This window comes from Eutrigla gurnardus (assembly GCF_963514095.1).
Source record: "Eutrigla gurnardus genome assembly, chromosome: 1".
NCBI classification, from domain to species: Eukaryota; Metazoa; Chordata; class Actinopteri; order Perciformes; family Triglidae; genus Eutrigla; species Eutrigla gurnardus.
In genome coordinates, this window is record NC_139915.1 from 6,341,454 (window position 1) to 6,481,132 (window position 139,679).

Here is a 139,679-nt window from a genome sequence, read left to right on the forward strand (position 1 = left end):
CTTCAATGGCTGGAAATGATCTGATCCACACGAGGTGGAAATGTGTCTTTGCAGACCTGAAGAGATTAAAAAAATGTCTGAACTACGTTGGTTTACTGAGGCACCAGTGATGAGTGTACATGTGGCCTATATCTCTGTCTCTCTCTGTCTCCATGACCCCCCCCTCACATGATCTCTGCAGGGCACTGCGCCTGTGACCTTTGACCTCCCTCTGTGGCATTTACTGTAGGGATTCTACAGGAAGTGGACTGATAAATCATCTAGAGATGTGTCAAGGTCAGAAATGCTGTAATGTAGCTTTACAGTCAGAAACAGGACATAAATAATGAACTGCTTGGTTAAAATGTCACACCAAAAGGACAACACCTTAAAATATCTGCAGCTAACTGGCTGAGAATGATTCTGTCAGAATTTGATTTTATTAAACTATTGTGCTTCTCTTCAGGTCTAAAAGACTGTTTTTGTTGTGATTCTCCCAAAAGGTTTTAATCAGCTCATTGGGTGTTTGGACCTGCGCTGGATAAGCTTCAGAAAACAAGGCACTACAGATACCTAGGACTTTAAAATGCTGACAACGTGCCAGTATAATATAATAGTTAGAGGCAGACGTGGTGACTGTGAAGGTGTGGGTTTGAATTACCAGACCTACTGGGAAATATCCGGCAAGGTATGTGTACACATGCACATATATCTGCATGATGGATATTATATGCCAGAGGTGTGAAACACAATACAGCCATCTAATGTCAAGTGGGCCGGACCAGGAATAATAACCAACACAACCAATGTTTTTCTGTCTTGTAGTGTAAAGATGAAGAAGTACATTTAAAAAGTGTTTGTCATTGATGAACAACCCTTTTGCAAACCGGATGATAAAGCCTGAGATGATGTCTCTGCTACAACCAAAAAACAGACGGCTGTTTCCTCAAACCAGCCAACAATTAATGTATCTTCTTTGTTCTCAGTTGTCCAGGAAGGTTTTTTGCCAAGATGAATCTGAAAGAGGCTTCGGATGTTATATTCCTTGAGCACTGAGAGGTGCTGTGAACACAACAAATTCATCTTGTGGACTAGAGTGGACCCTTCCGAGGCCCCCTGTTATAGGCTGTATGAGCTGTTGCCATGCAGTATTTGCAGTGCTTATTAGTTATACATGTCATTGTATGTATACTTTTGTTTCTTGAGGTGTTAGAGTTTCATGCTCATGAACAATTTATTGAACTGAATTAAAAATGAACTGAATTGAAAGTCTCACACAGCTTTTAAAGTGCCATCAGTGTCTCTGTGCTGGAAATGGGAACTGCTAACTGGTGTGTGTGTGTGTGTGTGTGTGTGTGTGTGTGTATCATATCAGTGTGTCTCTGATGGTACCTGCAGAACTTGTGCCTTTTGAGGTTCTCCAGCAGGTTATTTTCTGCACAAATGGAAAGAAGGTCAACAGTAAGTGGATGGAGAAAATGAAAGAGCACTGAACAGTCTCTGTCTCTCTTTTAATGCAGAACTCCAGAGGTGTTGAATTATCCAGTTATTTTATCCTACTACTCCTAATAAACTATACGTATTAGAGATGATGATTTAACCATATAGCATCCTCCATCTCTGCCTGTTTATTGAATGTGGAAAAAGACACCCCTACTTTCCTTTAGCTACAATAGCATTGCCTTGGAAAGTGAAAAAGTAAAAAGGGTGAATGTTTTGTAAAAACAACTGGATTCTGCTGGCAAAATATTATTCACAGATATATATATATATATATATATATATATATATATATTACAGACAAAATATTTAAATAGTAAACCACTGTTAAAAGTATTTTATTTATAAAGAAAAAAATACTATTCACAATCGCCGCTCTCACTGTGGAGGTTATTTATTTAATTTGATCAGTGTTTGTAGTAGATGCCACAAATACAACCTTTTATCCACTCCCTGTGACATCAGAGGGCGCTGCCATTTTGTGAGCAGCATCAATTTCACACAATGGGGCAGGAAGTCAGGTGATTTAACTATCAAATTAAAAGCGACCAAAAGATGTCAACGACACAGATGTGATATAAAAAATGATTAAATTAAAATAAAATATAATAAAATAGCATAAGAATACTACTACTACTACTACTGGTAATAATAATAATCCAGAATAAAATGTAAATTCCTTTGTGTTATTAAAATGTTGAATAATTTCATACATTTCATCGTCAACTGTCTTTATTGTGCATCTGTAGCCTATTGTCTTCCTCGTTTAAATACGTTGCATGAACATGTTTTATTGGAAAGCACTTTGAATGACATCTCTTGCATGAAAGGTGCTCTATAAGTAATTCTTATTTGAATAGAAATAATAAAAGTTAATCATTGTTATTATAACTCCAATAGTGCCATCATTAATTAGTCATCACCTTAGCTGAGCATCACGGAACTCTTGTTGTTGTTGTTGGGTGGGAGGGGGACTGTTGTTGTTGGGGGACAGCGGTGAGAGTTTGGGATGTTAAGCTAGGTGTTAGCTCGCTCCTCCAGAACACAGGACGTCGGGATAACTCCCACTTAATGAAACTGGCATCTTACGGAAGATGAAACGCGAGCAGGATTATACATTCGTCGTGCTGCTGGACGACGGAAGAAAGTTTATTTTACCCAACAAGGAAGTGGCTTTGTAAATGTTTTATTTTGTGAAACGGTAGCCGGAAGTGTGTGCTTTCTTAACCCGTCCGTCTTTACACTCGGGGCGGAGGAGGGCGGTGTGTTTTCATCGGGGACAGTCCCGTCGAGAGGAGCGGCAGCACGGACGGACATTTTCATCCTGCGTAGAAACACACCGTTAAAAGATACCGAGGAAACCCCAGAAGAAACTTCACGAGGTAGGTTTCACCTGTCTGTGGTTTCTCTTTGCTTCAGCCAGTCGGGTTCACTATTAAACAAACAGCACATAACGTGTGAATTATCCATTTAATGTCTGTAAAGCTTATTTATCACAGCTGTGTGGCCGTGTTGTCAAAGTTTGTTTTCGCTTGTTTTGTAACACCGACCGGGTTAACGGCCCGTGAAGTCGTGTTAAAGAGGGAAATCATTGTAAATGTTCTGGTGTTTATGATGGTGATTCGTGCGTTGAAACCCCGAACTTTGTGGTATTTTACGTGTCCTTGTTTGTAGCGGAGCTTCCGTTTTCAATAAATGACAGGATTAAAGTCGATGTTTGTTGTAAGGATTAAATTAAAGGATAAAGCAGCCTCGTGTTTGAGCCTCCCGCAGAATGAATGGCGTTCAGCACCACGGACAGCTCCGGGGGAAGTGGAGCTGGAAAACACCAAGCGGAGCTGGTCGAAATCAGAGCTGTGTTGTTGAAGTGAAGCCTTCATTTTACATGTGGGGGCGTCTGCCAGCCTCTAGTGCCTGCTGCTGCTGCTGAAGTTTGATCTGGCAGGACGAGGCAGGGCTCATCATGAGTCAGGAAGGTGATGGTAGTTATGGAAATATGGACCTCCTGCAGGTTGATCTGCTTTAGAAACGAGAGGAATGATTCCATGTTGGTTGGCTTGATTTGGATGGAAGTTCAGATGGACGTTGTTCTGCGTGGTGTCTTTGGAGTTGGACGATATAATCGATAAATTGAGGACCATTTATGATATAGGATTTTTTTCTTTTTTATCATGGATCGGATAAAAAAGAAAAATCTGATTTATTTATTTAAAACAGGGACAGTGCATATTGACAAACATTTACATGTAAATAAAGACTATAGCCAGTAGCTAATTTCCATCTTTAGTCCCTTTGGCAGGTTGATGTTAAATAAATGATAATTGATCAGGGTGGATTTCTATTATCGGGATAATCGTAAATATCGTCAGAAGTGAATGCAAAAGTTGTCTCGCTTGCTGTCATGGAAGACGTAACAATATCTGATTAAAAAAATACAGGATATAAAAATACAAAAGAAATAGATTTATCCTTTTTTTAAATGCAGGGAGACCTTATGCTTAATGATCATCTTATTGAAGATGATTTCATTGTTTTTCCACTCAAAGAAGATGTGACGCAATACACATATTCTATACCATTAAATATAAAGTGATTCCAGTATAGGGTTTAGTGCCATTGTAAGAGTTTTAAGCCTTTTTTGTGAAATTGTTTCTATCGTCCCATGCTTCAGAGCGGCCATGGCCACAGTGGTGTTGTGATGGAGGAGAGGCTGCTTCTGGCTGATATAAGATGATTTCCAGAGGTCTGACCTTCACCTCCCTTTAATGTTTCCTACCTGATCAGAGCCAGAGCTCATTGGCCTTGAAACACTGACTGAATAGGGAGTCATTCATGGTCAATATCTGTCTGCTTAACACTGTCGTTGTTTGGCACAATAAGAGCTTGGCAATTTTTTATTTATTTTTTTAATAGTTCCACTCTGGCTCAGTGAGTATTTCTCCTTTAAAAGATTGGGAAAGGCTCATTACACAAAAAAATATTCCCAGAAAATAAAGCTACTGTGACTGAACATCATGTGTGATGTTATGAAGTTCGGAAATTAACCACGTTAAAAGGTATAATACATGAAAATATTTAAAAATAGGGGAATGATGACAGGATTTTTTCTAGAAATGAACTGAAGTCCATTCCAGGAAGAAGAGTGTTATACAAAGTTTTGACCCTCGCTGCTTCCCGTCCTGCTACCGTAACTGTGTTCCAGTAATGTCAGCGAGGACAAAGAGCTCAGGCTGACTCTTAAGCAGATCAACACGTGTGTGTCGTTGTTTGGTGTTGCTTGTGATCAGGAGTAAACAGATACTTAATTAGGACAGGAAATGACCATGAAATGCTCAACACACGCCGATATCTCAGCCAACTAACACACATCCAACCTCGTTCAACCTTTTATGCATTTCTTTGCTAATACATTTATTGGATCTAGCCCACAAATATAATTTAAATCCACATTTACAGTTTTTTCGCGATTTACCAAGACACAAAAACTGGTACTCATAGCCCAATAGAAAAATACTGATGCAACCCTAACCCATGTAATGAAGAGAATACATAATATCTACAATTAAACCTGTTCCACATGTTGATTGGTCTCAAAATATGTTGTCATGTTATTAGATAGCAGTAAACAATCCCTGAACGTTTTCATCTCTGTACATTAGTGTTACTTACTTACTGAGGCCCTTCACCCCCTGCAGGACGTAGGCCGTCTCCATCGTACACGTTTCTGGGCCGAATAGTTTTTCAGTAAAAGGTTAAAAACACCAGAATCATGTTGGTGCTGCACTGCTGAGACTTCAATGATGTGTACACCTGCCAAAGAAACATCAGTATGGCACGGTCTCACATGGTTTTGATTCATGTTTGGCGAAACGTGTACCTGGAGCGCTTGGAGGTAAAAAGCAGGAAATTAATTAAAATTGGAGACATTTCTGACCTCCAGGTTTTCTGGAATGCAGCGTTATATAGTTTTGAACAAAGTGTACAATGTGCATTGAAGCACTCAATCATGTGAATTATTCAGTAAGACTTTGAAAGACCGACTGAACCATCTCGCTGGTGAAGTGGAGAATGTTATAAAACCTGGTTCCCAGTAGTTCCTGGAGTGGTGATTGCCATTTGTTCAGGCTGCAGGTGAAACAGGTGTTGTTCGCTGATTGTCTGTACATGAACATGAAGCCAGTGTGCATGAATCATCATTTTCCTGCTGAGAAAATAGTTGTTACATCGACTGGCACAACCCTGCTCCCCCGTCCTCCCCCTCTTACTCCCCCTCAGCACCCATCACTCACCCATCCATCACCCTGCCCACAGAATAATGGTGAGAAAATTACCACCAGCATCACACTACATCTGTCGACAGGAAAGCACTTTTCCTCTCGTCCCTTTCACAGTCACACAGTTTAATTAATTCCCCATGTCATTTATTCATCTTGTTCCTTTTGCACTCTCCTTTTTGAATCTTAATGTAATCTGCCACAAAATTGCCAGATGGTAGAGAAACAGTAATATACAAGAACGCACTGTGATCGTCATTTTCAGTGCATGCTGCTCTCTTAATTTGGTGTCAGCAGTCGAACGAGAAGGGAGATCACATTTGCAGTCCGTTCTTGGCGAACGCTGCCTTTCTGACCATGTGGGATTTTATTATACAGATTTGTTTTGGACATGTGCTCTTAAAACCTGTTAATGTTTGGATGGCACACAAAATAGACTTGTCTTTGGTTAATTCTATCTTTTTGGGGGAGGGGCAGATGGTTTTAGAAACCCTGCTGCAAGATGTTTTGTGGTTCAATTGAAATATTTTTAAGCACATTTTGAAATGTCTCTGTAAGAAAAGTTGTATGGAAATGGCCTCAATTGCAAAACTGTTTTTGCTTTTTTTGCCTCTGTCAAAAAAAGTGCTGATGTTCTATAAATGGATTATTCTGACAGCGAAAATGTTATTCAGTGATCAGCTGTTTGTGCTGTCGGCATCTTCCGTGATATTCCCATAGCATGAAGACCTCTCTTCATGTTTCTGTTGTCGATGGTTGTATGGCCAAGGCGACTTGTTTCCGGACAACCTGTACTTCTTTCTTCTACTCTCTATACCGGCAGATCAGTAGCTCCAAAAATGTATGGAATTGCACCTCATTCACAATTTTTGAGAAGTTTGCTTGAAATTCACTACATAGTTGAATGGAAAAAGGACTTAGAGTTCATTATTTGTGAAGAAAATCCTGCATGGGATCAGCATGTCTGTAACGGGGAGCCTGGTATCCGTAGAACCCATTTTCACTTACATATCCTGAGATGAGAAGTTTAAAGATCCCTTGGAGAATTGTTTTCCTTCACCAAAGCATAGCCTCACTTTGGAGCATTATTCAGCCCAACAACGTGTTGGTTTCTTGAGGTCGTCTAGTTTCATATGATCCCAGTCTCTTCACCATCGCTTACCGACTGAGCCCACCGCAGCCTCTTACAGACACTAAAGGTGGCTGGATCTCAGAGGGTTAACAGCTTAAAAGGCAGCTCACCATCATTTAGAGGGATGTAGAGTATAGTTTCTTGTGCAGACCGACCCATCTTCCCCTCCACAGAAACAGAGCACTCTGTGTTCTGATCCTGATACTCTATCGACAAACAGACAATTTTAGATATTTGAAACTGTGATAAATATTCCTGCTCTATTGATCAGGATGACATGGCAGATCTGTAGTAACCTGATTCCTCTGGCACAGGAGCAAAACTCTCTTACCCTTGAAGGTGTTTTTTATTTTTCTAAATCTAAAATGCCTTTTTTTTCTCATCTGTGACGTTAAAATCAGTCCAAATTTCAACAGAACAAATAGTCCATCTTAAGGTCCCTCACAGTCATTAATGTGCTCGGTATTTGTATGTATGCACGTGTGTGTTGTGTTTACTGTAACCATGTTGTCTGTATTTCTGCAGTATGTTTTTTTGTAACATGTCTTTCTTCATCCTGTATGTATGTGCACATGTATAGAGTCTATATGTACACTGTACTGTATGTGCCTGTCAGCTCTGTGTATGTGTGAGTGTATAAATGAGCAGCATGTAAAGAGCAGCATGTTGATAGGTGTCCGTTCGAATGTGCGAGCGGCAGGAGAGAGGAGAAGAAAAGGTGGAAAGGAGGGGGTGGTGGAGTGTGTGTGTGTGTGTGTGTGTGTGTGTGTGTGTGTGTGTGTGTGTGTGTGTGTGTGTGTGTGTGTGTGTGTGTGTGTGTGTGTGTGTGTGTGTGTGTGTGTGTGTGACACATGCACTCTAGGTTTTGTTTGTGGCAGCAGAAAGTGAGAGAGAGGTTGCAAATGTGAAAGAAAAGGGAAAGCATCTATGACGGAGGGAAAGTAAAAGCGAGTGTTCCATGTGTTATGTAAGTGTTGTGAGGCGTGTGTGTGTGTGTGTGTGTGTGTGTGTGTGTGTGTGTGTGTTTGTGTCTGTGTGTGGATTCTGTAGGCCGACAGATTAATCCAGTGGGTTTTATCCTCAGTGAATGGGACAGTGGGGCTTTGCAGTGATTATCCCTGCAGGCCACAGATGATTGCTTTGAATCTCCTGTACGTCCCACACCGCCATGTTCCCCTGCTCACGTATCTGTGTGCCTGCACAGCGTGATTCGGTCTAATTTATTACGCTGACAGATCATAACATGCAAAGTGTCCGCGGATTCTTGATGCATCATTTTATAAAGAATACACTGTTATTATCCCTGTGATACAGTTCAAAACTGTTCCTAAAACAGTTTTCATGTGTAGTTTATTGAGTTTTTTTTCTTTTCTGACTAACCTCTGCAGGTGTCTTCCTGTCCGTTCATTTCTCTGGTTAATCTGCCTGTCTCGGTGCCCCCCCACCCCCTCCAGAAATACAATCTGCTCCATCATCCATGCTCAGCTGAGACAAATAATAAATGCTGAATGCAGAGAACCATTTGTCATTTGAATCTTGTAATCCGCCGTCACGGGCCAAGGTGTTAAATTCTTAAATGGTGCATATTTACACTGAGCTGCCAGGTGGTCGGGTGTGGCCTTGCACCTCTTTGCTCAGTCCCTGAGTGGCGGCTGCAAGCAGTGAGAATCCCTAGCGTTACTGGAAAATTCAGCCCCAAAATAGGAGCCCCTGGGATCTGTGATTATGCCTTCAAACTTTTTTATCCAATTATAGACAAGTGATTTGGGGATTGTAATATCAAAGCTGTCCGTTTCGGTGGAATCTTTCACTGCACCAAAATAACATGCTCAGGCATCTATCCTCCTCATTCCCTCAGTGATTTTCCACAAAATATTTCCCTCTGTGCATCCTTCCTGTCTCTCCATATGGGACATTTTAATTCGGTGACGCCATATTGTCACGGCAGGCGCTACTGTGGGCAGAAAACCAGCGCTGTGCGAGCGTTTCTACCTTTTTTCCATTCATATTCAACCACTGTGGACAACCTGGGTGGAAATCCGGGGGCTACATTATGAAGACGTTCTCTGGCATCGGTTTTGTAAATCTGAAGGCGGATATAAGATAGTATTACTGAATGTAGCAGGAATTGAAAGTGAAATAATGAAAATGACTCATAACCCCGGCATTTTGTTCAGATAAAGGTGTCAGAAAAGATCTTTACATGAAAATACTATTTACAAACACAGAATACTGTTCTTGCAACTGCAATAGTTAAAAGATGAGTCTTTTAGTTCAGTTATCATCAGATTAGCCTTTTTGAAGTTGTTTTAAATACTCATTTTCTGGGGTGCACATTAAGACTGACTGAATTCAGATTATAATATTGGCCTTTTCATTTCACCGTTTTGGGGTTATATGTGATAAAGGATGCGTTCAGAATTGTTGTTTAATGCATCCAGGACCAGTCACACTGAGATGACTGAAGGCCATCATGTTGTGTCAGTACAGATCAAACACAGGGATCTTACAAGATAATGTAATTGTTTTTGCCTTTGTTGTTTGATTTGAGTTGTCATATTAGAATTAGACTATAAGCATCTCAGTGCACAGTCCGTGTATTTGCCAATGCGTGTGGCTTTTGCTACACGTATAGTATATTAGCAGTCAGGCATAAAGTGGTGGGTGTTCTGTCTGAATAGCTTAGCCCTCAGGCTCCCATCATGCTCTCTGGCCCGCTCACATCTTGGCATATGTGTTTACTGCTTATAGGTCAACATGGAGGTAGAGTAGTCATACGTGGTTTGTGTGTGTGTGACTGTGGTAAACTGCACAAAAAAATATGTTGGCTGCTTGTGAAATTAAATATATGACTTTATTTTTTTAATTAAAAAAATCTTTTAATTATTTTCATCAAAATGAACACAAAAAATGGCACATTGGTACATTGGGCCCTAGTTTCGTAGACTAGGCGTAGTCAGCGCGCAGCGCACGTGCGCCGCGCCGACGGGGTGTGTCCGCCTGGACTTTGCAAGTTTAGTGCACCGGGCAGGGTCGCGCAGGCACACCTCCCGTCTCGCCCACCGGCGCAAGTGGGAAAGAGGGAGGAGAAGAAGGCGTGAGTGGGAGACGAGGAGGAGACGAGATGTGGACTGGGATTAATACGATTTAATTAATTAATAAGATTCAGATCTTCACCAATCAAATGAGCTCCTCTCCTCTCCTTTAATGCGTTAGGGGAGGTTCAGTGCAAGATCCGTCACTTGACAACCCGATGACAGAAGCAGCGCCGCCGCTCCCACCACGCGCATCACGCGCTGTGCGCGCGTATCATAATAATAACAATGCTGATATTCTAAAAAACAGGAGAGAGCGAGGGAGATGTTTTGGTCCGAGAGGCTGAGTTTCCGTTACGCATGCCATCCGCCTTTGATCTGACGTCAGACGTGACGGGACAATCTATATAGATATAAATTCACGTGTTGATTCAATGAGTTGCATTAAATAGTGTTTGTTGTGATTATTTATTGCATTTAAATGTGCCTGGAACTGTGGAAACCTGCCTGTGAGAAGAAGGAAACAAAGAAACCACAACATATCATTGCCGATAAAGTAAGAGCTAAAAATAGAACAAGTGTTAGGTCCTCATCTGAGTAACGTAGTACGTTAAGAGCGACAGTGCTATGATCAGAGTGCTATAGGTAAGGTTTTTTTTGGGGGGGTGGGGGGGGGGGGTGGAGGGGTATTAGTGGGTCATTCTATGTAGAGTCGAGGTGAAGTCTGAACAGGCGAGTCTTCAGCCTTTTTCGGAAGATGGCAAATGACTCAGCTGTCCTGACATTAGTCGGGAGTTCGTTCCACCACTGAGGCGCCAGAACAGAGAAGAGTCTGGACTTTGCTGAGCGACATTTGTTTGATTTCAGCGATGGTGGTACCAGCCGGCCAGCTGAAGTAGAGGAGCGAAGTGCTCGCTTCGGGGCATGAGGTTTGACCAGTGTTTGAAGGTAGATGGGTGCTGTTCCATTGATGGCCCTGAAGGCCAGTGCCATTGTCTTGAATTGGATGGGTGCTGCAACAGGGAGCCAGTGGAGGTCACGGAGGTGGGGGGTCACATGGCAGAATTTGGGTAGATTGAAGATAAGGCGTGCTGCAGCGTTCTGGATACGCTGCAATGGTTTAATCGCAGAGGCCGGGAGAGAATTGCAGTAGTCAAGGCAGGAGATGACCAGTGCTTGGACGAGGAGTTGCGTTGCATCCTTTGTGAGGAAGGTCCGAATCCTGCGGATATTGTAGAGGGCAAATCTGCAGGATCGGGCCACAGCAGTGATGTTGGGGGTGCAGGATAGTTGGTCATCGAGGATTACACCCAGGTTCCTCGCAGTTGACGACGGCAATACTGTGATGCCCTCGACAGTGACCGACAGGTCCATGCGAGGGCAGTCTTTCCCTGGGATGAAGAGGAGTTCGGTTTTATTCAGGTTAAGCTTGAGGTGATGTGCAGTTGTCCAGACAGAGATGTCAGCCAGACAGTCCGAGATGCGAGTTGCAATGTGAGTGTCAGAGGTCGGGGGAAAAGAGAGGTACAGCTGGGTGTCATCTGCGTAGCAATGGTAGGAGAATCCATGCGATGTGATAACAGAACCTAGTGATCTGGTGTATAGTGAGAACAGAAGCGGACCTAATACTGAGCCTTGAGGGACACCCGTGTCCAGAGAACAGGGTTTGGACATAGAGCCATTCCATGTGACCTGAAAGGAGCGATTTGTCAGGTATGATGTGAACCAGGTTAGAGCAGAGTCAGTTATGCCAAGTTCAGCCAGAGTGGAGAGGAGGATTTGGTGGTTGACTGTGTCGAATGCAGCAGATAGGTCGAGGAGAATGAGAACGGAGGAGTGGGACGAGGCTCTGGCGTCTCGCAGGGACTCGGTCACTGTGAGGAGGGCCGTTCTAAAGTCTATGTCACTTGCTTTGATGACCATTTTGACATCATATGTTTTGTTCCGATTTGAAAATAAATGATCTGAATGAACACAGATTGTTATGAAATATTCAAATCATTACACTCCAGACTAATACATAGTTAGTAAAGGGTTGTTGCTAGGGGCAACTCTTAATGTACAGAACACACAGACTATGATCCAGTGATATCTGATTCAATATGTTCATAAAAACAGTAAATCAATCAATATGAAATGTTAATTTTGTCTCATATAGACTGCAGATAGAAAGTGTAAAGATGAGAAGTCTTTCCAGTTTGCCCAATTTGTCCAACCTTTTAATGATATCTATTATTTGTTGTTGCTGCATATAGACAGGTATAAGGATAGATGTGGGTAGGGATAAAACATGACATCATATTATCACAATATCTTCCAAGGTAACCTTGTATCAATACACGGATGCCAAGTATAAATCTTCTATTATATGAATTATTAATTTAAATACTATGAAATTAAATAAATACATGCTGCACATTTCTTTCTGGTGCAGCCGTGGGGCATCAGGTTTGAAATATGTCGACTGTAATAAACAGTTTAGTCTGTCAGGTGCATGAAGAAACATTTAGGAATATATTCTATAATCTGCATGGCAGGCAAATGTGGTGTTGACAAGGTGCTGATGATTTATTTGTCAAAAATCAAATATCTAAAATATTTTGTAAAAACACCAAGACTCAACCCTACATTATTGTTGATCTATATATATTTAGATTTGATTTTCTCCGAATCGCCCAGCAGCGCTCACAGTGGCATCAGAGACATTTAAAAATGGAGAAAAAAACACAAGAACCACACATACTGTACAGTACACACATGAACAGCTGCATGTGCACTGAAACACGCACACACACACACACACACACACACACACACACACACACACACACACACACACACACACACACACACACACTCACTGCTGTTGCATTAATAATGTTGACCTGCCTCTATCCAGTGAATAATGAAACATGGTTCTGATGTAGTAAGATAGGCCTATTGGACCCTCCGATACTTTCAGCCAAAATCTTTGATGTCACCTCTCTTGTCTTCAGTGTTTTTGTGCAACACTGCTGAGGTAAGAGATGTTCTATAGTGTGACTGTGTTGAATGACTGCTCCTTCAGGCATGTTCTTCCTGGGGTTAAATAGCTGCCTCTCCACAAACCCACTGGCTGCCCAGGGTTCACTTTTGTGATACTCAATTACACACAACCAGCTTTGCTCGCAATTATACAAAGAAAAGGAGCGTTACAGAAATAGCAATGCTAATTTTCTGTCACACTGTGCCCACCGTCTCATTTGCTCACCGCCTCTCCAATTAGTCAGCAAAAAAACACAAACCCATGAGAGAGACAGAGACAGAGAGAGAGAGTACCAGCTATCCTAAAATCCCCCAGATTTAGGTTAGTGCTTCCATAAACCCGTGAGAAAAATACAACCAGCGACTGACAAGCTGACCTGGTTTCCCTGACTGTGGCTTTCTGTGCAGCCAGAGTGTCCTGATGTCCTATTTCCCTCACAAACATAGTTTATCTCAACTCAACACGCCGTTTGATTGATAGCAGACTTTTCGGTTCAGAGTCGAGGCAGTTCATCACAACAGCTACAGTGACAGGTGTCAAACAAGTGTGACTTCATCTTTCTTTCATCCTGCGCCTCTCCTTAAATGATCCTGTATAACATGCTGGAACTGAGTGCTAGAGGTGGTTCAATCAGGGTGTGTAGAGATATCGAGAATAGAGATGGGACACAATTTCTTCATTTGGCTACAAGCGCTGAATAACAACAACAAATTCATACACACAGACCGACTCCCTTCATTCCACTTTACTTCTGCATCGACAACATACAACTAATTAAATTGTTTTAAAATGGTCAACAACATTGTCTTTTAAAAAGCAAAATATCTAATAATAGCCTAACAATACAGCGTATTAAAGTCAGGATAAATCACGTAATTTGCGGTGAAAAAGGGCATTAAAACTGCATATTGTGCTGTTCAGCCAATCACCATCACCGCAGGGGAAATTACTTCACTGTGAAAGCCATAGGTACAACACAATCACTGCATGTCAAGTGTAATAATGCATGACTACACTGAAAACACCTACAGTACTGATGCTATAAGAACTGAACTGTTTTCTGCTTTTTCAAAGAGGAATTTTCCATTTATATGCTTTGACAGGATTTTTCTTTGTTGCCTGAAATAGCTTGTCGTTGGATTCTTCCATGATTGGGGATGTGTAGCTGTGTGTTAATCATGTCAGCGTATGACGGTGCTAATCCAGTCCCCTACTGGAGCTCTGTGCCAAAAACTGTGTGCTGTGAATCTAGCAGAACTAGTTCCAATGATCTCCAGAACATGGCGTTAATGGTTGCCTGTGTGGTGTGCTGGTACTAAATGGCTTTATAGGAAGGAAAAGACGTGATGATGGATGAGGCAGTCAAAGTAGGAGGCAGACAGAGACAGAAACTAATTCAGGACTTTTTAAACAGCAAAAGCAATAGAGAAAGAAAGACAGATGTAGTCCACATATTATCAGCTGGACATTTCAATGTTCAATGAGGCAGATAAAACCAATAACAATTTCCATCTTGGCACAACAAATGAATATGCCTCTCATGCTGTTATCACGTCTCCCTTTAGCAGCTTTTAGGATGAATGCTATTAATATTTTGATCAATAATTAATTGGTGCTCTTTTAATGTCTCCATTTAAGTCAAAGTTTTCCTATCACACTTGAATAATTTTTAGATGGAAATCAATTGTCTGTGTTTTTGCTCCGTACATCTAGACATGTCTTGACAATTAATATAATGTTTGTGTCCTGATGATATTTTCTGTAGGTGGTAAGACTTCAGCCAGAATGGCTTCTTATGCCAACTAAGTAGACCTCACTTCCTGTGAGCGAGAGGATTTGCTCCGGGAAAGACCCACCTGACCCCGCCTGTAAAGTCTAGGTGTAATAATGGTCATTTTTGTTGATTGTTACATAAATCTTGGACATTCATGGACGAAGAGGGTGTGGAAATCGTTAAGTGAAACAAAGAAAGCATGAGAGAAGAGCGAGTGTGTGAGACAGAGGAGAGGAGAGAAAACGGCGAGTAAATCCTCTTTCCCTGCTGACTTTAATCTCTCCGCGGGCTGAGCCTGGCGGTTCAGGCCTTACAGCAGCCGTCAGGCAAGACGGGCGACAGCCAGCAGAGCAGCAGGTGGGGGATGGGGACGGCCGGACCTCGCGTTACATCACCTCCACTGTAGTGGGTGTCCGTCCATGAAACAGGTTAATCATGCTAAAGAGGAAGTGACCTTCAGAGTGGGATGGATGGACAGCGGAGGAGGAGAGATGAATCGTTTGAGTGTGATGTGAAACATTTTTTCACATTTTAGCAACGTGTCACCAGCAAAAAGCTGGTGATTCAGACGTGTCGGCTTTATTTTTGTGCCATTTGCACGTTTCCCAGCAACCACAGCATCACACGAGCCCGTTTGGCACGCACAAGTAATGATCAAATATATAACGAGCAGGAGAAAGTGAGATACCTGAAAAAGCTGCAGTGTCTCTCGGGGATCTAAATTAAGTGATGTTGAAAGTAAAAAGCTATCGTTATCTCTCAGCATTTAGGTTAGTGAATCGACATAATGTATTTTTACTCCGAGCTAGCTGAGCTCACGCTTAGTTTTTGGTTTTGCTAACTCATTTCTACTTGGTCTTATGTTGTGTGCAGTAGAATACTGTAGGTGTATGTCTTCACAGGACATTGGTCCAGGCTGATTTAATTGAACAATAACTCGATTGCTTCCTGAGATATTCTACATTCATGGTCCCCAGAGGGTGAATCTTACCGATGTTTGTCATCATGTGACTTTGCATTATGCACCACAATGCGGTCGATAGATTGATTGACATGCAAATTGAATCCATGATTCCCAGAGGATGAATTTGGGATTTTTTTTGATTGTCATGAAATTTGGAAACCAATTTGGTAACCTATAACATTTAAGCAATAGACATACACACATAATCATCTCAGTATTCTGGCATGGCAATTTGAGATCAACATACTGTTTTATGCTGACATGCATCAGATTACACCACTTTTAGCTCTATCAGCACTGCTGCAGGTGTTTGCACTGTTAGTCACTGGTAGCTGCAAGCTGCCGGCTCAGCCATCTCCATGTTGAGCGCTGTGAGCAGACAATCCTTCTGCTTTGATTATTGAATTCAGCCCCTTTAACTCCTCTAATGCACATTGATGTTTTAGGGTCACAGATGACCAAATGATTATCCAAGTGGGAGCACATAGTTCTTATACTCAGCATCCAAGCAAATACACTGTTAATTACTAAATTATTACACATTGATTCATATTTGATTAGTTTGAATTTTTGTCATAATGTTGAAAGATTGAGAAGTGAGGGACACAAATATAGACGGACTAAATGTAAAAGGGAAATGAGAAGCTGTGATATGTGTGTGTGTGTGTGTGTGTGTGTGTGTGTGTGTGTGTGTGTGTGTGTGTGTGTGTGTGTGTGTGTGTGTGTGTGTGTGTGTGTGTGTTGACAGGAAGCAGCTCCTCTGCAAAGAGATAAGCAACAACTGATCAATAACCCTGCAGACAGTACACTGGGAGGATTGATGTAGTGAGGCTGGTGTGAGAGCACAAGCCTGAATGTTACTGACAGAGTGAGATGTTACAGTATTTAGTTATATTCAGTTGTGTAAATGTACTTGAAGAGTGCAGATGTATCACTAGATCGCCAATACAGTTGCTATTGACAACACTGTCAACAAGTGGGCATGATTCGAGCATGGCAACGGATCTGATGAGTCTTGCTGCTAGTTTGAATCTTCATATCCATTCCACAAAGCGGAGACGAGCGATACAATGATGACCTGAATAAATTGACTCATTCCTCCAAATGAATCAGTCTGTGTTACATAATTGTAATTTTACTAATCTTCATTTGTCTCTTTCAAAAGAATACATGTTTGGCTGTTGGACTGTTTCTTGTTCTGCCGAAAACATGGTGGATTTGTGTTTTATTCCCTCCCAGTTTCCCTCTTTTATAACACAAAGCCTCGTCTCCTCAGCATGATTCACCTGTTATGTAGCTAATCTATGAGCTGCACCTTATTCATTGTGAGACGGACTGGACTACAGCGGCAGACAAATGGCTGAAATGTAAAATGTCAAAATAAATATTTTAAAGTGCAACTGTGCACAAGGCATAGCAGACAAAACACACATGAGGAGAGAGGGGGCATGGAAGAAGGAGAGAAGCACTTTGAAAAGGCTGTTTTTTCCCCCCTCCATCTCTTTTCCCGGCACATGTTCAATTATTAACCGCCCCGATGACTCCGCCGAGATGGAGGCAGAGACAGACAGACAGAGGGCGGGCAGAACACCGAGCTACTTTATCAAACATCCAGCTGTGACTCTATCTTTGAGTCTATTCACCTTAGAGACCTTGTGACAGCGACTGGATGATGGAGGCCTCAGGCTCCAGCAGAAAACAAACTTTTAAGGTGCCCAAATCTGGTACATCAACAAAATACCCAGCTGTTTTTTCCTGAAAAGATCTTTAAACAAGCAACTTGAAAACCATGAACCAAATCCATGACAACCTGAGTTTGGAAATGTCATTTTTGCTGTGGCAAATGAATCTAACTGGCAGTTTCCTCCTGCAGCCCCAGCACCTGATTGAATCCAAAAGTGAACGGTCCCTCCGTCCCATTGCTGCACTGTATATTGCAGTAGATTAGATTACATGAAGCTTTAATGATCCCAGAGCTGAAAGCTGCTGGGTCGTTCAATTTATATCAGCGACAAGCCACATTAGAACAAAAAGATTTGTGCAATAGAAACAAGAACGCGTTAGATGCACTAATGAGATCTGATTGGATCAGATTATTAGCTTCATTGAGGGCTCAATTGTTCAGAGAAGCCGGGGCAGAATGAAGCAAACATAGAGACTGAGCTCCCTGGTATTGGTCTGCTTCGCCCCGACCGGCAGCAGCGTGTCGCTCCGACAGCCTGCAGAGTTACAGCAACATGCATTTTTCATGGGTCATACCTCCGGCTCTGCTCAGTGCGGCTATATGAAATAAAAGCTGTCAGAGGAACTAAAATAGACCCTGCTCTCTGTCCGGATACGTTTTCCTCAAACTGTTAGAGTGATGGAGCTCATCTCTCGTTCATCTCGATTCACTGATGACCCCTGAGGAGGAAACTCTGGGTTAGTGAGGTCTGAGCTCTGTAGCAGCAGGCTTTCTCCTGTGGACAGTGTGTTTATGAGTGTACATAAACATGGATGGTTGCGTGACTGGGTCTGTAAAAATCTATTTACCCACAGTGTTTTAAACAGTGAATTATGCATCACTTGTGCTTATGAAGTAAGACTTTTGCCCTTTTGGCTAAGTCAGCATCTCAGTGTTTTCTGTGCCGTTGACAGTTAGAGAGGATTGGACAGCTTTGACCGCATGAAGCTTTTAAAGGAACCCAGATAACTTTCCCTGCTGAGTTGTAATTCCTCCTCTCCACAAAGTAGTTCCAATTAGTGTGAAATGGTGCTTTTTTCAAGTGTTAGCTTCAAGGTCTGGTGTAATTAGCTCTTCACTGTTTTGCTGAAGGACCCTTTGCGGAAATCTGCTACTTGTGACTGAACCTCTGACCCCGCTGTAATAGAACAACCTCTCCAATCTGACAACACGTGGGGGCAGAAAAAACTGAATCCAAGATTGATGGATGATAGTAAAACAGATGGATGGATAGATTGTTTATCAAAGAGCCACCGTTCATTGTTTCACTGCAGGGCTGCGGTCTGAATGCTAGCTGATGGGCAACATGCTGTACAAATCAAAATTTTTCACGCTAGTTTATTTTGTTGTTGGTATACTAACCTCTCTGTCACCCCTCCCCCTTCTCTTTGTCCCTTCCAGTGTTTCTTGTTTGAGGTCAAAGTTCAACAGTCATCATGGCCGATGAATCAGACATGCGAAATGAGCTGGCAGACCTGCAGACACGTGCAGACCAAGTAGCCGATGAGGTACAGTAGAACACACACACACACACACACTGGTTTACATATTGACCCATAAGCAAATACTGTTATCTGCTTTAATATTTAAAGGTGAGACAGTAAATGACAGTAAATATGAATTATCAAGTCGGTAAAGTAGGATTTCATATGATTGTGTGTTACCTGCTAAAGTGGCTGCTAATTGGAAGTCTAAATTAACCAGCATTTATTTGTTGTCTAGTTTGTAATTGTGCACCTTGATTAGAATCATCATATTTAATAAAATATATGAATTATTATAATATCCTCAGAGCTTGTTATATACACACAAATTGCACTCAATTGAATAATTAATCCCAGCAACAAATCGTGTTGCGTTTATTATCACGTGGGACGCATCATCATCTGTATTTGACAACATTTGTGGGTCACACTAGCTAAAAATATGCCATTCAGTTGCTATTTCATTGCCTACTTTTTTCGGTAAAAAGGAAAAAGGAAGAACTGTGCACTGATTTCTTCAATGACTTGACAACGATGACCCATTCTCAGTCTCATAAGGACTCAAATGTACCTTCAAAGCCTTCAGGCTGACAGACACAGCTACTGTTATATGACCGTCCCGTTTTAGAAATGTGTTCTCAGTCTCTTTCATCAAGACTGTGCTTTTTTTTTAGGAAGGGAAGAACTTTGCCCTTTTTAATGAGTTGAGAGCAGCTCAGGAAGAGCAGATATAATTCTGTGCAGCAGAATAATAGAGCAGCTCAAATGGCCTTATTAAACATTCATGAGGAGATAATGCAGGGCCAAGGGGCTGTGATGGGAGGGAAGGAAGGGAGAAATAAGGAAGGCCAGGATGGATGGAGATAACACAGGGGAAAGAGTGAAATGAGGCTGAGGAATGATTTGAAATGATGTTTGGTTTAAGAAATGAATGAGAACCGGAGGGAGCCTGCAGAGGGTGGAAAGTTAGCAAACAAACGGTAGAAATCTGATGATCAACCCTGGGATCAGAGGAGAGGAGAGGGATAATCAAGGCTAATTATGTGACTGAGTGTCAGTAATTTGTCCGTGTACACATTTGAATATCCCGTCTTTTCTGCTGTGTTTGTGTTCGGGTCTCTTGTGGACCCTCAGCTAATCATGCGAACCCTCTTTCTGTCCCTGCAGTCTTTGGAGAGCACTCGGCGCATGCTGGCTCTGGTTGAGGAGGTGAGTCCATTGATGACACACGTCACATGATCAGTCACAACACAACAGGGGCGTGGTGGTGGTGTTTTTTGTATCAATACCTATATATATATATATATATATATATATATATATATATATATATATATATATATACAGTCGATTTTGTATTGTAACCTGTTAAGAAGAAAATCAAATGATAACAAATAAATAAAAACTATATATGGCATTGGACTGCCATGAGCTTGTGTCGGGCCTCTTGCTCCTAATGCTGGCTTCAAACAGAGACACGGCCCTGCTCTAACCCCTGGATCAGCCACCATGTCTTAATGAGACCAAGCCACGAGGGACAGAAGGAGACCTGAGGCTGACCTAAACAGTGGCCTGCTCGACGGACAAGCCTTTTCTCTGGCAGTAGCTGCATATTTGCCCTTTTGAAGATAATGCCTAGTGAACGCTATTTGTTGCTTCCAAATGTTCATCTCTATGTCCTGTGGTTTGCGAGTACAGAGTGTGTCTCCTCGTGGTGCTCCCACATGGTAGCTCTTGAACTGGAACCAGTGAAAGACACGGAGACAAACAGCGACTGTGTCATATTTTGGCTTCTCTCCGCCTCTCTTGCTGACAATATGCTGTTTATCCCTCTCGCTTAGCATCTCCTCAGATAAATAGAGCTCAAATAGACTGCAATGTGGCAATAAGGGAACATGAATTATGGATGAGACTCCACATGCCTCTTCATACAATACAATATATGTTATTAAACTACACCCGGGTTTATTTGAGTGTATGGCCTGAATATTCTCACATAAAATCTGTAAAGTGAGGGATTGCTGCCAGGATGCAACATATGGAGTGAAAACAACAACTTTGCTTTCCTGGAAATTAAAAGAGAGAACGTCTATTGTTGTCAAGGCTGTTTGTATTTAATTGTATGGTGATTAAAGTGATTCTGTTGTGGCTGCTGAACACACCGTGCACCTTTCCCTACGGAAACCTGTGAGCATGTACGTATACACCCCGCGTTTAAAGGGGCTTATAGTGAAGCTTACACTAATTGAATAAGTGGAGAGCAGCGAGCACGCTCGCCCCAGCGTCTCTCTGAGATCTGAGCGGCGATACCTGCCTGTTCAGGCCTGTCCACATCTGATAGTGTATACTAACAATATTGAACTGTAGAAAAAAATGGGCGCTGATTGCATTTAGTCTTAGCTTCCTAGCAGAGGCTGAAGCAATACCTTGATTAATCGCAACCACTCAATATTATTTATTCATGATTAAAGGCAGGCTGTAAGAGAACAGTTATGGAACTCACACAAACCAGTAGCTGTAACATAGCTGTAGAAACTCTGAGCAGCTGCTTAATGGCAATTTAGCTTTTTAGCAAGGCTCACAATGTTCATCTATGGATCTTAACTCCATTTTTTAAAAGTAACTCAATTAACTCAATTAATTCAGCAATTTTCCCCATTATCAGCTGTTTTTACAATAACAATAATTAGTATTATTAATAACACTTGGTTCAATGTATCCTTAACATTAAATGATGGTTGTGAGAAATGACAAAAACAGCTATCTCGAATGCTACGTAAGGATGATTCAATATCCATTCATATAATATATTTTTATTTTGATCACAAAAACACAAAAGGAAGAAAGTAATATATGGGTGAAATGACCTTGTAGAATAAATCCAACGCTTCCCTCCTCTTCTTAAATGCTTCTCTTCCATGATCCTTTGAGGATCACACCCACTCTGTAACTGCACTGCAGCTCTGACTTCCTCTCCTTGTTTCTTATAATCAGGATGACACAGAAATGATAGTTTATTCTACTTTTGTACCCAGTGAGATGCTGTACAATCCATGCAGAACCTTTATTATAATGCATTTGAATTACATGAACTTACTGTAGAGAGCAACATGGTGAATTCAAATTAGATGGAAATATATGGTGATAGTGATACTAGTGCTGCCAATCGAGTGTAAGTTAATACAACGTATAATTTTTAAATAACATTTGAACATCCACCTCTGTGGCTGCAGAGTCTTCTTATGTACATTTACATAAACACCATAAAACAGTCAAGAAGAAATAAAATCACATATTGTTCCCCAGATGTTTAACAATATATGCAAAATAAACAATTTTCAATCAATCCTATTTTATGTTAAATCATATCAATATTCATCATTTCTTCCTATGAAATGTGCTGAAAAGGTCACAGTACAGAAGCTAAAGATGCTCTAACTTGTGTTTCACTGGGACTTTAAATACGTTGTGTCCTGGAAATATCCGTGTGTGTTAACGACAGTATAACAATGGCAGTTAGTGGTCAGACTGAAACACTCACAGTGATGTAATGCGTCCTTGTCGTGTGCAAATGTCACATATAATGAATTCTCCGGACCAGTGTGCAACATGACCTTTGTGTTGTAGCTGGAGCGAGGACATGTTAGCTTAGCCCAAAGACTTGAAACAGGTGTACACATCAATCCTCCGTCCGCCTACCAGAATCTCTAAAGTGCACCAAGTAACATGTCGTACCTCATTCAAACAGTCAACAAAACACGTTTTCAAGCTAACCCACTGTTATATACAGTATATTATATATTGAACAGACATTTATCATCAAACTCTCAGGAAGAAAGTATATATAATATGTTTTGGAATTCACATTTAATTTAAGTGGCATATAAAATAAACTCAAAGCACACTAGCTGTGTTGCCTCTAGCTCATCAAACCTACATTTTCATTGAATTGTTACTGGAAAAACTGTTTACATAAAAACAGCAAAAATTAGCTCACAATCACAAATCACAAAAACATTTATGGATTAGCGTAAATCGCATGCCATATCTAAACTGTATTAGCAAGATGTGAACTTGGCAGTGCAACATATTTCGGCGATACGATTAATTTTTCTGAAAAGCTTTCATGAAGAAAGACCCAGAGATATTGAAGTTCTTATGAAAGCTGTTATCACCACCAGGCAGGGAGCAGAAATGAGAAATGGTGGATCAGAATGAAATGTGAAGAAAGCCGGTGACAGAGATGGAAATGAAAAAAAAGTAGAGGACGAGGGCCGAGATGAAGAGAGTGATGAGGAAGATAAACAGAGAGGTAGAGATGACTCTGTGAAGAACGTCAAGTCCAAATGAAATGCGACTGTGGAGCAGAGAAACTGGAGATCTGATTTGATGAGCAGAGTCAGGCCTGAAGTCAGAGACTAGACTATTACACCAGATGGATGTGATATTACATTCATGCAGGCTATTATATGACTAGAGACTACTTCACTGTTGCCTTGATGAAAGCATACATACATATTGACCTCAGCAAGTAATTTAATCCACTGTTTGAACCTTGTTTTTCTTCAAAGACTGAAATAAAGGTGATATAGTATTGTGGATTTGCATTTTAGGAACAGCCAAAGACATGATGGATATTTGGTTGTTGTTGTATGGTGATACTCTCTACCCGAGGCAATGTGGTTTTGATTCGGATTCTCTGGGGATCTCTATGTTTTAAAGCCATTATTTGACACTGAATGCATATTCAGCTTCTTGCTGAAAAAAAGACAAGAAAATTGATACCACTGTCATGTCTGTACGGTAAATATACTGCTGTTTAGCTTAGCTTAGCATAAAGACTGAAAACAGGGGAAAGAGCTAGCCTGGCTTATACCACTGGTTATATCTTGTTTGTTTAATCCACATAAAAAACGTAATCTAATAAAGTTGCCGTTTTACAGGTGTAGTCTCTGCTGGTTGCCTGGCAATCTTACAATGATTACTTTTTTTTAGTATGGATTAAATAAACGTGTTAATTAATGAGCTCTATATATTCTTGTGGATGGATTTTAATCCCTTCAGAGAGAGCTCGGCTCGATGTCTTCCCCGTTTCCAGTCGTTATGCTCAGCTAACCAGCTCTAAAATGCTTCATAAAATAGTTCTATAGACAGTAAATCTTGAACAGCCTTGCCAGGAATTGCATACGGTGTATGTTTAATAAATCAACCAATCATTTGATTGATTCAATTCCAAAACTTAAAGCAGTAGATTTGCGTTTATCAGATATCACCTGAGGTGGTTGGCAGCCGAAGTCGTCTCCACAGTGACTGAATCAGAATAGATCCTAGGAGACAGCAGAGTGGATATCTCAATGACAAATCAATACTTGGACTCTGTCTTAATGTCAACAGTCTTCCTCTTCTCTTTCTTCTTACTATGTTCTTCTTTCCCTCAATAGTAACACTTTTTATTGCCTTTCATTTTTCTTAACATGCTTGTGTTCGCTTCAAGGATTGTGACTGACACCACCTTAAGTTCTTAAGTAACACCTTAAATTCACCTCACCTTTTTGACGATATCGGTTTTGGAGCAGAACCAGGCGGCAAAAATGCCGAACTCGAGGCTTCAGTGCTGTAGTACACAAACTGATGGCTGACGCCATGATGAGTACATCCGCTTCTGATATCCAGTCTGAGCAGAACACTATTTTAGAAAAAATTAAAGACAAAATTACTTTCTACTACCTTATTAGTCATATGTGCTTATAAGGACTGATTCATGCCAGCACTGCTGCTTAGCATAAATGAAGAACAAAATATGGGAAGATCTTGAAGTATCTTAAAGTCTTAAAATATGAATCTCTATTAATCTCTTGAAAAGGTTTTCACCGCCTGCCATTTTCATTCCCTGGGCGGAAAATTATTTTCAGAGAAACTGCTAAAAAAATCACCAGTTCCGAACCAAAGACTCAGTCTCTGTGTGTGTGTGTGTGTGTGTGTGTGTGTGTGTGTGTGTGTGTGTGTGTGTGTGTGTGTGTGTGTGTGTGTGTGTGTGTGTGTGTGTGTGTGTGTGTGTGTGTGTGTGTGTGTGCGTGCGTGTGTGTGTGTGTGTGTGTCCCCACTGAGCCAGTATGTGAGTATATGATGTCATCGCATCAACTTTGCCAGTTGGCGCAGTCGGTTTTCCTGTCCTGTAGTTCAGGAGCCACGACTGCCCTCGCTTGTCTGTGGTTTCCCATGATTCCTGGTGGGTACACAAGCAGTTCTTCACCCGTATCTGTAAAAGTGTATTTTTTCATCATTTGATTATCATTTATTTTGTCCACAAAGCTCATGTAAATAAACCTCTGGACGTTTCCGGATGTTAACTTCACAGTGGCACACGTCAACAGCCGCCGATCTGTCGGTTTGATGGCCACTAATATCAGTGGCATGTCTTACTGGCCTCCAGTGCTGGTCTCTATCTATCATTGCTCCCAGAAGGTCAGAGCACACTTTGATCCAGAATAGCTGACGCATGAACTGAACGGCCTTTGGTTTTTAATATCTGTCAGAGGAAGCCTGGGGTTCACAGAGAGAACAAAGCTGTTGTTTTGTTGTATGCACAGTGCTCAATGTGCTTATTGTGTGCTTACCGAAGTGTGTTATTATGGGATGAAGCCCAGCACAGAGAAATAACAGCGTGTCTGCATGAAGGTTCATTATTTAGTCTGTTTGAGCGTGGGCCAACTTTGTTAGCCTAATCAGAACGATACATTGCTGGAGCTTTGTCAACGAATCTCTGGTACCAGCCCAGTGAGCATGACAAATATAACACATGCCATTTCTGAGATTTTCTCATTTATCTTCCATTTTTGTTTTATGCCTGATAATCAGATGATATCTGCATGAGTCATGCTTCTAAAACAACTTGACAGGCAGTGTCTATGGGGAAGTTCGGACCTTTCTCCACAAAACGCCTTTTTCTGTCAGAAAAGCAGCCGCGGGGCGCTGGGGAGCGCTTCATTCCAGCGGTTCATAAAAAAAAAAAGAGAGATCTGGGCTGATATGGGCTTTTCGGTCATTTCCGTGACATCACCAGCGCTTTTCTGAAAAGTTCAGATTTCTTCAACTTGAAACGCTTGGTGCGCTCAGATGAACGACGCTGGCTGCAGCGCCTTTTCTACGCTCCCTCCTCATTGGGAACAATTGTAGCTTGTATTTTATTCTAGAAGATAGTTTCGTACTATGATTCTCATGATGAGCAGTGTTTATTTCCTCTAAAGTGTTTAATTTCCATGACTTTGCTCCGGTCTCAAATATAATAAATTAAATCCTTGCTTTTCTTTGCTGACTGATGGATGATGACGGTTTGACATTATTGAAAAATATTGCCGTTCTGCTGAGAGTTTGATGAGATTGTTAGGACTCTAATGTCTGAGTGCGATACCAATCTTCTGTCCAACCTCTGGCAAGAAAGTTTATAAAGTGTATTTCCAAAGAATATAAAAAATATTCCTTAATTTGTGCCAACATCAGCCGCGCTCATGACATTTCCAGTTATAATTTGACCCAGCTCTGCTGATAGCTCTGCTCTGTGAACCTTCACTGATCTGTCACATGTATTCCTCTTTTTTCCAACTTCTCTTCTTCTCTTTCTTTCTTTTTTTCTTTTTTCCATCTCCCTTTCTGTCTGTCAGAGTAAAGATGCCGGCATCAGGACTCTGGTCATGTTGGATGAGCAGGGAGGTAAGTTCATAGGGAGAGATCACTAACACTATCTGTCTGCACTTCTTTCCTGCAGCTGTCTCATGCTGTTTAATGTGAGAGTCGTCATCAGCAGTACGTCCAGTGTAACGCTGTAGAGTCGCAGTCAAATTGAGATGAAAATTACTTTATGATTATGTCATTACGAAAGCAGGAGAACAGTTTAATTCTTTGTAAACTTCAGCCAAGTCTTTAACGGCGGACTCGGCTGACACAGAGCTAATGTGGCTGAAATGATTACACTGGATGTGACTGTTGACCTAGCCTTCTGCTTCGCCTCCCTATTTTAATACTACTCATTTATCTTTACTGTATTTGTCAGACAAATGCTTATATATTGAGTTAATGTTACTGATTTTAGCTTCATATACTTTTAAGCAGCAGAAGGAAGATATAAATTACTTTAAAATAATCAATGTTAAAAGCAGTGATGTACAGTGTTTGCGCTCTGAAACCTGGTTGCTGCGTTCACGGAGGTCAGAGGTCAGCTGGTCATTGATATACATTACCATTCTCCGTTCTCTGAGAGGAAAGAATGATGAGTTTGACTGGTAAATGACACGATACAGGATCTTTCTCGTATCCCTCCACATCCTCTCCGGTTCTGCCCAAATGATAGCTTGGTTAAAGGAACAGTGTGTCACATTTTGAAGAATTGGCAGAAAGAATAATTAGTATGTTTTATTTCCTGTATAATGCCTGAATAAGAATTGCTGTGTTTTCATTGCCTTAGAATGAGCTGTTTGGGTCTACATATAGAGCAGATGCTCTTCATGGAGTCTGCCATATTCTACAGTAGCCCAGGACGGACAAACCAACTCCTGGCTCTAGATCCGGCCATTTGCGTTTTTTGCGTTCTGACATTTTCTCGTCGGCTACCGTAGTTCTCCACTTGGCAAGAGAAGAGACATCTGCAACCTCACTGCTAGATGCTGAATTCCTACACACTGCACCTTTAAAAATGAAATGAGCACTCATCCAGTTTGGGTACCGTTGTGTAATGTCCTTTGTTTGAAATTTGAAGGTCTAACATATGAGGCTATCAAGTTGCATGATGGGAAATGTAGGATCCAATGTTTTCTATCTGGAAGTGCAATACTAGATTTTAAATGTGGGCCCTCCTCCCTAATCACTGAATAATATAACCATTACAATAGTTTATTGTTTATTATAAGAAGCCCTGTATACCGTTATTATAATATTCCTATAATATCAGGAGAGAGTACAAAGTATGTGAGACAGTTTAGTAACAGGTGCTGCAGGAATGAGTCCTAAACTTTGAAAATGAGTCTTGCATTTTTGCACTTCCGGTTCCCTCGTCTCGAAGTAGACTTTTTTATCTTATAAAATTTTGGATGCCTGAAATAAGGTCTGTGGTTAACGCAAGCATTTAGTTCTACGATATAAAATATCCGTACTACAATCATTTTACATGTTTTAAAAAAGGCGACCGTGTTGAAGTAAAAGCGTAATAATACCATCTGCAAACCATTTGAGTACAGTATGAATACCATCAGCTGTGTTGCCAGTTTATCCTTTATGCCGAGATTAGCAGTTTTGCAGCCACAAATCAGGTCCTTTTATTAACAAACAAAAAACCATGTATCTGTGCATAATTTCTTCGTTTTTTTTGTATTTGCCACTTTCGTGGTTCTTTGGCATTGTAGACTATATCACAGTGGAAACAACTATCCCTGAGAAAAACACTGCCAGCTGGCACTATTTCAAAATATAGTCTACAACTGACTCATTCATGTCAAACTAAATTAATCATAAAATATCTAAAAGACTATTAGATCCACTTAAACGGCAAATCAAAAGGAGGGCCAGGGCCCTCATGTAGGAACGCTTAGTCAACTGCATGATATTAAATCTTTTTTATACATAATTTTTTTCTGGCTAACAGAATATATAGCACCTCACACTACATGTCTGAATTCACCCATTCACACACACACAACGGCAGAGACAGAATTTAGGGTTAAGTACTTGCTCAAGGACATGTGGACTGGATGAACCGGAATCAAACCTTTGATCTGCCCCCAGAATGCAATTAAATGCAATTAAATATAGTAAAAAGAATGTTGTTAAGGAAAGTGAGCTGTGATCATATCGGCTCCTTCTGGGGCCCCTTGCAGAGTGAGGGCCCTCCAGCGTACAGGTCTCCCACCCCCCCTTCATTAAAACCCACTATTGCCTTGTGCTCATCTCCATGCATGAACGAGCAGCCTAATTGGCCTGTCAAAGGAACAGATAGCCTGTCGTCCGTCCACCCCCCCCCCCGCCCCCCTCCTCCCTTCAGAATAACGGCTGCACTGCTCACCGCTGTTAGCGCAGGGCAGCAATCAATTCACAGATTTAAATTACCTCTGCCTCTCAGCAAATGTCCTCTTAACCCGATCCCCCATCTGTCTCTCTCCCTCTTTCTGTCTTCTTCTCTTCATTTCTCTTCCCTGCGACCCTTCTCTTATTTCCCACCAGCCCTTGCTCTCATCCCCTTCACTTTACTCTCCTGACCTCTACATTTTTCCTCTCCCGTTCCTTCGGAGAGCACTGGTCTCGATAATGATGAATCTCTTTCTTGTCTTCACTCGTTCTGTCTCTTGTTCTCTCCTTCCCAACCCCTCCTTCCTGTTTACAATGATTGCTGAACTTAAGAGCCTCTACAACGGTGATGATGACACATTTGCAATGTTATTTACTACAAGAATTGCCTCTTATTTTGCCATAAAGAAGAAAAGGCTCACGAGTAATGGCTTCCCATGCCTGTGGTAATTAATACTGTCTTGTTGAGCTGTAAACAAGGGTGTAACTAATCCCTGTGTCCTTTACACATGCACACACACACATAGCTCATACATAGGAGGAGATTTTTCATTTCTTGCAGTGAGGTATTGCCTATGGTGGCGGTCTCGCTGCAGCTAATGAGTCCCTCCCTGCTCGCCCCTTACATGCATGTTGACCTGAATTACACCTCGTTCAGGGCTGATGGATTGCAGCTCTGCCTCAGTGAGCAACTCGCAACGATGAAATGTACAAGGAGCATGGCTGATGGTTGTAATGATACAACTTAAACCTTAGATTAATAACTGGAGATCACGGTTTTACCATTTTATTTACAACCTCAACACTGGACACCGTGGGACCAACAGCTTGTCCCAATGACGCAAAACAAAAAATACTGGGCTCAGTACTGGGCAAATAGGCATTATAGAGTAAAACAAACAAACTGCCCGCTCATGGTAAAGGTACACATTATACGTCGGTCTGTATGATGAATGTGAAGTGGATTGAGGGTCAGAAATAGAGTCCATTGAACCAAGACCACGTGAGGTGACACTTACAGCAAAACACTGATTTACACACCACCATAATGACACACATTAAACCAGGTACTCTGGATATTTCCCAGCATGGAGTTACACGTGTCAGTGTCTCACTTGCCCTCATTTTCATCTCATGACACTAAGTAATTTAACTCACTGAAACCCGGAGCACCAAAGTTAAACCCGCAAGGAGATGTGAAGGAAGAAGCTTGAACTTAGAATAATACAACAGGTGTAGCATATCGACACTATAACCGCGGAGTAATTCATTGATAAGTAATTTTGTCAGCTTGTTAAACTTTCTTTTTACTTGTGTAAGGAGGCTTTTCTCTGTCTCTCCCAGAGGTTAGAAATAAAACTGAAACTTCAAGCCAAAAGATTTGCAAAGTGAAATTTCCTCATCCTGTAGTTTTTATTAAAACGATAACGTAAAAATACACGACTCATGGACAATCAAGCAGGTTTATGTTGTATGTCAAAGCGCTAACAATTCAAATGTTTCAAACTAAAGAGTTGCTGAATTCATTCAGAATTTAAAACAGAGTGGATTTAAACTGGACTTGATTTAACTGCAGCTTTCTGCCTTAAGGACCTTCATTTAATTGATTTGTATCACCTGTTATAGTGAATAGAAAGCTGGAAATGTAATGATATAGATACACATTAATGTACCTGTACTTATCCAATTACAACAAGTGACAATTTCTTGTGGGGAAAAAGATCAACGCAGCAAGCGGTCTGGCCGGCTGCGAATCAAACCAGGGCATACACACCCACGTAGTATGAACTCTATCCACTCAGCATCCTACTTTCTAATTGGTTCAACCTGCGACTGACTACGGGAGAGGAGGGAAGGCTCTTACACCGTCATCCTCAGACGGAGGGGAGGAGGCCAGGCTGTCAGAAGCTGAGGAGATAAACAATGCATGCCAACACGGTGTGATCACCAGGGAGCCAAACAGACCGGGGCTCATTTAACTGAACAAAGTTAGGTGTGAAAGCTCCCTTGGATTTGCGTCATTTATTTAGCACTCAGTCTAATTAGCTCTGAATTTAGAGAGTGAGGAAAGGGAAGAAATAGAAAGTGTTGTGGAGTCAAAAGGAGCAAAGGGAATATTCTCTCTGTTGTCTAGTTTTCCAATAAGATGTTACCAGTTTGCTCTGGCTCTGTGTCTGTATTAAATGGAACAGTTTGACTTGGCTGTGGATACATCACTGGTTTAGGACCAGGACACTGATCTGCACAGCTGATGTCCACACAAAGTTGTTATTAACTGTCAGACATGGAGACTATATTCTATTAATGATCTACTTCACGACAACACTGTATGTTGTGAATCAGTGGCACTTGCTCCTATATATGTTGAGCCAGTGTTTTATGACCAACTGTATCCTCTGCATTCCAATGTGACTCATCAAACTTGAGGAGTTTTTTCCCCGGAAGACGAAATGCCCCTTTACACTGATGGAGGTTACTGGTATCCTGTCCTTCAACCAACCAGAGAGAGAGTGATTCTGACCTTGAATCAGGGCTTTTTATAGCTCTGTGCCCTATTGACTATCTGAGTAAGGAATCATCGGTGACTTCACATGACAGAATGGTGCTTTTCATCACACTCATTTCACCATTTGTTCATTGATTTGTTGCTCATTTAGTCAATTGCTTTTGAGCACTCTGCCTATCACAACGTCGTTCTTCACGCACAGATGCAGTGCTGGATGAATCATGCTACCTGTGCTGGCATCGCTACTGCCACTTAGAGGAAAGGGCGCCTATTCAGAGAAGCAATGTCACTTTGGATGAAGCTACGAAACAACAAAGTTGTTCCCTAGGACATAAATTCACATGCGAATCATGTGTCAACAGCTGCTCTCGATGCTTGTTGCCCGCTTTGCCTTCTGCATGTAGCGTACCAATTTAATGCCTCTTGCACCGTAGCGTAGAGCACTAGCGCTGGAAGAAAACAAACCAGTCAAATTTATTTCACTGCTCTCATGACCTTTGTCCTCACCAGAACAACTTGATCGTACGGAAGAGGGCATGAACAAGGTGAACGCAGACCTGAAGGAGGCCGAGAAAGATTTAAAAGATTTAGGACAATGCTGTGGTCTGATATGCCCATGTATTAAAAAGTAGGTACCGGCCAGGAGCCCCGAGCTTCAGCCTGTCCAGTGCTGGTGGTGGTGGTGGTGGTGGTGGTGATGGTGATGTCTGATGTCTCTCTTGTCACAGTCAATGTCTTTTTTTTGTCTCTTCTCCTTTGTTTACCCTCTCTACCCCCCTCCCTTCCTTCAACCCGCAACTTTTTCCTCCTCTCTTCTCTTCTCACGTGCTTTCGTTCATTTGCTGGGAAAAATGACAATGTGTTGGTAATCAGAACAACTGGAGCGCATCGAGGAGGGGATGGACCAAATCAATAAGGACATGAAGGATGCAGAAAAGAATTTGAACAATCTAGGACAGTTCTGTGGTCTATGTTCATGTCCCTGTAACAAGTAGGTGCTGCCTGTGTCGCCTGACTGCATGTGTTTCAGTGCCTGCCTTCCTGCCTCTCTATCCGCCTGCCTGCTTCTGGTGTGTAGAGCATGGTGAACTGTGGTGTGAGCAGTCTGGCCAATAGCCACAACAACAACAACAGCAACACGCTCTCGGAACAGGCACCAGTGCTGCATGCATGTGTGGGCGTGTTTTAAGAGTGTGCATGCATGAACAACACACACACCTGCAACACAGGTCCGATGCCATTTTAATCGCTGTTGTCATTCATCAAAAGCCCTTCATTCCACATTGGATGAGAGATTCTCTTCCAGCAGGGAGCAGCATCAACAGGGATCTGGGCCACGGCACCCATCATCCCCACCCAAACCCCTCCCGAGCCCCACCCTAACCCCGCAGCATGATGCATCATGCTGTGTAGTCCAACCAAAGAATAAATCATGAACTTGCATGTTTATATATGAATTAATTGATTACATGGGGCTCATGCACAACATTAAAAGACATTAAAACATTAAAATTGCTAGTTTCATACAAGACTGTATCATAGTTCCTAGAATTTATTAATGAAGTAATGTGACTTATTAGTACACAACTGATACGTGCAGCTAAGTAATCTTATTGTTTAGTTTGACATTTTGGGAAAATACAATTATTATTGTTAGATCAGGAGATAGTGGTAAACAGACCATTTGCCAATTAAATGTTTAAATAAAGCTAATTTATTAACATGTTGTACCTTGTTTATTAAATATGGAAAAAAACTGAATTGGAAAAATACGTCGGAAAAATAAAACAGGGTTATGCGCCGGACTATTCCTTTCAATTTTTATATTAATGAATAAAAATGTAAAAAATGTAATTGTATGAATGAATAATACGTTTTAAACAAACAAGATATAACCTGTCACTAAGTGAGTTGTTTCCAGCCATTGTGCTAGGCCAAGCTAGCTGTCTGCTAGCTTCATAGTTAGCGTACAGACCTGAGAGAGGCGTCATTCAGTCTCATTCCCCACAGGAAAGTGAATTACCCAAAATGTCAAACTATTCCTTTAAGCTCTATTTTTTGGGTCTCATTTCTTAGATGTGGCGATCGATATTTTAAAATTGAATGTGCAGGGTCGCCAACTCTCACGCTCCTGGCGCGACACTCACGCTTTCACAATCAATGTCACGCTATCATGGCAACCGTGACTGTCACGCCCGGAGCGTGACAGTTGGCGACCCTGAATGTGTGCTATTTTCTAGACATATTTGAGACAATAGGACACATGAATTGATTGCATTGCAAGCATTAACATTAACATAGGTCAGGGTGTCCTCTGCACTGTGACTATGAGACGGCGATGTCATCACTTATTGACAGTCCACTACATTAACCTACTACTCATGAAAGCAATGAGAGCTGCTAAAATGTGTAACGTTGGCATATGACCCACAGAAGTTGTAACTTCCTTTAGGACTGTCCTATAATGAACGTAAACTATTCTTAAACCTGTTCCCTGAGCACACATACTATTGGCTGCTACCATTTTAATATTAAAGCTCTTAAAACATATATTGCAAGCTTTGATATCAAGGTGGATTCCCAATGCCCGTTTTGCCAAACTCCTGTGTGACCTGGTCTCCGGCCCTCCTCCACAGCCAAACTATGGCCACAGGGTCATGTCTGAGCGTACAATACTCTGGGACCAATACATGTACTGTATACAGTTGTCTATCTCAGAGCTATAGAAAACACAAGTGGCTAACAAACCGAGAAATAAATGGCAATATATTGGTTATTTGTGGAGGGTTTGCAGCAAGATATTTCTCAGACATTCTCAAAGTGATGCCTTCATGATTTACCAAATGCAGTATTGTATATAAAGTCAGGCATTAGAGTGGAACATCCTGCTTTTTTTTATCTTCTTGAGGAAAGAACTTGATTTTCTGTGTTAGATCTGAGTGAGAACGGACAGTTTTAGTGTATTGTTTTCATTCCCTTCACTGTGCACTACCACTTTTTTATACCCACTCTGGAGATTCAGTAGACATTTTAACGACAGACGATTCTTTTCTCCAAAACAGGGCTGAGCAGGATCTTGACAGTAGCGCATGCAACTAATCTGCTTTATTTGCATCACAGCCATCATTTTGTAGCAGTTGGTGTTTGTTGCCACCTGATTTCGGCTTTTTTTTTCTGTATGAAGGTATTTTTAGCAGTTTGCTGCCTCCTGCTTCCACATGTGACTGTTTTGGGTTCAGATCTTGTCTATTCTATAGCTCTTTAGTCCTCCTATCATGAATCACTTGTTCTGTGATCGTGGTTATGTCTTGTGTCTCATGTGATCTTGACTCTTTATATGGCTGGGTCAAATAGCATCAGAAAAATAATTCTTGCTTGTTGTTATAAACTGGAGCACCCGATGGGTGTGGTTCACCACCTCATGACAACAGCGTTGCACAGTAGAAGTCTTTTACTGAAGCGTGAAGAAATCAGACTTTAAAAATGCCTAAATTGTGTTGTCCTCGGTGGTGACCTCCACTCATCAGATACTCCAAGATAATAAAACAAATGCTAAGAATTAGATTTGCCTATTTGACTGTATACAGTGTATCATCCTACAGATGTCCCATCCAGATGAAATGAAGGGCTCATCAGCTGTATTACTTCCTACACATGCAAAATGATCATCCTTCACTCACTGTTTTCATTGTTTTTTTGTTTTATTTTTGTATTTTCCACAACGGATCTAACTGCTCGGCTTTCTTTTAATAGATACAGCATGTCTGATCCCGTTCCCTCTTCACATATCTTCCCTTCCCGTGTCAAACATCGTGTACTTGCATGTCCTCTCAATCTGCATGTGTGTTTGTTTCCTCTGTCTGGTGTCTGGTCATTATGTTCTGTGTTTCTGTACGTGGGCTCGTGGTGGGAGGTAGTTTGTCTTGAGGATTACCTCCTAACACAAGCCACGTGTGAGCTTATTGTGCTCCGATTCAATTGATCTGCACGCCAGATCAATTATTCATAGGTTACAAATGCACGTATGCACATTTATCATACGTGGCTGCCATGTGGCTTTTAGTAGGCTGATTGGCTTGACATGCCAAACATTAAGTACGTACATGTATGTTTTTTGGAAAACATGCACTGACATAGACATGCACAAACACAATCACACTCCACGGTCACACATACTGCAGCATACACTCACACGCACACCCACAAACAAGTAAGAAAAGTGCACACGCATGCAAATACCTATACACGAGCGCACAATGCAACAGTTACTCTGGCCCTGACTGAAATGTGTGTGTGGTAGGATTAAGGGTGGGGGCCAGGCCTGGGGAGCGAACCAGGATGGAGTGGTGAACAGCCAGCCGGGAGCACGAGTGATGGATGAACGTGAACAGATGGCCATCAGTGGGGGCTTCATCCGCAGGTAAGTAGTGTGTGTGTGTGTGTGTGTGTGTGTGTGTGTGTGTGTGTGTGTGTGTGTGCATGCTGGTTTCTACGTGTTTGCATAAGTGTGTACGGTGAGTATGAGATGCTGTTTACATCCACAGTTATATGAAGTTAAAAGGTCGGAGAAACATTTCACCATCATTATGGACGGTCACTAACATGTATTTTCATACCGTTCCCCTGATTTTGATCTCAGTTTACTGCGATGTTTTGAGGCTTATTGGAAACAGGACATGTTGTGCTCAGTCTGCAGCAATACGTAGTCATAATGTAGGAATTTTATATTTAGAAGAGAAAAAAATTGGAGCAACAAATTTGGGCAGAGGTGCCTCGTGGATATTCTGCTGGTTTACAACCTGTTGTCTTCAAATAAATATTTATATTTAATAAATATTCATCATTACTCTCAGAAATCTAAAAGGTGAGGGTTTAACCAAATGTTCTTATTTGTAAAAATGTTGGAAACTATCTGTCAAAAAAATGTTTTGAGGTAAGTCCAACAAAACTCAAATTGGCGTAGCAGTGCTTGGTTTGTATCATCCTGCTCCTGAGAATAACTGTGTAATACTATGACATATATAATATATTAATTACCAGGGTTTCTACCTCTTGCTGAGGTTTCTCACTTCCTTGAAAAGGACTTGATGTTAAGTGCTGTCCATGGTCCTGAATCTTCAGCCCATGTGTGTGTGAGATAAAACGCCTTGTGATGGTAGTATGCATTTGAACCAGTAACCTTAATAAGCCTAATTATTTTATCCTTACACGACCCAATATTTGCATTACAAGGAATGTATTTTTTTGTTTCTACTGGTGGTGTGCTGGACTGTACAGTACCAAACCGGTTTGTGTGCCTCCCAGCACAGTGTAATAGATCCCATGGGGACCTACAACATAATCTTGGGCTGCTTTCTCCTCCTCTATGTTCCAGGGTAACAGATGATGCCCGGGAGAACGAGATGGATGAAAACCTGGAGCAAGTGGGTGGGATCATTGGCAATCTGCGTCACATGGCCCTGGACATGGGCCAGGAAATCGACACCCAGAACCGCCAGATCGATAGGATCATGGAGAAGGTACTGTATGAGCACTGCCATGGAGAAGCTGTTAGAGAGGCTGCATTCTTTCAAGAGAATTACATTCACTTGCCTCTTCACTGTACTATATTCATACTTATTGGTGGAAACATGGCAGTTTCTAGGCAACAACCTAACTTAGTTGGTGAAGTAGCAATGTAATGTTTAATCCAAGGTGCACAAGTTTATTGCCAAATCTGTTTACATTTAGAAGTTGCTACTGGCAACTAAAATGTTATTGCTCAAGAGCCTTCAAAGGGTGTTAGATGTTCACGACTACTTTGGGAAATAACTATTTATAGGCCTATTTGTATTAGGGTATGAAAAGGTATGGAAACTAAGATTGCAACCAGCATGTGGTTAGATTCAGATATCGAGTGTTTGGCCAGAGCTGTGGGTAAAATAAGTAAAGTTGTCATTTCCTGGACTCTCTAAGTGAGCATGTTCACAATAGACAGTTATGGGAAATGCAAAAGGTAGAAATAAACGTGTTTTATTCCTTGACAGTAACACATCCCCACCCTTTTCCTCGAGTGTTAGCTGAACTGTGTGTGTCTCTTTCAGGCTGATTCTAACAAGACCAGGATTGACGAGGCCAACCAGCGTGCCACAAAGATGTTGGGCAGTGGCTAGACTGCAGTGGAAAGCGCTTTCACCCCCGTTCAACCCCAGTCACCCTAAAAACGACAACACCGACTGAACCCAGCCCCGCCCCCCTCCAACACCAACGCTCAGCACCCACTTCCTGTGCTCGACAGCAGGCGCTGCAAAATCATGCTTTTGTTGTGATACTTGTAGAGGTTTGCGCACATGCACATATCATACATCCCTCACTCCCCTTTCCCTCCCCCTCGTTGTCAATGTCGTTCTGTGTCGTCGCTCTTTTGATTTTGTTAAGAAACGATAGTTCTGTTACGCATCAGCCACTCAAACCGTCTCCACACTGTACATAGTGCTTCTTAAATGGCTTAGATCACTTGTCCTGTTTTCTTCAGCTCTCTCATTTTTTTTAAAGTCTGTGTGTAATATAAACTGTATGTACACCTCGTTCCAACATGTCCTTCCCCCATGTCAGTGTCTCCGGTGTTGTCCATGTAAGACACTCTGTGTATTCGTCAGTTAAGATGTTGCGACGCTACATGATAAGGCCACCGTGATTTGCAGTGAATTTAGTGAATATACGGCCTTCACAGCTTGTAACCAATTCATTTTATTGCATCTAATGTTGACATGGAGCCGCTCACAGCTTAACCACATCGTAGACCACATGGAGCCATTTGGATGAAGACATGGCTTTTTGTTCCTGACTGTTAGTGCACCAGTATTTTACCATCTCTATTGATGGAGCAGTATTAACGCAATTTGATGCCATTAATTGTATAGTATGAACCTTTTCCTCAGGGAGCTAAATCTGACCATTCAAAAGCAAGCGTTTGAATATTTAATTGATTTGTTGTAATTCATAAAATCTGCACCATAGGGCTCAGTGCATATGCGAATATTTTGGTCATGGTCTGAACAGCATCGTTGGTGGGACTCTCATTTGACCATCAGAAAAACATCGGGCATTAACCGTCATAGCTGACATTGTGATTGATTATAAAAGGTGGTACAGCTTTGCTAAAGGCCACAGTTCAACAGCAACCAATTACGCTTACAGTGGGGGTCACGACCTCTTCACATCCCAGGCCAGACTGCTTTACCAATGATTCAACCCTCGCTATATCAAGTAGTGCGTGAAGTGTGTTATGCATGTCCATCCGCTGCCAGAAGACACTGAATTATTCATTTATTCAGACAAAAATACCCTTACATGGCAACCGCATGCTACATATGTAGGCCACACAGAAGAGAGGCCCATATTTAACTGCAATAGCGTCACTGTTTTCTTTTCATGTCTCTTTACCTTTCCGGACTGTGACCATCATTGTAAAATAATAATGCCAATAAAACCATCATAACTGTAGAACCAAGCGGAGCTTCATTTCTGTTTACTGGTTTGTTTTAATAACGTAGTCCTGCTCACCGGGTTGATGGAACCAAGACAACATGGATACAATTATCCATCCATCCATCCATTTTCTACCGCTTATCCTGTATTTAGGGTCATGGGAGGGCTGGAGCCGATCCCAGCTGTCATTGGGCGAAGGCGGGGTTCACCCTGGACAGGACGCCAGTCTATCACAGGGCCGACATGTAGAGACAAACACATAAACACACAAAACCACATTTTGTCTGGAGCAAGGAAGGAAGCTGCGTTGTCTGTTGTTGGTAAGTCAGAAACTAATTGTAGATTTGGGTTCAGGCATTGTGTGAGTAAAGCTAGTTGCAACATTAGTCTTGTGCTGATAGCTTGTTGTTGAAATCGTCGTGAAACTGCATATGTTAAGTGAGTAATCAACTAAGTTTGAGCCACCTCAGGTGTAGTGAATAGACTTGATTAGAGGGAGGGGTCACACACAGTGCTTAAAGGGCTGCCAGTAAGCCTCCTTCAAACCACATTTTGTCTGGAGCAAGGAAGGAAGCTGCTTTGTCTGTTGTTGGTAAGTCAGAAACTAATTGTAGATTTGGGTTCAGGCATTGTGTGAGTAAAGCTAGTTGCAACATTAGTTACGGGACATTTAGAGTCATCAATGAACCTATCCCCATCCTGCATGTCTTTGGATTGTGGGAGGAAGCCGGAGAACCCGGAGAGAACCCACGCTTACACGGGGAGAACATGCAAACTCCACACAGAAGGAACCCGGGCCGACCCGGGAATCGAACTCAGAGGCGAGAGTGCTACCCACTACACCACCGTGCAGCCCCTGGATAAAATTATGATTCAGGAAATTATGATTCTCCCACATACAAAAAGAGACAAAATTAAAAGGGAATTTGGACTGACAGCAGTTTTTTTACTTAAAGGGTTTTAAAACACAGACACAAGCAGACTTATTTTATTTTTAATAATTGAACAAGACAAGACAACAATTGAAGATACGAGAAATGTGAGTTGTTTTTTTATGCTCCTTGTAAGTTGTGCTAAAATAAAAAACGCCCTTTAACCCTTTTAGATCACATACAAAATAATATTTTTCTTTTTTTTTTTAAATATCAAAATTCTATATATTTATATGACACATGCTTACAACAGCTAGTAACAACCAATTTCAAACAATAACATCCATCAATCAATCAGAGCTCGGTTGGAGCTAATTATTTCAGCTTGATTTCGATGTTGGTGACACTGGCGAGAGTTTGAGCATTTAGCTTATGTTGTAATGCAAAATGATGTCTCTTCAAATCCCTCAAAAGACAAACAACAAAGTACGAATGCCAGAATTAGAACAGGCCCTTGACCATAGATGTAACAATTTTGTGGCGCAGTCATGCTTGGACATGAGACCAGAAATAAAAACCTTTAGTGACGACAGGGAGTTTTTCCACTTTGAGACAATAGAACATGAATCAGATGAAAAGAAGACAAAAAGGTTCACTTGGAACGTGAAACAGTTATTTAAAAAAAAAAAAAATTATGTGAAAACAATATTCCCGAGAAAAATGAATAAAAAATTTGAAAAATCACATCTACTCAAATAACACAGTCTTTCTTCTGATGTCATGATGACTCTTCTTGTTTCAGGGAGATTGATTTCTCTGTGGTGTCAACGTCATTTCCTTCATGAACACAGACAGGTGACATTTGTTAGGGGACGTCGATCTTGACCCTCCACACACATCACATGACCTAGCTTTATGTAAGAAAAAAAGGGACGTAATAATCGCAGTAGATGTATTCACCCTATGAATACTTCTTTGTAGGTTCTGTTGCAATATAACAGTTTACAACCCACAGTGTTACACAAGTGCTATTATGTTATATTTTAGTCATCAAATCAAGAAAATGTGTTTTCCCATCCATCCGGAGGTGAGAGGTCAGAGAGCTTATCCTAACTACTCGTACGTTCCTCTGAAACTGGAGTTGAATGGCTCAAATACGTACTGGCAACACGCATCTAATGCACTAGTGTGTAGCATGGAAGAAAACGGAAGACGGCCATGGGAGAGAGTAGAAGGAAAGATGTGGCGCAGCACATTACACTAATGGACATCGACTGTGGTGCCCTGGGCTTAGGGCGGATTACAGTTTACCACGTCACTAAGAACACTGACACACACACACACACACACACACACACACACACACACACACACACACACACACACACAAACAAACTTGAACCAGCACACAGATACACAACAGGGTAATCCGCCTATATCTTGGTAACATGCATTACATGGCCCCTGTGCATGCATGTGATGTGTTTGCATACCCACAAAGACATAAAATGGATGCATATTATCAACGTGTAAAAAAAAAAAAAAAACACACACACACATATATGATAATTAAAATTAAAAACAACATGGTTTTACCCTAACATGGTAACATCGTGTTTTGTAATGGAATCCGCCAGTTCTTCAGCTCCTCACGTGCACTTTTTGTGAAAATGATTTGCTGCTGGACCAATAAGAGAAACCAACTTGCATCGTTGCACACTGAGGACTCATGAATGTGTAATACAGTATTTAAACCAAGCGCTCCCTCTGCTGGTATCATGCGCCTATGTATCACTCTTGTTTTAGCAGGGCAGTGATTTGACCTCGTCTCAATTTCGGCTTGCCTTAAGATTTTGTAAGAGAAAGCCTGCTTTATCAAACAGCGGCCTGCACCCACTACTCCCTCCCTGCTGACCCGTTGCACTCAGGATCTGTGAAGAGGATGTGATTCAGCTCTTTCAGATCACGAAAGCACCAGGCCCAGCTGCTCCTCATCTTCATGCAGATCGCTGGAGCCGTGTGAAGTCCCCTCCAGCTTCAAACGCTTCACTATCATCCCGCTCTCCAAGAAACTCTCCATCACAGGATTAAAGGACTACAGGGTTGTTGGCCTGATGTCTGTGGTCATGAAATCCCTTGAGAGACTGGTGCTGACCCACCTGAAGGACATCCCAAGACCCCAGCTGGATGATGCGGTCAACATAGGACTGCAATACATCTTGCAACACCTCCACAACCAACATTTTGGAGGAGCTTATCAATAATTAGTGGTAATACATGCAACATAATTTGTTGAGCCCTCATAAATAATCATATAGGTCTGAAATTTGTCGGGAAGTATCCTGAAGCAATAACCGATATGAATAAATTGGATTTATGTTTAATTTACACTGTCGAAATCACACACACGTCACACAGTAAGAGTAAAATATGATCAGGAAATGGACCTATCAGCAGCTTGGACTAGAAGGCTTCGGCTATCTTCGTAACCCACGTGACCCTCGTCGGCTTCCTCGTGTTTGTCCGTCCAGAGTAAAATTTGATCGGGAAACGGACCTATCAGCAGCTTGGACTAGAAGGCTTCGGCTTTCTCCGTAACCCACGTGACCCTCGTCGGCTTACTCGTGTTTGTCCGTCCAGAGTCCCTTCTTTGGCAGCTCAGAGGACGGATAGCACCGACTGCGGTACCATGTTCCGAGCCGTATTCCGACTGTCAGCTACAGGGGCCCGGAGTCTGGCTCGGCCGACACCCTGCTACTCGGGTAAGACTGTCCCCTGTACGTGTGCCGTGAAAGTTAGACGGTCTCTGTCATAAAGCTGGCCACAATAAAGCCTGCTTGGCTAGCTACCTAGCTTAGCTACCGCTGTGTGGTAGAAGCTAACTTAGGGTGACATTGACTCATTTTTATGGTTCGCTTTCCTCGCGGTCTTGAACTGAATATTTCCCTGTAGCTCCACCTCACATAGCGTATTTTAAATGAAAAACCGCTGAATGAAATTGAGCTAAAATGTCACGACCTTGTGATGACCCTCCTTGATTCACGAGCGTCAGTGACCGCAGTTTATACGCAGCTCTTATCTACACGTTGTAACGTCTACTCGGACGATATGCTTTATTTAGCATACAGCTCGCTTATGTATTTAAATGTGTTAACAGTTGACAATGAATGATTACCTTGCGACCTGTTCTGATGCTAACACTGTCCCATATGAGCTGTCCTGATCTGAACTCCCTCAGCCAGGTCGTCATTGGTTACTTACTGTAAGGTTATACGGGCTTCTATTCAGGCTACAGCTGAAGTTGCAATACACTTTTGTTACTTCCAGGAAAGTTTATATATAACATTATAATTACATAACATATGTACATTTTTTTATTCTAATAAGATGATATTCATGTCAGTTTAATGTTTAGTGTCAATGCGGTGGGTTCAGGAAATTAGATGGGAATTCACTTGCTATACAGAAGGGAAAAAGTAACGTCTATTACATTGTTGTTGTGCGAGATAAATTATGGTTGAAAAAAAATAGGCCTTTATGTATTTACATATTATGTGTGGGTTTGAAGTTAAAGTTGTTTAACATAAATGTATTACAGTAGCAGCGAGACTCATCTCTGAGTGTATTTAAAGAAACTGAAACCAGCTATTAAATACAACTTCTAAATGGGCTTCGTGGGCCCACAGCGCCAACTGGTCAATGCAATGCAGCTGAAAATGTTTTAATTGAGTTTACTCAAGTGCTTTATTTGAGTTTTGAAAGAGAACTGTGCACTTAAGTTTAAAAATGTCATACTGCGTGTCTGAATAAGGGCTCTGCAATATTGTGTAGTTTTTAAGTTTTAAAAAGTTATCGCATGTTTTTGTCATCCATGCCAAATTGTCTCTGTTAAATGTTGCCTTGCTCACGACAGCCATATGGAAACAATGTACATAATGACTTAAAAGCTTTTTTGAATACATTGTATGTTCTGTTTTGCCAGCTTTACTCTTTCATTCAATGTGACCAAAATGTTTGTCGTTTAGATATGCAAAATTCTTGTATTGCTGCTTGTGTTTGGATCCTTAAACAATTCAGGGCAGGTTCTGTAGGAAAGGCATTTATTTATTCACTTATACATTATGTGTAGTTATTGTGAGTTCATGAAACTCCTGTGTTGTGTTGTCACTCACATTTTAAAACATTGAAGGAATCTTTATGTCTGCCTGCCATATGTTTTGCAGCTCCATTGGCGTCCAGATGTTACTCCCATGGCAAGGTGGAGTCAGATGAGGAGTTTGATGCCCGTTGGGTCACGTACTTCAGCAAGCCTGACATTGACGCCTGGGAACTGAGGAAAGGTGACTTTGTTGACAATTTGTACTTTTAATAATCTGATTATGTGTCCTCGGCTCTATGTCCCTTGTTTAAACGTTGTCTAACAGTGGTGGGTACTGATGCCCTGAATATTGTACGTTTTAATGGTTTCTCGCTCTTCTATTGTTTGCATCTTCTCTTATTATAGCTGATTCTTAGAAGTAATGCAGCTTTTTTTATTAATTAAAGGCATGAACACCCTGATTGGGTATGACCTGGTACCCGAGGCCAAGATCCTGGATTCGGCACTGAGGGCTTGCCGGAGACTGAATGATTTGGCCAGTGCCATCCGCATCCTTGAGGCCGTTAAGGTGAGTGACCATCCCTTCATAGGTTCACGTTACTTGAAAAGAAAAAAAGACCCAACAGCTTCATCAGAAATGAAGCTCAAATAAAAATTCACCCTAATGTTAGGGTAAAAAGATACAATATTACTTTTTTATTTATATATGACAGTAAAAAAAATAACATACTAATGCTATATTCCGTTAACATCCCCAATAATATATTTTTTGCAACTAAGTTTTTAAGTATTGTCAAATGATAAAATGCTTATTTGTTGTTTTATGCAGGACAAAGCTGGCCCCCACAAAGACATCTATCCCTACCTGATTCAAGAGCTGAAGCCCACCCTGTCAGAACTTGGCATCTCAACACCGGAAGAGCTGGGCATTGACAAGTTATAGACTGTCAAGGTGAGACTGCACTTTACGACATATATAGGGTGATAAAGGATTTTATTGCAATAAAAAAAACACAATAATTCTACTACTGCATGTTACTTGGTATATTGATGTGAACTTTTGCTGTCCAACGCTGCCTCAAACCCTGCTGACCTGCTCTATAAATGTACAGCAGACATGAATTACAATGCATATTACGTGCTTGCAACTGAAAATATCTTTTCTTCCTCTTTTCTCAGGTCGGAAGTATAAAGAGATGAGCTCTCCTGATTCTCTCCTGTCAAATATGTCTATATTGTTGATTAAATCCATGCTGTCCTGTTGTGTACAAATGGTGGACCTAATAAAGAGAACCCTATAATTGAGGAATGTGTATTATGTTTTCTTTTGAACGGCGGATGTTTCTGACACAGCAGGAAAGGCACAGGTGTAGATCTCATTCATTTTGGCTGCATTCCATTTAGGAGTTTCCTGCTCTTCCTGCTTCGTGGGGTCATCGTCAGTGTTTGGTCACACATTTTTGACAAGTTAATATCCGTCACAAGAAAGGTCTGCGTGTGCAGGTGGGTCAAAGACTAAACAAAAGCACAACTAATTTCCCTCCATTGTAATGAGTACTATCACTGTTTAATAAATGGTTCACCTATGAAGACCCAAATGTCAACCAGTTGCTGTAGATTTTGGTCAGTGCTTATGTTATCTAGTTAAACCCTGTAAAGAGCAAATATATATAATATAAATATTTTTATTTAGCTTAACATTGCAAAGGGTGATACGTTTCTCAAGGAGACAGTCATGTTTTTGTGTTTTGTCATTTTTAAGCTCTCTTATAACCAGATGGCTACAGGACGGTTGTAATCTAAGGAAATCTGGGTGTTTCATTTTATAACAAGCAATATGAACCATAGGCTAGTAATTGCACTACTTTTGAAAATACAGGTCTTCTACTGTGGAAAACGGAAGCACCAGTCAACATAGTGTTTAATTGTTTTTTTTTTTATCTTGTCTAATAATGACATTTGAATCGTTTCCTGTTACTTGACTCCACTTTTCTTGTTGTAATAACATTTCGTTCGCGTCTTAACATTAACGTATGTATTAAAAACATGTTACGGACATTGGGTTTTATTTTGTATTTTTTTTTTTCCGGAAGTGGTATGAAACGTCACCTAGCATAATAGCACAGCTAACTACCAGAAGTTCTTACTGCTCCTGAAGAAAACAACAAAGTCTTGCGCCGGTTGGACACTTGTCATCATGGCTGTGTTGTGGTGTGAGTTGTGACAACTAACGCCAAGATGATGAACGACATCATGGAGGAGCCAGAGAAGGACACCCTGCTGGAAGCGCAGCCGGAGCCACAAGTTTTGTCGGTAATGTCAGCTAAAGCTAGCCCGGCTAACGCTAGCTTGTAAATAGAAACTGGGAGGCTAGCGGACTAGCTTAGCCTGGGATGTTTTGACAGTTATTTAAATGAGCCATTCTTAGAAAATGAGTGTCGAGATGGTAACGTTAAGGGCTCTTTCGTTAGACATTGCTAAGTTTGACTGTAAATTATTACGAGTGACATGACTAATGAGCCGATGAACACGTACAATTAACAGTCTGTTCTTGTAAACCGAAGGGGCTGCTGGGGAATTTTCAATTAAATAAAAGTCTGTCAGGTGAGGGTTGGGGTATACAACTGGAGCCAGACTTTAGATTATTTAGAAATGGATAAAAATTACTTACAAAAGACATGCATTTGTTTGTTGAAGCATGTATTTGAATCGCATTGGAATTGGTTGTCGTTTAATTATTGTCTTGTCATTTACTTGTAACCGTACATGAATATGAACTACAGATCATCCTTAATTGCTCCAACTGTAGGGGCCCAGTAATGGAACAAGACCGAAGACCTCTGATGGAGGGATCAGGCCTGTGGAGAAAAGAGGACCTTACATTATGTCTCGAGCTCCAGCAATCCACCACAAACTACGTAAGCGTTTTCTCAAATCATCATAAACAATGCCATTATTATGCCTGTCTGTATTTCAGGAGTCTTTTCATAATCGTTTCCTAAAGGGGTTTACAAACATTTCGGCAGTTTGAACTCTTGACTGGCGCATCAAATTCCGATATTTATTTGGCATCTACAAAAAAAAAGACTTTCTGTAGCTGCACATTCCTGGCTAAAGTCAGATGTCATTGACAAGGAGGATTTCCACATAGACAAGAGCTGATGGTGGGTTTTTTTGCACGGTTAAGTGATGGTAGTGGGAAGGGTTAAAGAGAGCTGCTTTGACCTGTTATAGTTTCTTTGCAATTGCCAAAACACAGAACATGGTATTTGTGGCACAATTATTGAAGACTAACTTATCTATATGTAGCATCTCTATTGACCAGGTATGCTAAACCATAAGCACAGTGTGCTTTACACCAAATTTGAAAACCTAAAACACTCTTTTTGCAAATAACTACACAAGCTTATCCACAATAGTGACATTATTCAAAAGTAAAAACCTGTGTGCATGCATGCTACCACACTCATTTACCAATCACCTGCACCCAGAATGCACCTGTGAAAACACCCACAATTGCAAACTGTAATATCCCTGGTAGAGGGCAAATGGTAGGACAGACATGCACACACATACCAGCAGGTGTAGAGATGCACAAAGCTTAAGTGTTTAAGTCTTAAAATAACAACAAGCTTCTACAAAGCTTCTAGTTACACAGCCTGTTTGTATCATGAAAATGGACAGCGAGTAATGAAAAAAGAATACTAGCATATTACCCATATGCTAAACTCAACTGATGTAAGCCATTAGAATAAGCAAATCAAATCCAGTTTATTATTTATTTTTGTCATTAAGGTAATGATATTTTATGTTTTTCTTTTGTCTTGATAATTCTTTTAACTGTGTTGAATCTGCACACTGAAAAAAGTAACATTTATTGATTTTATTCTAGCGGTGTGATTATCATAAGGGATATCAGTCCTTCTCAAAAACTTAACACTTGCTGAGAGTGTGTGTGTAGGAAGCTTCAGAAATCTCAGGTCCTGCACTGAGTTGTTTTTTTCAAGATGTGGCATTATTAGCAGAAATGACTTGTGTGACCATTGCTTTGACTTCATCAGTCAGTCCAAGTCGGCACAAACAATGTTTGTCATTCCTAGAGAAACACAGGGAGATGGCAAGGAAAGCACTAAAGAAGAAAGCCCTGTCACCGGGACCTCCAGTGATGCATCAGCCCAGGCAAGGAGCTAAGAGGTGAGCAGAGGAGAAATGATGAGGAAAGAACCAGCTGCTGTTTGAGATGTGAGGAGATGCTTTTTTCACAGTTTCTGGTTTTTCCTTTTAGGACGGTGAAGTATAACAAGGGCTATGCCGCTTTGAGTCAGCACGCTGAGGACACTTTGGTTGCACTGGACTCAGACAGGTAAACTTGCACCAGGTGTAGAGATGATGGCTGTATGTGAAAAATCTCTTCTTAGTGGTAACAGCAGACATTTTTACATTGTAGCCATAAAATCTTGTCACGTAGACATTTCCAGATGCACACACACACACACGGAGACAAACACGGTTGTTAACATCAGAATGACAGAACCTGTCCTACTCGTCCTTACAGTGATGAAGAGATCGATTTTGAGCAGCATTCCTCAGGTTACTCTTCAGCTGAGGTGAGTTTCACCTTTCTTTTTCTCAGTTACCACACAGTCTAACTCGCTGCTCGACTATGTGTAGGGGTGCAGGAATCTGTAATATATGTTCCAAACTAATTTGTATTGTAAAATTAGGCTTTATTATTTCCTTTTTGTCCATCTTGTCACTTCTGTGACATCCTTCACTAACACATCGCTTTGGCTTCTCAGCACATAGTTTCTGCATGATAAAAAAGTGGTCGATTATTTGAGGGTTTCTGTAGGATAGTTGCACCACCAGTTTAGTTACATCTGGCAAAAAGTAAATAGGCAAGGGGTTAAAAGGAACAGGTTTGTCTCAAAGTGATATAAAACTAAGCTAACATGGACTAGACAGCTGTGTAAACAAAGCACAGCGAAGCTCAGATTATAACACACACAGAGGGAGGGTGATTTCATTACACCACTCTGTCTTTTCAAATCAAAGAGTTGTTTGCTGTAATATGAATGCGCTGAATCCTGTATAGAGAACCTTTAAATGTCGAAGTGCCTTAGAACATATTAGGTGAGCTCATAATACAAATATGAGAATAACATGTATTGTTATTCATACATAACCTAACCTGATTAACTTGGTTGTACAGGGAAGGCCATTAAAAAAAGACACATGTAATTATGGGGGATGAAAAGGTCTATGTAACCACAGACTACATGAGTGAGATGTGCTCCAGGTCTAGCCAACTTGGGCCCTGATCAAACCAAGGTGTGGCCGCTTCATAAACGCCCTTTGCGCATCGGGCCAAACAGCTGGTGGAGCGGGGCTGTGGGTGCAACCAGGTGATCAAATGTGGATTCAAGGAGAGGTTGAGCTCTTGCTGTTGCAAGTCTGAGGTTTTATCCATCGATCATCTACAGCTTTATCCTGTATTCAGGGTCACGGGCCGACATGTAGAGACAGACAACCATTCACTCTCACGTTCACACGTACGGGCAATTTGGAGTCATCAATTAACCTATCCCCATCCTGCATGTCTTTGGACTGTGGGAGGAAGCCGGAGAACCCGGAGAGAACCCACGCTTACACAGGGAGAACATGCAAACTCCACACAGAAGGAACCCGAACCCGACCCGGGAATCGAACCCGGACCCTCTTGCTATGAGGCGACAGTGCTACCCACTGATGTTTTATAATAATAAATAATATCAACCTTTGGTTGGCATTTTGCCGTTTCCATTCCATTGGTTAAGTCGTAACGCCTACCTCTTGCTCGATTTGATTGGCTGCCTGGTCCAAGTTTGACATTGACGACTGGGCCTGGCTCTGAAAAGTTACAAAATGTTTTCACTTTTAATGTACTCCTAAACATGCTAGAAAACACAAATGCACGGCGCAAGAGAGGATTGCACGGCAGGCGTGCCATACCGGGACCTTACTCTGGTGTCTGTGTGTGTTATAGCGATGTCTTCCTCTTTGCTCTACAGGTCCATCCTGATTTAAGCAGGCAGCTGCTTCAGGACGGCTACCGTCTGGATGAGATCCCCGATGACGAGGACCTGGACCTGATTCCGCCCAAATCCATGGGCTCCTCTGTGTGCTGCTGTTCCGAGGGCCCGTCCTGCTCCGTGCAGTGATGCCGGTGCCGGGACTCGGACCTTACAAAGGCTTGGCACCAGTTCCTGTCCCTGACTTTAGTCACTGGTGCCTGAGGCCCTCTTTCTAACCCAGCTCCACTGCTGCGCTGCCTGAGGACTTCCTGCTCTGAAGCCAAACCCCTGTCCATGCAGGACTACGTGCACCGAGATCACTCAACTCACATTGAAACGCAGAGGGACATAAGAACAAGCCTTATTCACTGTGACTCCAAAGCTTGACCAATTTTAAATGTTTCTTTTTATTGAACTTCATGAAATGCTAACCATGCCTGAGCTCTAGATAGAGTCGCAGAGTAATTAACATTGTGGGTCCTCGTTGGCCCAGTGGGGAGAAGGGTACTGTCTTTTCCACTCTGGCGAACAAGTCCGCCACCTACTGAAGCACGACAAGCCAATTGGAGTTTTCCAGTTATCAACTAATGCTATATGATGGCACCTCCCATGATCATTAACATTCCCTAACTGTTGTTGCATTGACTGGATGTTTTTTTTTTTTTTCTACACTGTATCTGTCCTCAATAATTACACAAGACTTATGTTTCATGGTCGCCATTGTGGAATACTATAAGCGAGTCAAGCAAAAAGAACAACTTAAATTATATGTTATGTTTAGTTTTTTTAAATATATGAAGCAGGAAGAGTCAAACTTATTTTACCAAATATAAACGTTGAACATACACTAATGTGTATGGCACAACATGTAAGCCTATGTGTTATTTAAGTGCTTTGATAGATAACCAATTTGAATTACAATCTCTGTATTGTATGAATAAGTTTAACCCCAGAAACCGATAGCTCCCACGTATACAGGAAACCCCAGCTGTTACAAAAATATTGAAAGCAAGACAAAAGATTTACATTTACATTTACATTTTTAACATTTTATTTATTTATTTATTCGTAGATTGGTCGGGGACTCTAAAAGTAGTTACAGGTTTAAAAAAAGTAAACCATATTTGCATAATGACTGAGGTATCTGTCTACACTTGTTATTTGTTACCCATATATACATGCATCAATTTAAACTATGTGTGTGTATTATTTTCTGCTTGTGTTACGTTGTGTTACGTTGTGTATGTTGCCGTTTCCTACACAACAGATCTGGATAGATGGAAATCCTCTTTTTTCTCACTGAAAAACATGTATGGGCTAACTCATGTTACAGTCTGGGTCATATTTTTACTTTTCATTGTTGCTGATTATTTTTTTGAAATGTGCATTAACAAAAAAATGTTCAATATCGGAGCAAGTGACGGAGCCGGATCAAGTAATTTGCTTCTCGCACGCATTTGTAAAATAAAAAACAGTGAGTTTGAAGAACTGTTTAAGTGCATAGAAGTGTTAAGTCAGGATAACTGCGTTACTTACCTGCAGGCCAAACTGCTATTTCTCATGCTGTGATGTTGGCATAACTCTCATTCACATAAATGAATGGTATTGCAGACCACTTGACCAACATAAATCATTTAAGGACTGGAAAGAATGTGGCATTTTGCGTCGGGACCTTTAATGTACTTTGCAGAGTTGGGATCAATTTACAAATTGATGAAGTGGATTCTGTTGTAAATGTTATTACTAACATGAGTTTCTCCTCACGGCACTCCGTTGTTTGTCTGTTTTGGGTGATTTAGAAAATAAAAGCTGTTTTAGCTATAACACTAAGTGTGAGTCACTCGATACGAGCACGAGGCAACTGCTTTAAATGTAACAGCTGAATTTAAAGTGCGTTGACCACGGCCCTGGCTCTGCACCGTGTTTTTACCTACACAAATTTTGCACTTATCACCAGTGGTCAGTAGCAAGTACACTTGACTCACCTGTACTATGCAACGATTGGGACAATCTGCTTATTGTATGACATTGTGACATTGCTAAATGCAATAACTGAATTAGTTATTTTATGACAGTAAACACTAATCTTTTTTTTATTTGATTGTACTGTTTATTGGTTTACATTATTACAATAAAAAATGTTAAATACACTTTCAGCCGTATGAATGTGATTATAATGATTGAGAATAATCTCTGGTAGTGATTGTGTAATGAGGCAGTAAGTATACCAATGAAGCTTTTTTTATTTATTTATGGATCTAAACGAGTTATACTGAATGCGTGGTGGTTGATAAGCATTAAACAGCATGCACGTGGTAGTCGGTGGTTCCACAAGGGGGCAGCATGGAGCTATACTGCTTTCTCAATGCAATATAATCACTATATGAGGCCCAATCCAATTAGTTTTTCTTTAATTTCATTTAAATCATAATCTGCATCATAATCACATGTTATTTAGTATTCAGAGACATTTGAACGTTTTGAAACGTGTATATAGTTGAATTAAATGACGCTACTATTAGCGCACATACAAAACTACCCCTGGTGTTTCAGCCTCCTGGGTGCTATATTATACATATAAAGAAACATATGAATAAACTAGGTAAACCGGCTGAATAAGAGTGTATTGGAAGTGAAAAGGCCGTGAGACTTGTTGCTGGAGCTGGGCGGGCCTAATGCTGTTGTGCGCCATGCAGGGGGTGTCAATTGAAGGGGAGGAAGGAAAAAAAAAAAAAAACGACTGAAGGGAGTTACCTCAGCGCTCTCCGAGAAATGAGATCGGGCCATTCTCCAGTCGGTCCCCTTTTCTATTAAAGAAGGAAATAAGGAAAGTCACTGGTGGGGGGGAAACAGACAGAAACACAGGTAGATTTGGAGAGGTCGCCACAGAAGAGACGAGCATACGGCAGCCTTGCTGCTGGCGGATCGGTCGATATCTACGGTGCATGCACACTATCGCTGGCCCCGTGCGCGCGCGCGTGTGTGTGTTTACAAGTGTTTGAACGAGTGCCACGAACGAGGGAAGGAGCGATAAAGCCACGGAAGGAGGGATGGTGGACAACTCCGGCAGTAGTAAGGCACAAATGGTGAGTCGTGGTAATGCTCGGCGTCCCTTTGCATCTCTGTGATCTCTGACGGGGCCACACGAAAAAAAAAAAAAACACAAACCTTCCGACGGACGCAGTTTGAACGGCTAATTTACGGGAAAAGAGTTAGCTAACGTTAGCTTTACGTGTCATTTTCCCAAAGGAAAAAGAAGGGGGGAAACTTTCAGAGCTAATTTGACCTTATGGTAGGTTGCTTTTACTTCTTTTTTAACGCTACGCTTTACGACTACACTGCAATGCATCTTTACAAAAAAACGCTTAGTTAATATGCTAGTTTCGCTTGTTTGTAACGTTACGATAACCCTATGTCTTATACCTTATCCAACGTATTCTGAGGATGTGGCAGCTAACGTGAGCTAAACGTTTCACCAGCAGTTGTAAGTGAACTCCTGGGTGGTAGTTTGCCTCATTGAGATGTTGAGTGCAGTTTACCCTGCTTTTCATTTAACGCTGAAGTTTCTGCTGGGGGCTATTTGGAAGCAGCTCATCGCCCTCTCGGGCTAGCTGGGTAGTTTGAAAGCTAACTTACCTTTTATATAAACGACCGTTTTACTGTCATTGCTCAGATATTCGGGACCAATTCTTCACCGCTTGCTTTTAAAAAAGCGTTTAAACCTCTGTAATATGATTTAAACGTATCATTTTAATACTTCCTCTGGTGATATTACCAAATATGTGGGCTGCCATGATGTCAACGTATACAAGTTAAGCTGTCATATCTATGTGCTCTCCCTAAAACCTTTAAACGTCTACTTCAGGATTGTTTTGTCCTTTTTCTTGGCTACTTTGTACTGCATCTGGTTACATTGCAGACCGGGTTAATGAATTAACCTGCTTCATTGTTTCTACTTTGACACACTTTGAATTCCTCTGTTAATCACTGAGAGCCTAAGCAACTAGGGAGAATACACATTTTATTTATTTATATTTGCAAATATAGTCAGATTTGTTGCTGTGATGCTGAAGATTTTTCAACTATTTAATCAGTGGCACTCGGCTTCAAACATTGGCTGAGCTGACCGAGAGTTACAATTTTACGACATTATCCTGGTGTAAATGGTATGGATGGATTATCCATGGTATTGTGTTATGTACAAATGTTCCTCTTTTCAAGTGTATATTTGAGAATGTATGTGCCTTACACATTTCATCCTGTATAATGAGATAAATGGCTAATTAGATTCCAGTGTGCCATCCATGACTCCTTCTCTTCCTCTCACAGCCCAGCATGTCTCAGGAGCCTGGTGTGGCCTTTCCTCAGAGCACCTCTACAGGGGGGATGAAATTGGAGGCAGTTATGGAGCAGCTCCAGCGCCAGCAGCAGGCTCGACTGGAAATGGAGCGCAAGGAGAGGAAGCTGCGAGAGGCCCACATCATGTATGCTCAGCAGGTTGCTGCCCAGCAGGCCATCCTGGCAGCTGCCCGGGCTTCTGGTGCCAGCTTCATGGGCAAAAGCCTGGCTGGAGGGATGCCTGGTGGTGGGTTGCTTCCCAGGGTCTCCAATCAGAGCAGTGTGGACTCTGAAAGAGAGGATGATGAGGACAGAGGCCGAGATTCTGGGGATGAGGATGACGACAATGAGATGATGGAGGGGGACGAGGGCAGTGATGAGGATGAAGGAAGTGCCAGTGGTCTGGAGTTCCTCCGTAAGCAGACCCTCGCTTTGCAGCAGAGTGCATCCCGCATCCCAGCCCGTCCGTTTGGCAGTTACTCTGCGACAGCCCCCCAGAGGGCTGCATCCCCACCAATCAGAGTCAAGCAGGAACCCGATGAAGGCCTGTCTCCTGCGGGGCCTCACTCTGCTACCTCTCCTAACGGTCAGGCCGACTGGGGCTTTGATGATCACTTCAGACAGGTTAGTGCCCTGCTTTGGCTCCGAGACACACTATTTCATCCTTGCTACTTCAATTCCCGTTATGTCTTCCGAACATTGTCCCTCAAACCAAAGCTGGCTTCTTCTCGCATATATAAAGCTGTATTGCTCTATTGAGAATTATTTTTGGACATTACATCTGAAGATTTCCATCTGCCAATCCTGTGTGAAATTCGCATTAGTTGAAATATTTCAACTCAAGCGAGAAATGTGTTTGACGCTATGGCATGAAATCCAATCAGCGTTGAGATTTTCCTTCTGTCGTCACTGAATCAGAAATGAAGACGCGAGCTGTGGTCTTCCAGAGATCTACAATAGAACCTCACATTAGTACAGAGACCAAACAAAACTATGTATATACCAGAGACTGTCTATGGTACAAGCAACAAGGTCACTGCCTTATTTATGCCTAGACAAGGTTATTTTAAGTGTTGATGGAGACGATACAGTGTTGGCATAGCCTACATCCAATTGATCCAAACTTTATCCGTTTATTGCATTTACATCACAGCAAAATAGTTTTTTTTTTGGTTCATACCGCTGTAGTAATCTAGGCAATGTGTGACTTGCTATTCACAGTGAATACAAGCACCCCTGGGTGATGTTATGAACTCAGGCGGAGGTGTTTGGTTTCCCGGGGTATCTGGAACTTCCACAAATGTACAAAGCAGCAATAGTGGTTATTTCAGCCATGACTGATGAAATAGTGTCGGTGTCTTCATGGAGGAAACACCCCTCCCCCCCACAATCCCGCATCTTCAGTGCGTCTAGCGCAGGTGACGCAAATTGATCCCGTGAATAAACACAAATGATCCTGTGGTCAAGCTATCACATGTAACGTAAGGTGAAACTTCACTTGGCGTTTGGCCCTTTCACTGGTCACCTCCTGTTGAGTAATTTGGTGATTTCTCAGTCCAGCCCCCTGCTGACTGCTTAATCTAGATTGTAGGACAAACCTCTCCAGCTGTATATTTGTGAGACAATTCAAATCTCTGCGGATGGTTGACCGCCCATTGGCTTTTGTGGCTAAAAAATCCTCCTAAGTGAGTGCTGGCAGAGGGCCAGGCTGGGGCGCAGTGTGTTCACACTCACTAGTTTTCTCCCTCTGCGCTCACATTCTGTGTATGTGTGTGTCTCTCTTGTTCTCTGTCCCTCTTGGCGTTTTACGCAGGCTCTGGTTTGGCTCTGATCCAGGTAGCGGAGTCAGCCAGGGCAGGACTGCTGCTGCGAGGCTGTGGGTGGTTGGCCGGGTCAGTACGAGGATTTTGGGTGGGAGGGAAGTTTGGATGTAGTACACAGTAGCAACCTGTCACACCCCCGCCCCCCCTAACCTAAGAGTTTCGGCTGTGTGCCAAGTGCACTTTCCCTTGAAGGTAAATATTGCCTCAGCACAGTGTTACAAAACGCTGGAATGCCAACTGGGAACCAAGCCGAGCTACATGTGGTTTAGCATCATAGCTTGGGACATAGCAGGTTGAAGAGAGCTCAGCAGCATGTGGGTGATATAAAAAGCTTTAGTTGCACAAGAGTGGGCAGTGTCAGGAGACATATCTGAGCTTGATTAGTGAGCTGCGGGTGCTGGACTATCATGTGACTGGATTTTATTACTGTCTATTTAAAGGCAAATGTCTTTGAATGGTGCCTCTCGAGACCACATTCCCAAATTTAGGGAAGGCAGTAGTATAGAAGTGGGAGGAGGAGCAGAAGTAGTCGTATTTAAATCATCATTGTATATCAACTAGAGGGTCTGTCCTTGCATGGAACTGCTGGAGATGATTTAAAAACATACCTCGAATATGATTATTGTATGAAATGGAGTTTCATTGCATTGTTTAGGCTGCTTATTGTTTTCCCAGGTGCCAGAAAGAGTAGAATTATACTGCGAGATGGCCAGGCTTTGTGTGAACATTGTTGGAACAGAAGATCACAGCAGCAAAGTTATAGCTGACCAGTGCCCTATCTGTGGCTCGGTGTCTTTTATTAGGAGAGGCGGGCTCAGCCTGGGGGTTGGGGGAGGCATTATGGGACGAGAATTGGTCTGGCTTTTTTTTTTGTTTCCTCTCTTTTATCTTTCCTGTCATTATGTCAGCTCTGCAGTATTTAATGACGGCTCATCTCGTCAGGCAGTTTCAGGTTGCACCGCTGTAGGGGGAGGGGGACAGTGGAGGCAGGGGAACTGTTTTTTTTTTTTGATGTCATTGTCTTTGAGAGGCCAGAGACAAGCCTGGCAGATGCCGCAAATACCGACCCCCCCCCCCCCCCCTATAATAATATAGGGAGGAGCTAATTTATTATCTTCTAAAAGCAGTCACAAGAGGTGAGATGGGATGGCTAGCTAGAAGAAGCAAATGTTTGGAAGACCAATTACATTAACATTTACATTTCATGTAGCTAGTCACATTAGGTGGAGGCTTTTACTCAAAGCACCCTGCCTATGAATGCTGTGGCCACAATCTCACTGCCATGCAATCAAGCTATAGCAGACCATATATAAAGAGTTTGGTTCCTGATTTCATCCAGAGCAGCTAACAGAGAGACGAACAGGATAATAGGAAAATGTCCATTCGCTAGTGCATCAACATTTGAAGATGTAGCTGCTTGTGAAACATGAATGCAACATGAGAACAAACAACCAGTGCGTATCCCTATAGTAACAAGGTCATGTTTAGTTGTATCCACGTTTTCCAACAACAACACTTGACAGACAACCATTTGATTTGTCTGTCTTGTGGTTCTGTACTCCTAAGTGTATGAGTGGAGACGGCCTATACAGGTCAGATGGGGGTGGACAGACATGGGTAGCCAGTGTTTTCATGTCAGTGATGTATGTGTGGTGACCTCAGCCCTGTCCTAAACAGCAGAGTAAATAATTGTCAAACAAGGGGATGGACAAAGGCGTCGCGTGGAGAGAGCGAGCCAGGGAAGGCAGCCGGCCAGCCTCAGCACTTTGGCCTCAGCCGCAGTGGGACAGGGGCTGCATGACCCCTGTAATCCACCCCCCCACCCCCCACCCCTCCTGCTCACACACACGTGCATAGACCCCTCCACTGCGATAATCCCTCTGTGATTAATAGTTTTAATCATGCCTGCGGAACACAGATTGCGGATCTTGTGTCCCACTATATTGATGGTGACAGCGCTTGCTTGGCTGGATGCTGTAACTGAGACATGTCTTGGGGTACGCTACACGTAGTGTGAGAAAGCAGCGGCATTCTTGCCACACGTTTACACATTTTAAGTTCACGTGCCGTTTCTTTCTGTGCCACTGTCTCCTGACAAATGAGACAAAGTGGAGGCAGTGTGCGGAGCATGCCTACATTTGAATTGCTGTGATCACAGAGGGGGAGTGATGACAAGGCCAGAAGATATAGAAACCGATATGAGTAGTTCTCTCATCGCATCACAGGGCTGAATAATAAGTTTATGGAGTGCTTAACGGGCTTGAAACGAAACATCAAGTCAACAAATTGGTGGCCACATCTGAATTATTTCTAAATGGGCTATTGCATTGGCGCCCTTGTGTAATTGATATCCCATGATGCAATGAGGAAAATTATATTACAGATATGTTGCATGATCTGGTTCTCTTTTTCAGGTTTTTAATGAGAAAATGCTGCTGTGGACAGGATACGATGGAAAACATTGTTGTTTCATAATTGACTAAAGTAAATCAGTGCAAAAGCTGTGCTCTCATTTGCCATGGTTGATGAAAAAGGCAGAAGAAGGGACAGCACGTCTACAACTTGGTTGAGGGATACATTTGACATAAGAAAAATGGGGGCCAACAAAGGCAAACAAACCACAGCAATCTAAATCTGGTTTCTGAGGGGGGCATCTGTTACCGCCGATCCCTGCCATCATTTGCCACCCTTGAGTCCCGCTTCTGTTGCTCGAGCACTGAAGCCTGTCTGTAAAGCCAGCGCTGTTGCATAATTTAGCTGTCGCCCCAGCAACACATCAGCCAGGAAGTGGGGAGCTGCGCGGCTGCAGCGCACAGATCAATACGGATTGTGTGTGAGCTTTTAGAGGCAGGAATGTTTGGCCTCGTTTATGGTTCATTTATGATAAATGAGGAGGACATTGTATTTAGCAGATGGAATCGAGTTTTCATTTTGACAGTGGAATGTGGAACAAATCTGCCCTGGTGAATCGGCCCACCCGCTGCAGTGTTGTTGGGTAGGCCACTGGATGTGTGAGAAAACAAAAACGTTCAACAGTATCACCATGTCTCTCAGTAGTGTCACAGTGGGAGCCCAGGTGCCTCACTGCCTGATGTTCATGCAACCTGATCTAATTTCTGCTTTCTGGATGTTATGTTGGTGTCTTAAATGCCACAACTGTTGGTGGGTTTTAAATGCTGTACTTAGTCTTATTCTGTTTACTGTACTTCCTGTTAGGCTGATGTATTAAGGCAGGCGTTACCTTCTGACCCCTATTTGTACAAACCACTTGCAAATTGAGGTAATTCTGATTGAGGAATTGAAAACCTCCACCCTGACTGCTTATTTCTGCTTTGTTCAAACTGCCCAGAAATAGAAGAAGTAAAATAATATTTAAGTAGCGTAATGGACCAACTCAAATTAATATCTTGAAAATAAGTCAGTACATCAGATATTGTTTAGGGTGTAAATGATGAATTTTTCTTTGACCTTGTGTGTCAAGAAATATTTAAATCTTAATTGAGCATGAATAAATTACCTAATTTTCTTTTTGTGTGTATTAACTGCTATTTTCAGTTTTACTTCTTCATTTCTTTTTGTGGATGTGAATCTTTTTCATTCTTCACCAGGTTCTTTGTCATCTGAGTTTAATCTAGAAAATTAAATTACTATGTATTGTTTGCTAAAATGTTTTTTTTAATGCACATTTTATTGATGCGTTGCATTCAGATTTGTGCCTCAAGCACTTTCGTTAATATAACAAAATGTGCTTTAATTAATCCACCTGGTAAATTCAGGTTTCATAAATAAAAAGCACTGTATGCCATGAATTATTTTACATTTGCATGTCTTTCTGTTTTCTGTGTGTTGGTAGCATTTTGAACCGAGGTGTAGTCTTTACACATTAGTTTATATGGTGCATTGCTTTGGGACTTTTCCGTTTATGTTTGTAGTTCAATGCTGTGTAAACCTTGCTTTGACAGCCGGCTCTGGCTGGTTGGGTTGGATGGCGCCGACTTGACTTTTAACTCTAGATTACCTTTTTTTTTATGGCATTTCCTGATTGATGCTACTTTGTGCTTAATGTAGCCAGACTGGTATGGCCATGGTTGGATTTGTGTCCTAATAGGGGCCTTCAACCCCACAATTAGTGATGCTTAATTATATTTAGCATTTCCAGAAGGATTGGCATATAGGCGGTGTTGGAACATTTAACTTAATTTGAATTTTCTGCTGTAAAAGAGGTCAACAGTGAAGTAGTACCATTTTGTTCATCCAAATAGCCTGGTCTGTGAGCTGCCACCAAATATTAATGCAGATAATGAAAATCTCAACATCACATTGTAGTTATGCAATGCTTACTACTTTTTCAATGTCAATTTGTTGTACACTGCTGGCTCACACGACCTGAACATGCCCACATTTTTTTTTTTTTTTGGTACATCAGTGTGGATGGCAAACATCTATTACAATGTAGTGTGGGTGGGATTTTTTTCACATGCAAATAACAGTTTCAGATTGCTCTAAATTGGAGTGTAAAGTGTACGCGTGCTGGTGTAGCCTGAGCTTCATTTTGTGCTGACCTGCTCTTAACAGCCACGTGTGGTTGATTCCCCTGCCCAGAAATAGAGGTATTGAATTTAGTAGCTAGATGAAGGGGGTAGGAGATACTGTGGAAGGAGAAGAGGGGTTAGTGGTCTGGTTCAACACACTAAACTGCCCCACCCAGAGGAAACATTCCAGACGGAATTAAAGAGTTAACTCTTCAAACAGTGAACATTCCCACCGGGGGCTCCCAACAAGAGACAGGGGGGTGGGGGGTGGGTGCATGTCCGTGTTGTAGTCCGGCTCCTGATTGGTGATCTTTCAATTCATTTCACTCAGTGTCGCAGGGGCTGTAAAAGAAAAAAGCCAAAGGGGCTGAATGGGAGGAGCTGAATGGGAGGGCCCGCGGATGCAGCCAGAGACACTTTTTTTTTTTTGTCTGAGTCCCAAAGGGCACATCTGCTTCTGGCAGACGGGAGGAGGCTTCCCTTGGTGTGTCCAGTCCTCTGGCTCGACCGCACCATGGACTGGTCAAACACAGCACTAATTGGCAGTGTGTAGTCTGTCATGTTCATTCTGCCATCCACAAGTCTGCTGCTACATTTGGCACCCTGCTGTGTCTCAACGTATTTGCAACACAACATAGAAGAATGACGTCATTTCAAGTAAAATGTTTTCTAAATGTGAATTTTGCATATCCAACATTAGAAATCACATATAAGATTTAACTTGTCTTCATTTTATTCATATACAAGTGGCAATTGTAATCCTCAGCTAGATTCTATTTGGCCTTCCCCCATATTTCATGCCTCTACCTCCTTTTGAGAGATGGAAAACACAGCTGTTGCAATGTTGAAATGCTTACTTCCTTTGTGGCTTTATTATCTATGTGCAGTGATTTGCATTGAAGGCATGTTTGCGCAAAGTTGGGCCCCTTGCAGTCTGATAGTTCCACACCTCTATTCAGATCCCACTTTACTCGTACTAGTCACATGAATGTGACAGAAATGTCTTTATGAGAGGAGTACGTATGTTATGCTCCTTACAACACACCCGTTTTGTCTTGGCGAAATGAACCTGCTAAGAGCACAAGGCCTTCTTGCCTTTTGTGTCAGAGGTGTCTGCTTTTCAGCTGAAGTAAAAGCTCCTGCAACATCATGCAAATTACTTTTTGGATGACCCTTCATGCGCATCGTCACTGAGGGCCACAATGCTCGTCTCCATTTAATTGAATTGAAAGGCAAAAACTTCTCACATTTAAATGCAAATGATGCATGTCCATTAGAGTTGTCACACTTTTTTTCCCAAATCGACCCTGGAGGATTGACTTCCTTGCTTCTAATGGAAACTGAGCTACTGATTCCTGCTGTAATTTGATCAGTTGGTAGTGAAACCACAAGCCCCCTCCTCCCCACACCATCGCTGGTTTCATTCGTCCTTTACAACCACTCCCACTCGGCATATCTCAACACCTGCTCTTTAATGAAGGCAAACAGAGAAAAGGGAATAGCCAAATGAAACATAAAAAACAAAGACCACCAACCCCCTTGGCAGCTGCAGGGAAGTAGAGCCAAGGTCATATGACACTATTGAGCAAAGTCTCCTTGGGTTTTATATAGGCTGACTGCATATAGCGATATATACAGTAAACATGTATATAGACTACTGTGTGTTGCAGTAACCCTTGGCACAGTAGCTGAGGTCCTGTTGTCCTTGTACCATGTACCATATGGTCGCATAGGTCATATGTCTGTCTTTGCATCACTGCTCACATGGTTCATTCATTGCATGTACTTGGTGTTTCAAGGGATATTGATGATCCATCTTAAATGATAAAATGTTAAATGTGTAACCTAGGGATGCAACAATACAGTTAGCCCACAGTTAAAACGTACCTCGTTTCTTGGGTTACGGTTTCAAAATTGATTTCTTTATTTTGCTTATGAGCTAAGATTTCTTTTAGATAAATATTTAAAAATGTAACACTTTAAAATGCAAAAGTGCTTCTTAGCCTTGATGACTGGTATAGGATACAAAGGGGAAAACATTTTCAAAAGTAAATGTACATATTTGAAATATGTACATATTTAAAACATAAAGTTACTGTTTAAATGAATACACCTGCAAACATACACTGTTTTAAATAATAATACCTGTACTTCAGTGGCCTGTATATGACTTTAATGCAGGTTTGGAGTATGTGCTCTTCATCTCCCACTTCGACATTACGTTAGTGCTGAAAAGTGTGCACGATGGCAGTGTAGCATGCATCGAGCGTTTTGATTAGGTGACGGAAGCCCGCAACTACGGAAAAAGGCTGCAAATCTTTTGCAATAAACGTCCCCACTGCACTTGTTATGTTCTTGTGTTTTCTGCACCGGTAGAATAGGCTTGTTGGAAGGCATCAGAAAGAGACGGCTGTTTTTTAACTGACGGTGTTACCTGCTCAGCCGTCCTGCTTCCAGGACATTGGATATTTACTCGGCAGGGAGGCGTTTCCCCATCGCAGCACATGTGCTCCTCTAAAGCTCCGACATAGCCAATTCAGAGAGAAATACCAGGATGGAAACTTAAAACTTGGTTCTTAACATTAGAGGAACCAGCAAGAGCATGCTAGAATTGAAAAATTATCCCAACAGAAAAACCAAGCCCTGTGTTGCCAACTCTTTTACAATTAAAGTAGCAATCGGAACTATTCCAAAAATCCCTACATTTATGGAGAAAGTTGGAAATGCTGACAGCCTATCTTTTCAGGACACCCTCTAGAGCCACTCCCCCCAAAATGATCACACGAAAGACACAGATGATGTGCAATGACTGCCTGGGCAGAGTTGTGAATTTTGTCTCGTCTTGCATATTTAAATTTACATTACAACACAAAGCAAAGTTGCTGTGCATCATATACATGTTGATGCGTACAAATGCGAGCAACAACCAGCATTTTATCTTCTTCTGATCTACGTTCTCAGCTTGTTAAATGCTCCCAGCGGCGTGTCGCTCGCATCACGTCTTCAAAACGTCACCGTCTGTTCCGGCTGCCCTCCTCGCTCCGTTCACAAAGAGGCCCCTCGCCTCGTTTCGCCTCTGTCGTAGCTCTCCGACTACCTCTGTCGTCATCTCAGATGCGGAACATTCTGTCACCCCTTTCCGTCTCGTAGTGTTTACAAAGACCATGGTGTGGAAAAGTGTGATACTCCTGCAACGAAAAGGCAGCGTAAAAGCGGCTTTTGGCTTCTGACTTCCTCTTTGCTCCTTGTAGAAAGGGGCAGGAAATGAGGAGGTGTGGAGGAAAAGAGTGAGAGTTGTCTATTGTTGGTTGCTTTCTTGGCTGCCTTCTGACACGGCTTTGGCTGAGCTCCAGGCTTGTAGGTGCTAACTGGGCCACTGTGTCAAGGCCCTTGGGTAAACACAGCCCAGAAGGAGCTGAAAGAGGTACAGGAGGCTTTCCTTTCACTGTAGCCTGTCTGCTTTTCAGTCTGCACAGTCATTGCGCTGCCTGCCAAAATCCCATGTAGTTTATAATAGCATGTGGCCAGGTTGTTTGGCTGCCAAGTCTTCAAACACAAGCTGTGTGTAATCACGTGCTTGTAAGAGGGAGCTACCAGTAGAGGAGGAAGGAAGGGGAAAAAAAGGTCTTGGCTGCTGCCCAGGAAACGTCACATTACACTGAAAGCGATGTGTTCACAGCTCGGCTTCCAACATTTACATTCTACATTCAGGGCTGTGCATTCTTCCACTTCCTGAATCACAATCATCACAAGAAACCAACTGTATTCAGCATATCTGTGAAAGCCGATGGCAAGTTATCCTTAAGGGTTTTACTGCCGTATACACACTTTCATTCATATAGGGAAAAAAAATACTGTTTGTAATCGTAATTACACACACACACACACACACACACACACACACACACACACACACACACACACACACACACACACACAGTGTATTGGAGATCAGATGTAGGTTAAAGGATATGGACATATTACAATTTTATTTTCCGTTGAACAAAATCTCTAGCTTGCTTAGATGGCATTGCATGAAATCACGTTTGAATACAGCATGTTGCTTCATGTTAAGAACAAAAGAGAAATACCTCTGACTTTGTATTTGAATCCTGTTATCAGTTTGTGTTAAGCTATCAACATAAACTTTGCCAGAGATTGTAGTTGGACCCTTTTTTAGACAAAAATGACTGGATTCACCATTTGTATGGCTTTTTTTTAAATCATTTCAGACAAAACACATCGGGCTCTGACCTGTAGCAGATCTGGTTAATAGACAATCACACTCTGAATAGTACTATGGACCATGTCAACTGCAGTCAATAATTTCAAAAGCCACGTTAGTAAATGATTAAAGAGTGGTATAGCAAACTGAATTATTAACAGCAGGGTCTACAGTAGGGTTAATGTATTATAATACATTTCAGTGCAATCATATGATGAAATTATATATATCGAAATATCATGATACAGTTATGTGTCTAAATCGATAATAACAAGCACAACTCATTTTTAATCCACAGATAATTATACAACATTTTCTTTTTATATCTGCAATTTATTTACTGAATTACCAGAAAACATGCTATATCGTGGTACTTTTCATTATGGAGATATTGTTTTGTTTTGCATTTTATTATTTAAGCAGAAATATAATCTTGCCATGTCTCATCTGCGTTAAGCAGGTAGTGAGTTGGACTGTCTCTGTCGAAAATTTACATAATCATGAGTGTCGGATCACAAGGCTCTTTCCTAACGAACATGAGCATATTAATGTGGAACATGGTTCAATAATGTTTGTGGCAGATTTAGGATGCCCCAACCCCCAGAGGAGCCAGCCTTGATTAGCCAGCCATCTGGTCAAACAAAGACATCTCAGGTTTTCCTGCCCTAAATAAATGTGATTAGAAAACCTGAGGAAGTTCCACACTTCCAGGGCAGGGAGGATGTGGGATCAGAGCATTTGTTCAAGAAAAAGAAGTAGTAACGTTTACTGACCGATTCTAGTGCATTTGTAGGTGGAGTTGTTCTCAGTTGGTCATTCGTACGTTGGAATCAGACTTCAAGTAATGCATGTGAACTTTAGATTAGTGAGCATATGAAGGCAAATTATATAATCAAATAGATTTTCTTGTGCTTTATGTAGTTAGCGTAATGGAAAAACACTCGTGTGTGTGTTTGGTTGAAACAATAATATAGGTGTGAACCATAGGTGCTGAATTAAAATTAAAAAAGATTTGCACTCTGCAAACATCTGCTTACCTGTAATTCTGTAATCGGAAACCCCATATGTCTTTGCATTTGTTGGCTTAACTATTCACAAAATGTTCTTTTTGCTGTTGTATTACGTTCAATACAGTCTGTTTGCTCTGTTATCTATATCATATGCCCTGCTGCTGCAACAACCCAATTTCCCTGTGAGAATCATTACAGTTTTATCTTATCTTATCGTTTATACTATACTTCAGTGATGTCTGCGTCTGGACTGAACTGCAGCATAAAAAGCAAGCATTTAATTGGGTTCTGTACCTTGAGGCTGTCAACAATGTAAATATATAGTATGATTATAATAATTTACCTGCCAAAGAATTTGATTGATCAAGAATATATGAAACTAATGCATGATTTTCCATGGAACATATATTGCGCAATAATGAAAACTATAACCAGAGCACTATAGCTGGTACTTCTTTTAGCATCGCTCCCTTTCCATATTTAAAACTGATCCACTCACAAATAAAAGACCAAGACCAAAGACAACTTTTTTCGCCCACATGCATACAATTCACCCTTGACTCTGCTCATATTCTCAAAATATAAGCAGTAAGGTTTAATATCAGCCCATCGTCCACGTTACCATGGTGGTAAGACGCAATTACTATGTTAAGCTAATGAAAAATGTGTGATTTTGTTGTGATTTTTCAAACCAGTCAGGTAGTGTAAATAATAAGTTATATGGTACTATGTCACAGGATGAATAACATGTTAAACCAGTGAATGTAATGGCTACTGGCTAGGATTGAGTGCTTGATTGCATAACTGCCACAGCAATGACAGTCTGCGTGTTTGTTTTGTTAAATCATAATCATTTAAAAATAATACGTTTTGTAAGGTGTCTCTGTTGTCTTTTGGGGCGTCCAGTAGAGATGTAGGCTTGTTGGCCCCTGGAGATGAGCTCCAGATGCATGACGGGCTGCATCATCCCAGCCCAGGTCCCTGGGGGGTAAAGGCCTGTCAGAGGTGGAATGCCCCTGCACACTTAACGCTAGCTGAGAGGAAACAGATACCTTTGGCTCCGAACAGGGAAATAGCTCCCTATCGATTAGACTCTACAGAAAGCTGTGAATTGCGCTTATGGTTTGAACATTTGATACTGCAGATTTAGAGAGATAGTCATAACACTAACTTCTCTGATGGAGGAAACCCTGGGAATAACGTCACTCATTTCCCCCACCACCAAAGCTCTCTGCCCCACCACCATACGCCGGACAAAGAAGTAATTTACCCATCTGACTGCAGGCGTTGTGGCCTCTGTCATTTCATATGTAATGAGATGTGATGTGTCCTAATAGCAGTGAAGGTTTTTTTTGTTGATTGTGAATGTATCAGATTCCCTGTGCTGTCACTATAATGAGAACGTATATAAAGGCCTATCAGGTCTGTGTGATGTCTCCAGCTGCCATTAGCATGGGGGTGAAGTGGATGCTTGCTCTTTGAAAGATGTGAGATATGCAAGGTATTTTTAGCCAAGGCTTTTAACCCAGAAGAAGCAGCTAATAGTTGCTTTGACCTCAATGCAGCGGTATAGCTTCTTGCTCAAAGCAGCATTGATTACAAGGGGCCCCAAAAATGTTTTTTTATTGTACAACTCTCTAAGCCTTAATGTGCTGTGAGTAAAATAATTTGTGTCTTTATAAAATGATAACTGCTTTGCATATTGCAAGCAACTAAATATCTTGCACTGTACACTTCACAGAGCAAAGCTAATGGCTTCAAATCAAATTATCCATGAGGGGTTACCAAGGGGGGCCCCGTGCAAGTCTGTGCATAGTTTAGTTGGTAATCCTTGTCTTTTGAGGTCTAGTTTCTTGTGGACCTGAACAACTACGAGAACGGGTTAACTTATGGAGTACTGTATGTGGTGGCACAGATGTGATTCACTAAAATGTTTGCTCTGCCTGTGAAAGGGCCTTTGAACCAATGAGTGTGAACTTCTGGCCACACCAGCCTATAAACGTAGCATTTGTGTGAGGCAGCGAAAGGGGCCAGCTAGTGTAATGGGGGATGGGGCCTCTGCCTGTGGAATGTGGTGTCTTGGTGAAAGGGCTGGAGCTGAACAAATGCAGTCAGTTTATTTGGCAAACCAGACTTGCTGGTCACCAACAGACGTGTTTACCCAGGAACTAAATATGCAGATCCACCCCTTTCTTTCAGGCAGACATAGGGTTTCCTTGTTTTCTCAGTCTGTCTCTATCTCTTTCAATTCTTTTTTCTTCTTTTCAATTTAAGGGGCTGTATTGGACTGCATGCAATACAGTTGCCATACCATGTTAATACAAACCATACTTTGTATTATAATAAGGAAAGGAAAAACAAGGCTATGTATGAGAATTATATAAGATATTAATGTTTACAACTGATGGTTGTTGTTCTCTCTCGCTCTCTCTCTCTCTCTCTCATGTGAAATTTGAGATGAAAAAATGTGTTATCGGTGTGTACGTTTTCTTCTGCGTGTGTCTGCCTGCCTGCCTATTTTCATTCTGTCTTTCTATCTGTGACCCCCCCCCCCCTTTCTTTTTTTCCTCTGTTTCTCTTTTTCAGCTTTGTAATTGGAGTGATTAATGGAGGGAGGGGTGGTCTTGCCTGAAGGCCTGTTTTTCAGTGGCCTGTTTAGAGGTGCTGGGGCAGGTACCAACACGTTCTGCTCCTGGACGTTTAGCCCCTTGTCCCTGCCACTTTGTCTGTTTCCCCCAAAATCCAGAAATCTGTTCCAGCTACAAACAGGGCAGTACACTCGGATGCAGCAATGCCCCTGGGTCCTGTTCTCTGCTGCCAGCCTGCTCTCATGTAATATGTGACCTTTTTTATGCTGCATAATGAGAGGAGGGAATCAGTAGTGGATCTGTGCGTAAGTAGGATCTCTACCATATGTTCCCAAGTGGCAGTGAGATTTACTTCCCTCTGGTCGCACATGGAATTATGATTAGCCAGAGCCTTTTGTTGTTGGTAGCGTATATGGGCAGCTCACCAGGAGATCTTTTACAGTAGTTAGCAGATAAAGGACGCCATCCGCTCAGCCCAACTCCCAGAGCACCCGCCCCTCACTCATCAACCCCTCCCCACAGCAATAGCCACTATAAATTATTTCTGGAGTCCCGCTGTGGGATCAAGGTTCCAATTATTTGATTTGGATTAGAGATTGCTGCCCCCCACAATGCTCGTTTATACAGGCATGCTGAGAGGAAGCAGATTCACTTTTTTTTAAAAGACTAAAGGCATTTTGTTCTCAAGTAGATGAGGAAACAGGCTTACTACTTTGTGTAATCTGCTTTAATCACAGATCCAGTTCTCTACATAAATATACAAAACAAATACCCCCTTAAAGTAGCCTTAATGTCCATCTCATGTCACAAAATGTTGTTTATGCAATTGCTTTTATAGTCAAATATACAAAACAAGTAGGTATCTACACAGCGTGTGTGTAATTTCTTTTCTAGCTACTTGACATTTATCACTATTGTTGGCTGCGATCCAGATTTCTGTTGGAGGCCTCGATTGTGATTAAATTACTGCTGCTGTGTCTGTTTAAAAGATTTCCCTTGCTGAACTGTTTTGACAGGCAGCAATTTGGCTAAAAAAGATTAGTCCGGGAATGAGATGTTAAGAGTACCTATGGGATGTGAGGGGCTCTCCTGTTATTGTGAGGTCCTGTTTCTGTGTACAGGAATGTTGGTGATTCTTACTAGTTGCCTTCCCATCTGTGTCTATATTCTGGCAAGACTACAGTGACATTTACCCATTTTGGTTTAATGTGCATGTATTTTGTTTTCATTGGGGATAGGTGTGGCTGTTCACACAGATGTGAAGGGGTTAGGTCACCCTGGGAGCTGTGATCCAGCCCTCATCTCAGTTTCCCTGGCATGGTGGTAGATGACTGAGGATGATGAGTATTGACGTGTGCTGTGAGATTGCGTCCGGAGGGGGCTGGCGACTTCCCTGTGTTTGCACATCCAGGGCTATTGATTTGCCTCCTGTTCAATGGCTGTGGCCCAGGGGACTTGGTCTGCAGTGTGGAGCTGTGTAGGACGGGACACAGAGAGCCATGACGGTAGCTCGGCATGAGAAGACAGGGGTTGGGGGTATGGCTCAGGGCTAACGGGGCTTCAATATGGCACGTGCCTCTCTTCATTAGGCCTTGTTTAGTCTGCAGGATGGAAATTGGCAGGCTGCAAAAAACAAATGTTTTAAGGTCTCCTCCACACGAGATACGCCATTGTGTGACTTGTTTTTTTCTCACACAGCCTATTATATTTATTTAAAATACATCCATACAATACATCAACTCTGCCTACACAGTATGCAATCAGCGATTATCATGTAAGCATCAACATTGGGATGTGCACATGTGCTATAGTCACATCGCAGGATGTGCAGTGTCAGCAAATTTACTCAAACTCATGCTACAACTGTTTTGCTGCTTTGGACAAAAGAAACATTTGCTTCATTCTCAGTTTCCTCGACTCATCCAGTGTTAACCATTAATTACCCACAGTCTAGGTAGACCACCAGTTCCATAATGAACCGTATGTTTGTTTTTACACGTACATGATTAGTCAGAGACAGCCACTCATTGCGTATTTCCTCTAGTAGTGGGTCACTTGGAAATGCTGCGGGTGACTGTTAACTGTAGTGGAGAGTCCTCGGTGCAAGGAGTCTTCGGTGATGTGGGCAACCCACCTGACCCGTCTTGAAACGTTGGAGGCCATCTTGTTAACGTTATGTTGTGTGTGTGACCTTTTTGTTATGTCAACATTATTCACATCTATTCAACCAGTGTGTTTACTACAGCACATGTTTACATTTGCTCTTAATGTGCAATAGATTAATGCATTTAACTTGAGAATGTAGGGTGAATATTCCTGTATGTTTCAGGCAGCCTTACTGCTGACCCCTTCTAAAGCATGTATAGAAACATATTTGATCCTGTTTTTTCGCTGCTTTTATTATCCTAAGATGATTCCCAAGGACTTAATCACAATGTGGATCAGTGGCTGCTATTTGAGACCACTCAACCACCTACTGGAAGAGTGAAGGCAAATAACATGATGCATTTATTAAGAACAAGCCTTTTCATCTAATAACAGCTCCACTATCAAATTGGAGAAGTGCTGTCAACATCCTGGGCAATCAATGTCATCCATCCCCCTCTCCCCAAGCAGCAGCCATTAACCCTTCTTGTTCCGGCATGCCTGGCCTCACTAAAATGGTGGCTCCACTCCAGACATCTTTCTATAATGGCTGCGTAGAATCACCCCCAAGCTATGCATCGACATTCAAATAGGAGTGTGTTGCGTAGTTTGTCCGGTGCAGATGGAGGGATATGCAAAGAATGTCAACTTGTTGCAGACGGAAGGTTACCCACTGTATTGCAGGGCAACATTGCTACATGCAGTGACGTTGTTAGGCCTAGGAGGGCTGGAGCTACCCTAAATTGTTCCCAAGCGCCCCCCCAAAATAATTTGCCTTTTTATTTATTTAGTTATTTGTGTTTATTTTCAGAATTCAGAACAAATACATACAAAATACAGTTGTTTGGGTAAAGTTCATATTTATTTAGTCAGATTTCACTGTGACCTTTAAAATTATCATTTATACTACTATATACATTGACAGAAAAATTACTGAGCAAAATCACACTCTGATTGAACCAATCTACAGTACAGTAATTGGTGCCATTACATTCTTTAGACCTGCAGCTTATCTAATGGAGAGAGGATTAAGATATGGTATCACTTTAAGACACATTTACATAATCGGGGCCTGTTCTAAGCATGCAGCTTTAATGTGTCTAAAAGTAAACATTACAGTAACTTGTTCAACAGAAGAGGATGGAAGAAAACGATGTCTGTTGCTTTTAACTTGTTACTAGCTTTACTTCCTCACTGTTGTGTCGTTCTAATAGAGTACTAAAAAGATGCCAGCACTGAGATGTTTACAAGATGTCTGCTTCTCTGGGGGCTAAGCCCCCCTGTCTTTGAATCCTAGTGATGTCCCTGGCTACAAGAATGCACAATCCAGATGTATGGATTTCACAACTGTGGTGCGTTAAAAAAAATCTGAAAAATGACTAATTTTGAGGACATAAAACTGCATGAATATGAATCATTTCAGCATTACAATAACAGTAGAGGGTGACTCATGTCCCATTTTTAAAAAATCTCTACGGAATAATTACAAATGACAATGCCTGAATATCAGAAGAGAATTTATTTACGTAAGGAGGTATCCTCCCCACCCCTCACCCCACTTTGACGATGACCAGCTATAGCTCACTTATGGTCATCTACCTTATTCTTATCCCTGATTTGGCGCTGTGCCAGTCAGTCACGTATGGCCATAATGTGATTAGGCCACCCGACGCCTGGCCAGTAAACCTGCTAACAGCATGAGAGAGAGACGGAGAGGAAACATGGGCTGCTTAAACATAAGGCTTCTGTTCATCCCACACACACACACACACACACATGCAGGCAATGCATATACATAGACACACAGCAGACATGTCTAATGCTTTATTTTAATATTATAATTCCATTTGACCTAACTGAATTGTAGTTTGGATAAATAAACTCCAGATATGCTCCACATGCTTTCAACACTTCATTTGGAACAATTATGAATGATATGATTCAAGGCTTCACGCCCATGTCATGAATGTAGGAAGGGTGTGGGAATTTCTTTTTTTAAAGAAGCCATCTCTGGGGGGGGAGTGCTGGATGTGATGAAGGGTCTGAGGTGACTGATCATAAGGAGTGGTCCTAAAACATCAGTATCCACTCTAACTTGACAAAAAAGCAACATAGTGTTAACATTCCTCAGCTGACCAAGGTCCCAATTCAAGAGCCAACATGTCTATTCATGGTTAACGGCCTCTATGTTCCAATTACTGGGCTTTTTTTGAACCAGCTAGAGAAGCAGACATTTCCTGTAAATGCATTTGAACTTATTTGCGTAATGACAAGTGACAGCAGAATTACACCCCTAGAGCCAGACACAAGAAATCATTGGTAGTCGTCGGTCCTGTTGGTTTTGAGATCCAAAAGTTTGATACCAACATCATCATTATGCAGTCAGAGACATGGTGCACACATGTCGTTGTTGCAGACGCCTGCATGGTCAACGTCTGTTGATTAAAAGAATCACACATTTTTAAACCCTACTGTATACTCCGTTCATAATCATTTAGTACCACAGTTGTTGTCTTTTTACTGCCCTCTATTACTTTCTCAGCCATTCGTTCGGAGCTTGCCCTCTACAGTTGAAGAGGAAATACTGACGGGCCTTGTTCAGTACAAGAGAGCACTCCACTGTTAAATCAACAGTGATGCTAAAGCAGTCAGTCATCTGTAGAGCAAACACGGAAGGAAAATTGCAGCATATATGCAGTGCGAGGACCTTTTCTAGAGTATGCTGTAGTAAAACAATCAGTGGAACCAATTTTAAGATTTTACCATGTGATTTCTAAAATGGTAGTACATTTAATGCATTTAAAATCAACACATTATTAATGTTGTCTATTTCTCCCCCGTTCATCTACAAACCCCAACATTTTATAACATACCAGAGTTGCTATAACAGACTTGTGTAGCATCATGAAACTTTTGTAGTGAGCACAACTTTGTTTATTCCTGTGTGGTTTATTCGAAAGGGGCCGATGCATTATACTGTATACAAATTGAAAACGGCTATCTATTGCAAGTATCAGAGACACTGGAGTCTCTGTCACACACTCTGCCTCCTCCAGTCACCTTGATCTGCACATCTTCATCACCTGCACATATAGGGGGTATATAGGGTAGTGGACACCATGGATCATCGCAATCACTTTGGAAATCAGTCGGATTGCTGTTAACATGCATGTTGCGGTGACCCTCGTTACGCGTTATGCTGCATGATGGATGCACTGTTACTAAGTGAATGAAGAATACCTCACCCACAATCACCTCTGTGTCTGGGGGAAAAAATCCTCTGTATTTGTTTCACAGTAAAGAACCATAATCAGCAAGCTCATTGCTATGAGTGCACATTCATGGGGGGCTTCGCGTTGACCATATGAATGTGAGCGTGTAGATGGCTGGATATGAGGCTGATTCTCCAGCGAATTTTTCAAGTTTATTTGGGATTTATAAAACGAAGTTGTGCACTGGCAGGCGTAGGTGATGTTTTATAAATCAGAATATTCTTTAGCATAGGTATACACAAACATTAAATGTGTATCCTACTCACTGTTTTATAAATGAGACCCATGTATAGTTCTTCCAAATCTGTTGTAAAATCTGTGCTAATTTCAGTCATTTGAAAATGGGACAAATGATTTTGTACCAAAACTTGTTAATCTTATGCACCTAAGAAACTGCAATTAAAGTAGGGGATGTAGCAGTGACTGGACAGCGCTGTATTCTGTCACTTTAGACCTTTGTTCTCAGTTGATTTTGGGAACACCATGTCCCTCTGGGAGGCATTCGTGTATGGGTTTGCATATGGTAAATATGCAAAAACACTTTTGTTCACCTAACAAATCCAAGACTGGTAACGCAGCTATTGCCTGTTATTTTGTATTATTATTTGATTTTTAAAGCGTTAATGGTTTTATCAGCGATACACACACATATTATGTGTTTATCAAATTATTATTAATCACTGGTATTGATATTCTGGACATAGGTATGAAATTTCACTTTGTTGGAAGACTAGCAGAGGACACGTGCTAACAGGCAGAATGGTGATGTTTCCCATGTAGCTTTATGGCTTCTTGTTTGATTCCTGTAAGATTACACAGAGTGTCGACCTCTGGGCCACTGAATAGGGAACATGCGACATGTATAAAAGGTGCCGAATGCAACGTTTTTTTCATGCAAGAGCAAGCATGTGAGATTATGCATGGCTGCAATCTGAATTATCGTCTTTTATAATCATGTATAATAGTTAAAGGTTAACAGAGGTGGTCAAATTGTGTGCAAAGGTCTATATGGCCTCCATATGTACTACACAATATATTTACCTTCACATGACGATCCTTCCATGTAATCTCTATGGCATACTATAGATAATGTAGGTTGACTGCTAAATGCATTTTTGATGAGGAATGAGCTGTGTTTGCAGAGTATTTTCCATTAAAAGATATCTGCAGAGAAGCCATTGTGGTAAAGTTATCATTTCTTTTGTAATGGATAGAACTTTTACTTTTGAGGGAATGACAGTCTACTGGTATGACTGTGAAAGTTTGAACATTGGACTTCAAATATTAGTTTTTCCCTACTGGAAATGTAGCTTTTTGGAACTAAAATCGATCAGTTATTCATACTAATTTGAGAGGGACATTTTTTCACATTTATCAATGTTGTCAATATGCAGGTGAAGTCCTACCCTTTTAGGTTGTTTTTTTTAATGCATGAGAGAAGCTGTTCTCAGTAGCAGATATCTAATTGTGTCACAAAAGCCTTCAGTTGTGAACTCTACCCTCAAACCTACCATTTTCAGTGGGTTTGCAAGTTGATGGTTGATGAGTATTTGTTTAGGGAGCATGAATGTTGACAACCGTTACACGTACAGAGAGTGAGAGGGTGAAAATGACTTGCTCTCAGGGGCCTTGAGAACCTTTGCCCTCTCAGCTCTCGTTTCAGGCCTTGTAATTGCCACTGACCAATGGGCTCCCATTTGAAACTAGACCCTCGGCTGCAGCTATTAACGTTCCCCTCCAAACGGATCTTGTTTTGATTCCTGATGCTTTTATAGGTTTTGTCTTTAGGAGACATTCCTGGTCGGCACATACCGTGCACCCCTTTCTGCCCCTATTTTCCTTCCTTCCCGTCTTGTGGGGTCATTGCCCCCCTCCCTGCACTCGCAAACATACACACACACGCCTGTGTGTGTGTGTGTGTCAGCCAGCTACTGACCAGCCCGCCCTCCCCTGGCCCCTCCTGACAGCCAGCTACACTCCATGAACTTGGCCACCCGTCACAGCTGCGTTGAGATTGAAGGATGGGGGGCCCTTGTATCCAGCTGGGTCGGAAGACATGGGTGGGGGCAGGGCAGGGCAGGCCCAGATGCAGATGGTTTAGGTCAAATGGAGATGTTTGAGGATGAGGGGGAAGGGGGACACAGGAGCTCAGGGGCACAATAACTCCAGAGGTTACTCCTCCAACCCCTGGAAAAATGCACTCATGGACTTTGAGTATATATTAGCTTTCATGTGTTGTTGAATGTTGGTAGTTTTGTACTACAACTACTAGCTTAGAGTTTACTCAATTTATTTTTCCTGACATTAACTTCTTGACCTTCAGTCACTGCCAACCTTATGGAATCTTTGCAGCTAGAAATCCAATTAACACACAGGTCAAAGTCCATTCTTAGAATTACAATTGTACAACTACATTACAGGTAAAACCAGTCCCCGGTTCAGTTCTTTTCATGGACCTTGTTGCACAACATGCATGTTTCTCTGTCTCCATGTTTCCTGTTCATATCTCTGCTGTCACAGTGAAGTGAAGGTACCAAATAAATTCCCCAAAACAAATACAAATGTGTTTTCCTTCGACAGACTCCTTACCAAACCACTACAGACTGGATGTTTGGAAGCACTTTCTGTTTGTTTACTGATCATATCTGTGTTTTATCTCTTGTCTGTTGTAGAATGGGAGTGCAGGCTGGGCAGATGAGGCTGACAGTAGCAGAGGAAGAGGAGAGGCCTCCAGAGACTTTGCTAAGGTGAGCTCAGGACTGTGGTCACCAGGTGGCTTCAGTGGGTTCAATCATTGAACAACCCAAAAGCTTTTGCACCAAATACATAACATTCATTCTAATGAAAGTCAAACTAGTGGAAAATATGACTAGGTTAACCTTTTGAAACATTCAAGGTGGAGCTAGCAAAAAAAATCTGATTAATCATTCAGGGCTCCAAGCTCATTTTTCCACAGGTAGCACCTGGGCTACCAAATTTCTCAGTTGTTTGCATCAGAAAAAATTATACCCACACCCCTTATTGTTACAGCATGGTATTAATCATAGTCTAAATAATGGAACAACTAAAGAGCCCATTTTGCCGCATGGTGAGTACTTTAATGCTTTAATTTTGCTTTAGTATCCTTTTAATGATTATATACTCATACTGTTATTAAAATAAGATTTGTACCTCCTCCACCACTGATATTAAACAATGAGACTGGCTTGGTCGCAGGCTGGAGCCCTTTCATTACAAACAGGGAATATGTAATAATTGCAATACAAGAAAGGGATGAGGCAAAAAATAAACTGCACAATTTACAAGTCTGAACAGCCACACAGCTTTACTTTCGGTGACAATTTAACATGCTGATGACTAGAGCTGACAGTGAACCTAAGGTAACTGTCGGCAACATGCAGTGCTCAACTGACCAGTTGGTGCAACGTGGCCCTAATAAGCTTCTGTTTTCTCCTTCAGTTGTATGAACTGGACAATGACCCCAAAAGGAAGGAGTTTTTGGATGACCTCTTCACCTTCATGCAGAAAAGAGGTGAGGGTGCTTCCCAGAAAACCACATTATATCAAGCAGCAGCTGTTTCTTCACTTGGTTCCTCCATAGAACAGATTTTTATTTACTCATGTCAGATCCAGCATTTTGGCATACACGTTAAAACTGGAGGATGAGTTGAGACTTATGAATGAATTCTCTAAAAACATCAGTATTTGCTAGCATTTTTTTTACAAACATGTTTCCTTAGGAGTTTTCTGTTTGAAAATGGGGATGTTGTTGAAGTGTATTTTGTCAATGGATTACTGATTTAGATATGTCTTGGTTAAGCTTTATGGGTTCAGGCTTTATATCCTGTAGACAATTCAATTTACAGTACATTTTTATTGGAAAACTCCTAAATATATGGTTTCGTAACAAGTCATTATATGTGTAGTGTTTGCAGTTAAGTTCCCTCCCTTTGCCGATGTGGAAAAAGCAAATACCACACAACTTCCAATTCTTAAGAGTAATTTCCTGTCTCAGCATGAGGAGGGGTTGCTATGTTTTACAGAGCATCTGGAATTTCACTATAGATTGATTTGGTGTTTGGCACAAATGGTTTATTTGGTCATACAATTGTTCTCCCCAAACTGAGCAAGTACAAAGATACAAATGTAATAGTTGTTTCCTTTTGTGGCTGTATTCCAAATGAATTTGCTTGTGTGCTGTGTCACTGATCAACTAAAAAAAACTGGCCAAGAAATCCTTTACTAATTCCCCTCCCCAGAGTAAGGACTTTAAAGGGTCAGCAGGTGAGATCAGCAGGTGAGATCTGCCTCCCTTGATCCTGTGGTGCTGCAGTATCAGAGCCGAGAGGATCTGGCACTGGCCTAACTTATGTAGTTGGCCAACAGCCGGGGAGGCTCAGCTGACCGCATGCGTCTTTGACACTGCGTTCAAGACCCCTATGACCAGGGCAGCTAATGCACTTAAGCTTCTATCAGACAAATAAGTTGCCAAGTAAATTACATGGCTTGAGCAATACCTCCCAAGGTGAATCACAATGTTATTACAGTGGTGCATTCTTCACATTATGTTTTGGCAGGCTATGATGGGTGATGATGGTCTGTGAGCCTGTGTGTGGTTCATACTTCATTTTGTTTTGTCACCAGCTATGATCGGCGATACGATGTATGAGTGTGTACGTGATGCTTGGTTTGTTTTGTCAGACCATGACTGATGATGACTGTGCGTAAACCTGCGTAGCTGGCTCCATGTGAGTCGCCGTGTGTGTGTGTGTGTGTGTGTGTGTGTGTGTGTGTGTGTGTGTGTGTGTGTGTGTGTGTGTGTGTGTGTGTGTGTGTGTGTGTGTGTGTGTGTGTGTGTGTGTGTGTGTGTGTGTGTGTGTGTGTGTGTGTGTGTGTGTGTGTGTGTGTGTGTGTGTGTGTAGTGGAACGCATATGTTGGCGAGTTCACGTTCACTAGAGAAGCAGCTTCCGAGTGTCTGGTCTGGCGTTAGCACCCGGGGGTCTTGTTTGGAAGGTGATGAATTAAGCCGAGTCAGGGAAAGGGAGGGACAGGATCTGTCAGGGCCCTGTTAGCATCTCTATCGAGTGGCAGACGCTGGGAGTGGTTGGCTGACCCTTTACTCACGCTGGTCAGACGGAGAAATCCATCAAGCTGACTAAAATGCCACCAGACAGAATATAACTGGCTGATTACAGTGTGCCTTGTCACATTATATTCACAAAATTTACACTCACTTTAGGCAAGTGAAAACAAGCCTCTTTTTATCGTTATGAGCAAGAAAAATATGGAATGAATTATAACATACAAAACAAAAAAGCAAGACAAACAATTCATCTTGTAAAACCATCCTGTCTCAAAGCCAAAATGTTGAGCTCTTGTCATTTTCATTTTTGTTTAACTTGTTAACCTGAATTGCATTTCCAGAGTGAACTATAGTGAGTGCAACTGGAATTAGTTTGCATGGATCAAGTTCCTGTGTCATCATCAGTACATGTGATGCGTAGTGAGGGAGTGCAAGGGTCAGTGGCCAACAACAGTTGTAACAAATATTACTGTGTCACCAGAGTGCTCATCTATAATAGACACGTTTGAGGCAAAGGGAAAATAATATGGTGAGAGATGGAAGTGTTTTAATTTTTTATTTGAGTGTTTTCAATTGGTAATAGTGAAAGGGCACCAGAAATAATTACATTATTTACCTATACCTGGAAAGGTTAAAATGACACTGCCATGGCTGCACTGTGCTTCAAATGTGCATGTAAGATATGACAGGGACGTATGGGCATTAGAGACCTGATGTGAATATTGTGCAGGAGGGTGGGGTATAATTTCAGCTACTCTAGAATGAGTTCTTCACCCCTCCCTTAAAATGACAGGCACTTGGCTGACCTCTGCTGTCTCCCAAACCAGAATCTTAATCACAGGGAACACATTGCTTGGTTGGATTCCCTTTTTGCTGTTGGTGCCAAGAGTATAAGAGTTCTTGTTAATAGTACTCTCTAATCACTGTACATGTACTCCTCCTTCCATTTCACATCATAGATATGAGGTCAAGATTATTGCACGCTTTTGTTTTTTGTTTTTTTAAATGAAAGAGTACTTAGAAAGCCCTTTTTGATTTAATGTTACTATGGGCAAGAAGGGGGGTTTACAGCTTGTGGTATGGGAAATGCTAGCCTCTTCATTTGACTGACCTTACAAGCCGAGTGCTTGCATTTTGTGGGGCAGATTGGTTGGAGAGAGACAAATGGTGAAGTGCTTTTCCCACCTCATCGTGGGGCCTCCAAGCCTTGAGAGGAAAGCAACAGCGGAAGGAAAACTTACAAGGGATTCCCATTTCCTGCCTTTACGCTTAAAAACAGGCGTGTGTGTGTGTGTGTGTGTGTGTGTGTGTGTGTGTGTGAGTGTTAATGGTTGAGGAATTCATAGCAGCTGTCCGAAAGCCTGTCTATGTGTAAAGGGGTCCATTGATGGACTCTGCATCACAGAAATGCCAGAAGACACGCATACAAATCCTCTCTACCGTTTCTTCCTTGGCTCCTATTTCTTTGTTTATTCTTTGTTTGCTCGTAATTTAAAAATCTCGGCTTTGCTCTACTGGAGAGCTCCTTGTCATTCACTGCTGTGGGACACATCAGCTAATGGCCTGACATGTAAATGTAATGTAAATGCAGAGCTCTTCATGTTGGAAGAGTGTGGGCGGAGGATGTTGGGTCTTCATGAGTTATGCCGACATCCTTGTCCATCATATCCATTACAGGTTTTGCTGTTTCACGCCCACTGGGAGCACAGAGAAAAGCTTTGACGCCATTAACCACCTCAAAGGTTTCGATTTAAGCAGATGGGTGAATGTTTGTTTTGGCTTGACACCCGGCCACTTTCTCATTTGGGATGGGGGTTTGGGGCAGGAGGTGGGGTTGTGAAGAGGTAATCGAAAGGGGGAAGCTGTGACTGAGGCTGCGGGAGCTACGGGTGCAAAATAAAGGGGGGGAAAAAAGAGGAAAAAATAAAAGAGTGATGCAGCCAACTGCCTGTCAGCGCTGTCCACTTGAGATGATTAATGGCCGCAGGCTGTGATGGACAGAGCCAGAGAGAGAGAGGCTCCTGTTCAGTGAAATCACCAGTGGAGAAGGGAGGGGGTGACGGGGCGGTAAAGACAAGTGTTTTAGCTCCTCGACTCCAGCCAGAAAACCCCACACGTCGTTTACAGCAAAGGCTCAAACCATCCCACCGTGACACTCTTAATGGGGAGTGTAGATTCAGCTTAAGAGGGACCACATGGTGTTCTATCTAGAGTTATTTTAAGAGGAAATCCGTCCGTAGTAGATTTAGGTCTGTTAATAGTAATAAACTGGTAAGCCGGCCTTGTCTGTGTCATTAAGTTGCTGTGGTTTTGAAGGGGCTGGAGTTAGAAGTACAGAATTAGAGGAAGGTGGAGGAGGGAAGGAAGGGGAGATAATGATTATAATGAAGATGTCCCCGGCTCTGCTCTATTTGCTCTCATAAATCTTCAGTGTGGCCACCAGTAATGTTTACAGGCCCCTTTATATCAAAATGGCCTACATAGGCTTTTGTTACATAGTATTTTGGTCTAATATGTGTCCTTCAAATATTTTCATTTACTGAAATGTTTATTTATTTATTTATTTTTGTTTAGCTACAGATTTGTTTAGCTACAGATAAGCTGTAGCTAAACAGGAAAAAAAAAAACTTTAAAATATCTCTGCCAGTTTTTCACATTTGAATAAAATACATTTTATGTCCTGGTTAAGTTGGATATTTTTTGTGGTGTGGGAAGAGTGGCCTCCCAGCAGGATATTAGAGGAAGTTCCCTAACTGTAACCCTGAGACCGAGAGCTCTGTCCACACCAATTACACCATGAATGGGCTCTGGGGGATCCATGTATGCATTATATTACTCCCCCGGTCAGCCTCACACTGGCCCTCGTAACAGGCGGGCCCTCTGTACAAACACAACACTACAATAGGAACATTCTCTGGCTCTTTGATATGGCCTCATTTTCCTTTAGTTAACACCCCACAACTTCTGGAAAGTGGTAGCACCTGGTTGGTTTAACAACAAAAACACTGGGTATTGTGAGCACATTTGTCCATTTAGGATAGTGTTGGATTGCGGGTGAAATGATTTTCAATTTGAGATCGACCTTTTGAACTGTGACTTTACTCGACAACTATTACACAATTCTTGTAATATATATATTTGCAGTTTCTGCAATTTCTATATCCGGACACATTTTAAGATTCTCAATTTTTCAAGAACCAAGAGGCATGTTTTACTTGGCACCAATAAAGTGTAACTAGGAAATGACATTTTGTCCTCTCTTGTCTTTCTTTCTGTCTCCATTCCCTTCCTCCTCCTTTGCCCCCACCCCATTCTCCTTCCCCCTCTGTTTATTGTGCCACAGTTACAACCACTGAAACTTGATAACACCATGGGGGATAGGGGCGGAGGGCCGCACTGTGGCCTGCTTGGTGAGGCCGGGGAAGGAGGGGTTGGATTAAGGGGCCTCCTGTCCTACACGGGATGATTAATGATGTCCAAAAAGTGGGGGCCACCCTTTTTGATAGGGCAACGCTGACGGACAGCAGACAAGGGAGTGACCGTCGCGTGTCTGCGTGTGTAAAAAGGGAGAAAAGAAAGGATGAAGAGGGCAGACAGGGAAACCGCTGTAGGAGACAGACGGGGTGTCAGGGTGACAGAGGGGAGGTTAAGGGAGGCATCGGTAGAAACAAGGCCATGCGCTTTCGTTTCCCTTTGAGAGCAGTGGGCTGAAACTGACTGTGCTCACCAACCAGAGAGAAAGATAACTAAAAGACCAGCACTGGTAGCAAAGGGACCCTCCTCTCAGGAAAGGGTGGGGACCCAACTGACACACAGATTCCAACCACTGCTTTCTAATCATGACCCCAAGACAGCCTAAAAGAAGAGGCAAACTATTCTTATTGGACACATCGTCCCCTGTGTTTGATCAAAGATTTTGTGGTGACTGTGTTGATATATGTGAGGGCTGAGATTTTCCTTGCCTTTGGTAAACTCCACCCATGACTGGCAAATTATAGCCCAGCCTTTCAGGAGAGAGTAAATCTATGGTGGTTAAACTCTTCTCTTCCTTCAAAACAAAAGGAAATAGTTGTTTTTTGTGTATGTGTGTGTCTCTGTGTGTGTGTGTCTCTGTGTGTGTGTGTGTGTGTGTGTGTGTGTGTGTGTGTGTGTCTCTGTGTGTGTGTGTGTGTGTGAGAGAGAGATAGAGAGTCTGTTGGGAGATGTTAGATTAGAATCTAAAGACGTTTTATTTTGTGTGTCTGTTTGTTTCTTACCAACCAAGACTACCCTTTGTGCCTCTTCCTCTCTCCGTCTCTTCATCCCAACCCCCAATCCGCACCGCCTCCCTGTTATTTCCTCTGTCATTTAGCCAGACTGTTCCACGGGCCTGGATTGCCACTGTGCTGTCCATCTTTAATTACGACCATACTGTACAGGGATTTGAGTCTCTAAGCTCCAGAGCTGGGAGATTCTTAATCACCATGCTCATAAGTAACTGAGCAGGGAAGAGGACGAGTGCAGGCCTCAAGCAGATGCCTGCTTCCCAGCGAGGTCATTGGTCAGGGTAAAAATAACATGGCCTCCTCAGATCCATGCACCTTGTTTTGGCTTCAGTGGAAAACATTTGCAAATATCCTGAAAAACAAATATTCCTAGAAGAGATATGTGAATGGGCCAGTCACTTCAAACATCAGCCGTTTTCTGAGGGTATGGCAAGTTGGCAACAACTAAAGAGTAAAATGTGGCGGAAATTTAGGCAGCAAGCGTTCTTTCCCCATGAGGAACATCATTTTGATAAAAGAACGTCCTAAAAGTCGTAATGTGTAAACAGACTAAAGCAATTAAAATGATTTTGCATATCTTTTAGTGAATACAAATTGGAAGAAAACAGACAAAAGTATGTATTTCTTTATTAATTATAAAAGCAATACAGCGGTATAATGATGTTGATACATAAAATACATTTCCATGGATTATGAATGAATGCAAGATAGGCCAGGATTAGACATTTTTATGAATCAAGGAAAGGCACATTAAGATGTAATTTAATGTGAAATGCATTTCTAAGTACCTTTCATGTGAAATATTAATGTGTTTCCAAACTCCAAATATCTATTTTTTGTGGGGAGCTTTGTTAAGCTGTTCCCACGTGAAACTCTCCTGTGATCAACACATTTTGCCAAACTTCTGCTATCTCTGCATATCTGTGTGTCTTGCTTCTCCATCTGTGTCCTGTGTGTGCTCTTAAAGCAAAGTTTCCTGGCTTCCACACCCCTGTGATGGATGGTATGAAATGCATTACAGCCCCCAGAGGAGCCCTACACCAGTACAATAGCCCTGAGCTCACTTCCAGTGCAGCTCTGCAGCCGTGTTGCATAAGCCGCACGGTAACGACGAGACGTGAGTGCAAAGGGGCCTAATGGAAAACAAGATGCTTGATTTGAGGGCAGAAAATGGACATGAAACAGTCGTCAAATGTTATTGGCTCTTTGTCTGTGATATTTCAGTTGACGTGAGTTGTTGTTGTTTGGGATGGACAATACAATAAAGATGATGGCAGTTAACAAGTTATGATAGGTTAGTGTGGGAAGATGAGTTTTCCGCAACAAGGCTAAAAACTTGACTTTTCATAGTGAAGTGTAGTGTAGGCTATAGTATGCTATGACCCCTTTCCTGAATGTATTTTTTCTGTTTTATAACTTGGACTCCTGAAAAAGTATTAAAAGCGTCATTAGTAGTCTGGCTTTTTCGGCTATTGTTTGTAATTTAGGAATTAAAGCCTGTTCCGCTGTTGACCTCATTTAAGTCACTCTGCATTAAGAACACCAGAATCTTTGAAAGGATGACCCGCTGTCATGGATTCCAAAAGCCAAAAGTAATTAGCATTGATGGGAGTCGAAATTTCCAAGATGAATGCACAACCCCCACAATCTCTTTGCCTGTTTAAACGTATCCCTCGTCCCCTTGGCTTATAGCAGCTGATGTCTCCCATATTGATCAGTGATGCTGGGCCCCAAATGGGATGTCAGCTGATGGCTTTATCTGTCAATCCGGGTGTCCATTGATTGTAGCAGTTAGCTTTGTTATAAAGCTTGGTAGAAGGGAGAGGGAATCCCTCAATGTTGCACCTGCCAGTGAAGACATCACTGCCACCTACTTACCCTTTAAACCAGCAGTACCCAGTCTGACCAGTCACAGATGACCTCATTATCACTGAAGACCATATATGTTTGTATATTTTCCCTTATCTCTGTCTTCCTTACATTGTTTCTCATATGCATGCTCTATTCACCCTCTTTCATTCATTTTAATAGTTCTAAATATTACTCTTGTTTGTCCCTGAGATCTCTCAGATTTGTTACCCAAGTTTTAAGCTAATCAAGTGGAAAAAGTTGAGCCGAACTTCTGCAGCTTTGCCTCAAGAATCTACAGTTGATCCCTACGCCCCTCCCTCTATTATGCGTACAACATACCATTGTCATGTTGCTGTGACATATACATTCTTGACATTTCTTCAAAGATCAGAGATGGCTGTTTACAAGGCCATGCTATTGGGTTACTTTTCTCTTGCTTGATCTTGCAGTCAGCCATAAATATAGAGCAGAGGTCGTCCACTATATTTGACCAAGTTGTTATGTTTTAAATTGTGACCCAAAAAGGCATTTACTGATATACTGTTGTACATGTTTGCTTATTGAAGGTTGTACATGTTTGATATGTGATGCATCACATTTTTAAAAACTAGATGGACCCTCTTAAGCATGGTTACACAGCAAACACATTTTGCGACTCAATGTTAAAAAGATGCATTGAAATTGAGTTGACTATATACCTACTGTTGTGTTTTCATGTCTGTTCTTGAGTATTTCTTGTGGATAGAAAACAACTTTTATTGACTTGACTGTAAATCACAATACAGGCCTGTATCATCAGTGTTTATAACCATTGCAGATGTCAACAAAGATTTTACTCCACCCCCCACACCCCCAGCTTGGATCTTTAAAGCCTGTTTCATCAAGAACAGGGGATGTACTTCAGATGGAGGGGTGATATAATGAAGGATGCCGTTTAGAACATTTCTTATACAGCTACTTGTGTTCAACAATGCAACATTTTTAACAAAACCAAGCCTTACCAGAATTGTGCAACGAGGGTGTAGAAATGGATGTCTCATGCGTGAGCAATGCAACAGGTTTAGGTGGTTTATGTAGATTAAGAGAAGGCATACAGCCTGCAGCACCGGAGACATGAAAAACCATCCCTCATAGTAGGTGTGTACAATGCAATAGAGATGTTGTTATATGATTCTTTGATCGTAGAGTGAGTGTGCAGAATGCTGGCATCACAATATAACACTCGATGCACTGGCGTCTGGCTTTACATTGCAAATTCATCAGCCACCTGCACAATTTCACTAGTCAACCAAATGCAAGACAAACATTCCCAGAAAGTGGTAGGTTTACTTCAGATATGGCTGCTGGGTGGAGTAACTAGACTCTGACAAGAAGAATGGCCTCAAGCACTAATGGAGGGATGCATAAACAAATGCACATAATAGAGACATGCTGAGTCAGTCGAACAAGCGGGGTAATTTGCTCATGTTCAACCCTCAAATTGCTATGCATTCCTTTAATTATATCCATAACCTTCCTATAAAATTGCAGCATTTGAATATATATATATTTTTAGATAAACCATATATTGTGAGGTATTCCTGTACAGTGACACATTTCTCTCAGTATCAGCAGACGTCATTTTCCTGTCTGACATACACCTGTCCGATGTCCTCTATTTCTGTGAACCTTCAGAAATTGAAAGACCAGTCACCCCGAATAACCAGGCAGCATAAGAGACACCAACCATCCATCCACCCATTCATCCATCTCCCTGTCAGCTCCATATCAGCCAGTGTTGATTGGGGTCCAGTCAGTTGATCTGCCGGGTCTCTGGGGATCGAGGGGACTTGGGTTACAGTTGGAGAGGCCATCTCACTTTTCGCGCCATCCAACCTTTTCAATCCCCTCCCCCTCTATTTCACCAGGTGACCCATATTCATGACCCATGGAGAAGGTGTCATGTTTCTCTTTTTCTTTCTGTCACTCACTGTTTCTTTCTGTTCATCTCTAATGCAGTTCAAAGATGCTTTTTTTTTATTTACAGTAGTTTGAACACAGTATAAACTGTATCAGGCTTCAGCTATAGGCAGAGATTTATCGGCAAATTGTATTTGACACACATTTCATCGCGTAATTCAAGTTCTAATAGTATTATTTGTAGTACGTGAGCCTCCCCAGTGGGTGGACAGCACCCAGTGAGATTTACAACTTCTGGCTGTTGTTTGGAGCCTCTGTAGTTGTGTATGTCTTACACTGCAGGCTGGAGAAGCTGACAGTGGACAGAAGACCGCTCCTTTAATATACTGGCTGTCTGCTCGCCGTAATAATTCTTACTAAGAAGCTACTTTCACAGTTTCCTGAGTAAATATAGCTTCAAGTGACTTATCAATCATTGGATGTTTGGTTTTCTGCCCTTTAGTATTTTGTTCTTTTTATTGAGATGGAAGGAAATCTGGGAGGTGGAGATTGGAGAGAAGGCTCTGGTGGTGTTTGATCTCCCTAAAATATCAGGCTGAATCTGAAGTTTGTGGATAGCATTTGTCAGACCTAGAGAAGATTCTAGTCTAATATCAAGGTTATTACTTTAAAGTCACAAGCACTTTTTCTCCCTACATGCGTTAATCTCTTTATTGCACTGGTGTTTGTATTATCACATGGCATGACGTGAGTTGATAATGTTTAAGCATTGACGTAGCAACATTGTTCTAACATCTCTGTAAATGCATACATGTGACTTCACTGGATCCAATGTTATTTATCCTGTAGCATGTCTTTTATTCTTGAGTGTTCACTCACAGGCCGAGGGAAAGACTGTTTTCTTTGCTTCCTTTGTGTTCCTTATCATCACAGTTGTGGCAAAAGATAAGTCATTATTTCTTTCTCTTTCCTGTCTTGCCTCTCTCCCTTTGTCCGTCTCTCTGCCTTTCTACCTCTGTCAATTCACATTAATTGTACTCTATTGACATGACAGGAATGAAACCTATGCAGCCAGTGGTTTAGAGCATATCGACCCAAAATACTTTATTATAGACTTTATCATAAGACTGTCCCTCTCTTTCGATCTTTCTGTCTGCCTCTCTCTCAGCTGTGGCTTCAGCTTCATGCTTAGAATAGCGATGTATCTATACTGTAACGTTACATTTAACTTCCCTAAATGTGGAGGGTGCATATGTTAACACTTGATATGAATTGGTCCGTCATGCGAGTGGTGGCTCTGCCTGGACTAAAGATAGCAAATTCCTCACTCGTGGCTTTTTTTACCATTTATGTCCCTGCCCATGCATTAAAAATAAAACAAACATGCCCCAGCATAGCAGAGTCCTGACAATATGCTGCCACAACGTTACGGACATATAAACTAAACAGCCATTGGCTGCCCGGCGTAAAGTAAACACTTGGCATGTGGAGTCCAGACACCCATCTCTCCTGTCAGTGTCTCTCTGTCTTGTGTTAATGAAGGGTTTGGGCTGTTCAATAATTTATCTTCTTCTTGTTTTAATCCAGAAAGTGTATATGCATACTTCTTTAGCCTTTAGTTTCTGAGTTTTTATGTCAGTCCAGTAAGCGAAGTGAATGTCCTTAAGTAAAGTGAAGTGCAGTGAATGAGGTGTAGCCCTGGTTAGGTCGTATCTGGTGTGCAGATGCAGTGGTTGAGGTAGGTGTGTGTGTTTGTGTGTGTTGGATGGCTGGGGGGTGCTCTGAAAGGACTCAGACACTGCCATGAGGCCAGGGGCTGATTGTGTTGGCTGACACCTTCCTTACAGCAGTAATCTAGTCTTTCTCCAGCTGGCCAGTTACTGCACCTCCCCCTACCTTTCCTTCCTTCCTTCCTTCTTTCCTTCCTTCCCTCCTAAAGGCAGCAAAAATTCCCTCTCTCTTTTAACCTTCTTTTATCCTATTTTTCATACATTATTCATTTTCATTTATCCACCCTTCTCTATCTGTCTCTCTTCACAGCAGCATTCATATCACTAGTAAAAAAAAAAAAAAGTAGAATGATCGCCAAGTCGATCACCATAATGAAAGCAACCAAAGGCCATGAGATGATGTGGAGTTTGCTTCTCTCCCTCTTTCTCCTTGTCTGAGATCATAGTAGATGTCAGTGAAACCTCACACCAGCCAATGCTGATTCAGTAAAAATTCATTTCCTGTGTGTTGTTCGCTGGATGGCTGTCACTCTGTCACTTAATTATTTAAAAAATGCCCATCATGTGAAGTCAGCGATATGTAATTTACCACTACTGGCGCCAGGGGCACCCGATTGATTTATTATAGGGGCCCTTTAATGTGAACAGCTGTTTCCTACTAAAAATAGGTCAGGGGTCAGATAAAATGACCTTGTTCCCTTTTTTCTTCCTCTCATTGAGATAGAAAGCTGAATGTGACGTGGTGAATGTTAATATTTGATTCAGATGGACAGTGTCTCTCTGTCTGTCGCACTCTTTGCTTTTGCTAAATGCATTGGGCCAATATATGTGATGTCTCTAGCATAAAATCAATACTAAAAGGCCTTTTATGTAATTGCACAATATTTCATTGTTTAATTTAGTTTTATTGTTGTTCTGTTGTGTGTTATCTGATTTTCCCTTAATGTAAATGCTGTAAATGATAAACTGCACAAACACCAGGTGTATCACTAAATATCAAACTCTTTCCAACTGTCCAAACATTTTATCTCTGAAATTCCCTGTCCTTAAACTCTAAAATTCCTTGTCAAACCCTATTTTCTCCTCTGTCTGACTCTCTATCTACATCTCTTATCACTTGAAGTCTAGCCGTTTGAAGACCAGCCGTGTGGCTCTTGTGTTCACTGTGGAAGTCGGAGGAAGGACTTAGGGAGTGGTTCAGGGGCCCTCAGCCGCGGCACTTCCCACCAGAGTGAACTCTGACCCCTGATGCCATTAATCACTAGGCTCCTGATGGCCCTGTCCCTGGGGGAAAATCAGTCCGGGGCAAAGGATGATGGGAGGTGAAGCCTGCAGCCAATTACAGATTGGCTCAGAACAGCCGAGTGGACAAATCAGGGATTTACGGAGAGATAAAATACCCAATAGTTGCCTACTTGAGGCCTGTGTGGCCGAATAGCATGAGATGGTCTCGCGACGTTGCTGATCATGGTGTGTCGAATCTTCTCGAAATAAAAATATGCATCAACATTGAAATGGGAAACCGTGCGGAATAGTGTGCGTATTAAGGGGACTGTGTGGAAGAGGAGTTGTGCTGCTGCGATCAAAAGAAATGTTTTGGACTGGTCTAATTAAGCCTGTTAAAGCTAAATGTCTCCAGGGTTGGAAACGGAGCAGATGTTGGACACCAAAGGCAGGCGCTCAAATTAGGGAACTCTCGGGCTAACTGCCCACGTGTTGCTAATGTGATTTTTGGTCAATTACGGTATTATCAAAGGTGCTTTCCCAGCGCTTTCATATGTGCTCGGGCTGTTGAAATGTGAAACCTGGCTGATGTCAATTACTAATTAATGCTGTTTCATGTTTCAAAACTACCTCTGGTACACTTAAGATATATAGTTAGCTATTTGGTTTACTCTCACACAAAAACATGCACACACTCTGCCCTCCTCTGAAATCAGTTTTTTGGCGTTCTCTGAAAGTAGTTCTATGTAAATACGTTAAGTCTGATCTGATTTGACAGCATCCACTGATAAAGGCGTGAATTAAAGCCTAACTAACTGCTGGCCTGTCACTATGGGGCCAGTGCTGTTGTGTCTCATTTGTTTTGCTCTCATTGTTCACGTCCAGGCCAGTATGAAAACATGGCTTCCTGCTGACCTGCAGTTTAATTCACACATCAATAACCCCCGGCTGATCTCTGACCCCTCTAGTTGTACTAATTGTTTGATGCAGGATTGATGTCCAACGCTGCATTAAATAACTGACGATGCGCTGGCAGCAAAGCATTCCTGTGGCTTTGATCCACTACGTGTTCTGGAAATGTTGCTACTGACCAGAGATATAGAGGAAGGTCTGCCATCTACATTTTGTTTACTCTGCCACCAACATAAAGTTCACCTCTTCTCAGTGTGTTAGGAATTTGCTAAATAAATTTGAGGTTTACACAATCTTTTTCAGATGTATTGTACAGTTGCCTATTGTACTATTGCATTAATGGCTGTAATTTATAAAGGCTACACATTTATGTACAACTGTATTCATTTTTAACTTGGTTACAACTAATTTTTAAAAGGTATATCAATACATGTTTGTATTTAATTCTTAAAGCAAACACTTTGAAAATAGCTATCACGTACTGTTAATAGTAAGAAACTATTATTTCTGCGTTCACTTATTGGATAACTAAATAGGAATACAGACATCACAATACTAAGTGCTCGTTATTCTCCTCTTGTTCTCTGCATATCTAATCCAAATGATCTATAAAGGAAGCTGGCATGTTGGTAAAGGCCCTTTTGTTTTGCTAATTGTTAATTGGCTCTGGAGATAAGATGGCTGTTTTCCCAGAAGAGAATTTTCTGCGGCTTTAACAAGCTAAACGATATTAATCACATACGCACGTGCTGTGTTGCTGTGGTTACGTTCATTTCACAGTTGGGTCTTACATATGTTTAGTATGTGACTCAAAGCATTTTGTTATATTGTAATATATTGAACTAATATGGTACAGGTGTACCTAAAATCCCTAAACCACCCGCTGTACATTGTATTCGTACATGTATATCTGCTATTAATGTGTTATCCTGGCTGCCTATAATTACTTGGTGACCTGTGTTTTAATGTAAAGACTGGAGCAATATATTCTAGTTAGCCTGGAACCCATCAAAAACTCAGTCACATCCCGTTGCTGCCATTCTAACATGCTGAATGCAGAAACTGTGGTCCAAACAATGATTGTTCAATATCGCAGCTTCATCGATTTCCCCTGCCCCCATGTAGAGAACTACTGCCCCATAACGACATAAACGTCTAGATCAACTGTAAGAGAAATCTTTAGTTTCAACACATTCAACAGTTAGTTTCAAGCCAGAGCCACATTGCCTTGACAGAGCTGCCACAATTTCCTGATCGCCACTCTTATGTAGGTCCATGTGTTCACCGAGGCCCCTTGCGCATGGCTTAAAGACATGTTGCTAACTTAAGAAAATTAATCAGGGCTAATCTTCGTGGCCCGATCACACTGCTATTTTACACGGTCATTAATGAGTCTGATTCCAGGTTGAGAGCAGCCTGTGGAGGGGCTGGAGGATTGGCTGGCATTAACTGTGAGGGCAAATCTGTACGGCTCCCCTGCGCTGGGCCCGGCAGCACTAACAGCATAGGCGTGTGGATTTACTCAGTACAATCCTCTAAATGAGCTTCATTATACTGGCCTATCCAGGAGCCCCCCACCCACCGCTGCCCATGGATTAGCAGGTCGTCACAAGCCCCAGTCCCCTCCTCCCACTTCATGCTTATACTGTTGCACATTGCACTTTTTGATTCTGTTGCATACTGCGAACCAGCCCCTCCTCCCTCCTCGTTGCCCCCCACACACACACACACACACACACGCTCCCTGCAAGCCTCACTGCAGATAAGCTGTTGACAAGATTAATGCATCTGTATCAAAAGTCTAGAGCCGCTTTGCTTTGTGTTGTTTGCGAATCCCCTTTTCCAGGTCAAGCCAGATTGCCTTAACTGGGCTAATGTGTTTTCAAGCCAAATTTAACAGGCATGTCCGTAACGGGCCTGACACTCTTATCTCACCAGCATCCAGACAGCACTTTTCAGTATCCAGGGGACTAAAATTATTCTGGGTCTTTCAGCATTGATTGGCGGATGAATTGATGCATCATTTAGAATTCATCCTGCTCTGTCATTTTCACTGGAGCAGCTTTAAATGTGTTTTCAGTGTTATGTGCCGATATGTGTGAGCAGCGACGCACACACGAGAAATTGTCAGCATTATGGGTTCCATTCCCGTTGGGATTGTCCACGTTAAAAAATGCATGCACTCGTGATACACAAATGCACTTCATCCCACATAAAGCATTCATTGTCCAACACTAAGCTATTTCCGATTCAGATGTGTGTTTTATACTGTATTTATTTATTTTATGGTTTTCCTCTCCTCCATAGGAACCCCAGTCAATCGTATCCCCATCATGGCCAAGCAGGTCCTGGATCTGTATATGCTGTACAAGCTGGTGACAGAGAAGGGAGGCCTGGTGGAGGTTATCAACAAGAAGATCTGGAGAGAAATCACAAAGGGACTCAACCTGCCTACATCCATCACCAGTGCAGCTTTCACCCTGCGTACACAGTAAGAATCTGCATCTGTTTCACAACATAACCAGCGAAACATAATTTTATTGACTGCAGTTGCTATAAATTGACTCAGTCTGTCTAATGTTAATCCTATGTAAACTCTAATTTAATTACGGGCACTAAATAAAGAATCTCAACTGTGTGACGTCTCAACTGAAAACAAGCACATCATTATTCTGCGTGTGTGTGCGTGTGTGTGTGTGTGTGTGTGTGTGTGTGTGTGTGTGTGTGTGTGTGTGTGTGTGTGTGTGTGTGTGTGTGTGTGTGTGTGTGTGTGTGTGTGTGTGTGTGTGTGTGTGTGTGTGTGTGTGTGTGTGTGTGTGTGTGTGTGTGTGTGTGTGTGTGTGTGTGTGTGTGTGTGTGTGTGTGTGTGTGTGTGTGTGTGTGTGTGTGTGTGTGTGCGCGCACGGATGTCAATATTAACTCGTGATGTATGTTTATACACATGCAGGTTTGTTTCCTCCACTGGGCTGCCTTTTCCTCTTCACATTCAATCCCTCTGTCCATTACATCACACATAGCCCCCATTGATTCCCATAGATTTATTGATGTGATTTGGGTCAGAGTTCACTATGGCTAAGGTGGGGTTTGACAGACAGATTGTACACCAAGCCACGACTAAAACGCTCTTGCTATCTCGATGGAAATCCTTCCGTACATGTAACACCTCTCTATCCTGTCCACTAGCAGGGTGCCCTAATGAACCTTTATGTATTTTTAATGTTGGTGGGCTGTTGTGTGCAGCGTTAGCTCTATCTAATGGACCCTGCTCATAGCTTCTTATTGATCTGCTATTCCACCATTATGCAGTCAGTATGCACGACACTGTATGTCCATTTTACCAAATGCTCTTATGGGATGGAAAATATTCCAGAGCTGTGACTGTGCATATGTGTACAGCCCCTTTGATGTCATCCAATACTCTGCATACAAAACATGTTTTTGCACAATTGTAATACCAGGTGTCACATTAAACCCTGTGCAGTTACAAACTCTAAAGTAAGAAGGTTACTGTCAGCTTTCTGGAGTAACGTGATTTTGTTGATGCCATGTATACAATGGGGGTTTTAATAATCAGGGTAGGGGATTAGAGAAACCGTAAACACAGCTAGATGTTTTTGAGCCACGACAACAGTGCCAGGGATACTGACATTCCAATCATTTATTGTAGCCTTTACAACTAAATAAATCGGTTTCTACAACTCAGTTGGTAGACTTAAAATCATATTTACACCTTAAGGAAAAACTGATCTCGGATAAGTACATTAATCAGCATCAGACAACAGCAACTTCTATCATTGTTCCACTTGAAATAAGGCTACATCCACACTAATACGTTTTCTTTTTACGACATTTTAAATGAAAACGATCACAACACATGACCGCGTCATGAAATAATATGCTTCCCTCCTTTGCATGTAAGCTGTAGTTAGCATTGTTAAATTCTAGCATAGACAACAAGGTCAGCAGGGCCAGTAATTCATCATCCATGTGGAATTAACCACTGGCAGTTGCTCGGTAATCAAGGTTGATGTTGTTTGTTTTCTTACGGAAAAAAGTCACATGATAGTGGCGTGGCGAATCAGAGAAGGACGTTGTGACTGATGAGACCCGATCAAGAGGCAAACGTGGGTGTTAGCGTCATTGTTTTCAAGGTCTTTGTTTCCGCCCTTGCAACACCGTTTTCAAACTAAAACGTTGTTAGCAGTGTTTTCAAATGCTTCTGTTTTAGGGGTTCGTAAAAAAACGTGGTGTAAAAAAACATTTCCACAGATTACTGTTGGATTAAAACTTCTGACAGCCCGTATTATGTGCTAATGTATTATATTAAAGGCGCCATATCATGCTCAATTTCAGGTTCATAGTTGTATTTTGGGTTTCCACTAGAACATGTCTACACGCTTTAATCTGATTATTTACTTGTATTTTCCTCTTTGGAAGCGCTCCATTTTGCAGCCTCTCTCTCCAACAGAAGTACATTCACTTTGTGGGAGGTGGGAACTCCTAGCTCCCTGTCTCTAGGCGTTTTCTCACAGAGATTCAACCGTAATCACAGAAAGGAGAACCCTCGATATGCCGCGATCGCACCGTTTATAAACAACTTCGGTTTGGGGCATAGCGCCACAACAGTGTCGCCTTTTACAAATCATCTCAGCTTTGCGGAACCAGAGAGGCCGTGATGTGTAGCACAATAGCAAGGGCTGTGTGATGTATTAAATGAGCATTGAAAATCCGATTAGCTGTAGCGCACCAAAACAAAAATGAAAGGTTGAAAAGTTGGCTTTCTCAACATTCTGAGCTTGTTAAATCCTCCGGTGGCGCGTCGCCCACGAAAGACGTCTTCTTCAAAACGTCACCGCCTGGCTCGCTCTGTTCACAAAGAGGCCCCCGCATTTGACCTCTGTTGCAGCTCTGTGGCTACCTCCGTCGCTGTCTCGGAGGCATAACGATTCTGTCACCCCTTTCGGTCTCAATACGTTTACAATGATGACAGTGTGGAAAAAAGGAGTGATACTCCGGCAACAACAAAAAAGGTGTGAAAGCTCCCCTCAAGAAAAAGCCCAATCTTTAATCTAGTTCTGAAGCTGTGGGTGGAGATACTGTGAAACCTGTGTTACATAGGAAGGGAAACCAAATCTAAATGGCTTGTTGGATCACATGTTTTCATGCTTTTGGATTTTGATTGAACTGGTGTTGTTTCTAAGCCGGATTAAGTCTGAATGGTAATGCTAATACTTGCCATGTGAATATTTCTGCGGTGATCTGATGTATTGCTTTGTCTATGTGTGTGTTCTCTTAAGGTACATGAAATACCTGTACCCGTATGAGTGTGAGAGGAAAGGCCTCAGCTCCCCAGGTGAGCTCCAGGCTGCCATCGACAGTAACCGACGCGAGGGTCGTCGTCCGAGCTACAGCAGCAGCCTCTTCCGCTTCTCTCCTTCTCCAAGCACAGCTCCCCACATCCTCTCACCTCCCAAGATGCACCTTTCAGCTCTGGGGGCAGTGGCCTCGGGGGCACTCAACGGCCTGCAGGTCTCACCAGGACCCTCTCTGAAGAAAGGTAGGAGCCATACAGTCATCAACCAGACAGAGGCTTCTCATGGCGTGAATAAAACCTCTAGTAAGAGACCGTACAGACGGCAACCTCTATTACTTACACAAGTTTTACACCACTTACTATATTTTGAAAAAAATCACAGTTTCACACTTTAAATATTTATTCCACAAAAAAAAATTGTGGGAAAAATAAGTGTAGGATATGTGGGGATTGAAACAAGACTGTGTCTGCAGGTAAACGGGTGGCTTCAGATGCGTGCACGTGTGTGTGTTTGTTTGCTGTAAAAAAAAAAACAAGCATATATGTTCAGAAACCCTTCAGTAGGAAGGTTACATTAAACTGGGTAAATGTTTAAAAGAGAGAATGTAGCTTCTCTAAACTGGTTGGATTGAACCGGAGAGTTCCAGATACAGATGTGCTCAGACTTTGAAGTATTCATGGGGAAACACTGCCCTCTGTCGCACTTTAGAAAAACTGGAACCGGACATCAGTACATGAAAGAAAGCGTACTTACAGATACAAGTTTTAATGATTTAGGGTCCTTTTTTTTAAAACATTTCAAAGACATCATACAAAGTCTCTGACACTCAACCACAATAGTGTGAGTAATGTATGTGAATATGTATGTTTGTGTGTGTTTGGGTATGACAATGTGTGCATGCAGGAATGTTGGTATGTAAGTGTGATGTTACATTTGCGTATTACATTCTTACAAAGTGTGTGTGTGTGTTTGAGTGTGACTTGGTGAGTGTGTATGTGTGTAGTCCATCCAGGTGTTTTTTTGCCCCAGGCTACTGAGAGCCCTCACCTTTACTACTGATTAATAACATGGTTCCCACGCTGGGGGGGACACTTTATGAACTTTGAAGCCTTCAGTCCACATCAGTAGGATCCTGTTGATAACTGTCATTACCCTGCTGTCTTATCTGATGTCACTTTGACTTGGCTGGAATGTGTCTCCGTTGCAGACCCTGCCAATTTCCATTGTTTGACTTGTTTAATTCACCGCATTTTACCTGTCAACCGCTTTATGTTGTCAAATCGGGTTGGCACGTGGCTTGACTGACCCAGTCACTATTTATGTGTAACTGCTTTGAATTTCAGAGACCAGCTCTGTTTTGTTTTTATTTCAATTTAAATGTGGGGTTATGGGAGGTTCCTTCTGTGCTGGTGGTCTATGTAGTCCATTTCAACAGAAATTTGTCATTTAGCTGGAAAAGTGAATGTATGTAAATGTAGCCTTGGAGTCTTCACACCTAAGACTCAAAAGTCTGCTTAATTTCACATTTTCAATGTTGCTGTTGAGGTGAAATGTGCATCAAGTTATATTCTGACCATTCACATTCGCCTTATGTAGAATCCCGAATGTATTCTTGGTCGATGGACTAATGGACCCATTCAAATTCATAACACTGTCTTCCAGATGACCTGGCCCCCTCCATCATGGCGGCGAGACCCTCCATGGCGCTGGCCCTCGGTCACCATCAGGTTGCGGGATTGGCGAGAGCCGCCACTCTGGAGCAGCTTCGAGAAAAGCTGGAGACCGGCGGCGGAGGAGAGGGGCCAGAGAGGAAGATGGCCCGTCTGGCAGAAGAGCAACAGCGCCTGATGCAGCAGGCTTTCCAACACAACCTGCTGGCCATGGCTTCCCAAATGCCAATGAACCTGCGCCTGGGAGCCCCCACCATCACCACCAGAGGTCAGTGCTGCCATGTCTGTCAACATTTCAGTGTGTTTCTATTGAGTGACAAGAGGAACTCCGTATAAGGCAAGTTGTACTTCATTAATGTCAAAGTTAAAACAAAATTATATAAATCTATCTAAATTCTATACAGATATAAAGTGCTAAATCTTTGTTTGCAACAGTATTCGTCCCTTTGAAATCAATATTTATTTGATTTCAAATTGGAAGCAAATTAGCAGAGTACGCTCACCGTTTCTGGATAAGTGCATCTTAGGGTGCTTTCACACATAACACGCTTGGTTGGGTGTAAACTTACCACAGGATTTTATGATATAACAGGATGACCTCACCAAAACTGTCCAATCAACAAGTTACTGTCAGTCTCTATAACTTCCCGTTTACCCTTTTGTAAACTACATGTTTAAGCAGTTAAGTTACTACTGTTAATGAGGGAAAATATGTCAGTTGAATATGCTAAAAAAATATGCCTGTCTCTTCAGATGAGAAGCAGCAGGACATGTCTCTGAGCATCTCAACCAATGGAAATGCCAGCATCACTGTCTCAGTGGAAGTCAATGGCACCATCTACTCAGGTTTGTATAGCGGAGGAGTTACTACATATCACTCATAAATAGTTATAATGTGGTCAACCCTTTCCTTCACCTTAGTAGTGATAAAGGCACCATGTCTCTTACAGGAACCCTGTTTGCTCAGAAGTCTGGTGGGGCCCCGGGGCCTGCTGCTGCTGCTTCAGCCTCCCCTGCTGGAACCAGCACTAGCTTTGGCTTCTCTGCACCCCTGGCTCAGACCCTCAGCCCCGCGTCCTCCTCCTCCTCCTCCTCCAAGGGTCCCGGCTCGGCTGAGCCGGCCCCCAGCGGTTCACCCTAACTCAGGCTGCCCTTGGTACCTGCTCCCCAGGCCTCTCTTCCACCGGGAGGCCCAGCAAAAATATACAGTACAATGAGAAACCGATAAGAATAACAAACTGTTGCACAACAAATACCTCATCAACCCTGTCAACCTCTTGGCTGTCCAATCATGAACACAGAGCCCAAGAATATTATATGACAGCACGTGCCCAAGCGCACAGCTATGCATTCTACTCAACATACAAACACATACACGCACTACATTACAAACACACACAATTATCTAGACACACAATCTACCAATCCACACACACACACACACACACACACACACACACACACACACACACTTGATAATCCTAATGTACATGCTAAACACAATCAGCTCAGCCAAAACCCACTGACAGGTGTAGTCACAACTGAACTTGAAAAGTTTTATCTTAGGACATTTTGTTTGTTTGTTGCCATTTTGTTGTCTTTTTGATTTTGTGTTTTAGAATGATTTTTGTTTTTAGTTTTTCTCTTTTTACATACCTCAAATCAAGTAACCTGCAGTGGTGTCTTTACCTCAGGAGCTGTAGTATATTTAACCTGAATCAACTTTATTTTTATATTCTTTTTGACCTAGTTGCAATCAGGGGAAGTCGGGTAACTCACCAGTGGAACCTTGTGTACAGAGCACCCACCTCGCAGTGGCAGGCCTCCAACCCAGGCCCCTCGGGTTTCTTCAACACACTGTAGACTCTTGCTCAACTCGAACTGGTGAATGATCAGATGCTGTAGATCAGCACATTAAATACCTAATTTAGTCCGCCCTCAGTTCAGATCATGAAGAGTCCATTATATTGGTTGGCAGGTTCATTGTTTACCCAAACCTCCCAATATTGGACGTGATTTCACCAAAATGTAAACTCAATAATGCACAGGATTTTTATGTCCACCTAAAATTCAAATTATAGCAGAGCCGCACAAACTTACGTAGCGCACAAAGTTGGGGGAGCCGCAAATGTAATCCTCCCGCAGAATCAGGTTTGAGCTTGTTGTCCCCTATTTGGTTTGTGCATCCTTCCTCCAGCTGCAGAGCTGAACGTCGACCCGACAACGATGTCAGTGCGTAGTTTACAGGCGTCGTGCTGGCCTCTCTGCTCTGGAGGACATCTCTCTCAGGAAGCAAAGTGACAACTGCAAGGAATCACTGTTAATCTAAAGAAAAAGAAGGGATTCGTACCTGAAGAATGCACAAGTCTACATGACTGTTCAAGAATACCTCATCAGACTCTCTCTGAAGAGAGCTACACTACATACCTCATACTGGCTGCGAAGCCATCCAGACGTGATGCCACAATCTGTGGTGGAAACTCCACCTGAACTGACACTGATGTGAACGTACTGACACACTGCTGGTGTGTTTTGGGGGACAAACGGAACTGGGATGGGCTCGCTATCTTTCTCTCCTCCTGGGTTCACTTGTATAACTTGTTTTATGCCCATTTCCTTTCTTTCTTCTTTTTTTTTTTTGGTTCCTCAAGCTGTTGTCTAAGAAGAGTGATATATCTGCATTGTTTTCAGAGAAGAGGAGAGGAATGCTTCCTCCCTGACACGTGTAGATTTGTAGGATTGTCAACAGGTTTCAAGGTCGCAGAGGACAAGAAAAGAAACGCAATCGACCATGTTAACCTTAAATTCAACTGCAAGCACCTAAATCACAGTTAACATGTCTTTTTTTCTTTCTTTCACGACAGCGACAAAATGATATGCATGTGTACAATCATGTGACCAGAGTTTTAACACCCTGATCTTCTGGTTCACGTTAGCCTCTGGTTATTGCACAGCTAGATACCAAAGACTAGCCAAGTCGCCCCTCTTGATTGACCCCTCGTACAATCCTGCCTACAGGGCACCACTGGTGCACAGCAAGGCAGTTTAAGAACTGCAAAGAAATTGCATTTAATCTGATTTTGAGTTTTTTTCCTAAAACAAATGAAAATATCTTGAGGTGAGCTTAATTCCCTTGTTGCGCGTTTTACTGCATGACTTGATTGTTGGAAACTTAAAAAAAGGAAATTATTGAATTCATAGCTGGATTTAAAGACTCAAAATCTGATTATATGACATGTACAGATATTTTTGTCATCCAGAACAGTAGCCCAGATGCTGCGGCTTTCCTGTGCTGTCTCCCTAATTTATTCCCTAACATGTATGGGCTCTTGGGGCTGGTTTTTAACACAACACCCAGAGTGGATGCATGTCCTCTCAGCCAGTGTGGAAAGAGGCCCACGAGTCTGGCCCCTCTATTAAAACACCCACATCCTGATGATAATCCAGAAATGGTTGAATTATCCCTCCAATTTTAACATATTTTTCTCCCTTTCAAGTAATTTTTTTTTTTGCATTTTGAAATACCACAAATGATGACAATGAATTTTCTAGCTTTATCTGTGTTGAATGTGAGGCATATTAACTGTTTAGAAACCTCTTTAAGCCCAGTGTGATCTGAGGTGGGCAGCCTTGTTGCTTCTATTTTTAGCCATTACGTGTCAGGTTTTGCGGTGCAGATCACAGTTGAGGGTTTCAGGACGTTTGAAGACGTGGCCTGAAGTCCTTTTTGGTGTACCTTTCACAACCCTGTACGACACATAACTGTATTTTATAAAAGGCCAGAACTGTAGATGCTGCCTTAAAGGAGTTGCTGGTGAGATCCGGCCAGTGAGGTGGTCACTACTCAACTGGTTGGTGAAATGTCTTTCTCTTCAAGCTTAATCCTTTGGAGAGTAATCACTTTTTATTTTTGGTAGACAATTCAATCAAACGTTAAAACACCAGTTGTAATTCATGATGTTGGTAACAACTGAGTTTGGCTATTTATTTGTGTGTGTGTGTGTGTGTGTGTGCGTGTGTGTGTGTGTTTGTTTTCGTCCTGGTGGACCGTGTTTTTAGTAACTAAAGCTTGACCCTTTAGGCTGTGTTACTGAAACATTTTATTGTTTAAGTCCAGGCTTTCTGTTTCATCTAGTCTAAGCGATGACTGTTTTATAGTGTAGCTTCACTGCCTTTTGTGTGCGTGTGTGTGTGTGTGTGTGTGTGTGTGTGCAAGCAGGTTTAGTATATACAGTATGTGGTTGCAGTTGTATTACCATTATGGATACTGCAGGTGGCGCCACTGTCACATGTTTTATCACAGGAGGAGGTGATTTCTCAAACATATAAGTTTTGATGGCATTTTTAAAAAGCTTTACTAAAATTCCTTTACATCCATGCAGTTCCCATCATTCACTGGGAACTTCCCAGTACACCCACAGTCGTCTTTTGCTGTTGGGTGGCTCTTTGCTGTTCGTCGTTTAGGGAGTGGAAAGTATTGAGGGTTGGTCATTCACTTCTCCTCTCTGATCTCTGGGCTTCAACCCTCCGGTCCCCTCACTAACCTCCGAGCTCGTTTTCACCTGATTTGCTGTGTGGATGAGTGTAAATGATGTGTTGTGCCTGTGAGCTTGCATCCGTGCGTGTGTGTGTGTGTTTGTGTGAGAGAGAGTGTGTGAGAGAGTGTGTCTATTAGAGACCGCCCTACCTCGTCATACCACAATACCTCAGGGCAGTGGGCTGCAGTCACTGTTGCGTTCGATATTGAAGCTGCGTTGAGGGACGAGTACTGACGGAAGCTGCGGTCACTTCGCTGAATGCAACGTTGGTTTGGGTTTTGCATTTTTGGAATTGCGTCGTCAGTAACTGTAGGCGAGGTCTCGTCACTCAGGAAGCTGTGAAGTTGGAAGTCTGCAGAACCTTTTGTCTCTCAGATGATTTTGGAGTTAATTCAGTTTTAAATTGTTTAAAAACTAACCTGATCTGTGTAAAAACAGGCGCATATGCAAGTGGTTATCGAATACCTCATTTATCAATTTTATGTTGTTGTTTTTGGCTTGTACAATGCTCCGTATATTAATTCAACTGTGGGGTTTGTGCATATTTTTGTACTGTTATTATTATTATTATTATGGACATGGTAATAATGATATTACTGATATTATAGTTTTCTCTTTGATTAAAGCAAACAAAAAAAAAATAGGGCAAAACACGAATGCTTGTAAAAACTGGTTTGTGCTGATTGTATTTAAGAGGAGCACTTTTCCAAAGTGGTTTTCACACATTCAGTTTTGTTCATATTAGTAATATAAAGATATGGTTCTCAGGGCTTTAAACTTGTATGTCATGATAAAGTTTTACTTTATATCTTATTTCCATGTGTGTTTGATTTCTTTCTGAAGTGTTGCGTCTGAGAGCGTCAGATATGGTGCTTGCAAACGTACACCTTCACACCTTTTCTCACAAGTTCTTTTTAACAGCAGCAGCATTTTCACATCATGTGGACTTTCAGTAAGACGAAACCAATACATTCATTTCCATTTTTTTTTAAACAAACAGCAGGTTTCTCTATTACTGGTTCAACCAGTTCCCCAACGAGAAATAGAACATGGAGGCTCGATCACTTGTCACTTTGGTTATTCAACAAGGACATCACAACGGTTCTTTTGAGTAATCCTGAAATTGAGAAGTGTTGATTTATCCAATCAACAAGGTTTTTTCATGTGATCTTGTTCTTGAACTTCCCCCGATCACACCGGAGCATGCAAACAAGCCGGTTTAGCTCATCATGTTCAGGAAACTTCACAGTGGCTCCCCATTAACACTTTCTGTATTTCCCCAACAGTGATGGTTCTTTCCCAATGAGAGCACAGGGGCCTAAGTTGTTCCAGTAGTTTTTCTTTTGTTTCTTTTTGATTTTGAAGCAAACTGCAAAAACAGCAATTCTTATTTCAACGTTGTTTGACAGTGCACATTTGAGGAAGCCATGTTTCCTTTGTGCAATAAAGCATGAATTGCATGTGGCCACATTACAGCTGTTTCCCCTCATGAGGTTCGAAGAAGAAGTAGAATGTAACAAATACAGTACGACAGATGAGAACAGATTTGCTTTTATATGAAAAGGGAGCGATGCGTGGCCGGAAAGACACTTTAAATAATGTTTCTCACAAATATAAATTATTTGATATGCTCTATTATGTACAGATCCAACATCACACATCACCAATCATTTAACAAACATGCCCAAACTAACATCTGCATTATTGCATTTTCACATACTCTCATCAAGCATCATGTATTTATTTATTACAAAAAGTAAAGTGCCGACAGAAGTCTTGACAAACACATCTGCCTGAGGTAGTACGCAAGAAAATAATTTACACCAGAATGTTCCCTCCTTGGGACAGACTTCCTCGTGCAAGGTATTTCAAAAGATGCATCATTATACTATCATATAGCAAGACTCCTGACTCCTGCATGAGTCTGGTTTCAACATGTTTCCGGGTGGCTTAGCAACACAGTTTCCTGTGTCCTTGCAAGAGGGTTGTTTCACCGCTGTTAACACAATTTGGATTTTTAACCAGTTGCCCAAGTTGCGCTTCTACTATTGCTTTACATGGTCTTAAAGGGATAGTTCAGAGTTTTGGACATAAGACCTATTTTCCAAGTGAGCCGGTGTGTTTTCAAGAAATTTCATTCAGTTCTTCTAGTTGCCGAGTTCGCTTATGCTATGGCTAGCGCAAGTCAATGGTTCTTAGCTAGACAGGCATTAAAAACAGTCTTGCCCACTCCACAGTGCACCCGAGGCAAATCCATTAAAACACTAGACTGTCGATGTACATATCTGTGTTGATAGAATAATATTTGAAACAAAACTAACCTCACATCGCATGAATCATCCATTTTTTGAGGAACTAGTTTCTCAGCAGCAGCGGAACTTTACTAACTCTAAGACGTGCCGCCCGAAATACTGCCCGTAGGCAATCGAACCGGGCCCAACTGTCGGCACTTATACCCCCAAGACTGTCTGAAAAGCCCTCGGAGCTCACTCAAACACCGGGCAGCCTACGGCCACGCGAAGCCACAATTACGCACCACGAACCCAGACCACTGCTCCGTCCGGAGAACCGTAAACCCTCGGATGCGTTGCGGGGGATTCCCTCCTGGCACCACCAGTCTCTGTTTGTTCGGTCCCGGTTCTCAGCTCCAGCGGGGGCTATCTCGGTCTCTGCCAAGGTTGGTTTTATTTCAAATATTCTATCAACACATATGTGCATCGATAGTCTGCCGTTACAATGGATTTGCCTCGGGTGCACTGTGGAGTGGGCAAGACTGTTTTTAATGCCTGTCTAGCTAAGAACCATTGACTTGCGCTAGCCATAGCATAAGTGAACTCGGCAACTAGAAGAACTGAATTAACTTTCTTGAAAACGTCTCCAGACGTCTCGAACACACCGGCTCACTTGGAAAATAGGTCTTTTGTCCAAAATTCCTAACTATCCCTTTAAATAACATGCATGTTACTGTTTACTGGTGTCTAAAACTAGCAAGCAGGTAGTATTTTTTCCCCTACCATCTTTTGCTCTGTGACTGTACTACCGTAATAATACCCGAGAGGCACCTCCACTCAGCTGTGTGTAGTTTTGCATTGAGATTAGTTTTAAAATGGAATCGAAACATCTAACTTAAATTATACTAACAAAATATTCATTGACATCATTGTTGGTTAAAACTGTTTTGTGTGCAGCTGAGATAATCACCTTTAGATTCAGATATGCTAGCTGAGGAACATTTGAGCTTTTAAACGCCTCCTAGCTCACATTATTTATACATTTGAAGGCTAGGCTTGATTATATACAGTCAAAATGTTTAGCTATTGTCATAATCAATAACGTAGATTGTTTTGACATTAATATTGACTTGAATGCATAAATGCAGTAAGTACAGTAACATTACTTTGTTAGTTGAAATTAAATTTGTGACCAAATAAATTAATGGATCTTAAGTTTAGTGATAATGTTGAGGCCATAGCTATCGTCTGACAACAGACACTTAGATGTAGGAAGTGTCGTTAAATGCCTTTTTTCATATCACGTTATCTACTTAGGACAAAACTCTTTAATGAGAACAGCCATTAGACAAATCCAGACCGGCGGGCTCCATGAACGGCCCGCCGCGCTGCTTTTCAGCTGTAGGCGGTACTGTGCCATGACTCTGCTGTAGCCCATCTCCTCTGACACGCATGTGTACGTTCCTTCCTGCTCGGGGCCCATGCTGTCGATCAGAAGAAGGCACTGCTGCTCCTTCAAGCTGCAGGATATGTTGCTTTGAAGGTGACGCCAGCTATACAGGGCGTGATGGGATGACACCGGGCATCCAAGGTAATACTTGGATTGCGGTTCAAGTGTGACGCTCCCTTTGGCCTCATCTGCATGTGTATTAGTGGCAAAAGAGAGCACATGGTGTGTTTAGCTTCAACACGGATGTTTTCTTAACCAGGTCTTATTTAAACAGGAGCATGGCACGCCTCTTGGTCATGTACCTTGCTACTTTTCCGGGATGCCACAAGGAACAAGGCACCAAGCCAAGGACAGTTGGTTTCCTAAGATGGTTTTAGGAAGATAACTGATGGCAGAAAAGAATAGCTAGTGTAGGATGGTCAGGCTTGGATTATGGTAAAGTATAATATAAATAGTATAAGTACTTTAACAACATGTGTATGATGCAACAACTTGAAGATGTATTTCATCAAGAGTTACAGCAGAGGTGGAATAGTTACTACTCATTTGTCCGGTGAGGAGATGCCAGAATCTAAGAAGGGACCAGGAGAATAGAGAACTGGATCATCAGCATATGGGAATATAGAAGGATGTCTCTGTGGGATTTATGTATATGAGAAAGAGATCGTACCTAAAATAGAGTTTAGGGGTGGGTGTGATTTTTTTTAAAAGGGGAAAAAGTTTGATAAGAAGAATAAAAGAAGTCAGCTAATATGCTTTTCCTATTTCGGGACAGCTCAAAGTTCTTGTTTGGAAAATTAAAACTGCAGTACAACATGGTGGTATAGATGAGATGTCAAGGGCAACATCCATTGTGACAGTGAACTGACAAGTCTAGAGAGTGGTCACGTTCTCTGTTAGCAAGTGTCCTATATTCTAATCTGAAGCACGCAGGAAGATAAAATGGTAAGAGTTAAAAGACCGGAAAAAGACAGGAAACATTTAATCTGACAGGAAACATTTAATCTGCCTGGTTAAAACGATGTGATGCAGTGGCCGTAACGTCGAGGGCTGCTGCTTTTAAAACGACAGAAATCTACAGAAATCAACTTGATTCCTGGGGTTCCGAGACAAGCTGCAGAGAGGTATAACAGTATGTAATGGGACTGGTGGGACCGTCTGGGTGGTTGCACCAGTATAAGTATAGTTTAGTTAAGAACTAAGCTATTCATTTGGAGAAGTGCACGTTTTTACAATGTCCCAAATGTAGCTGTCATATTTGTTAGGCAGCCTTGACAAATGAGATGAGGAGAGAGCAACACATCCACCACTGCCAACGTGGCAGCAGTCAAATATCAAATATAGCTCTGTCTACTTTGAGTTTCCAAAGTGTTTTGCATGTTTATTTGATTAAAGGACTTTTATTTGCACACAGTGTTTGCCTATTATGATCATGCCTACAGGAGCATACTTGGATGAGTGTTCTCCTGTGTGTCTGTACACGCAGATGAGTTATAAAACATCAGTTTCCAATGTGATACATTTATAGACCTTTCATTAACAACTTTGAAATACTGAACTGGAAATTTGTTTAAAAAAAACCTACAAATGGTAAGAAAATAGAAATAGAATAACACAAGTCACGTGTGTGACCATGTGCTGTGTTGCGTTCCTTTGAATCACATGTTTTCGGCAGACAGTCAAGCTGCAGCTCAGATGTGGTTCAGCTGAAGTCGTGTAAAATCACCACAACATTTGTTTATCTGTCTTTTCTGTGAACTCATTTACCATCAGTTGAGAACACAGATACTTCTTCTTTTTTAGAACTATATTATATACTTTATTAAGCAAGTCAGACTTCCCAGCTGTCTATTTGAATGTGCATAATCCACTGATCTTGAACAATCTGTATGGATTGTCTGTACGACTGCAGTCAACTCATAAATATTGTCATACCTTTTCCAGGGAGCTGAACCTTTGACGGAGAGGCACAGATGCTATGGTCCCCTTTGATCACGTCCTGCGTTGTGTCACTGTGAAAGATTAAAGATATGTATGTATTGGGAACATACTTTATTTTTACTGTTGCCAGTGAACATTCTTGTGGACTAAACTGACTAGATAAGGCAAGGCACAGACTCACTGAGGTGAGGTTAAAGTGTAGCAAGCCAGAGAGAATTAGTCAGTATAACGCAACACATTTGTCACGGGTGGAAAGCACACCTTTGTTCGCTTTTCTGGGTTTGTACCCCCACGATGGAATGCACTGATGGAAAGTCCTTAGACCACGTTTTTATGATGCATTATATCAAACGGTGATCTCGGAGTTCATGCTGCAGTCATCAACCACATGAGGAACAGGAAGTGTGGCTGCACATGTTACTTCCGGGTAGAAATTGTATGGTGGTTGTGTTTCTGTATAAAGGTGGGAGTACAAACGTTTACAGACCACCACCACATACTGAGAAATCTAATTTGAGACTTTTTGTCATTGCAGCAACTTTCTTCCTGCCTACAGAGAAAAACACTGTTTTCAGGTTAAGTCCATTTCAAGCTATCTAGAGCTCTGTTTAAGTTAAGTGAGAATGTTATATGTATAAAAGTTAATCATAGCTGTAAACTGGTCACACCCCTTTATCATCATACCTCATCAGACTCTTTCACAACAGCCAAAGTGGCTTCACATCCTGCATAAAAGTTGTTGCAATCTCTATATTGCCCATAGGTGTGAATGTGAGTGTGAATGGTTGTCTGTCTCTACATGTCGGCCCTCCAGGTACCCTGCCTTCGCCCACTGACAGCTGGGATCGGCTCCAGCCCCCCCGTGACCCTAAATACAGGATAAGCGATAGAAAATGGATGGATGGATGGAAGTTGTTGCAATGTTATAATGAGTAACTAGGCTACTCTTATAACAGGTAAAAAAATAAGATAGTTCCTTGAAATAATCTTATTCCCCACCCCCCAACTGCTCCTGTTCTGTACGTAACAAAATAAAAACATGTGACAGTGGATATTTCAGGGTGAGGTGACTGTTGTTTAGGTGCCAAAACACCTGACTTTAACAAAACAACAACATGTGGAAACGTTTTGCACACGGACATGGATCGCAATCCTCACTTTATTTACTCACTATTATTCTTGTAGCGTGTGAGGGGAACTCTGGAGGGATTATTTGTTTTGATGAAAATCATGTGTTAAACGGGTTCGGGTGCAGAATTTAGAAAGTAGTAGTTTACAAGGGACAAGAAAAGATTGGACTGTAGTGAGATAACTAGCTGTCAGTATCAGGGCTGAGATATTTTGGTAATAGTTTTTTCACTGTTATCAGCTGGAGGAAGTGAGGCCAATCAAAAATAGATGTAAGTGCCAACAAATGCAGTGAAGGAGATTGCAAGCTTGCAACATTAATGGAAACAATGGACATTCTGAAATGTCATGGTAACCTCACCCATCGGTTTGTGGACTTTGGAAGGCTGGAGTTCTGTATGTTAGCTGTCGTCATATTCAATTGAGTCCATAAACTCACGTTTACAATGTTTACAAAGTGATGTTCTCACTTCTGAGATAATCAGAAGAACTTTCTCATAGACTTCCATGCAATCTGACTTCTTTTTACAACCAGAGGAGTCGCCCCCTGATGACCAGTAGAGAGAATGCAAGTGTAAGGCACTTCAGCATTGGCTTCACTTTTCAGAACCGGAGCTTGCTGCCTGCCTCGAACACCATGAGCTTTGGTGAGAAACAGTGAATGTGAACACAGCGCACCTTTAAGGTAAGGCCACGACTTGTTATCTCTTGATGCAACATGAAAATGTATGTTTGGATATTTAGATAATATAAGTGACTAGCTCCATGTGGGAAGGGTGATCTTACCGTGTCTCACGAGTGCATTGGGTGCCATTCCAGCTGCAGTAGGGATCTCTGGCCAAGACGCAGAGCTCACAGCTGTCTCCATAATGGGCACAGTTTACCATGTCTACTTGGACCAGTTCATCTCTGGAGCTCACGTACAGCTTCCTCTGCAATAATATGCAATTCTCTTTTTATAAAAATCGAGACTTGATCCAACTTGATTAAAAGTTGCTCTCACTTTTTAAAGAAGTTCTAGCATAACTCACTAAAACAATGATTGGTATGAGTAAAACACTTCTTTACCATCCACCCTTGTGTCTTGGGAGGGAGAATAGTTGTGTAGGCGGTGTTACTCACAGAGATGGGGTTAAGGACCATGCTGGCAACGTGGGTTCTTTGGTTGAAAGGTTGATACTCAGCGATGACGAAGGTGGTACTTTCATTGTGCATTACTTTGTGAATCCCCCCGTTATCTGTTAAGAGACACAGGAGGCCCAAAGGAAGATGACTAAAAGTTTAAACTTGTATAAACAGACCCCACCACACACTCCCATTTCTCAATGATGCATGACCTCATTATTACTCTTCCAGCAAAGTCTATCAAATGTCTTGATAAAAAATGGGTGAGGAAAAGGAGTGTTGAGATATTACTGTTCAATCCTGTTAATCCTGTTAAACTATGTTACTAAAACAGAACAAGTAGCAGCCTGCTCTACCAAATCTATTAGATCAGCAACGGTAATATGGTGCCAACAAACACAGGAAATAAACGGACTGTAGCTGAATACATATAATATAAATTATATAAACACTCTGTTAAGTTATTGTGTTTCCCTTTTTTTTGCACTGTCAGACAACTTTTTAAAAAGGTGTTATTTATATTGTTCGTATTGTTCTAATCTTAATTTAAAAAAAATCTGCCTCTTAGTTTTTTATTAATATTCCCACCCTGGTAATGAAAATGGTATTTACCTGGGTTTTGGTATCTTTCAAATTCATCGTGACAACCCTAGTGCATAGGTAAAGTTTTTAAGATTTTTTTTTCTGTTGTAGGTTGTTTGTCTATCATTCATCACATTTATAAAAAAAAAGTCATGTCTCTTCCCCTTCCCCTTTGACATGAAAAACTATCCAGTTCTCTAGTGGGTGTTAATACTGTAACTTGTACAGTCGTGTAATACGACCGTTGCAATAGTTCACTTCCAATAAGCTAACAGAAAGTTAGCACTGAGGCCCTGGGAGTATGAACATCGCTTACATTATCCTAGTAGATTAGCCAACTAGCTTGCATGTCAGTCAAACAGGAGGCTTGAGGCTTGGATGCCCTCTCTTATGTCCAAAAATGATTTTCTCCTCTTCTGAAACTTTTTATAGATGTTCTTAATGGCTAAAGTAGTTCCTATTTTTTTATTCTAAAAAATGTGTGGGTGCGGGTAATGGAGCCAAAGTGCGAAAACAGTACTTTGACTCATCATGTCCTAAGAGGGGAAATAAAACAACCTACCCTATCACATGGAATATTACACATGATGTATTTCTGGTTTGGAAAATGACCCCAAAAAACTCAAACCAAAACCACACCAAAACTCTGCTGAGGATTTATCAGAAGCCCCTTCTCTTTCCGCTCTGAACATGGCTGTTAAAGAAAAATAACCCTTTTAGATCAGATCCCCAGTCATAATGCACCTATTTATGCCAAAGAAATGACAAGACATTAAGTTATTTGTATTTTTAGCTCAAAATCCAATGTTTTTTTTCTTCCCAGAAAACAAAGTAAGATGAATGCTTCTAGTGTCAACCAGTTTCAACCAATGACATCATGACATCCATCCATCAATCAAGCTGCAACATCTAGCGGCACAGAGCTGGAGAAGATCCTGAGCTCATCTTTCCAAACATCAAATCAAATTCTTTTCATCGCTATGTCTCAATACCGCTTCACTCAGAAGCCAGATACTTTTCAGATGCCGCTTCCGCTGGACTTTAAGAAGCCAGGCCCGATGCAGTCTTAGGTCTTAGTCTAAGGGGATCAGTCCTTTGCTCTCTACAACTTAGTCCTGTTCAGTCTTAGCTGGATAGGAGCTGGCTGAGCTTGATACTAGTGTTTAGAGCTACAGCACCAGGTTTATCTCAGCTATGTTAAAACAAACATCTCTTGCCAATTTGTACAGAAATCTGTCTGTAATGACCCTCAAACATACACAAACACACATTTTGATGTTACCCACTTAGAGACAGGAACAGGACGGCGGGGTGATTATCCCAGTTGTTGTGGGAGTGGTCGACGTAGATGTGAGTGTAGATGTGGTGATTAATGAGAAGCGGGCGAGGGTTGTTCACAGGCTTGACCCACTGCTCCATCTCCGAATTCTTCTTGATCATCATCAGGACGTCTGAAGGAATCTTTGTGCTGTCTTCAACACACTAGAGAAAAAAACAAACGGGGTTCGTGCTGTGATGGTTCACTTACTGTGATCATGCCTGTCAAGCTTCACAATAATAATGACACCGTGAAACAATGGTTCCTTGACCACAGACAGATGAAGACACAAGCAGGCTTCTCATTTCCAGCCTGCGAGAATCGCTTTTGTCAGCTGGAGTATTTTTAGCAAGCTAATGAATTAAGCTATTGTTAGCAGAAAAGCTGCCTTTGAATGTTTGCAGCTGACTTTTAGAAGGAAGAACCCCCTCAATGTCTTCTTAAATATGCATTTGATGGCTACATGCATCATATTTAGCTTGACAACGGCATGGTTGGCGTAACAGCGTGCATTGCTGTGGTGTAAAGCTTTTATATTTATTTATTCTATTTAACAACACTGTTCAAATTTGAAAAAATGACATGTGGTGTTTCAAGATTTATCAATAAAAGGACTTGGAATTAATTACTCCTGCTCCTTTAACTAATATTCAAGCACATGTTAGCAGATAGCAGCCAGGAATCACCACTTTGTTGTTGGAGTTGTTATTTTGCACCTCAGATAACATCATGACAAATGACACATACCCCTCTAGATCGCCCCTTTTGTTGCTCCGTGCCTTTAAACGGAGAGGTTGTGAAGATACGTTCAATGTCTTGTATCGTGTAGACACACACAGCACTCATACCCCTGCAGAGACACACAGAGGTCAGCTGGTATACACTGTAGAGACATCTGGAGCAACAAGAAACTGTTGAAAAACAGCCGATCCCAAAAAGACAAGAGTACAAACAAGGCGTTGTCTGTTTTCGACAGACCTCGAAATGATCAGCAACAGTTCACGCATTTTATCACCCGACAAAAAACAACTATATTTGGAGTCTTAATTCGCATCCCACGGTGGTTTGTGGTTGTTTACTTTGGTCTTATTGGCGCACATGACATGTGACTCAGCTGTTTTTCCTAGACACAAGATCAGCAGTCATCATGGTTTTCACCTCACATCATTTTAGCTGTTTATATTTCTATGGTGCTGGAAAGAGAAAAGGAGAACCTGGATTATTTTTATTTTTAATTTTTTTTAGAAAAGCACATTAGAGGCTAATACAATATGAATCATGTGTCATGATTATCCCGATGATCATCAAAATATGCTTAGAACTTTTTTAAATATCACCTGAACAAACTGGTATCACTTTCATTTTGTTAAAAAACTAATATTTTTTAAAGCATCACAGATACAACTTTATTTAATGAACATGAATTATATTGACGTGAGATCCTCGAAGTATTCCTTCCACCGCCCGACGATATCCCCAGTCGAAGTCAACAGCTCCCCACCTCCACCGTAAACAGTGTTGGTGGAGGGCTGCTTCCCCTTCCTAAGGCGCCGGATGGTTTGCCAGAATTTCCTCGAGGCCGACCGATAGTCCTCCTCCATGGCCTCCCCGAACTCTTCCCAGACCCGAACCTTTGCTTCAGCGACCACCCGCGCTGCAGCACGCTTGGCCTGCCGGTACCTGTCAGCTGCCTCAGGAGTCCCCCGAGCCAACCAGGTTCGGTAGGACTCTTTCTTCAGCTTGACAGCATCCCTTACTTCCGGTGTCCACCACCGGGTTCGAGGATTGCCACCACAACAGGCACCGGAGACCCTTACGGCCACAGCTTCGAACAGCCGCGTCCACAATGGAAGCGGAGAACAAGGTCCATTCGGACTCAATGTCCCTAGCCTCCCTCGGGATCTGGTCAAAGCTCTCCCGGAGGTGGGAGTTGAAGACCTCCCTGACAGAGGGTTCCACCAGACGTTCCCAGCAGAGCCTCACAACACGTTTAGGTCTGCCAAGTCTGTCTAGCTTCCTCCCCTGCCAGCGGATCCAACTCACCACCAGGTGGTGATCAGTTGACAGCTCAGCCCCTCTCTTCACCCGAGTGTCCAAAACATACGGCCGGAGGTCAGATGACACAACCACGAAGTCGATCATTGACCTCCGGCCTAGGGTGTCCTGGTGCCACATGCACTGATGGACACCCTTATGCTTGAACATGGTGTTCGTTATGGACAAACCGTGACTAGCACAGAAGTCCAATAACAGAACCCCACTCGGGTTCAGATCGGGGAGGCCGTTCCTCCCAATCACGCCCCTCCAGGTAACACTGTCGTTACCCACGTGAGCGTTGAAGTCCCCCAGTAGAACAATGGAGTCCCCGGTTGGAGCACTCTTCAGTACCCCTCCCAAGGACTCCAAGAAGGCCGGTACTCTGCACTGCCGTTTGGCCCGTAGGCCAAAACAACAGTGAGAGACCTATCCCCGACCGGAAGGCGCAGGGAAACGACCCTCTCGTTCACTGGGGTAAACTCCAACACATGGCGGCTGAGCTGGGGGGCTATAAGCAAGCCCACACCAGCTCGGCGCCTTTCACCGCGGGCAACTCCAGAGTAGAAGAGAGTCCAGCCTCTCTCAAAGAGTTGGGTTCCAGAGCCCAGACTGTGCGTGGAGGTGAGCCCGACTACCTGTAGCCGGTAGCGCTCTACCTCCCGCACTAGCTCAGGCTCTTTCCCCCCCCAGTGAGGTGACATTCCATGTCCCCATGGCTAGTGTCGCCGTGGTGGGCCTACAGGAGGGCGGGCCCACGTCGCTCCTTCGGGCTGCGCCAGCTCAGCCTGCGAGCCCCAACCCTGGGCCTGGCTCCAGGGTGGGGCCCTGGTGACGCCATTCCGGGCGACGTAAACATCCTTGTATGTTTCTTCTTCATAGGGGGCTTTGGAACCGCTCTTAGTCTGACCTGTCACCTAGGACCTGTTTGCCTTGGGAGACCCTACCAGGGGCATTAAGCCCCGGACAACATAGCTCCTAGGATCATTCAGGTGCTCAAACCCCTCCACCACGGTAAGGTGTCGGTTCAGTTGTGGGGCTGTCTTGGTTGACACGTCTCTGCAACATCGCGTGGCAGTCGGGGACAGTGCCTCTGGACTCAATCTACGTTCCTACCCTCACCTATGGTCATGAACTTTGGGTTGTGACCGAAAGAATAAGATCCCAGATACAAGCGGCCGAAATGAGCTTCCTCCGCAGGGTGGCGGGGCGCTCCCTTAGAGATAGGGTCAGGAGCTCCGTCACACGGGTAGAGCTCGGAGTAGAGGCACTGCTCCTCCACATCGAGAGGAGCCAGTTGAGCTAGCTCGGGCATCTGTTTGGATGCCCCCTGGACGCCTCCCTCGGGAGGTGTTCCAGGCATGCCCCCCACCGGGAGGAGACCCCAAGGAAGACCCAGGACACACTGGAGGGACTATGTCAACGCCTTGGGGTCCTCCCGGAGGAGCTAGGGGAAGTGTCTGGGGAGAGGGAAGTCTGGGCGTCCCTGCTCAGGCAGCTGCCCCTGCGACCCGGTCCCGGATAAGCGGAAGAAAATGGATGGATGGATGGATGGATGGATGGATGGATGGATGGATGGATGGATGGAATTATACTGAATATGATCATAAATCATAAGGTCTTTGCAGATAAATAAAGGATAAATACATACACAAAAACATATTTTTGTATACTGTACTGTTTTTAAAATGAGGCTCTATTTCTCACTTCTTTACCATGATAGCGAGCTAGACAGCTTTTTTAAGTCACTTGTGACGATATTTATGATGATCCAGATGATGGAAATTCACCAAGAACAATTTATTTTGAATGCTTTTCATCCGCGATAAAATCCTGCCATCTTGTATTATATTATATTGTATTTAATGTTTGATTGATTTATTAAATAGTATAGTGATTTTTAAAAAATATTTGTAAAACATTCCGCCCTTTCTTTAACACATGATTTTGGAGTCTTACCATTCATTCCTGAAGAGTGCATAAATGGTGGTATCCTGCCACCGGTCTGCATGTACAGCAGCCACATCCACCAGCTCAGAGAAATACTGTCTGCTCTCAGTGTCTCCACAGAAGAGCCTGGCACTCAACTGGGACGTCCAGCTGTACTGCAAGTTGTTCTTGGGACCACCGAGATCGTTCTGCCAACGATGCACAACCAAAGGATCAACACCTCCCTCGTGTCATGGATGTGGTTACAATTTCTGTGTGCAACAGCTACTTTGTGCACATAACTTATGCTTAAAATGTGGTTGTACTCATAAAATCTAGCTTAAAAAACATTAGAATGAAAAATGCAATCCTAATTTCTTTATGACGCAGGTCCTACCATGCAAACCCGGGTCACAAAAGGGAGCCACATCTCACTGTTCAAGCCTGTTTTGCTGTTTTTCTCCTTATAGAAGGCGTATGCTTTGCTCTGCATGGGTTCCTTCCATGTGCTGAGTACCAAACCCACATAATGTTGCTCTGAAGGCCAAAAAACAAAATCAGTATTTGTCCCTTCAGCCTGAGAATGTGTGTTTAAGTGAACATAATTTGACTAATGAGACTTATTCTAAGTCCTTGGACAAAACAAGTCTGTCTCCCTGCAAATACCTTTATAATGTTGTGCCGGTACAACTCGGTTTCTCCCAAACTTGTGGATGCCAACGTTGTCTTGAGATCCGGAGTATGTCATGTATAGTTCGCTATCTTGTGATTCTGCAAAGACAGAGCACGTCGTTAAAAAAGTTTACGGTATCGCAGCAGCACTGCTGCTTTTGGTTGGTATCAGTTCACCTTTCATAGAGACGCCAGTTTCTGTGTCTGTCCTGGCTGCTATGCTTGTTGGAGAAACTGCAGTCTGAAGTTAATAGTAGGTACTAGGAGTGGGAATCACAGACTAACTCAAATTTAAATAATATCACGATATTTTGCGCACGATGACGATGATATCACGATTCTGCGATACGCGATATATTGCAAGAAATCATCTACGATATGCATCAGGATATCTGTGTATCTGAAGGAGAAAAAAACTGTGAAAAAGCAAAGGCAGGACTTAATCATAGACTGTGTTTATTCACTGCATTGTGGTGTCAGTTTCACAGAATTTGTGAAATTAAGAGTCTCAGCTTAATCCCTCTTTAACACACACTGACTGAACATGTCTACGTGTGCCTCATTCTTATATAGCCATGAACTGGCAAAAGGCCAAGAGGAGTCATGAAGTAGTGACTCTGGTAAGGGAAAATGATACAGGCTTAATGCATGAAATCAGTAAATAGCGCCTGCATATTTGAATAAAAACGTATATTTGGTGCCAGTGTATCGATAACGTATCACGATATATCGATATTTCAATATATTGTCCCACTACTAGTAGGTACGAACAGGAAGCACTAGTGCAATATCTTTATGAGCGATGGTAGTAATGAAGGAGGCTGATTCCTGATTAAAGCAGGTTCGTTGTGCTGAAAAGAGAACAGAAAGCAGATTCAACAGCTGTTTAAAAAATGAACAGAAACTCACCCGCAAGGACAGACGGTTCACCTTCCCGTACGACAAAGTCCTGTATGCTTGCAGTTATGTTCCCGATGTTTTTCGAGAGAATGCACCTGGGTTGTTTCTCTGATAGATCCTACAAGAAAACACAGAAGATCTCAAACTGCCCTCGCTATTCTCCATCTGGTAGCACGAATGTGATGCATCTGGAAATAACTTTTTGTTCTTGCAACGGCATTGTCTCAAATTCACAACAGAAGGTGTTGCTGTAGTCACAAAGAGCAGTGACGCAAATGGACAGATGACGATGACATTTTGCTTCCAGCACATTCTCTGCAGTGACATACCACGTCACAGCACTCTGTGTGATGGTCATCTGTTCCACACAGAAACACCAGGTCGGCCTTTTTCCTCTTGTAGACCACAGTGATGTTATAACTGCAATCCTAAATGACAAGAATGATTGTGAGATTTCAATCCGATTTGACCAACTCTGCTGTTTGCTTTGACCTTGTGTTGTTTTACCCACTTTCACACTTTGTTGAGATCCACGGCATTTTCTCCACAATATGCTTATTTCCTCGGGAGTCTGTGAGGAGAAAGACATCACTCTCATTATCTCCACGTCCCTATAAAGTAGTAGCATCTTGTTTTTTGAGTGTGGACTCTTGATGTTTGCTTCAGGCCTCACTCATGTCATTAAACACGTTCACTACCTCCTGATTAAAGTTGAATGAAGTCAGGTGTTTTTTTCCAGCAGCTATGACGGTGTCTGGCTCTCCTTTCAGAATAATCTCTACCGGTGCATCGTGTCCCCGTATAGGTAACCTTTTCACTGCAGTCTCTACAATGAAATAGGATGCAGGATTAACACTGACACAACTTCACAGTACATAGTAAGAGTGTAGTTTTTAGCTGATCTAGCTCCGAGGCTCTAGAATAGAAAAAAAGAGTCAGTGAAACAGTTAAAAGCAGATACATAGATGGAAGAAGATTCATACAGCATGGATGGCGATATCGGCCACCAGTTCAGTCCAGACTGAATTATCTCCACGGCCATTGAATTTTGCACACATTCATGTCCCCCAGAGGAGGTTCCCCATCTTTCCCTCCAGCGCTACCACGGGGTTGACTTTTTCCTTCTTTAGCGAAATGTCTCGAGAACGGCTGAATGGATTTCCATGATTGGTACGGACGTCATCATGACTTTGGTGATCATCTGACTTCCCCTCTAGCGCCACCGTGAGGTTGACATTTGTTGTTTTAAGTGAAATGTCAACAACTATTGCATGGACTGTCAAACGTGGTGTAGATAATCATGTCCTCCATGATCATTTAACTTTACATCCATCATGCTGTGACGGGTTGGCCATGTGGAGGTGAGAATGGAGCCAGGGTTTGAAACGCTGTCTGAAAATCTCGCCTTTAATCCTGTATTTAAAAGAATCTGAGCAGCAGTCAGACATATATATTCACTATGCATGTAGTCTAAACAGGAAAAAAAAAAAGCAGAAGTAAAGAGTCATGCTTGAAGGTCAAAAGTAAAATTGTCATGAAAGTTCCTCTTAACGAGACGTGTTCCTGTATTGATATGGTCTGTTCAAGTTTCTTGCTCCATCTCCCCTAAAACAAACTGTCCTATACATAGCCGGAGAGCCTTCGTCTAGTCGCTGCACAAACTGCTTTGCTTGCTTTGTGTCGCAAACAAAAACTGGTTAGTCAGCTCTTTTTTATGTTTCGCCTGAAAAAAAGCACATAAAAAAGAGCTCTGTTTTTCCAGCAGTATTGTTTGTGACCGTTTTGCCTTTACCCAAATGAGCTAGCCAAATGATGCGATCTGCTGTTGCTGGCTGGCTGCCAGCAGATGACTCACTGAGCAACCACAGTTTAATTTATACATCGCATTAAATCACCCATCATTTAAAAGGTTGGTGCATTCTTATTGGTGCTCCAAGCTCCCCACAACAACCCTCATGTCCTTATCGACACATGAGACTCCTTTATTGTGCAAATGAAAGCGTTTTAAGAGGCACATAAGGGAGATCATTTGCAACGGTTGTCAGGTTGAGTTGTGTTAATCAGCCCAATCTGCAGAGTCAGTCTACTTGGGAGCATGGGAATATGTATGTTGTCTTTCAGGATCAGTGTCAAAGCCACAATGCTTTGCAAGCAACATAAAAGGTGGACAGGTCTTTTTCAGACATTTTGATTCGGCGTATAGAAAAAGAACACAGGTGGTTCTCTTTAACTTTAACGATGCCTTTGCTGTATTCAAGCGTTCCAGTCATTAGAGATGCATCTCCTCTGGAAAGTAGACGATTAGGCAGTTTCCTGCAGCACTTAAAGAATGTACGGGAAGTGTCGCGTTATGCAGCAATCTGAAGGCTACCTGTACTTTGACCACTTTCAGATTTATTTATATTTATTTGTAAATATCTGTGTAAATGTGTGCGTTTTGTACTCTATCCTAAGTTCTCTTTACGCCTGCCTTATAAAGCACGCTGTAATTGCTGGTTTTTATTATTATTAGTATTATTATTATTATTTTAAGCACACAAGATGTGTTTGTTGATAGATTAAACCTGTGCAATGAGAGGTTATTGTCGCCCACATGTACATGACGTCAGGCCCGACTGAGCTAAATGGAATTCAGCCATCATCAGTTTATTTAAACCGTCGACAAACTTCAATCCCTGAAGCCTTCAGTACACTGTTAATTCTCCATTAACTTTTAAAATACTGTGTAAGTTTTGATATTACTTTAATATTCAATCAGTTTACGACATTATTCAATTTAATGTTTCTATTGTTTCTAATTCTGTAGGTCATACATCTGATTTATGAATAACTTCAATGTGAGTGACCCTGTCGACCTGCCAAAGAGCATCGCTGCCATGTCAGAACGACTTGGTGTTTTAAAGTTACGAGGAGAAATGCAACACATTACCTTTGTCTGTGAATGTCATCCTCGGTAGATGCGTCTTGTTCGCCGCCAGCAGCCCGCCGAGGCAGCAAAACAACGCATAAGCGGTTAAAAATGAGAGGACCATTCTGGACCGGAGATGAGCTGCGTGTCTCATCTGAGACGTTTCTTCTGAACTTGTCCAGGGGTCGCCGCGTCCTAGTATTGCACGCTTGGTGGGCGTGCACTGCCGCTGATGATGACACACAATAATGCGCACACTTCCTGGCTGCACCTGACCAGTGTATGCGAGAAATAAGCTATCCAGTTGCTGAATCTGTCTTTATTTTAGATCGACAACGCTCAGTTTAAAAGATGTTCGAGAGCTTTCTAGAAAAAGTCCGCACTGCGCTGTCCGTTAAGTCTCCGAGGGGGCTGTCCCGCTGCCCCGCTGGACTTTTATTTTTAGCTCTTCATGGCCACTTTCCGTAAATCAGCATCGATCCGTACTTTTCCTGAAAGAATTACCGAATTACCGTGCAGGGTACATTTCATAGCGTTGACGTGAAACGTGGTTATACCAGGTGTTAGCCGGAGGGGAAAAAACGTAAACAGAGTGTGGTATATTATATTTACACAGAAACATTAACGTTAAAGATTTAATATGGACCATAAAACACTTGAAATCATAGGAATGTCATCAGAGGTTTCACACCTGGTCATTTAAAAAAAAAGTTTTTTATGTCAGAGCAATTCATGTATTGATTGCTATCTGTAAAAAGGATTTCAAGTAACATAACAGAAAATGTTTCTGAATAGAATCACCTACTCAACTTTTAAGTCTTTGGAGACCGAGAGTCTAGTAACAGCTACAGATGGGATTCAAAACCAAGGTACCACACTGTTTATTGCATTACTCTGTTGTGTGAAGCAGCAAAAAAGCTTGGACTTCAACGTTTGGTTTGGTTTGAACTTACATTAGATGTAACCTGAAGGAAGTCAGACAGTCAGAAGGGAATTGTTGCTGTAGATAGAAAGGCTGAATTTAAAGAAGACTGAATTTCTTTCAGGTGCAGGTATTGTTCTGGGGCTCAGGTTCAGGAAGAGCGGATGGGAGAGATGTTGAGAAGATGGGCAGGGAGGGCCGGGAGCCCGCAGAGCAGATGATGTCAGTGGGAACAGGTGTGTAGATGAGTGGGGCGGTCAGGTGATGGAGAACAGAGGGCCTCTGGTGGATGGATGGAGAATAGAAATGAAGCTGCCTGTTAAACAGGAAATATGGCTGGAGAGGAGGGACAGAGAGATGGACTTTGAGAATTGTTGATCATGACATTTACTCAAAGTGTGGAATAAATATGCTCATTGCAAGTCTGATGCAGGTGAAATCTATACAATGAAAAAAAAATGATATGATACATGATAAAAAATATTGTCTTCAATAGGCTCCTGTTGTTTTGTCAGTTTTCTGACAGTATGAAGTGACATTTGCAGCCTCTAGGAGTCAGAAGCCAATTCTCATGGACATCAAAGGGCCTGTGACCTTTGACTCCGAGTCTAAACTCATATTTCAGTCAATTCGTCTGCTGCAGGAAGCCTAAACATCCAGCAGATGGCAGTGTAGTCCCATCGCTTATTGGAACAGCTCACCAAAAACAGCTGACCTTGTGATTTTGTGACTTCCTTACAACCAATCTTTTAAAATATGGGATAAACTCATTGTAAGGCAGGGTGAAGAATGATGCTGAGGCAGATGTCCCACATCCATTAAACACACCATCTACTGTTCTCAATAGAACCTTGAAATTTAGAGTTTTACATGAGATTTTTGTTGAAATATTTACATTTAGTTAAATCAGAAAGTTGGTTATTTGGTTAGCCTTCAACTGTTAACTTTATTTTCTCCAACATACAGATATAGTCACACATGTACTTCACCAATACGGCCTTTACCTTGGCTAGCTAGCTAGCTAACTTGTAAAATAAACATCCCTGATGTGTTTTATTCAGCCACTCTTTTATTATCTGGAAAGAGAAAGAAGGAGCGAGACCTGTTGTTAGTGTGAGTTCATCACGATACGAAACATGCCTCGTAGCTTCAGAGAGACTTTTGTATGTATGGTCTTTCAAATCACGCACTGTCAGTCTTCTAATTTAACAGTTAGACTACAACATTATTTCATGATGTGAACAATTATCTTTTAATTTGACAAACATCTTTGTAATTCAAGTTATTTATTTATTTATTTATTTCGGGCATGTCCGTTAAATCATCATCACACATCTTTGTTCACATAGTAAAATACACATGGCCGAAAGGGAAAGCGGGAGAAGCCAAGGCTTATCTAGTCCCGCCCCCATTACCCACAGGATAAAATCTACATCATAGTCTTTTCTTATCTTTTGCATTTTCCACTTGACATAACATTTTAAATAATAATAATTCATAAGGGGGCAAACTGACTATGCAATATGATCTAATATCCAAAATAAAATCCTGTGGTGGTCGACCAGAAGGGGCGTGACTGAGCTTCTCTCTCGTCGACAACGGAGAGTTTGCATTTGTGTGTATTTGGCCAACAGCTGGGAGCAGACTGCAGTTCTGACTGGAAGTTGGCCAGCTATACTGTAAACGCTGCTGCAGCACACATGCTGAGAGCTGACTGCAGCCGATAATCAGAGCGGGTGGCTGAGCTAACTCAACTGGTACGACGACGAGGATGCAACCGGGGACCGGAACAGCAGAGTTTGAGTAGTTGACTCATTCTGTAAGGATTACACCGGCCAATGGAGGCCGGCTCTGATGAGGAGTGAAGATGCACAACACGTGTGAGTCGAGTGTTTTATCAGCCAATGTTGAGTTTTCCTCTGAAAGAATAGGAGACGATGCTTTTCTTTTTTTAAAATGTCTAGTCGTGTGTGCAACATTTTAGAGACTTGAGTAACAACATGACATGTTGAGACTGAACATGTTTTGGAGTGTGAGGATGAATGTGGAGAGAAATGGTCGAAGGTGTTAGACACACCTCTTTGATGTCCAAGGCCTCTAAATGTGAGACAGGAAATAATAATACCCTCCAAAGTGTACCTTTGCTAATGGATAGGGATCCAGAGAGTGATACGCTCCCTAATAAACAATGTCTGTGTCTCACTAATCCTTTAAGTTTGACTTGTTGTACATGTTGTACTAATATGAGCCAGCAGTGGAGACACCTCAAGTTCAAAGCTCATGGCATTGAAATCTGTATCAAAACTCTACAAGGGTAATATTTTATATTTTTTATAAACACGTGTGAGGAAGATGATATTAAAATTTACCCACCAACTTCCCACAGATATGTACCCACCATCGATGATGCCTCGTCCAGTTGAAGAGGACGACCCCAACCAGCCGGTGTGGCAGCAAGTTGTGTCTTTCTGCTGTAAGGGAATGATCGAAGGCGTCGTACTGCTGCTCCTCCTCTATCTCCTCATTCAGGTTCTCTTCATTAAAGATTTGGAAGGTACTGAAATTGAACCTATTTCATGTGTGGGTGAGTGTCTGTGTGTTGGGGGCGTTGCATGTGTTCATCAGGTCCACCTGACGCTCCTCCGCAGTCCAAATATCACTTCCTATATCACATATCCAAGATGGCGACAGCCAAAATGCTAAACTCAAAGCCTCAAAACTGTAGTCCACAAACCCATGTATGACGTGAAATAATTTCCCTGTTCATACCCATTAGAGAAAATATATTATTCATAAATTAATTTCACTTTAATGCATTTCCAATGAGTGAAACTGTTTGATTGAGGTAATTGTTGAGCTCACTGGAAAGTAGCGTCAAATTACAGAGGTATGGGGTTTTTGGCCAGATTACAAATATTAATGTATAATAAGGAAATTACCACAAAAATGAATGTTTTAAAGGGAACCACTGAGGCTGTCAGGACACATCGCATATCGAACCCACATACATGACGACCACGTGGAGCCTGTCGTTATGGTTATCCTGAGAGAATACATGTTCTTAATGGGACGACTGCAAAACTGACTCACTCTGTAATTTCAGAGCTGGAGACTAGTGAAGTCTAGTGTGAACCTCCAGGAGTATCCTAGTGTAAAATGTATCTTGAACAAATTTGTGTACATTTAAATGACATTCATCTGTAGTCACATGAACGCATGTTTGACCACTCACTGAGCAAAAAAAAAGTGTTTGTGATGCTTTAATCTTGGGCGGCATACGATTTACGTCAATAGCCTCTTTGGCCTGAGGGCCGAAACCATATTTATAGTGCAACAAGGGCCATGGTTCATGGACAGTCACTCTGTTTGCCAAAGGGCACGTCATTTCTCCTCATGAAACTGTATTTTGCTTTGTAGAAGGTTAAAGTGTGACCGGGTGTTGTGATGACTGAGTCATTCCTATTGAACAGAAATCTTCTTAAATGCTGATAGCAGTCTAATTCTGACTTGTCTCCATTAGCAGAGATTCCTTCTTCAGCACATCGTGTGTGCATCAGTGTCTGCAGTGTCACTGCCATTCATGTTGAACGGTGAAAAACACTCTCCGAGAGCGTTAAGTCTCTGGGTTTAGGTAACGGAAACTAAATTTGTGCATTGGTATCAAATCACATCTGCGTCCGAAGCTACCATCATGTTCTGGGTGCACTTGTTATTAATGTCCAGCTGCTTCCAGTTTATGTAAGTGGCCCGGGTGGAGCTAGCTGCTAATATCATGGGACTGTGTTTCGGGGAAAAAAAGTACTGTAGTCAAATGGTGAGTGAAAATTATTGATTTTCGATCACGTTTGCTTGCTACCATGCATTACACATATGTTTGTCAATTTAAAAGATAATCTTGCAAGTCAAGAAAGTGGCTGTTTGTGTAGGTTTGCTGGTTGATGTCAACCAGCATGGTGCGGGAGGAGTTCAGGGACTGTCCCATGTGTTTTGTAGTCCTTTTAACCCTTCTGGTTGTCCACTCTATGAACCAGGACGGCACCTCAGGTCCTCTGTGTGTGTTTTGGTTTTGCCAAAGTAACAAACAGAAGACATTGTAACAATGTCTGAGGATCTGAGAGCGACTGAAGGTCTTAATATATTTAAACGTAACCTTGAAGATGACAGTTTAACAATATATAAAAATACAAAAATAGATTTTTTAATCAAAATTCAATGTATATTGTGTGTTTAGCTAGAACCAACCAATTTCAACCAATAATATCACGACATCCAACCATCCATCCATCCATCCATCCAACCATCCATCCATCCATCCATCCATCCATCCATCCATCCTCTGCACAAGAACTAGAGAAGGTCGTAAGAAGCCAACAAGACTTTCCCTACAAACCACACACCTGATTTTGTAACTGGGAGAATAAACGGAGCCAGTATGCATGTTCATATACATGGTGGTTGTATGCGATGAGGAGTGACTCACCCTCTCTCTCGTTTGTAAGACCTTGTGGTGGGTGTGTGGGTGGTAGATCCAACACGGGGTGGATGTATGTGATCTCCACTCTCAATGAAGGCATGCTATCATGCCATAATAACTTTCATGTTCATTGTGGAAGACTGTAGTCCAAACAGGTTGACCATTAAAGAACATTATTCAATAACAATATAAAGTAACCAATTAGTCAACAGAAAATCAATCTCAACAACTATATCATTGATTTAAAATATCTAACACTAAACCCAGCTGATTCCAGATGATGTGCCACAGGAATAATTTATTATTATTGTCACAATTAGGCTACCATATGACAGCTGTAGTGTTGTATTAGTGATTTCTGTAAGAATAAAGGACCAATAGGTCGCATTAGAGTGATCCGATGACGGCAGCGCTGGTAGGCTGCACTGCTTTGAAGGCAGTGGACTCTTTGTGCCTCCAACGCACAGTCAGTGCGAGTGAAATAAAAAGCTCAGTCACCCGGTGAAGCTATTGGCTGGAGGGCTGCAGGTCCCTGCGCAGTGGCGATGGTCCGCGCTCATAAACGCCGCTCCTCGCTCTGACTCGACGGCGCACCAAACTGTGTGGGAACATGTCGCAGTACACTCTGGGAGGTAGGAACACCACTCTTCTTCTGTCTCACTGCCTTCATTTACAAACTCTGTGTGGCCGCTTTCGTTTCATTCGCAGCTTCCGTCTATGCTTTTTTTTTTTCGTAGCAGGTATTTTTTTTTTAAACTGAAGCTGCTAGTTTTCCTGTAAAACTTAAAACATTAAGACCAGCTGGAATCGAAGGGGAGGAGGCAGAAGGAGAGAGCTTTTTTTTCTTTCTTTTTGTTGTTGTTGCATCAAACAAGTGAAGCATGAAGTGTGGAGAAAGGCTCATTTGGAAGGGGTCCCTACTTCGGTTGGTTTTAGATAACTTTGTGTGAATAAGGTTGTAGGCAAATACAAATAGAGTGTTTTAACCCCAGAGGTCAGAATCATCTAGAAACACTTTCTCAATGAAAAGTTCTGTCTTATTGCTGTTAATGCTATATAGTGAAGTCTACTAGGACACTATAACCAAATACAGACAAATGCCGAATTAGCACAGCCATTACCTCATTTCGTCTCCAGTATCCTCTGGCCAGTGTGACTCATGTTTTAGAGCGATCCCATCAGCTTTTATTCTCCATCACCACAGCTGCATTCAGCTCCTCTCTACTTTCCATCTCTTAACGGAGGCTGTCTGAGCTGCACTGACAGGCAGCACCCACTTGCTTTGATTGTGATCACCTTTTCGCTGTAAGTGCACACCTCATGCAGTCTGCTTCAAATCTCTGATAAGTCCCTTGTGATGGGAGGATTTCTGTCTGCTCATTAGGAGGACACACCATCAGATAATCAGACATGATTTGTGTTGTTTTCTCTCAAAGATCAACATTCCTCCCTTAGAAGCGATGGAATTTATATAAGCATATACTGTATTGTCTTCTTTAAAAACAAAACCTTCCATCTTTTCATTCTCAGTGTTGTTTTTTGTTTTCCCTGTGGTGGTCAGTAGCTTAAGGTCCCAGCTTCACAGCCTCGTTTCCACCACTAGTCACCTCTTTGTGAGATGCATGAGTCATCCAGCCTCACACCCTCATTATATGATGTTAAATGGATTTCAGGGCTGCAGCTTTAGGGGCTTCAATCTCAGTGGCTCGGGCATCTCCGTCATTTTATGTGTTCAATCCCACTGATCTTTATTTTTAAATGAAATCCAAGAAGTCATGTATGTCTTTAAATGTATTAGTTACAGCGCTTAGATTGATTTAATGGAAATATTAATAAAATAATACATGACGTTTGATGTAATGGTGCAGCCATCATTTAATCTGTGATTCAAAGATTCTATATATACATGTACAGTAATGTTGTCCATAGTTTATGTGGTCAAAATCCCAATGCTTGATTTGATTTGATTTTTATTTTCCTCAAATACAAAGTACAATATTTATATGACATAAAATACATCATACTAATATGAAAAAAAACAGTAAGTCTATCAATCAAGTACAAGGAGGGACAGGAGGAAGCTAAGATTATCCCACACCTTCATTACATTATAATGTTTAATTGAGCTCATATATCTGTGTGAAATAATCATTATCCAAATCTGAATATGAGCAATATACCAAACACAAAATAATAACAAAAGGAAAAATATAAATAAAAACATGCTGACGGTGAATGTATAAGATGCTCCAATGATGAATAAAACACACCCACACACACACACACACACACACACACACACACACACACACACACACACACACACACACACACCCATTATGTGATTACCAGGGAAACTGACGCCAACACATTGCATGTGCAATGCAACTGTGACAAAACCATTTATACAATTATGATTAGGATCCTGAAACATTTCCTCTTTAATCTCATCAAAGACGTGCAGACACAGCACGATAACGTTTACAGTCGGATGTCCTGACATCTTTTTTTATGATTTTCCTTCAATGGATGTCTCTCTTTTGCTTTTTGCTTTACTGAAAAAACTGCTTAAAACTGATTTGGTTGTGATAATGTTCTTGTCTATATCTCTGTTTCCCTGTGTATCTCCCTGTCTTTCTCCTAATCACTCAGATGCACTTTGTCTCTCATGCTCCTCGTTAACGCCACTAACACTATTAAACTGTGGAGCCTCGTCTTCTCTGTCCAGTTCACCTGCAGATCCTGCTGGCTGTGGGTCTGGCTGTGTTCTGCTACTGTCTGGTTCTCGGTTGCATCCTTTGCTATCGCAGAAGGAAGAGTCTTTCCTCTGAGGACAAGGAGGCGGTTTTGTTGTCTGCTCATCCTGCTGAGAGCGTGACTGTGACTGTGACTCCGTCTCCGTGCACTCAGCCTGTCAAGCAGCAGTACGAGGAGCTGGAAGGAGACGTGTTGGAGTTCCCTTCCTCGAAAAGCAGCTCCTCGCCCTCCGAGGATGACCTCACCGCGCTGCCATTTGACCACAGCCCTCCCGGATCGGTTGAGCTGGTGCAATCATCCGGGTCTACTTTTCCGATGCGGCGCCTCAGCACCCCAGCTGTTCCCTGCTCACCCAATAAACCTCCACGTCACGGCAGAGCCTCTCTGCCCTCCCTCAGTAAGCTGAGCCTGGTGTCCAGGTCCCGTCGGGCGATGGGTCGACGCAGCACCGTGAGCGGTGAAAGTTTTCTTTACAGCGAGAGCAGTCGACTGGCTGTTGGTGCTGCCGGAGCTCCTACCCAGCAGGGGGAGCCCTGCCTATCACAGTATGGCTCTAACTCTTTCTCCACCTCCTCCAAGCAGGCTCCTCTCCTTCACTTCTCCTTGCTCTTCTCCTCCACTTGTGGCACCCTTATGGTCAACATCCTGGGGCTCTCAGGGGCCAGTCGAAGGCGCACCGGGGTGTTTGTCCGGGCCAGCCTCCCTCCCCTCTGCCCCTCCCCTCAGCAGATAGCCTCTCGGCGTCGCAGCCTCAGCCCAGACCTCCACAACCAGAGCTTTGTGCTGCAGGTGGGCTCTGTGGAAGAGCTGCGCACCTGCACCTTGAGACTTGCTGTCTACAGCAGGGACTTCTCAGGCCTCAGGGAGGCTGCGCTGGGGGTGCTGGAGCTGCCCTGTGAGCAGATGGAGTGGGAGCCCGACACCACCACCACCTACACCAGGCAGCTCAGCCCAACTAAAAGCAAGCTCAAAAAGGTATATGATTGCATCATTTCATCCATTGGATGTATGCATTACAATTAAGCTTTCAGGAACAAAGAGTGTACAAAGAAAGAAAACACACAAAAGTGGAGGTCGGACCTGGCTGTCAGCACTGGACCTGAGCCCAAACAGACACTAATAACCAATAAGTCTGTGTTGTGTTGATGAGCTACTTACAGTTATTTACTCGATTAAATACAAGTTAGCTCTTCACTTAAGAACTGCAGTGTGCACAAAGAGCAGGCTAACTCTCTAGGCTAACTAAAACAAAATGGTGACCTGCCTTCCTGGACAAAATGCAACAGTCTTTAAAGGAGAATCAATATTTTGGGAAACATGTCTCACGTCTGTTCGGTTATGTGAAGCTACAGCCAGCAGGTGGTTAGCTTAGCTTAGCATAAAGACTGGAAACAGAAGGAAACTGCTAGCCTGTTCTCTGTCCACAGGCAACACAATCTGACTACCAGCATCTCATTATTTAATGGTTGCTCCACCCTCCTCAAAACCCCTCAAAAACCAAGAAGGTTGACGGTCAAATGCTTCAAGCATTTTTGCTTTAACGCGATAGGGCGTTCAAATCAGTAGAGTACTTTGATTGGCTCGCTAAAGATGTAGCATGTGTTGCTTTTGTTGTGAGGCTTTTTCTCGGGTCCTTCTGGGTCCCCTCAGATCCAATCAAGATCTCCCACAGACCTTAGACTCAGGGCCATTGAAGTGCTACAGCTTGGGTCAGGTCTTTGTGCTTTTGAGGCGATCGTGTCGTGATGTTAAGTGCAGATTTAAGCGGGGTGGCCTATGGGCTTTGTGTAGGTCGATGTGTTTGCATGTGTGTGTGTAACTCCTTTTCTGAGTGCATGTACTACATGATGTCTTTTCAAATATTTCGCAAAGTCTGCATTTTCAGTTGATTTAACGGATAGGAAACCACGCACGCAGGCCTATAAATAGCACATATCATGTTTTATCCATGAAGGAATGTAGCATCTAATCAGCGCTCCCATTAGCCATTTTTCCACTGTTGTTAGTCGTGGTGACATTGTTGTTAGTGACTGCAGAGCAAACAAGCAGAGTGCAGCAAATTGGCAGCGTGCCCACGCCGTGCCCTCTGCAGTTCTGTAAAAACACTGCCAGAGGGCATTAATAACTGGCTTTTGAAGGGAGGGGGTCCTGTTGTCTCACTGGGTACAGTCAGTCACTGTGATTTCTACCAAAGAGACGTGCTGTGTGCTTGGTAAGGAAGTCAGGGTCATTTCTCCCATGTTATGTGAAAGTCAGATGTGCTTACCTCTGTCCCTCCTTTCCTGTCCATGTATGGTTCATCCTCCATCCTCCTACACCCCATATCTCTTTAAAGAGATGGGTGCGTGCATGGAGGCGGTGCAGTACGGACTCCATCTTTCTAAAGTAGGCACTTTCTTGATTTATAGTAAATCGCCAGGTTTCGTAATCAGTGTAATGGGATGGGGTCGGAGTATTGATGATTATTCATCTGCAGTACATCATGTGTTTAGACATTTCATGGGAATAGGGGGCATGAAGTGGCAGCAACTTAAAGGCGCAGCGTGAAATATATATCTATAGCTCTGTTTCAGATTGCAACCAACTGAATAGCCCTCCGTGGTAACACCGCTGGCCTTTTGAAGGGATCTTATTTCATTCATTATCTGCCAAAATATTCAGGTTTGAAATACATCTGCATGTAGTGCAACCTTTTTCAAAATGTTTATGGTTATGTTCAGGCACTGGCAGCATTTGGTACATAAAAACATAAAAACATCCTGGTTTATTTGCTTAACATTTAACCTTAACCTCAATCTTAACCTTAACCAAAGTGCTTCCATTCCCTGAACCCAACCATAGGCAGAAGTCTGGATGCAAATCCTGGTCTCGGGTCTCTGGAGACAACCTGGACACTTCTATCACTGTGACATTACTGCAAGAATACTGAAAACAAACCCTTCTGATGGGAAGCAGTCCTAATAAAAACACTGGGAGAAGTTTGTTGGTCTTACATAACTTTTTCTCCCGCTCTTCTGAAGCTTCCATGCTCTGGAGATCACTGGATGATTCATATAATCAATCTGATACACAAACCAAGGCATCTAGAGTAAACAGAGTTACCGAATAACTGACTTCTGTGGTCTCATTGCAAAAATAAGAACTGGAAAATGAAAAAAAACAAAACTTGTTCTATTTTATGTGTTTGACGGAGGCTAAGAATGTTCTTTGTGATTCATTTTTTAACATTAATGTGGTTTAGGCTTCATTTGGTTCTTTAAATTAATACACTTTTAGGACCAGGACAATACGGTGGCAGAGCCAGCTTTTAACGCTCTCTGAAGTTGCTTTAATGAAGGGTGGAGTCGGAGTTGTAATTCTTTTATATTCTTTTAATTCATTTACATAAAATGAACAGTCTATGAAGTGACCAGAACCAGCTGGAAAAGTTTGCTGAAAGGTTGAAAACTTGACCTCCCTTAAAAAATGAATCTTGCTTTAAGGTTTGTTTGGCAGTGTTTGCAGAATAACAGTCTCAGTCTCTGAGGTGAAGTGCTATTGACAGACAGAGGCAGTGAACCGAAACTCACTTAAATCGCGTTCACACTCTGCTGCCCGGCCTCAGAAAGTTGCTCCCGGGCTAACGCTCAGCCAGCTGAGAGATGGTGACTCAACGCACCCAAACAATGCAAGCTAATAAGTTCTGATGTGACATCAGATGTAAATTACCATCATGCTTACACATTAGCTCTCCCTTTTATCCAGAGGGCCTTAGTGCATGGGTGTCTGTATTATTCTAGGATGGGTGGTCAAATAGGCAGCAAAATGCTGAAGCCTGACAGCTACATCAAACCAATATTACAGATTAACTTTAAGTGACTGGAGATGATAGAGATTCAGTCCAGCTGAGCTCCTCAGGCAGGACAATCCAAGATGCCTCATGAATAAAACTGATTACATTTTGGTTAGATCCCTCAAATGAAGGAAAACTGATTCCAAATGAACACCTGACCCGTTCCTTAATGTCGACAGGCAGTGAATTCTAGTGAATCCCGATGAAGGAGGACTGAAACATTGATTGTGACGGTGTCTGTGCCCTGATCGACTCATCCCTGACAGAAGCATATTCATGAGCATCGGTTTTTAAGGGGCTTTACAGCTTAAATCTGCTCCTTGGTTTTGACATTCCCTCCCCGCTCGCTAAATCTCTTGACATTTAAAAGAAAAATATGTGTCTCTCCTTTCCACCTTCAGAGTGTGAGTTCTCAGGAAACGTTGGGTCACAGGAAGAGCTCTGTGTGTGCGCCGCGGGCTTTGGGCCAGCTGTTCATCCTGCTGCAGTACCAGACGCCGGCCCAGCGCATCAAGGTGATGGTCCGAAAGGCTGAGAATCTGGCCAAGCTCACGCGGATCCCAGGAGCTCCAGGTAAAGACCAAGACTCAGAGCCACACAATAAAATCGGTTGTTTGTCATCGCCTTACCTAACGCTCCCAATTATAGGATAATTTTTTTTATTCAATTCTTTTTCCTAATATTCCTTTACGAAACACACAATTATTTATGAAGTGCAATATTCACTCCACTTTTAGCTGTTTTTGCTCCACACCTACTCCAGGGGGGAAGCTTTTGGCTCTCTGGGTGCTCAACTCTCCACAAGGTCACTGGACAGTCACTAACATACAGTTGAGAACAGCTTCCTGCGGGAATCCAGGTCGATGAGATCTGAGACAGCGAACCGAAACAGGAACGTCGCAGACCAAAAGTCCAAAACAAAGAGCTGAATCTCTGTGGAGAAACAATGTTTTAAAACAAAAAACATTTACTTATTTGTTACTACATTTATTTGTACTCTTTCTCAGCTGATTTTGCAAACATTTGCATACAGCTTTAAATCCCCAGGTTCCTGCCTGCACTTTGCAAATATTGTCACTGCACTTTAAGCCGCAGCACACATGAGCACACTGGCTGACATGTAAACTGCTCATACGGCCTCATAAACCTCCGTCTTGGCCTCAGCCACAGTCAGACAGACCGGATCCCTGATTGGTTTGTAGCATAATCAGATTAGGTGCCGATCAGCCTGGTGTCATTTCCCCTCCCGTCTGCATCATATCTCACTGCGTGTGATTTAAAGCTTTGCTTTGATGATGCTGGTGACGATAGGAGGAAGCAGCAGATTCTGTGAGACGAAAACAACTTCGATGTTTTCGTTTTCAGCGCACAAAGTGACCGTTCGAGGCTACGTGGTCAACTATCTGTTCTTTGGGAGAATCAGATTGTCCGAACGCATGCTGTGTGCAGATGCATGCTTCTTGTCTGACAATGACACATTGCTTTTTAATTTTAGTAAATCCAATTTGCATGCTGGAACGGATTCCCAAGGGAAATCATATTTTGCAAGTGATGATGCAGATTTGGAACAGTGACAGTGGAGTGAAAGGTTAGGAGGATGGAGATAAAACGACTCACATGACGGCATTGAGCGACACTCATTCGTTAACGCCAACAGCAACCATGATTTTGCTGCTTTTTTATTGGTTTACCATTTCATAAAACAAAAAATGAAACAGAATCATGACTGTGGATGTATTTTTCACCCACAGACCACTACGTTGTCATCAACCTGCGTCAGGATGGGAAAGTTATTGGTACCAAGGAGACCAAAGGGACCGGCGGTCCAAACCCAGTCTGGAACGCTCCCTTCCTGTTTGACCTGCCCTCTGGTGACATCACACAGCTACCATTGGTCCTGGAGTTTATCGTCATGCAGGTAGGAAGTCATCCCTGATATACATTCAACGGTGATATGCAGTTTGTTGTTGACTCCCTGAGATGTCTCTATGTATGTACAGGGCCGTCTCTACACTAAGAGCAGTATTCTGGGTCGCGTGTCGATTGGCAGCGATGCCTCAGAGGCAGGACAGGGGCACTGGAAGGAAATGTGCAGACGGGGGCAAACAGAGACGGCTCGCTGGCACACCATCCAATCAGATGTGCCGTAGGACTGACTGACAGACCGCGTTGCTGTCCGACCAGTGAGTGAAACACAAAGAGGTGGATAAACATTGTGCATACGCTTCAGAGTATTTCTTTTTAGCCTTTTTACTTTAAGGTCAAGTGGATTTTTGCTAGCATTGGCGACTTTGATAGATGTCATTTCTCTACAGATTGTATGATTAATTAGATTACCACTCATACTGATTACGGGAGAGATGATATTAGACAAATATCCAGATGGTCCATGAGTATCTGCAGGGCTTTAGAGGGAGAAACGCTGTATGAAGAAGGGATGCACGGCCGCTTTCTCCACATCAACAAGTGTTCTGCATCCTGGCATTGCCTTTGTGATTATTTCCACTGTGACTTCTGCAAACTGTCGTCTGTATAACTGTATCATTCTGGTTGTATGCCACTCGTGCCGGTGTCGTGGTACTGTTTGTATTGTGCCCAGAGGCTACAGATGTTAACGTTTGAAAGATACGTGTAGCCGCCCATGGTTTGCCGTGGTGTGTCACTGTGCCAGTATTTGTTCACACACTGTAAACACCTCTCCCTTCCAATATGTGCGAGGCCATGAGAGTGGCCTCCCTCTGTCTGGCATGCCTGCTCAGTTATTGTGTTTCAGTTCCCAAGAGGATTCGTAAGTTTTATTTTCTTATCGTCCGCGGGAAGCTCAAATAAACAATGTGGCTATTTTTTATTATTATTTTTCAATACAATCAGCAGCAGGATCTCAGTGTTTGATTAATGAAGATGATGATCAATGAATCAATGAAGAATGACATGAAACTTGATTGCATGATGACTTTAGCATGGACTGAGTGTTTTTTCTCTGCGGTCGATGGAACACTGTAAAATAGAAAAGATGTGGTCTATTTTAGACTTGCTGGGGAAATAGAGGGCAATCAGAAACCAATTAATTAAATCATCTATCATTCAGTCAGTCAGACAATACAGATAAACGTCTTTGTAAGTGGAGTTGGATAATTAAGTTGGACAACTGAAACAATTAAAATAGAGTCATCCATTTGGAATATTACATTTTACATTTTTACTGGAATGTTTCTGCAGCATTTAAGTTTAAAGAGCGATGCCAAAGTGTCCAGACTAAAGAAATATGCATTAATGAGACGTTCCTTTCAATATTTGGAAAAACAAACCTATTCCAACAAAGTGAAAGGGGTTTGAACAGAACAATTCTTAACATTTATTAGGCTCCTGTCTGTTATATAGTTATGATTAATAATTGTAATACGTATTTATTTTAATACTAACATGTTTTGTTTTCTGCTTTTGATGAAGAAGTGGTTGTGTTTGTATTTTTAGTATATTGACCATGTAAATGCCTGCAGGTGGCATGTATTCAACTGTATATGAATGTTTTTGCTTTTAAAAGGGAACAATTTCAAAGAATTTAGAATAAATTGATATATTATATACAGCAATTTCGCTAAAGATGTGGATTTACTGTGTTTTGGGAGGAGTATTTGTTTCTTTGTTAAAAATCATATTGTTGCAACGTCAAATCCAGCAGACAAACGATAATAACATATATGTTTGTGATAAGGTGCTTGTGAATTTGGTCATTTCATACATTAGAATAGTTTTCATACACATCAACATAAAGAGGAAGACGTTCAGTCTGACAGTAAAATCTACTGCACTGTGATTTTTTTAACGGTATACTGGAATGGAAATCTATAGTAGAGTGAGCTTTTAGCTGCTGTGGCTTCTATTCTCTCTAATTTAAAGTGAGATTACCATTCATGTGAACACACACGGCTATTTGCTGCTGCAAATGTAACCAGTTTATGATGGTTCAACGTTTGCTATTGTTGCTGCCATTTAAAATATGACACCACCAGGCAACAGATTGCTGGTTGTCTGAAAGCACCTTGAGAAACTGGCGTCTATGGAGCGATGCAGCTAGCTAAAAAAACGACTTTACTATTTAAATAACTAACTGAAACAAATGCTGGAACTGGTCCAGAGGTCCTCTGACATCAGACAGCCATTATGGTGATTTTATGTAAAACATTCTCTGCTTCAGTAAATTATAAAATAACAATTTTCAAAATTAAACCCGACGAGTAACCACAGTTACCAGTGTTGCTCCTCTGATTAGTGCAGAATGTCCCTTTAATTTGTGTTCACTTGGTCTTCCCCACGGGATGTTTCACCCTTCCTCTAAATCTTCCTGACGGAGATGTTGTGCCAACCGAATGCTTCATGACGAAATCTTTTAGTCGTTGTTTCCTGTTCACAGTGGGTGAAATCCCTCTGATAGTTATAAATATCCATATGATGTCCAACCCAAAGGTGATGTAACTCACATCAGATCACCAAACTAATGTGACTACTGCTACACACACACACACACACACACACACACACACACACACACACACACACACACACACACACACAGTAATGGTACACACATGAATGCACACACACTCACACAAAAAGAACATTTCCATCACAATGTGTAAAATGTGTATATTTATATATATATATATTTATATCTAATGGGCCCAGTTTCATGGAAAACACAACCTCACACTTGAACTCATCACATCAAGTCATCCTTTCCTTTCAGTACAAACTCATGGCTCCTCTCCTCACTCTGTCAATTGGCTTGAACCGTCACTTCTGTCCGTAAAGTTCCATCTGAGTGTTGGTTGATTATTCAGGAATATATCAGGTGTTTAAACTAAACTATAAGCCTAATAAAGGCAGGCAGTACAATATTCATCTTCCAAAAACTGATAAAGGGGATGATCTGTAATCTATCAAATATTTCCCAAGATGCTCTGGCAGTGCTTGGTATTAAACCTTTTAAACATGAAAGCACAAAAGACTGCACATCCTGTTTAGTTGAAATATGAAGTAAAATTCCTGGCCTGATGCTATAAAGCATTTGATTCAGACATGCCTCTCTTTCTTCCTTCCTCTGATCTGCCCAGCTCTGCTGGGGGAGGAGATGCTTCAAAGCAGCTAAGAAGAGAATGCACCACAATCCATTTATTAAATGAATTCAAAATAATACAAGTTTAACATTTGAATGGCAGACTTGATGATGGGTACAGTCAAAAACATTATAATAATTCAGATAAAAGTCACTTCTTTATTATTGGTTCTTCAAACAAACTTCATTTTGATCTGGAGCTAATTTAGACTAACCTTTTTCTTTCTTGAATACAAATAAAGCTTTAATATTTGATTATTTTATTAAAATGTTATGCCTTACTAACTTTTGCTGATGAATTATAATGTTACACATATTTATTGGGACACATTACAGCAGAATTTAGTTTTTTCTTCTTTTGTCAATTTCAATGACCTTACAATAACTCACCTCTGAGAGGGTTTTTTTTTTTACAACCTGGCATCCCAAAAGTTGTTCTGAATTAATGATCTAATGATAAAGCCTTAAATGATTAATTCATCACTGATTAAGCTATTAGTAACAAAACATGCATAATAAAGGGTGCTTTATGTAAAAAAAAAAATGTTTTACCAATTTTCACTATTTCATCAAGCTGCTTACAGAGGAAAGCGATGCTGCATGATGCCACACAGTGAACCAGGAAGCACTGATGTAAAATAAAACTGGACACAGAGTGGACTGACTCACGGTCCCTGAGCTCTCCATCCGTCTGACCGGTGACTTGTTTGCACTATTGATCCACATGTACCAGCTTCTTGACATGTCTGTCTGTCTGTCTGTCTGTCTGTCTGTCTGCCTGTCTGCCTGTCTGCCTGTCTCTCTGTCTGTCTGCCTGTCTCTATGTCTGTCTGTCTGTCTGTCCGTCTGTCTGCCTGCCTGCCTGTCTGCCTGCCTGTCTGTCTGTCTGTCTGTCTGTCTGTCTGTCTGTCTGTCTGTCTGCCTGCCTGTCTGTCTGTCTGTCTGCCTGCCTGTCTGTCTGTCTGTCTGTCTGTCTGTCTGTCTGTCTGTCTGTCTGTCTGCCTGCCTGTCTGTCTGCCTGTCCATCTGCCTGTCTGTCTGTCTGTCTGTCTGTCTGTCTGTCCGTCTGTCTGCCTGCCTGTCTGTCTGCCTGCCTGTCTGTCTGTCTGTCTGTCTGTCTGCCTGCCTGTCTGTCTGTCTGTCTGTCTGTCTGTCTGTCTGCCTGCCTGTCTGTCTGCCTGTCTGTCTGTCTGTCTGTCTGTCTGCCTGCCTGTCTGTCTGCCTGTCCATCTGCCTGTCTCTATGTCTGTCTGTCTCTCTGTCTGCCACCGGTCCATCTGTCTGTCTGCCTGTCTGCCTGTCTGTCTGTCTGTCTGTCTGTCTTTCTGTCTGCCTGCCTGTCTGTCTGCCTGTCCATCTGCCTGTCTCTATGTCTGTCTGTCTCTCTGTCTGCCACCGGTCCATCTGTCTGTCTGTCTGCCTGTCTGTCTGTCTGTCTGTCTGCCTGTCTGCCTGCCTGCCTGCCTGTCTGTCTGTCTGTCCGTCCGTCCGTCCGTCTGTCTGTCCGTCTGTCTGCCTGTCTGCCTGTCAGCCTGCCTGTCTGTCTGTCTGTCTGTCTGTCTGCCTGTCTGTCTGTCTGCCTGTCTGCCTGCCTGCCTGCCTGCCTGCCTGTCTGCCCGTCCGTCTGTCCGTCTGTCCGCCTGTCTGTCTGTCTGCCTGTCTGTCTGTCAGCCTGCCTGTCTGTCTGTCTGTCTGTCTGTCTGTCTGTCTGTCTGTCTGTCCGTCTGTCTGTCTGCCTGTCTGCCTGTCTGTCTGTCTGCCTGTCTGCCTGTCTGTCTGTCTGTCTGTCTGTCTGCCTGTCTGCCTGTCAGCCTGTCAGCCTGCCTGTCTGTCTGCCTGTCTGTCTGTCTGCCTGCCTGTCTGTCTGTCTGTCTGTCTGTCTGTCTGTCTGCCTGTCTATCTGTCTGTCTGCCTGCCTGTCTGTCTGTCCTCTGATGGCTTGTGTGGGAAACTATCTGGTGGCGGTTTACAAAGTGTGGAACATTAGCACAGTTAA

At 42.1% G+C, this 139,679-nt stretch overlaps 6 protein-coding genes across 7 annotated transcripts; 5 read left to right on the top strand and 1 right to left on the bottom strand.

The window, feature by feature from the left end:
- The first annotated feature begins 2,722 nt into the window (after positions 1-2,722).
- On the top strand, positions 2,723-37,614 carry LOC311018021 (synaptosomal-associated protein 25-A-like). 2 transcript variants are annotated; one of them, XM_084016755.1, is made up of 8 exons: positions 2,723-2,861; positions 18,808-18,914; positions 20,058-20,099; positions 26,552-26,600; positions 31,960-32,077; positions 35,750-35,869; positions 36,824-36,968; positions 37,533-37,614. In XM_084016755.1, the coding sequence occupies exons 2-8, from the start codon at positions 18,843-18,845 to the stop codon at positions 37,599-37,601; spliced, it is 615 nt and encodes a 204-aa protein (XP_083872881.1). In that variant the 5' UTR covers positions 2,723-2,861; positions 18,808-18,842; the 3' UTR covers positions 37,602-37,614. The 2 variants fall into 2 exon arrangements, with proteins under 2 accessions (XP_083872881.1, XP_083872880.1); XM_084016754.1 differs by lacking the exon at positions 31,960-32,077 and adding an exon at positions 32,323-32,440.
- A 4,779-nt stretch (positions 37,615-42,393) lies between these two features.
- On the top strand, positions 42,394-45,195 carry LOC311011414 (cytochrome c oxidase subunit 5A, mitochondrial-like). Its single transcript, XM_084006344.1, has 5 exons — positions 42,394-42,553; positions 44,015-44,131; positions 44,337-44,458; positions 44,720-44,842; positions 45,070-45,195. The coding sequence occupies exons 1-4, from the start codon at positions 42,481-42,483 to the stop codon at positions 44,831-44,833; spliced, it is 426 nt and encodes a 141-aa protein (XP_083862470.1). The 5' UTR covers positions 42,394-42,480; the 3' UTR covers positions 44,834-44,842; positions 45,070-45,195.
- A 798-nt stretch (positions 45,196-45,993) lies between these two features.
- Positions 45,994-52,075, top strand: fam219b (family with sequence similarity 219 member B). Its single transcript, XM_084023828.1, has 6 exons — positions 45,994-46,203; positions 46,700-46,808; positions 47,991-48,084; positions 48,176-48,253; positions 48,446-48,497; positions 49,941-52,075. Exons 1-6 carry the CDS (start codon positions 46,129-46,131, stop codon positions 50,088-50,090), a joined length of 558 nt encoding a protein of 185 aa, XP_083879954.1. The 5' UTR covers positions 45,994-46,128; the 3' UTR covers positions 50,091-52,075.
- A 585-nt stretch (positions 52,076-52,660) lies between these two features.
- Positions 52,661-103,177, top strand: LOC311017997 (AT-rich interactive domain-containing protein 3B-like). The gene is made up of 9 exons (XM_084016717.1): positions 52,661-53,029; positions 54,273-54,905; positions 76,549-76,623; positions 77,336-77,408; positions 93,149-93,332; positions 96,139-96,398; positions 97,819-98,094; positions 98,580-98,672; positions 98,777-103,177. The coding sequence occupies exons 1-9, from the start codon at positions 52,994-52,996 to the stop codon at positions 98,965-98,967; spliced, it is 1,821 nt and encodes a 606-aa protein (XP_083872843.1). The 5' UTR covers positions 52,661-52,993; the 3' UTR covers positions 98,968-103,177.
- A 722-nt stretch (positions 103,178-103,899) lies between these two features.
- Positions 103,900-120,814, bottom strand: LOC311017990 (semaphorin-7A). The gene is made up of 14 exons (XM_084016704.1): positions 120,604-120,814; positions 118,373-118,500; positions 118,186-118,245; positions 118,004-118,102; positions 117,684-117,792; positions 116,769-116,873; positions 116,500-116,639; positions 116,133-116,311; positions 112,887-112,989; positions 112,108-112,303; positions 110,237-110,352; positions 109,901-110,046; positions 107,981-108,057; positions 103,900-106,233 (listed from the first exon to the last, which is right to left on the bottom strand). The coding sequence occupies exons 1-14, from the start codon at positions 120,734-120,736 to the stop codon at positions 105,905-105,907; spliced, it is 1,920 nt and encodes a 639-aa protein (XP_083872830.1). The 5' UTR covers positions 120,737-120,814; the 3' UTR covers positions 103,900-105,904.
- A 5,670-nt stretch (positions 120,815-126,484) lies between these two features.
- On the top strand, positions 126,485-135,709 carry LOC311017259 (synaptotagmin-5). The gene is made up of 5 exons (XM_084015494.1): positions 126,485-126,610; positions 128,707-129,710; positions 132,969-133,140; positions 134,319-134,485; positions 134,568-135,709. The coding sequence occupies exons 1-5, from the start codon at positions 126,589-126,591 to the stop codon at positions 134,715-134,717; spliced, it is 1,515 nt and encodes a 504-aa protein (XP_083871620.1). The 5' UTR covers positions 126,485-126,588; the 3' UTR covers positions 134,718-135,709.
- Positions 135,710-139,679: the final 3,970 nt, after the last annotated feature.

Excerpts from the sequence above, each read along its gene's own strand:
- fam219b (XM_084023828.1), top strand. The coding sequence starts at position 46,129 with ATGATGAACGACATCATGGAGGAGCCAGAGAAGGACACCCTGCTGGAA. Across the intron at positions 48,085-48,175 it reads CCCAGGCAAGGAGCTAAGAG|GACGGTGAAGTATAACAAGG; the intron begins GTGAGCAGAGGA and ends TTTTCCTTTTAG. Across the intron at positions 48,254-48,445 it reads GTTGCACTGGACTCAGACAG|TGATGAAGAGATCGATTTTG; the intron begins GTAAACTTGCAC and ends TCGTCCTTACAG.
- LOC311018021 (XM_084016755.1), top strand. The coding sequence starts at position 18,843 with ATGGCCGATGAATCAGACATGCGAAATGAGCTGGCAGACCTGCAGACA. Across the intron at positions 32,078-35,749 it reads ATATGCCCATGTATTAAAAA|GATTAAGGGTGGGGGCCAGG; the intron begins GTAGGTACCGGC and ends TGTGTGTGGTAG. Across the intron at positions 35,870-36,823 it reads AGTGGGGGCTTCATCCGCAG|GGTAACAGATGATGCCCGGG; the intron begins GTAAGTAGTGTG and ends TCTATGTTCCAG.
- LOC311017990 (XM_084016704.1), bottom strand. The coding sequence starts at position 120,736 with ATGAGACACGCAGCTCATCTCCGGTCCAGAATGGTCCTCTCATTTTTA. Across the intron at positions 118,246-118,372 it reads CATTCAACTTTAATCAGGAG|ACTCCCGAGGAAATAAGCAT; the intron begins GTAGTGAACGTG and ends TTCTCCTCACAG. Across the intron at positions 116,312-116,499 it reads TTGTGACCCGGGTTTGCATG|AACGATCTCGGTGGTCCCAA; the intron begins GTAGGACCTGCG and ends CATCGTTGGCAG.
- LOC311017259 (XM_084015494.1), top strand. The coding sequence starts at position 126,589 with ATGTCGCAGTACACTCTGGGAG. Across the intron at positions 126,611-128,706 it reads GTCGCAGTACACTCTGGGAG|TTCACCTGCAGATCCTGCTG; the intron begins GTAGGAACACCA and ends TTCTCTGTCCAG. Across the intron at positions 134,486-134,567 it reads TGGAGTTTATCGTCATGCAG|GGCCGTCTCTACACTAAGAG; the intron begins GTAGGAAGTCAT and ends ATGTATGTACAG.
- LOC311017997 (XM_084016717.1), top strand. The coding sequence starts at position 52,994 with ATGGTGGACAACTCCGGCAGTAGTAAGGCACAAATG. Across the intron at positions 96,399-97,818 it reads AGGACCCTCTCTGAAGAAAG|ATGACCTGGCCCCCTCCATC; the intron begins GTAGGAGCCATA and ends ACTGTCTTCCAG. Across the intron at positions 98,673-98,776 it reads CAATGGCACCATCTACTCAG|GAACCCTGTTTGCTCAGAAG; the intron begins GTTTGTATAGCG and ends TGTCTCTTACAG.
- LOC311011414 (XM_084006344.1), top strand. The coding sequence starts at position 42,481 with ATGTTCCGAGCCGTATTCCGACTGTCAGCTACAGGGGCCCGGAGTCTG. Across the intron at positions 44,132-44,336 it reads CGCCTGGGAACTGAGGAAAG|GCATGAACACCCTGATTGGG; the intron begins GTGACTTTGTTG and ends TATTAATTAAAG. Across the intron at positions 44,459-44,719 it reads GCATCCTTGAGGCCGTTAAG|GACAAAGCTGGCCCCCACAA; the intron begins GTGAGTGACCAT and ends TGTTTTATGCAG.